Genomic DNA, 116,688 nt, shown 5'->3' with positions numbered 1-116,688 from the left:
ATTATCCAAATTAAAAACTGAGTCAAGAGAATGCCTGTGAAGAATGATAATTAAAGGGAATATACATCATTTGCTTTTGCTGTAATTTTCAGAAATGGATGGAATTTGGGGGTTGGAAATATAAAGCAAATATAGTTACACTGACTTTTTGGAGGTTTTGGGTTCGAAAATGCTATAAAAACCAAGAAAAACGATCATTTTCCTGTAGTCTGGTTCCCTGACTCCATATAAGAAGAAACAGAGCAGTTTACATACATTGGGGAATTGTAAGGTCAGGGAACCAGTCTAGCTGGCTCGTACCCGTTCATAGATTTGTAATCGATTGCAAACAAGTGCAATGGTCAATTGGGGCCAGTATTTGAAAAAAAGCCAGTTGTTTCCAACGCTGATCGGCCGATCAGCGTTGGAAATTGATACAAAAATACCACTTTTCTTGAAAATGACAGTATACCAGGTGCCATAATTTTACAGGATGCTTTAGACTGTCATTTACCAACATCCTATTAAGGTATTTCGTAAAAACTTGGTAATTTTATTTTTCGATGTTTGCAAATGTTGTATATTCCCTTTAAGTCCAAGAAGTCAACCGGAGGGGCCGGGGAAAAGCCACCTAAAGAGCCAAGTCTGACACAACAGAAATGATATAGTAGTTGCTATCTAGTGACTTAGAGTTGCCCTGGATCAACACTAACTTTAGTAAGAAACTTAGAATTTAACTAACGGTAGTAATGTTTCATGAATAGCAATTAGTTATCAACTAGGCTTATACTTATAGTAAACAACTACATGCCTTTTTAGTAACCAACTATGCTTAGTAAGGTTTCATGAATATGGCCCTATGGTTACTAAAGGCATGTGTGCACGGCCGCGGGGAAGGGTAATTTGTCTATTATGTGTGCATATGGACCTGCAGCCTCTAATAATCACACAAAGACAGAATCTAGCGTAAACATTCAAGTTCAAAGCAACTTGGCCTTTACCGTTTATTGACTTTCTTCAAAAGTTGGCTCTCTCAAAGGTTGACAACCACCACTCGGACAAGGCCAACAAAAAATCTCTGTTCTACTGCTCGCCAATTTTTTTTTTTTTTTTTTTAACATTTAACATTAATTGTAATTCACAGTTAGAACAAATTAAATCAAAATCACCCAATTAATAAATTCATCAGGATGATTAATAAGTATCATGATGAATAACGATTATGTAAATACAGGGTAGGTCTGCATGAGCCAGAAGCAAATGCGCAAGAAATTCACTAGTTTCACTAAGATACATGTGCATTACAAAATACATTTCTATACTCGAAAGAATCTGCACCACAAGTAGACACATTTGTAAAAGCAATACTTCCTTTCAAGATAATGGTCTTTCCTAGAGACATAAATCATTCGCCGACATTTGTTTTAAAATTATGACTAGGGGTCATTACTCATGAGCCGGCAGTGATGTAACTAGGATCGCATTTGCAGGGGTGTACTCGGCTTTAGGTGGGCCTCATTTTCTGGAGAGGGGTATTCAAAAGGTTTTTAGTTACGCCACTTCAGGCCAGGGCATACCCCGCACATTTCTGCACTGTACAACGATTACCGATCAAAACTTACTCCTCTCAAAATGACTGTGCAAAGAAGTCATTCCTAAAGGGGGATAAAGAGAAAAACATATTCCACTTTTACAGTAGCGTATCCAGCTTTTGATGTCGGGGGGCAACCGCAAATCCGCGCGTAGACATGTTTTTCACTCCAGACACTTTATCTTGGTACGTCTCCGTAAATCAAAAAGGGGGGGGGGGGGGGGGGGGGGGGGGGGGGGGGGGGGGGGGGGTGGGGGGGGGTGTTCTACCCATCTTCCAAATGGGGGCGCTCTTTGAAAGAAACAGAAAAAATATATATGCCGATTTTAACGGCACATTGAAATGGTTTTTGAACTTGTTTTATTTGTTTGGGTTGATGTCAGAACTCTCTAACCATTTATGGAAAACTTACTGAAAAAATATCTTTCCAAAAATCCGCCGGCGGGGGGCCAGGTGCTCCCCCCAACCCCCCACCCCCCCCCCCCACACCCCACCACCATCTGGGTACGCCACTGCACTCTTAATTTTACAAATTATTAGGAGTGCAAACTGCTGGGGGGAAAAAGCATCGATTTTATGTATAATTAGTGACAGTACCAATTTCTACCAATATCACCCCATCCGAGCTATTCTGATTTCAAAGTCCGGAAGATTTCCGGATATCTTGTTCATCATCCACTCGCGACTTTGACAAACAAAAATATATCACAACCTTGGTCTTTGCAGGACATTAAACATTGTATTATTAAAATAATAATATTAGTTTAATAAAGCCTATATTATAGGCTATATTACCGAGTAAATATTGTTCGGTTTTCATTAAATTATTAACGATCGATCCAGTAGGCTAACGACACCGCCCCCCCCCCCCCCCAGAAAGCTGCGACAAAATATAGAAAGAAACTGGAGAAATGTCGGTTCTGATTTATCTTCCATCATAAAAATAATTGTTGATACAATTTGAAACAACTTTACCCAGGCTATGCCCAACACACTTGTACAAATACAATACATTACAAATACAATAAAACACAATGAAATGAAATATAAGCACCCGGGATTACAGGGGCGGATCCAGGAATTTACGCAGGGGAGGGGGTCATCAACAAAAAATTATGAAATGTCGACAGTATTTTCCTCCTGACACTTGGCCTCCGAAAATCAATAAGGTGATGGCGGGGGGGGGGGGGGGGGGGGGGGTTCTTGTACCATTCTTTCAATGGGGGCGCTGTTCAAATCCGCTGATTATCAACACTATATTACAGATAGTGTACAAGAACCCTAACCAAGCTGGCAATGGCCTTTTTTGTGCACCGGCGGATATTATTACCAGTTCATTTTTTGGGGTGTCGGAGCGGGGGGGGGGGGGGGGTCGTATTATTTTTAAAGAATTTCTATGAAAAAAAAATGACCGAGCGAGGGGGGGGGGGTGTCCGGCGCCTGGACCACTGCATGACTACAAATGACTATACACACAAGTACAAATACAATACATTACAAAAACAATACAACACAATGAAATATTTTAAAAGCATACGGGATTGACTACAAATAACAATGCACACATGTACAAAAACAATACATAACAAATACAATACAACACAAAGAAACCAAATAAAAGCGTGCGAGATTACTGCATGATTGCAAAGCAATAAATATTATACATTACAAATAAACATATACAGTTTGAAGCGACATCGACATCGGCACAATAGCACTCGTTAAAATATAACTATAATAATTATTACCATACAATATCACGTATCAGTTTTTACATTAGCTAACAAAACCCAAAAATGGTAATACACAATTAAATTTTTATTTTAACAATTTCAATCTCCAAAGTGAATCTTATTTCTAACCCGTCGTGCAACGAAACTATATGCGAATTAAAGAGATAGGAATTAAGAACCAACAAAACAATGACTACAAATAGTTATACGGCACTGAAGTGGAACGCGTTCTGAAGTGTTCCGACTTGAGTCAAGTCTACTACTGTGCCGGTTTTCACTTCCAAGTTTTATAGTGATTCAATGAAGTTAATTTCAACGAATGTTGTTATTTTGATTTGGTTTGATTGAATGTCTCTTTCGAATACAATCCGTTGGCTGTCGGTGCCGGTGCAGCAACCCAACCTCGTGTGTCAATCGTTGTCGACACTAATCTGTAGGGATGGGTGATTAAAAACAGTTTTGTTTCACTATAAGTATGTGTGCATGGGAGGGGTGAGGGTTTATTAATGTTTTGCCTTTGTATGCATAATTATCGACCTGCAGCCTCCAAAAATTGTACACAGACATAATCTAGCGTAAGCATTCAAAGCAACTCGGCCTACCATTTATTGACTTTATTCAACAGTTTACCCTCTCGAAGGTTGACAGCTACCACGCATACTGGGCAACAAATACCGCTCCAATTTGACTGTTCGCCGATTTGTTTTACATTAGATAATTAACAGTAAAAGAATTACATCTAAATCACTCAATATCCTGATGAATAACTATTATGAGAATTCAGGGTTAGCCATGCAGTAACGTGCCGAAAATCAACTTATTTAATGTGCATTACATTCGTTATACTATTATAACACAGACTCGTTTGAAAAGATATACTGTTTAAGATATTAATGGTCTTTCAAAGAGGCTTATAAATCAATTGCTGATTGTTTATTTATTATGACACATCAGCCGCGGCAGTGATGTAAATGCATAGGGTCCAATTCTGGAGACGGGTTCTCAGTTTTTTTATTTAGTAACGCCACTGTAGGCCAGATGATACCCAGCGGCGTAACTAGTGGTAAACCTCCAGGGTTGCAGACCAGTAAATAAATTTCCATAGACCCAAATGATAAATGCCCCCACTTCAAAATTCATGAAAAATACTCACAACTCTCTGAGGTATTCAAGACGTACATCAAATTCAAGCTTATTTCATCATCTTTCATTTTCTGTTCAATTTTCTGGGGGGGGGGGTAACCAATGACTTTTGGGAGAAAATTTCATCCAAAGATGATCACCCATAGAAGCAGTCCTGAAGCCCATCGCAATTTTGAAAATGGACGCCTACGCTCCATTGCAAAATAGAGCCATTCTTGGGCCTAATCATCATCCACATTTCACAGAAATACGAGCTTGCAGTCCTCTGCACGGCTTCCACTTTTTTTTTTTTTGCAAATCATCAAGTTCACGGCCTTCAAAATGCTCTAATATTGAAGAATTTGAGGGCATGCAAATCGTGATTTGGCCGGCGTTTGCAATTTCGGACCGATTTTCTGGCCTGCACCGGGGGGGGGGGGGGCACCTGGCGTACGACACTGGGTATAACCCGCAGATTTTTGTACTTGTCCAAACAAATTACACCATTCACGACTTACGCCTACTCCTCTCTGAAAAAGACATTGCGAAGAAATCAAGGATAATAAAGAGAACAAAATCCACTCTTAATTAAAAAATTAACAAGAGTGCAAACCGCAGGGGAAGGCTTCCCCCTAGATCTTTATGTATAGTGACCGTTCAAGTTTCTATCAATATCACCCCGTCCGAGCTTTTCTGATTTCAAAGTCCGGAACATTTCAGAATATCCTTTTCATCATCCTCTGGCGGCTTTGAAAAAAAATATCACACCCCTGGTCTTTACAGAACATTATACATTGTATTATAAAACTAATATATCACCAAGTGTAGTTATTTGGTTTTATTAAATTATTAACGATCGATCCAGCAGGCTATTCGAATCCCCCCCAGAAATCTGTGGCAAAATAAAGACGGAAAATGGGGGCAATGTCGGTTCTGATCGATCTTGCATTATAAATAAAAAATTGTTGATGCAAAGACACTTCAAATTTATTACCAGTTACAATAACACGTATTTTTACATTACAAAGCACAACACAAAAATGGTGATATACAATTTTACTTTAACAGTTTTAGAGGCAATAATCTCCAAAGTGCATCTTATTTGTATCCCGTCGTGCGACAAATCTATAAGCGATTTAAAGGGTTAGGGATAAAAAATGACTAAAATTGTCCTTCACTGTTGCTGGTGGAATTGCCTAAATCTGACAAAGGACTACATCTATGCCTGACTACATCTGCTGTGCTGTTTTTCACTTCCAAGTTTAATGATGTAATGAAGTTAATGTCAACGAATGTCATTATTCTGATTAGGTTTGATTGAATGTCTCTTTCAAATACAATCCGTTGGCTGTCGGTGCAGCAACCCAGCCTCGTGTGTCAATCGTTGACACTAATCTGTAGGGATCGATGAAAAAAAATTGTTTCACTGTAATATAGAACCATGCTCGGTGGTCGAGTGAAACGACGTCTGCACTAGTAAGCAGGAGGTCGTGGGTTCGAGTCCCAACTGAGTAGTTTGTGATATATTTTCTCACAATCACTCGGGACAGAACTGAGTAGCGTCGTTAAAGGGCAAAAACTCAATATTGAATTTATATCACCCAAATCCAATCTTTTAGGATTAGGAATAGTTTGACTACTGAAGATACAAAGCAAAAAGTTCAGGTGGGTACAAATTATATTGCAATGTTTTGGGACAATGTCATCTCACTTCCAGCATAAAAAAAATCGCTTTTAAGATAAAAATTAGCGTCGAATAATGTTTTTGCAATAAATAATCAATAGAAAACTCGTTAGGCTCGGTGACGCCAATTATTTTACTACACAGCTCCTTTCTTTAAAGTAATTAAAAGTTTTGTGAAATTATGGGAATAAAAAATTACAAGTTTATTCACCTCTACATCCCAGTAATTCGAGGCGCATACAGATGTATCTTGTCCAAGTGAGGGGTTGTATTCGGATGAATTGCGTGTTGACGGCCGAGGGAAAGTAGTTCGTTATTGGGATATCGTCATCTTTGTTACCCTGAAACTATAAGAAAAAAAAGTAAGGGAAAAGAAACAACCATCAGGTTTGTTTTTATGAGGCACTATACGTAAACGTCTAAATCTGTAGCAAGTATAGCATGCAACATTAAACGATATTTTCATTTTGCCAGGGATTATTTTCTAAAAAACATCATCACATTATCGGGCCACATTATCGGGACACATTTTAATTCTGCAGCGAAGAACAGCCACCGACCATACTGCACCGTACACGGTCAGTGACGACGGAACTGTTCTCGGACTTTAGTTCCTTTTAATCCCCTTCAGAGTACTGACGTCACAATGGCGTTTCAATATCCTGAATTACCAGCCTTTACCACTACGGCGCTACAAAGTCACTCTGATCACCCCGAAATAAAAAAGTAATGCTTATTTCACATCACGTGATGTTTTTCACATGATACATCGTGCTCACGCTTACTACGTTATTTTGGTAATTGACTACATGCGGCTGCTAAAAGAGCATTAGCTATACCTGGACTGCTAATCCATCTGTACCAGTGACGTCATTCCAGTTACTGCCATCGTTCCCATACTGCACTTTGTATGACGTCACCCAGACGTCACTAGCGTGTCTTCCTTGGGTGATCAGACCAGTAACTGCAGTCGCAGCGAATAGGTCGATGCGAATCCATTGGTTCTGGTCGATACCAGTGGCACACCAAGATGCTACATGAACATTTTGAAATGGTATATTGTAAGTGGCTTGTAAGTATCACTGGTGATTTTTTTTAAGGGACAAGAGGGGGTAGATTTGATATTTTGACTAATTGAAATCATTTCTAAAACACCATCAACTTCGAGCCAGTATGTGCAGTATGTTCCAATGAAATACTATTATATGGGGACTTTCTCTGTTCCAGCAACATTTCCCGGAGAGTCTATAGTCAACTTGTTGAGGGTTTGCGACGCGTAATCAAAATATTCGAATCCAGCTGCTGACCCTTTTCTATATTCCCAGGCAAGCCACTTAACCCTACTCATTTAAAAGCATAAGAGGGCTGCTCGGGAGTAACCGTGACAGCATCTCTATTCAATGAAATGCGTAGTTTTTTAAAGCTCTTTTGGCGTATAGCGCCATTTATAACTTGGAAGAGAAAGACCAAAATAGTTTGTGAACTCATACGTTAGCATTGGCGATCGTGCGAGTTAGGATGGGAATCGACAGGTTCGTCAGAACTACAAAACTAGCTCATACTTCACCGTGTAGTCAATTGCTCAATTGAGTTTGGCCATTCCGTGTTGAGTTTAGCTGCGTTATGAATGGGTAAAAACACTTTTTTTTGTATTTTGTATTAGCGATTATGTGGCATGCGAGCAGGACAAAGCTGCCGGTAGTTATTCGAAACTATTAATGATTACCGGGTACGTTGAGGCGAGCTTCTCTGGTGTAGTAGCCAGTCGTGCTTACGGATGAGACAGATAGACTACTGTCTGGGATGAAACCACTCTCCATCCCAAGAGGTTCGTTACAAGCTAGTAACAAAAACCAAAACGTTATCTTTGAATGACATCAAATAATTATAGAGGTGGTTTTTTTGGTGCATCATCATCATGAACACTTGTTTAGGATGATGAATGTATAATACAGTCGTTGTTTCAAAATGGGATAGGACAAAATTGCGTTAATGACAAACATTATATCGTCGGTCCCTGCAAAATGTATACATTTTCAAGGGGGATTTTTTTTTTTAAATTAATATCAGAAAAACATACAGTTTTTTCATTTTGATTGAGTTCTACCTACAAACTAAGTTTATTTACCTCTGCATCCCAGCAATTCAAGGCGCATGCAGATGTGTGTTTCCCAAGCTAAAGGTTGTATCTTTATAAAGCGCGTGGTCAAAACCGCGGGAAAGTAGTTCATTATTGGGGTATCATCATCGAAGCTCCCCTGAAACTAGAAACAGTTGTTAAAAAGAAGAGCTAATTTCAGCAAGAAATTCTTAGAAAAGTTGTTGTCATTGCTCATTTTATTTTATCCAAGAGGAGCAAACTGCAGACTTTTATTTCTCAGATGTCACACTCCGTTTTGGCCTAAGGAACTTAATAGCATAAGACTTTACCTGGACTGCTACTCCATCTGTACCAGTGACGTCATTCCAGTTACTACTATCGTTCCCATACAGCACTTTGAATGACGTCACCCAGACGCTACTCTGATGTCTTCCTTGCGTTATCAGACCGGTAACCGTAGTTGGGGCTTGCAGGTCGATGCGAATCCACTGGTTCTGGTTGGAATTAGCTGCACACCAAGCAGCTACGGAAATGTAAAAGAATTATTTTAATGCGAATCTAATGGGTGGTATAAGACACAACATTCAGCTTGAACCATTCGGATGCCTGACATTAAAAAACCTACTTGATGTCATTATTCTGTACAAAATAGCACCAATTCTTTGTATTGATTAAATGAATTAAAGGAGTAAAAGAAAGCCGAATAGTAACTGTAGATCATTTGCATTAACCACGGTGTCAAACAATGAAAATATCTCGACGTCATACAAAAGATCAAAATCCGGAACTCTAAGGCCTCTGCCTTAAATTGCCTCATTGTTTTTCTCGTGAACTCGGAAACATCGTAAAACACCCTTAAAAGTGGAAGGCGGAGGAAAAAAACCCGCGTTTATTTGGACAAAAAGGTGCCTTTGCATGTATTTCATTTCAAATATATCGCATACCGCAAAGGCTTGTAGGATCATTTGCATTCACCCCAAAACTAACCAACCAAATTATTATCAAGAAAACTTACTTGGATTAAACATCGTTAGAAACCCCGTGAAATTATTCAATCTAGCTTGCTGTCATTTAGAGGTATTCAAGAAGTGGAGGTGATTTCCAAGGATCATTGCAGTCAATTAAATGATTTTTGGAAACAAGTTAAAATGAAGAAATCGTGTTACGTGATGCAAAGGTTAAGTGCATGGTTGTTTTTACTGATTTTCTCGAAGAAGTGCACGCAGTATCAAATGAGCTGAAACTTGAACCAGAACTAAGTAGATTTTGAACATTCTTTTTTGGATTTTGAATGGTGCTTTTATTGGATACAAGCAGAAATGCACGAAGAGTAAATGATTCTGCCTGCTTACCATGTACGTTGAGGCGAGCAGATAGTTTTGTGAAATCGCCAGTTTGTTCGGATGAGGCGGACAGACTACTGTCTGGAATGACACCATTCTCCATTCCAAGCGGTTCACGGCAAGCTGATAATGTCAAGAAGAAACAAGACAAGGGCAAGCCTAGTAAATTTGGTCCCGGACCGCACAAAATTATATTCATTCAATGAATATTCATGCTCAAATTGGAGCACGTCATTGGCCGATTCCGCCGCGCGTCCGGGAGTATAAATGATATACGCGCCCAGGTGACGTCATCCCGGTGAGCTGGCGTGCGGTATTTTTTTCTGGTAGCATCAAATTCCCTCTGGAACCCGCCTCGTATAGTCATGTAGGCTGTGGCATGTAATCTTTACGGAACTGGTCTGTTGTAGTAGTTCTTATAACTACTGCAGTAATGACACATTAAAGAGTGTTGGCACCAGACTATTTTGACTGACGAAGAAGTTGAATATCTTGTGCTGAATAAAGATGCAAAAACTACGAAGGTCGTTATCGACAAGGCAGTGATGCTACTAAAAAGGCAGTGAGACAACTAAATATTTATGAGGTGTAGTAACACATATACAGCACGTTTTACTTCTGGAAAATAGTTGGAATTACTGGTCCCTCAGTGTAGGTCAGCTTGACTACCTCCCTCAACTTCGCGTCGGGAGGAAGTCAAGCTGACCTACACCTTGGGGCCAGTAATTCCCACTTCCTTCCCCTCAAACCATGCTGTATTTGTATACGCCGTGGTGGTAACGCGATGGAAATGAAAAATCCACTATCGCCGTTCGCATGGCTGATGGAGACTTGACTTATTGCCTATATACACTTGTATCATAAAAGTACATGAAAGAAGCGGTGCAAGATTAAATTGCACACGTTTCGTGGATACTATAAGATAAAGATGAATGGGCAAGCTTTGTATTCTGCTTCCAGGCATATACCAGTATGTTAAGAGACTATATACTCTCCGGAAAATGTTGTTGGAATAGAGAAAGACCCCCCCCCCCATATTAGTATTTTATTGGAACAGCTACTGCACGAACTGGCTCGAAGTTGATAGTGTTTTAGACTTGATTTCAAAGTCGAAGTATAATGACAATGATTCAGTCAATGAGGTGCAACTGAGAGGACTCTAGCGCGGACTCTCTCTGGAATAGCAAAACTAGGATTTGCATACAAGCTAGGGATGTTTTAATAGAATGTCACCGCCTCATGTTAAACATCGGGATATGAATCAGTGTACTCGGCTTTGGATTCACTCGTAGGCCTACTCGTGAACTTTGAATCAGCGAGGCCCTTAAAGGTAGGGGCACAGGACACGCCCCGATTGAGGTCTGTGCCCCATCCACACCTGCCGTTGCTCCCGTTCAGAATTTGTCGACGGGGACAAAGTTCCCGATTGTCCGAAACTAAACCAAACCCATCAAGTCTCCCTAGGCTCCCGGCGCCCAGAAAATTAATGAGGCTCCCACTATTGTCCGTCTGACTATTTTTGAAATAACTACAAAACCATGCAGTCAATTTTGAAAATGTTTGATTTTCCAGATAGTCCTTATCCTGGCCTAAACCCTATGAGTTTCACTACACAATTTTCAATTGATCACAACAACTTTTTTGGACCCTGTGACCAATTTCCTTGACAAATTTCAGTGTTGTGTTGTGTAGGCTACTGCATGTGGAAACCGAACGAGCATTACCAGCACTAAACCTTCTTGACTGAAAGAACCAAAATGTTTCTACGGTTTCTCACCCAGCTGAACATTGAAGGTGCACTCCTGCGGGCCTGCATTCCCAACAGCATCGCTCGCTCGGCATGTGACCACAGTGACGTTCCCGGTAAAATTCGCCTCTGGAGGGGGACTGCATGACACCGTGAGAGGTACGCCGGTGTCGGCGTCATTAGCCGTAGGGAGTGTGTAGGTAACTGCTGGGTCGGCCAAGGTGATATCAACGGGACAGTCCAAGAAAGACGCTCTGGGAGGAGTAGTATCTGAAAGACACAAATCAATGTTGTATTCAAATATATTCTTTTCCAAGAGGGTGAACATTCCCTATTCTACAGGAACTAGTCAATCGATTCGATCCAAGTTCCAATCATAGAGCTATATTAAATTACGCTCTATGGTTCCAATCGTGAAACATCCTTTACGAATTCCTTTTGAGTCAACCATCGGAGTAATTCTTCACTTTAAAATCGCATGGGCCCAACTTCCAGTCTGGTTGATACAGTGAAATATCTCTAGTCGGTAAAAGACATTCTAAAATTTGACTTAATGAACAGATACCCCATCAGCGAAGAAAACAAACAAAAACCGGAAAAATTGGAGGACACTTGTATGCGTGCGCGTCACTGCTGCCTATAGCGCCAACCGCGCGCATGTAGAGCTATGAGTTTGTAGTAGTCTTGCGAATGGATGTGGCGTAATGAAATACCATTTTTGTTTACCTTATCTATATAATAAGTTCGTACCCTGTTGTTGCAAAACTGTCCCTGACCACGGGCCGTACCATAAGTCCGACGCCTCATAGGTCCGACGCCTCATTAGTCCGACAATGGACAAATGCTGTTTCGGACTATTATGAGGCGTCGGAGCTATGAGGCGTCGGACTTATGCGGCGTCGGACTTTTGAGCGGACCCCCTGAACACGATCGTAGACCCTTTTCATTCAGCATCAATAGTAGAGGTGTGTTTTATTTTAATTCAGTAAAAATGCATTCACGAGTGGTGTTCTCATGCGTATCCATGTGGAACAACAGCACACGTCTCAAAGATAGTTCAAATGATATAGGCCTATATGTGTGTAAGACAAGTTTATGAAGGGGGAAATCGCATGAATCTGTGGTCTTTCTATCTCACCGACAGTGACGGTTAGAGTGCAAATTTCCACGGCGACATTTCCAGCAGGATCGCGAGCTGTGCACGTGACCGTGGTGTTGCCTTCAGCAAATGCCTCTCCAGGGGCGGGGCTACATGTGACGTGCAGGGGGGAACTGTCGGGCTCAGTTGCTGTCGGCTCGACATAGTCAACCACGGCGTTGGCGGATGAGACATGAGTGTCACACCCTTGGAAAATGGCGACCGGTGTCGAAGTATCTGAGTGGGGAAAACAAAATACTACAGCACAGGAGGTCTTGGGCAATCTGAATCATACTTTTGGCAACCAGCGTGTCTTTACGAAATGGTAAATGCCAAGTAAGGCCCAACGCCCCCCCCCCCCAAAAAAAAGTCTCCGGTTTCTGGCATGCGCACGCGTCGCCGTAACCGTGCGCGTCGGCAATATTAAAACGTTTTTTTTTTCAATGTACGATGATGTCTCAAAACCGCCAAACTCACTCCCTTGATTGAAATCCTGCTGCTGCACAATTTAACGTGTTTTTATGATGGGGTTACGATCGAGTATAAGCTTTATGTGGGCTCTCTGGGCTCCCATATATTGTGACTAAATTTAGTCACAATTTGCAGGCGGTGGTGAGGGAACGATGGTCGTGCATCTGAAACCTGTAAACGCTTCTTAATTAGCATGATATGTAACTAAGGCAGGGAGCAGACTAAAGACCAGCCTGGCAGCACATACACGATGTCGATATTGCTGTATGGGCTGACGTTACTGTTTTCTCTGAAATTTTCTCTTGACTATCCACATTTCCCGAAGAATGTTCGTGTCGGTCGAGATTGTAAGTGGGTGCAGCATTCTCAAGCCATAAGGCCTTACTGAAGTCACCTCAAGCTCCACTCCGAAGGAAATTTTTGAGAGGTTTAAGGGGATCACAGCCTCATCTGCAACATCAGCCGACATTTTGAGGGAAAAAAGTAGGGGGCAAAAAACCCGCGTCGCCGCACCACTTTGGGGGAAAGCTCCATACCAGAAACTGGAGACTTTTGGGGGTTTTTTTTGGCCCAATCAGCGGCGTAGCCAGGGTTCTCATTCTAGGGGGCGCGTGGGGGGGGGGGGGGGGGCTTGAGGTTACAATGGGGCGCCCAATAATTTCATCCGTGCTGAAAGGTAGACAACGGACATCCTCTCTCCGTGAAATCAAAGACTGGGGGAGGGGGAGGACACCATCTTCTCTTGAGGCGCTGTTCAAAACGTATATCATGGCTGCATTAGACAATAACTACCGCTATTCGTTTTCCAAGGAACGTAGCAATGACTGAGCCACTCGCAAAAAAAATACATTTTTTGGTGAAAAATATGCACAAATCGCAGAAAATGGACTTTATGTTATTCCAGCTGATCATGGTAACTCATATATGGATGTGCTTTTCTCCGGATGCTAAATTTGCAGTGGGGGAGGGGCGCGACTGGGGGGGGGGGGGGGGGGTGGCGCGAACGGGCCCCCCAGGTAGCTATGCCGCTGCAAGTAACAGACAAGTCCAGGGTCTTCCCTCGCATTTGCACAGCTGTATTCAGGTCAATCTCAATAAAGTCCCAATTCAAATATCAAGTTAGGTCACCTTTATTAACAGTGGGTGGACAATGCAAAAGGAATGCCACTGACATGCACATATTATTTAAAAGTTTTGTCTCCCGTCTTGAAATTGACATGTGATTAGGCCCTACATGCTTCTCATCACATTGATTGATTAAAAGTGCACCCGGGCAGTCTTTATATTATGAAAATACCGCTGCCACCTGACATGATGATCTGTCGCCTTTAACACACAAGTTGTAATAAGTTGAGATTTAAAGATGTGTTCCCCGTTCTAAATTTTGAATTTCACTTCGAAAGTATATTTGTTGTTTTCCATCACTGCTAAAATAGCAATACAAAAAAAAATCACTTTTTAATGAAACACTGAACAAAAACAAATCTACCGACGTTTAGTTATTGAATTATTTCTTCAAAAAATTCGAATTATTGGCAGCCAGACAATAATTCGGCTCTCGATAGTCTCGAAGAGCGGGTTATCTATAAACAAAATAAAAGCCCCTTTTTCTGAGGGTTGTAGACGCCCCAGATCGGAATAAAGTAGTTTTAATCGTTGAAACAAAAATAAAAATTTAAAATTCGAGGGGAGAAAAAAATCATTTGAAGAGCATGGGGCATGCGTCTTTAATCAACCCTCTTTCGAGACTTTCCCAAAATCCAAAGACTGATTGTAAGGAATCGTTGTTTTAAGTTAAAAGGATACCCAAGATGGTGGATCGGTCGCTTCAAGGCGCATCGGACAATAGTAGGCAGTCCAGTCATAGTGATAAAATTCGATTGAGCTACTCCGGCTTAAGAGTCATTTTAGTTCATCAATGCTGGAATCAATCCGTTAACACAATCTAATATGTGGCTTCATGTTTTAACAATCTGATGTTCAATAGCAGAAAATTAAACCAATATTGAGCCCGTGCCTCTTACGTCAGGATGAGGAGATGCGAAGTCGGGGACAAAACCGAGTTTTAAAAACACTTTGTAAGTCGTAAAGTAGCTGATCCTTATTCTAAATACATGTAATATGATTTCTTTTGTGTGTAGGCCTACCTCTGATGCAGGCATCGATGTGTGGGTTCTTGAAGAAATTCTCCTCGTATGACGAACAGCCCGGTGTTTTTTCCTTGAGTAGTAATGCCAGCTGCCCACATTCACAAGACGGGTCACCAGCTTGTGGGAACCATCGCAGTTCACCGTTGTAGAGCGGATCGGGCAATTTACGGAAATTGCAGCATGTTACCGGTAAACTCGACGAGGCTCCTGTCACGTGATGAGTGAAATGCCAGTTTTACAAATTGGGTTTAAATTAAATTAACACGTTGCGCATCCCCTCGGAAGCCATTAGCTACATGTACTTTGAGTGTTTATATTGCAAGGTGGAAAGAGCGCACGATACTTTAGGTTTTCCCAGCCAATTTCCTAAAATGTTCATTCACTTCTGAAAATTGGTCATTCATTTTCGTCTGAATTTGAGAATCGCTCTGAACACGCGTTTCATTTTCGCTACCAGAGCATTCGATTCCATTTTAGTTCAATTGAGCAGCACCTTTCGTTAATGTCCATTCAGATTCGTTTACAAGACTTCTTTTTCGCTTTTAGAAGGCGATTTCAAACACTGACCATAGTATTTCACTTTTACTTTAATGCCATCGGCACCAGATACAAGTAGGGATTTCTTTTTCATTAACCGTCAATCAAATTAGCTGTACCTGAAGTCAGTTTAAAAAGGCATGCTTGCGTAAATAAATGCATTGGTAACGTGATTGGCCGTCTGTTTCTCAAAACCGAATGCACGGACAATGAAAACGCTTGAACTTTCGTTGAATTGAAATGTGAAAATGAGACGTGCATTCAAATTCAGACGGAAATGAATGACCAATTTTCAGAAGTGAATGAACATTTTAGGAAATTGGCCGGGAAAACCTATATTTACTTAATCCCCTTCTCCTTTTCGGGGAAAAAAATTAATATTCCAGCCCTCTTGGCCTTCACAAAAAAAATGAGTTCTGGAGTGTCGTCTCAGCGACGCAAAGAGTACATTTTAAGAAATATAAAACAAAGCACCAAGTTTCCTATTAATTTTTCGAAAGCTGGTAGCCAATCTCACAAAATTAGAGTAAATTTGTTATTAAGTTGTGCTTTTCGGGTGTGGCACCTTGAAAAATAGATTTTCAAATTAAATCGATTACTTTCTAGCATTACATTAGTTATGAGCTTTCAAATGAGTCATTGCACGAAAACAATCGGTCCATGACAATAATCCATTAATTAATTTCAACTTTTGAATTAAGAGCGGGACCCGCAAGTCGTTCTGAATAGTGTACGCAAATTCTGGACTGGAGCGCGTCAATTTAAAACCAAATTTTAAACTGTATATAAAGACCTGCAACAAACAAACAAGCAAATATATTTGTTACAGGACATCTTATTCCCTAAAAAGGAAGAGTTGATTACGGAGGCAATACATTTTCAGAACTTGATATAGCCAACAAAAACCGCCTGTCGTATTTTTGCGGGTTTCTGGAACGGCAACAATTGGGTACATAATTATTTACTTTAGGGGCCACTTAAAATTTTCGATTTTTAAAAATTCGAAATTTCAAACCAGTGAGTTTGGCGGTTTTGAGACATCATCTTTTATTGAAAAAAAAAACTTGTTCATTTTGCCGACGCGCATGGCTACGGCGACGCGCGCGCATACCAGAAACCGGAGACTTTTTTGGGGGCCAAATCGAGAGCCTCATAATGTCTCACATTAATTAAATTATTTCTAACGGTCCCTATTGTGTCGTTCGGGGAAAAACGCATATCTTGTCCCGCTGGTTGTTATGTCGCGATGGTTACTATAGCAATGACGAGTCGTCAATCTCTCGACTATCGATTTGGATATGGGTTGGTTAGAAAAAAAGAAATTGTGGCACTTTTGTTTGTGGAACATGAAATTCAACTCGATTGGGTACCGTACTTCGTGGTACATGCTCACATCGCATATGGGTCACTCTGTATATTTGGGGTCCATTTTTCCCCACTGTTCCTGTTACATCTGACATCTATGATTTTATAATTCCGATGCACTCCTTAATGCAGTCGTCCTCCATTGCAAGGGCGATTAGTATGAATAGCAATCTAGTACCCAACAAAAACTAAATCGCTCAAAGTCATTCTTAAATGATACTAATAAACGGCACATAAAAAAGTACCAGGGTAACAGAGACAATGTGCCCTAAATTTTATGTAGAATCACGTTGCTGCAATGGACTGCAATATTTTACAACTAAATTACGGTTTTGAACAAAATAAACGTGAAATCGGAAGCACTCGTAATTTCTCTTTTCTTCTATATGCGAGACCTCTAATTCTTTGAGTGATTAGAAATACATCTGTTTGGCAATTTGAATGAGAAAATTAGTTCTGGTTTAATCAATTAACCTAAAGGGTGACATTAACTTTGCACGTTAATTGCAAATCATCGCTAATTTAGGCCTTCTTCATGTATAGGCCCACTGTATCAAGTGGAGTACATGTACAAGGATGAAATTAAAACAAATGAAGACTAATAACAATATGACGTGAGCATGTTGGCTTGCGCTTGATTCAATTTTTTTATTTCATTACTTTCTTGGGGGTGGGATTGGGGTTATGACGTCGTTTCTATGGCGACGAGAAGCTGTCTCTTTTGTGATTGATTTTGGCACTGACCGTCAAAAAGAAATTCGTTCACTGTCAGTGGGTGGAAGACATTGGAAAGGTTTCAATTAGTGACAAGAGTAATTGATTTACGTGCAATACGCGTGAGTGAAATGAGGCAACAGGTCATAGGCGCAATGATTTACGCCTGAAAGAACAGTCGTTTTGGTTTATCTCTTTTTGATTATAACAAATAAAACGCTTTTTTTCATAGTAGACACAAGTGCAATTATGAAAACCTACAAATGGGCGTAGATGAGCCCCTTTGGTGTAGCGTAACAGGGGTCTAACTTACATGGGACAACTGGGAAGACTTTTTTTCTCATTACGAACACATATTAGTAAAAGTTGGACCGGTACTTCTGTCTTAACTTATTCTTTATGATGAGGCTTGTGGTATTTGCTGAAGTCAATTCAGCGTGATGGGCCGTCTGATAAGGTTTGTGCACAAAATCCCGGCGCTAGGGGGTTTTGTGTAGAATTATTAGGGTACCAACTTTTGCGGCAATGTGTCAGTAATGGCATAGAGCAAGGGTATTAAAATAATGGCCAAGCCTGTGTGCAGCCACATTTAATGGCATCCCTACATTTTCTCGGGCAAATAGTGACCCATTTTTCGCTCGTATTTTTATCAAGTCTGCCCTCAGATGGAAGCCCTAAAACCAGGGGGTTTATCCTCAGCTATATTTACACAATTCCACCGGTTGTTTTTTTAAACAGATTGACGGTCTCTTTTTTTCCAAAACAGTTGTGGGGGCACTTTTGATGCAAAAATGAGCTCGCTTAAAAATTCTGTGAACCCTCATCAATCGCAAATTAATTGCACCCGCTGTCTGTCTAATTGCGTCATTCGGATTTAAAATCGCCTATCAAGCCCCGCCCCTCCCCCACCACACCGAAAAAATACTAGTAATAAAATATTGTTAAGAAAAGCTGCTCGTAAACTCATGAAGTATAATATCCAAACTGATTGGATATTTCCAATGTGCCTTCCCATTTAGAAAAGTTCAATTTCAAAGCCCGCGAGCGACATGACCACCGTTCCATTACGAACGTAATAAACGTAAAAGTTGGTCCAGTTTCTTAACTTATTCTTTACAACTTAGGCTTACGGTTTTTGCCGAAGTCAATTGAGCGTGGTAGGCCGCCTGATAATGTTTGTGCACAAACCCCTGGCACTAGGGGTTATTAGGGTACCTACTTTTTACGGCAATAATGTGTTAGTGATGTTGAGGGGGTCGATCACAACGCTCACACCATATCAGAGCAAGTGCCCACACCCCCCCATACGCCACTGACTCTTTTCAGTGCCAACCATTCAGAACAAATCATAATTGCTGAACGTGCCTTGACGAAAAACTACTACATTGTATCGTGAGATAGATCTACACATTTCGTCCACTCCCGTATAGTTAGCAATGGTGGTCTATCTTGACAGAAGAGTGAAGCTGAGCAAGAGGCAAAATAACCCGATTACTTGCGGACTAGTTCCGCTAAATATGGGTTGTCCGGCCGGATACCTGAAATCCAGTTAAGCGGAAATAAATCTTGCGGCACAGAGGTTAGTTTAGGGAGAGTACAGCGTGTCTCAAAAAATGTAGCAGTCAGGAAACCTTTTTTTTTCTGAGGAAACTCAAATTTTTTTATTGTAAAAAGTTTACCATGAGTACGATACGTGTTTCTTTATCTGGTATCTAAAGGGAGGCATTCACACACCTTCTTGGTATGTGAATGCCTTTAATTAAATACCAGATAATCTTAAAAAGGGCCCAACTTGGAATTCAAGTCCTTTCACTTAATAAGCTGCATCCCTGGTCTGGGGTTTCCGAATGAGATGGGTTAAAGGCCATTGTGCAGAGTACTAACTATATACTTTCAGACTCTGTAGATACGTTTTGCAAAAAGAGAGTATTAGGCCAAAAAAAATAGTCGGTCTCTGGTCAGACCGAAGTTCCGGAATTGATGTGGCGACGCGGGTTTTTTTTTTTTTGGTGGCTTTTTTTTTTTCAAGCTTGAATTGTACAGACAAGGTGGGTACAATTTTGCTTTTTTGTGTCCTCATTATACATTGGTGTCCTCCATAATTTGCCTTGGTGCCCCTTATCATTTGCCTTGGTGCAATTTCCCCATTCCTTGGTGCTCCTTCGTACAAAAAATTGAGGAGGTGCGGCAAAAGAGGGCGCTGTTGTAGCTTCCGTGTTAATTTGAAGAAAAGAAAAAAGGTTGACGCGCATGATTAAAATCGACGCGCGCGCTGACCTGAGACCGAGTTTTTTTGGGGGGGGGGGCCTTATATACATATTTACTATTTATGGATTGACTGCTACATTGTTATTGACACACGTTGTAGTATCGGCCAAAATGCTTTAATTGAATAAAACAAGGTAATGAAAGCTTGACTGAGTTTGTACAGGGTGAGTCAGAATGATCTGGACCCAAATGCAACATTTGTTTTGTGGCAAATAGAGTGTATTAAGAAAAACACATGAGTGTTGCATACGAAAGGTATGAAAGGTATTACCTTGTCTTCCACAGGAATTTTGTATTTTTCAAATTGGTGGCTGTGGTGAGGAGTTATGTCATTCTTATTGGCTCACTGGTTTAGCCTTTTTTAAATTTGTGTCAATAACTGCAAGTGAGTCAGTCCCCACGATTAGGTTATTATTTGTTATTACAACTGCTTCACATCAGTACGCGATTTCAATAAATTGGTTAAAACATGGAACCGTGGTCGAAAGGGTTTTTTAGCGTGTGTTCTTTGCCATCATTTTTTTCTTCAAAATGTCACAATGGATATCCAAGAAACTTTCACCAAATATTTCTAAAATAAAAGCCTATAACACAATCTCTTTTGCACTTGTTTTGACAATTGCTACATATTTATAATATTTTCTGTAATTTGGGTCCCGGTCATTCAGACTCACCCTGTATATGCGGTTGTTGGATTACAATATGGACCTTATTCACGAGTCAGCCATATTGGATTGAGAGTGAGGTAAAATCTTCATTTTTGGAACTTGTGTAGAGAAACGAAAGCTATTTAGGCCCTAATTACTAATTAATTCCTGCCTACTTGCATGAATAATTTCAAATTTGTAATTAAACGTTCCCTAATGTTTAAAGCCAGATTTAAACCAAAAAAGGCTGAATATGCCTGCATAAATAGTCAGGCGCCATCCCATTCAACAGTTAACAATTAATGAAATACATTCAGGGAACCTGACAAAATTGGCCAACTCGTGAATAAGGCCCATACTGAAGTGCTTTCGTTTGAAACTAAGTTGATCTTTTATAATTTACTAGCAAGGAGAAATACATAAAATATACCTTTCATTAGACCATAGCTTACATATTGTTTAGTAGGTTTTAGTAGCTAGCCTACGTAATCTTTTATCACTTCTTTTTCTGTGTGTGCAACTGTTAGTATAGTTGTTAAAAAAAGGTCAGCACTGCAGCATACAACAATATATGCAAGGAGAATAAAGTTTCACAATCATTTCAACCAGTATTATCAGTGCGATTTCGTGCATACGATCGTATAGGGGGCCCCTACTTAATCATTAACAAAACTAGGTATCAATAGGGTGGATTACCTTTGGTCGCTACGGCCATCGTCAAGACTACGAGCAACAGCTTGGAGGTATCAACAGGAATCATTCCCTGACAGATTCCGGTCGGAGATTGACGACGACGCAAATTTACTCCGATAGTATTTATTGGTGATTTCATGTTCCTTCCAGAATGAGCGCAAACGACGGACCAGCTAACTAGAAAACATTCACCACTTCAAGACTGTTTACAGTTCTGAACTGCTCCTCGAAATAACAATTTCGGTCTGATATTAAATGTTTCAGCTAGTATTCACATTATTGTTGTCGTCATAGTGACGAAGAGACGTCAGAGACGTCACGTCACTAATCAGAATGTTTATAAGGGCTTTTAAGAAAACTCGGCCTCGTCTCCAAGTTGGTTTTTAGCAGATGTGTGGTCCTTGACTTGGGGGACTCCGGCAAAAATTTTGATCCGTCTCCTGCTTTCAGGGATATCAATTCTTTAATCTAATTCCACAGTTAGAACATATTCTCTCTGTTTGGACATAAAAGGACCGAACATAATTTTCAAACCGGAGCTGGAAGCCGAGGTGGAAGCCGATGTCGAAGCCGACGTTTCGAAAACCTCTCAGAGTTGAGAGGAAGTCACTCGTTCTCCAGCCTCACTCCGCTCTTCGTCATGCATTATCAAAGAATACGAAATTAATTTTACTCGTCAATACTTGTGCGAACGCGTATACGAACAGGGAGCACAGAACAAAAAAAGGTATCTGAAGAGACAAAAATGGATCACGCCGCGTGGCTGTTCCATGGCGCCACATTAGACGCACGATTGGTCATATTGGCCACTGAAATGTTTAAACATGACAATAATTCTAGTGAAGTGCCATTATATTCCACACACACAAATTAATGATTGCAGTCCCGAAATTATCAACCTGCTGTTGTATAAAGGCGTCAATTTAGCTTGAATGTTGAAGGGAAACTGAATACCGCGAAACCAGAAAGTCGTTACCCAAATTGAGCGAAAGGGGAAAACAAATCTCCGGCCATGGAGCTAGGCTACGTCGTTCGATATGGGTTCATGAATTGATTGAACTGATACGTACATTTTGAAGAGTGGCGCATGTACCAGTAGAATTGATCAGAAGCAGGAGTAATGAAAAACATCCCAAAATTGAATTTATTGATTTAAATACTCTAGTTTAACCGTCCAACCAATAAAACAGTGCTGGCATCGGATTTCGTATAGGAGTCAAAATTTCATGTGACACTGGAAAAGTCTTGAAGACCTGCTGCCAACTTTGAGTAAGAGTTGGAGAGTGAGAATTTGCGGATGGAGCTTGATCAGAAGTAATCATGCATGCTAATACTAACGCAAAGTAAGTGCCCTATCGGCCTGGGTTCGGGGCCCGCTTAAGGGCCCCGAAAAAATGTTGGATTCTAGACGCTCTGTGGTGCGATCTGAGGCAATTTCTGACCACTTTAACCAATTTTTTTATGCCAAACATCTTCCTTGAAACATCATTTTCGAATTGTATATGTTTAATTTCTTTTAGCGTGAGAAAAATTCCGTGTGCGCGAGCGTGAGAGCGTGAACAACATGATGAAATGCGTGAGTCTCACGCTCAATGCGTGTGAGTTCGGTAACCCTGAGACCGGCCAGCACTGTGTTTGTCAACTGTTTAAAACCGGCCATGTGACGGGTTCTCGACCAATAGGAATGGATAAACTGTTTTATAGGTATTTATAAATATAAAATATTTAGATCTGCCAGATAATTATTAAAGGGAATATACAACATTTGCAAACATCGAAAAATAAAACTACCAAGTTTTTGCGAAATATCTTAATAGGATGTTGGTAAATGACAGTCTAAAGCATCCTGTAAAATTATGGCACCTGGTATACTGTCATTTTCAAGAAAAGTGGTATTTTTGTATCAATTTCCAACGCTGATCGGCCGATCAGCGTTGGAAACAACTGGCTTTTTTTCAAATACTGGCCCCAATTGACCATCGCACTTGTTTGCAATCGATTACAAACCTATGAACGGGTACGAGCCAGCTAGACTGGTTCCCTGACCTTACAATTCCCCAATGTATGTAAACTGCTCTGTTTCTTCTTATATGGAGTCAGGGAACCAGACTACAGGAAAATGATCGTTTTTCTTGGTTTTTATAGCATTTTCGAACCCAAAACCTCCAAAAAGTCAGTGTAACTATATTTGCTTTATATTTCCAACCCCCCAATCCCATCCATTTCTGAAAATTACAGCAAAAGCAAATGATGTATATTCCCTTTAATATGACAACTTATGAAACGAAATAAGTCCAATGAGAGAGATACGTTAATTGAACTGGTATCTCAGTAAGTAGCATCTAAATAAGAAAGTGACCTCTGTCACAAACATAGGTCATAATAAAGTATTCAGGGAAATTGGAATACTCTTGACCCTCAACAATAGCCAGGATAATCACAATTCAGAAATTAAACACGCAAATTCATTCTGCGAAAACTTGATAATTGCACGAATTCATGTTGACATAGCCCCGTTTATCAAAACGAAGCAATAATTGTGGTAATAGTATTTGCAGAAGTATTAACACGAAGTGCTTGCAACAATTCGACGCCAGGATACCAAAAGATTGTCAATAATCCAAGGATTCTTGACCATCTACGTCCACGGATGTCATAGGCTTTCAAGTGCTTTCTTTGGTCCAACTGGATATTGGGATTATTTCTCCTGGTATTTTAACTTGGTATGGTGTAGATTGGGCAAAAAGTGCTTATAAGGGACACATTTTGCTCAGTTTTGGCGCATCTGTGGCTTGGCTACTGTCCCCGTTAGAACCCCAGTCGTTGCTGTGCCGTTGCTATACACGTCCAGTTCTTACCAGTTTTCGAACAGATTCCATCTCTCCTCCACCAATCTGCTATGATTCGGTTCACCGTTCTGCTGCTGTTCTGCGCTTGCGCAGTTGCCATTCAAGGTAAGTTGATCATTATTGGGGCCTTGTATTATATATAGATTTTGATGTAGTAAAGTGCCAGGTTTTTGCTCCTTCACGAAACAGGCCGCACACATCGCCAAAACAACAAGCAAGACATGGACATTACCACACGAAAATGTGAGATCTTTTAGGATGCAAAACCCCATAAATCCCCCAAGAAGGCATTTGAACGAAATTTGAAAGGTGTGTTCTGAAATGAATTCCACTTATATGATGATTATGGTTAAGTTTAAAGCATTTTGTATAGTAATGGCTCTCATTTCAAGTACAGGGTGAGTGAAAAAAAACGAAACCCAAATGTTGGGACCATTGTTTGAGAGAAGTTCTGCTTGTAGCATTTTCAAATGCTAGGATACAAAGGCCCAATTCATAAGCTTTCTTTTAGTACAAGAATCATTCAAATTGCTCATGCAATTTTCAAGTTACGGAATTTTAATACACAACCACCATTTTAAGGTTCTGTCCATGGATGACAAAAAGTTCAGTCTTCTTTCAGCAAAACGAAAAGAATAGGGATGTGTGTGAATTGTTTTCGTTTTGCTGAAAGAACGCTCACCTTTTTGTGATCCGTGGACAGAACCTTAAAAAGGTGGTTGTGTTTCAAATTCCGTAACTTAAAAAGCACGTAAGTGATTTGAATGATTCTTGTACTGAAAGAAAGCTTATGAATTGGGCTTTTATATCCTAGATTTTGAAATTGCTATATGCAGAACTTTAATAAAACAATAGTCCCGACATTTGGGTTTCGGGTTTTTTTCTTACTCACTCTGTATAGTAATGACTTTCATTAAAAATGTAAAAACTTCAAGTTAAAATCGACCTTTTTCAGTATTAGGCCAAAAAGAAAAAGTCTCCGGTTTCTGGTATGGAGCTTGCCCAAAAATTGATGCGGCGACGCGGCTTTCCCCCCCCCCCCTGACTTTTTTGCTTCAAATGTGTGCTGATGACTGCAAATGGTGTCCGACTAAACTTAGTGCAAATATATGGGAGTCCAGAGAGGCCACATAAGGCTTATTCTCGACCATTACCCAATCTAAAAACACGTTAAAATTGTGCAGCAGCAGTATTCCAGTCAAACCAGCGAGTTTGGCGGTTTTGGGACATCATCTTTCATTAAAAAAATTTTTTTTCATTTTGCCGACGCGCATGGCTACGGCGACGCGCGCGCATACCAGAAACCGGAGACTTTTTTTTGGCCTTACTTACTTCTTTAGTTTTTGAAGAGTCGGTGGAAAAACACTTTTATCGATAAAATGAGTTGACGGATTAGTTTTATTGAACAAACTGTAAGATGATGTGAGCATTATGTCCGACACGTTGGACACGTCAGAACTTTAAATAAACCCCGCAAATAAACTGGCAAAATTTGGAAATACCAAACTAACAGTTAACTTTTAGCTTTTTTTCCTCTTAAGTTGGACCTGTAATGAACAGCTAGGCCTTAATCTTGGTTTTATGTTTTGTTTTTGTGTTCATTTTAGAGTATGACAACTCGAGAGAGATACTGGCCGCTGAGGTCAAAACAGGAGTGTAGGTACCTTTTCGTTTCTGCCAGGGGCAAAGGAGGGACACAGTTTGTCATATCTACCTATAGTTTTTATATTACTGGGACAGCAGTTCATTTTTTAAACAAGTGATTGGGTCTTCAACAAAACCAAACCACAATGAGTTATTCTGATTGAGTTTACTTGCGGTATTCGCTGCTACATGAACATCAGATTCGAACCAGCCAACAGATCCCGCAAACTCGGTGGTCGAGTGATAACGTTTGCAGTAGAAAGCAGGAGGTCGTGGGTTCGAGTCCCGCTTGAGTGAATATTTTCCAACCAAGTTCCATCGGGAGGCATGGGCGGCGCAACGCTTTTTCAAATTTTTTTTTATCGCGAAAGGGGCACTTTTGCTGTTGATGGCCAGTTCATTGACAAGTTCATTCGCGTGAAGAGCAATGTTGTTTTTAAGGGGCCAATTCTCATCTCGAGAGGGAAACAATTTTATTATTGCGAGAGGGGTGCTTGTGCTTTCGAGAGGTAGTTTTCCATCTCGAGAAGGTGCACAATCTTGTTAATGCGAGAGGGGTACTTGAGTTTTTGAGGGGCAGTTTTGCATTATTAAAGAGAGGAGACAGTTTTATTTGTAGCGCGATATATGCTTTCACACGTGTGCGTTGGAGAGGCAGTTTTGTTTTCATTCTTATCCGCGAGAGGGGCACTTTGTTGGCCTGAGAAAATCTGGGGGCAAGTGCCCCCTCGGTTCTGTCGCCGCTGTCGGGAGGTAACACTGTGACACTGAGTATACAGTGTTCATACGTCGGTGAAGGGCAAAAAACCTTTTATTTATTTGTTCTCATTTGTTTCAATTCAGATTTGTTAGTTCGTTTTTTTCTCTTCAGGCAGAAGAGAGGAAGTGGGCCCAGAATGATGATGTGCTCAGAGTTAATTATCGAGCGGAAGCGTTACGTCTGTTATCCCTCGCTGTTTGTGGAAGGTATTAACAATTTACGCATGCACTGAACATGTTCACATCAAACAAAAAAAATTGGCCTTGCATTTCGGATCTTGGCAGGACCTTTTTCAAGGTCTCACTTCCAGGATCCGAAACGTTAGGCCCTCAATATCTTTGATTCATTTCAGGTCAATCTAGTCATTCAGCAGTTTGCAGTATTCATTCACTCTTATAGCCTGGGCCCGATTTTATAGAGGTACTTAAGCACAATATTTGCTCCAGCACAAAAAAGTTTGCTGAATATAATCAGGTTGCCCACCGAAAGTCCATGCAATTGTTATGCTAAGTAAACAACAGCTAAATACCAGTCACAAGCAATGTACATCACATGGAGTTTTGGCCGATAACGTGATTATATTAAGCAAGTTTTTTTTGTGCTTAAGCAATTTTATTCTTAAGCAGCTGTATAAAATTGGGCCCTGTTTTATAGTGTTAAAACAGTAGAGTTCAACGTTCGGCATTGACAGAATCAGCTAGAAGCACCATCAACACGGTTTTTACCAATTAACTGATCCAGATTAGGCAAGGCCCGTACGCTGGACGGAGGGGGAGGGGGTGTTCGGGTGCCGGTGGTTCAACCACCCCCACCCCTAACTGTACGTCGCTGATTGGAGACTACCGTCGTAGTCTATTAATTTGTACCTATCCCCACTTACTATTAAACTGACATGACTTTAACAGTTTAACTGATCTTTGTGCGCTTTGGGAGCCGGTTTTAGGCTTGCTTTAATTGTCTTGTTTAAGTTGCGGATTGGTTGACTCATATTATGTACAAACTGTATTAGTTCGACGCTTTTGTGAAATATTCAGTATCTGGAAATTCACATCCCCTTTTTGAGTTCATCACTTGTTTTTCTCACACCAGATTCCAATGGCTTCTTGGATCAAGGAGAGGCCAACTCTTTCTTGGCTTCTGGTGACATTGACAAGCGGGGTCTTACTGAGGAATGTTGCCATGAGGGGTGCAAGTGGGAGGAGGTACTGGAGCATTGTTAGACCGTCTGAGGGTCGCACAGTTGCAATTACACGATCGGTCAACGTTTTCCCAGTTTCGAATTTGATTTAGTAACATTTGAGGTGATGGTTCTGTAAAAATTTAATTTCAACATCGCAGTCATACGCAACACTAAGACAATTCGGAAGGACGCAAAATTTAGTCACTGTGTACCTATAGACTCAAACTCATGAAATAAAGATGTCGAATCTGTTAGCTTTCCAGTGGTGAACTTTTTTTTAATGTTCTGTAGCTTTTTCTTTAAGCGTCACAGGTCTTATTCTTGATCGAATGGTGACGCTGTAAACGCGACCACAATATCGGGAAGAAACAGACATGAACCGGGGATTATTCACTTTTTGACGCGTTGCTATACGGCTCAAGTATTATTATTTTTTACAAATCTTTTATTGGAGATTTCAATGAATTTTCTAAACTGGTTCGGAAACGGGATTTTTCTAGTTGATGGTTGCGAGAAATTGAGCAGCGCCTCCATTCGCAAAAAAAAAAAATATGGGTGTATTGACGAATGTATTAACAGGGCAGAAAATTATCATATTGGGCAGATCATAAAAGGCATCCCAAGAGTAGTATTGATTATCCACCGTTACACCAGTGAATTGCCAATATAGGCATGTGATTATGGGTAATCGATTTCGGTAATCAAAATTATTAAAATGTTTCGATCGAACATGACTTAAAAGGTACACATTGAAGAAATTAATAGGGGTTGTTTTCAAAGACCCAATTTGAGGGTTAATTTTGTTCTTGGTTTTTCGTGATCTTCTTTTCTTTAAGTAACTCAGACATGAGATTTGAAGGTTTGCATGGTGGAAAGACTAAGACAAGATGAGTTTGCGGTAGCACCATGTGAATAAATCTCTTCAGAACCACACATACTCACAAAAGAAATTCATTAACATGGTGCTACCGCACACTCATCTTGTCTTTAACTCAGGAATAATGCAATGTTATCATTATGTACCGTTATCTTCATGACGGCTGCAGTGAGAGATTACATTCAACTTAACTTCCAAATCAGTGTGTGAAAATGGAGTGATGAATTCAAACGCGTCTTGAAATCAGTTCCAGTGTAAAACAACAAATATACCTTTCATGACTTGTGTCAAACACTCAAAGCAGATCAAGGCGTGGCCAGCGGGGCGGAGGGGTGGGGGAGGGGGTGAGGGGTAAGGGGTACCTCCAATATTTTGTAAAGACTGCCCTTTTCCATCCAAGTGCCCTTTTTTCACCAGCCTGCACTAACCCCCAACCCCCCCCCCCCAATTATTTGTAAAGAATGCCTTTTTTGTTGTTAAAACAAATACCGTTTCTTTGTACAAACAAGTGCCTTTTTTTACCAGCGGCCTTTTAAGAGTGCCCTTTTTTTTTGGAATTTCGCGCGACGGTCGGCAATCGTGCCGCACTGAATAGCGCTATATGTTGTCCGGTAGTAGTGTGCGTGATCGTCCACAGAGTCGTATGGGTGCAACAGTGCAATAAATTAAATTCCCATGGAAACTAGTGCTAAATGCCCCTACTTCAGAATTCTTTTAAAAATACTCCAAACTCTCACTGGTATTTTAGCTGCAAACGGTAAAAATGATGATCAACATGTCATCTTTCATTTTCTTTTCATTTTTTGGTGGGATGACAATTGACTTTTCGAGGAATTCTCACTCAAAGAAGATGACCCCTATTTTTCCCAAAGCGAAAAAGAAGCCATCTCGAAAAAGGATCCCTCCACGACATGGCAAAATAGTGCCACTTTTGAGCCCAATAGCATCCAAAACGCTCAGAATTGGATGCCCCAAATCCGGGCCAGAGGTTCATTGCCATATCTCTTCAATTACCCAATGCTATGGCTCTCAGAACTCTCTAATAGAGAATTACTTTTATTCATGAGCTCGGCGGATGGGTTTAGGCCTATTTACAGGTGTGCAACCGTATATTTTTTAACCCCACGCGCGTGCCCCGGCTGCGAATTATTTTCCTCTAAACATCATCATAAGGATGGTTGTTGAGCGCCTGCTACGAAAGTTTATTATACGTACGCGCGCTGGTATAATGCCATGAATACTGGACTATGTGTATCGACATATGCATGATTGTATCATTGAGCAACTTTCCAACTTTTATAAAGGCTTGAATTACAAAGTAAAGTTTTCGATGCACTAATCATATTCCATGCACTACTAATCATATTAGTTTTTTGCGAACAAAATTGTGTACACAAGTATGCGCGCGTGGATGAGAAAATACTTACTTAATTATGAAGTCATCGTTATTCCCCCCCCCCCCCCCCCAACAAAAAAAGCCGACATAAAAAAAACACAGCTTGACCGCTCCATTTTTGGATGGGTTTATCGCGATGACTCATTTTGATCAATTGTTACAATCTATGACCTTATTTATTTACCCACAGAACAGATACCATATAAGGCATTGGCGAGGACGCTATATTGTGTTATCAATGCATATTATACCGTACGCGAAGTGCGATACGCTATTTTCTAGTTTGTACTGACCGTGTATGCAAGCGTAGCATCCAGTCTTGCTACTGTACATGTACATGCATGTACATGTACATAACCGTTCGTGCACCGTACCCACAACCACCGAGAACTGTACAACTCTACAATAAACATGGACGCAACAGACTCTGCTGCACCTGCCGCCGTGGAAGGCTGGCAACCACCACTATTTAGCACGTCAACATGGCTTCTGATCATCACAGCCTGTGTTCTCCTATTTGTGTAGGTTGAGTATTTTGATATACGGCAATAAGATTGTTCCAGTGTTGAGCGTGCGATCGAAGTGGGCCCGTGCTTGTACTTGTAGCTGGCATTTGAAGGCCTGCATGTACATGTACATGTATATGGTTGGATAGGCCTAAATAAATGTATACACATTGTACTAGCCATAATGATGGTAGACTAGGGTGACCGTAAGGTCATTGCAAAATTCTGCTAGATGCGCTTCAAAAATATGCTAAATCACATATTATTACTGGAAATACATTATAAAGACTTATGCTTAAGATGTTATAGAATTTTCTAAACAAAACAAAAATCATAAAATTTACTTTAAAAAAATTGTGATTATTATTGTTTTTTAATTTGCACGACGTGTTAGCCAGGCTTGCAATGGTCTAAAAGTACTTTATTGTGTACATAATTACTAATGCAAGTCAGGGAACCGCAAGTGTGTTTTTCCAAGACAAAGTCTTTCAAATCTGCCATATTTTTTTGTCAAATCACCAATTTTACAAAATTCTTCAAACAATCTGCCATATTAAATCATTTTGCTAAATTTTCTGTTCAACTTAATTTTTTGGAAAATTGTGTCAAATTTAGCCGAAATTCGGCTAAAACGGTCATCCTGTGGTAAACTACACTGCAGGCCTAGACGTACTATACTGCATAGTAAAAACCTTACGCAGCACTTGTACATAATTTATAATACAATTCATTTGCATACAGATCCGCTGGCGCACCCACGGGGGTGGGGGCATTTGGGGGCTTGAGCCATCGCATCACAAAGGCCATCACAATACAACCTTAATTGGCTGGCCTTGGGAATGAGGGTGTCTGTTAATTTTGGTCGATGGCGTTGGGGTTGTTTTTTTTGCAACCACAGTCATTCACGCTGAACCACGTATATACGCTGCGCGTTGCGCAGCGCTATATTTGGGTGCGTTCGACGGTAGCTCACCCCTGCTTCTTTGACAGCATCCCGGTGTGGGCGGTAATTCTGTCCCTCGTTAAAAGTGTCCGGGGGGGACAGAATTACCTAGGTAAAAGTGTCCTCCCCGACCCGTTAATTCTGTCCCCCTTCAGGTAATTCTGTCCCCTCCAGGTTTTTTTGTCCCCCTAGTTTTGCAACGCAGAAGGCCAGTTCTCTTTATTGTTTTGATGAATTCACTCTACAAGTTATACATTTTTTACTTTTTAGTCTGCCCTTCATGAAGGTGAAAACATTTGACTTTTAGGTCTCTTTCTTAGATGTGAAATGTTTCGATCGATTCGGAGTACGGCAAAAATACAGCAAGGTCATGCACCACAGTAGCTCTATTCTATACGATGGACGCCTCATTGATATAACGCCTACTTGGATTGGTGTGCGTTCCCATCGTAGCGCGTAACGAAATTTCCTATTGGATGAATTTCCTTTGTGTAGCGGGATACACATCATGTACACACGCGATAAACGCTGCCACAAATCTTGCAGCATGTATTGGCGGCGATGCGCGCTCACGAGCACGACTTGTATCATCGCATGGGTGATACTTGCACGGGGACACATTTACCAGGAGAGGGGGGGGGGACGCTTTCAACGTTGGGCAGGGGGACATATTTACCAGGGAGGGGACAGATCTACCTAGGTAAATGTGTCCCCCGGACAGATTTACCGGGTCACGAGCCGGTAAATTTGTCCGGGGGACACATTTACCAGCGTGGACAGAATTACCTGCCACACCGGCCCACACTACACTGATTACTTAGTGATTTTCTTAGAGCATCCCGGGCGGGTCTCTTACAACATTCCATGTTCACACTGCACTGGTAGCATATAGGGTTGCTCTGAGGGAACCTCTATTGATCCAATTACAATCGTGAGTCGAGGGCCGGTTCTGAGTCCGGAGGACCATTTTCACTTGAAATGTTTCGATTCCTCAACATTTTCGCTTCCGATACGAGCTATCCCTGTACATGTGGAAAAAGCCCTCTAAAACGTAACACCGATTTAAAAAAAAAAAATTCAACATGTCCTTTATTACAGCTACGATTACTGGAGCCATCATTATCTGGCAAGATTGGGTATTCCCGGAGGAAACGCAAAGCCGTTTATCGGTAACACCCTTGACTTCATTGGCGACAAAAATGTAAGTAAAGGGACGTGTTGTATGATTCAGTTTGAGTATACACACTTCAAGGTCAAAGCATGGAGAGATATTATAAAACTGGTTTGCATTTTACAAAGCTATGTGACGGAGACGAATTGTGTGGGAAACGGTGAAGCTGTGCGTTCTTGGCCGAACGAGGTTGTTCACGCCCACTATTTTGCAGATTCCTAAAATATGAAATATGACGACGACCACTTACCATATTTAATCCTAAATTCTAAGTTACATTGCAATATGAATGTTGGAAATATGATAATAACGTTCTCTGCTTCAGAAGGTTTTTTTTTTATCTCATGACAACTACAGTTGTTATTAAGTGTTTGACATGTCCTGTTGTAAAGTTTCCCGAGAAAAGATTACATATTGCGTGTTATCAGTTTTTAGAGTTCAAACTAATCACATGATTCTAGCCACTTTACTCACATTTCAAAAATCTGCGTCTAATTGTTGATGGTTGTGATATGTGTAGGCTTAGGCTACTGTACGAAAGCTGGTTAGGAAGAATAAAACGGAAATTATTGGAAGTTTTGCTGTAACAGTTTGAAGTTAAACATTCTGACCATTGCAGGGAATACAAGGATACCACGAGAAGGCATTTGCTCGCTACGGAAAAATATTTGGGTAGGTAGTATGCATGGTTTGTAGTTGATAATACAGTATATTCATTCTTGCTTTTCCTCTTTAATATCGCGATTTGAAGGTAATTTATAAAGACACAAGAAGAGCTTAAGCAGGCGCGGTTCTACGGGGGGGGGGGGGGGGCTAGGGGGCTTTAGCCCCCCAACATTTTTTCTAGCCCCCCAAAATAAATTCCGTAAAAAGAATTTGCATTAGCAAAAAGAGGGATTGTGATGTACATGCGAACGGTCTCCCCCTAAAGAAATAGTTGTGACAAGGGTGCATTTGTAGTTAATATAGTGTGAATGATTTTAGGATTTTATTGGCGCTCCCCATTGAAAATATGGCATAAGCCCCCCCCCCCCTCCCCCACCCACCTATTGATTTTTGGAGGCCTAAGTGTCTGGAGAAAATAACCGGTCTACATTTCAGCACGCCTCCCTGAAAAAAAAATTTGGATCCACCCTGCTAGCCCCCCCCCCTCCCCCCCAAAAAAATATCGGTTCTAGAACCGCGCCTGAGTTTAAGTATGTAGTTGATTAACCCTACCCCCCCCCCCCCCCCCCTCTTTGGGGATACGTCAAGTACCAAATACCACAGAATACCACATTTGTTGTGCACACTTGTATGGAAAGAAATGCATACTACAGGTTACTACTCAGTAGTATTATGTAGCTTTAGGTGAGGTTAGGAATAAGTCACTCTATTTTTTTAAGCTGGTGTATGTTCTTTGGTATGGGACATGACAATTGTTGGTAGCGTGGCTATGCAAGAGCCTTTCAAAACGCCGTTCTAACCTCCCCATTTTTTCAAAAAAGCTTTTTTTTCAAACATTTTCCTTAACCTCTCGAAGTATTATGAACTAAAGTCGAATGATGGAACAAACGTATATCAGAAATCTGTCTTTGAAAAACAATATGACAACGATAACTTAGGCAAACACTCGGAAGTTAATCATATGAAATTTTCAAACCCAAACAGTCTTAAATAAAAAGGAAGCCTCTCTACCTTCGGACATATCCGATAATTCAATAAACATTATTCATCTGCCAGTACATACAACTTGTGCTTATTACTTTTGTTGAGGTCTTTATTTCTTCGATTTTATCGCTTGTTGGCATTGGTTCTTGTAGTTTTTATGTCGGCTGGCGCCCCGTACTACTGACTGCAGATGTCGATTTCCTCCGGATGTTGTGCATCAAAGATTTCTCTAATTTCACCAATCGGAGAGTAAGTATACACGCTGAAACACAACTTCACCAATATTGATAAGAAATTTACTGTTGACTTTTTGAGACATGATAAAATCGGAGGGCACTGGGTTTGGCTCAATTTTGCAAACTACACAAAACCACACTAAGAAACACACATACGTACAGTATGTCCACCATTTCCCCAAAAGCTACTTTCCCTCAAAGTCAGATGTTTGTAAATCACAAACATCGGTACAAAAAAGTTTTCAAAGACAAATTGCATTGTTATAATTTTTATCGTGTCTTAGATACTGTAATTTCATTGGTCAGGAACGGCCGCGCATCTAGTCCATACAATAACCGTTTACTAATATAATATACATGTACTGTGTTGAATATTCATAATTATGCACTGCGTTGCATTTAAATTACCTCTGCGTTGCACCTCAAGACTGAAACCACGGTCATATGTCTGGTAGGGAAGCTCGCAGGTACCAAGTTAAGATTCAATTAACTATCTCTTTTGACTCATTAGCATGATACACTAAACAGTTGTTGACTGCTGAATGTGATGTTGCATATGGCTCTTTTAACTCCCTCTTAGCCCCCCGGGTGTTAAAACGCCATATCCAACATCACAGCTGTCTACAGTAATTGTTGGTTGGACATGAAGGACTGTTTTTTAACCAGGCTGAATTCAAATTCGTCCGTAGGCCCTTCATTCGCAATGTGAAGCACTGAAATGACTGTTGTCATCATAATTGATGTGTTTTCTTAATATTTTGGAACATCAGAAGCAGGTGATTGACAACAAGCCATTTGACAAGGCCTTGACTGTCCTGAGAGATGACCATTGGAAGGACGTGCGTGGAATCCTTAGTCCAACTTTCAGCGGTTCCAAGATGAAGCTGGTAAGTTGTAAAAACTGCAGGATTTCTGAGGCTTTACACACCTTTCTTTTACCAGAGAGGGCCAGACTGATGTCCTCTTCTCTTCGACTTATAATGATACCAGTACTTGTTTATAGACCCCTCAATTTAATAAGTTAATATTTCTGACATTATCGGACGTTCTTTGAACATCTAGATCGTGTTTTCCCCCTAACAGAACAAACATACAACCAAAGCGTTCGTGCTTCTCTAATTATTTGAAATTACCAAACCCATTTTTGATGTCTTCTGTTCAGATGGCGCCACTCATCAACGGTTGCCTCGATCCTATGATCAGGAAAGTTGCTAAACACCATGAAGAAGGCAAGAGCTTACAGATGAAAGAGTAAGTCTACTGTTTCAGAATGACAATATGAATATATGTATTTATTTATACATGAATACAACTATTTCTGGTTACCTGTTGCAAAAACAATATGAACAATCAATACCTGTTGCAAAAACAAATTAAAAAATCATCTTTTTCGTAAGTGAAGCTGGGCCAGAGTACTCCCTTCCTGACCTTATACTCCAATTTGGTTTTTCGTCTGTATCTTTCAAACATTTTGGATCAATTCTTGTCTCTTTAACTCAACTCTTGACATTAAAAGTCAAGCGAGTTTGAGAGAGGTTGAGTTTAATTTGGGAATCTTCGAGACCATTTTTTTCTTAATTTATCAAATAACCCAACGCTTCGAATAGTGGCAATGAAACTAGCCAGGTCAATAATTGACCCCGTGCGCAGCGCACCATAAAGGAGGACAAGTTTTTTTGAATAAAATGCATTGACAACGAAAGTAACAATTCAGTGTCTATTTTTGCATGCATATCACAGAGGAACAAACAACTATCCTCACAGAGGGCGCTGTATACATGTGGTCTTTTTAAAATTAAGCCGCTGACTTTCTGTGTGGGTTTATCGGGCCTTTCTTTGTTCTCAGTATCTACGGTGGATATCTGATTGATGCTATCGGCAACTGCGCTTTCGGGCTGACCCTCAACTCGCAGGAAACTGAAAACGACCCCTTCCTCTTCCATGCCAAAGACATTTTTACTCCGACATTGAACTTGGCAACCTTCGTTATGCGTAAGTATACACTCTACGCCATGGGAGAATACAATGCCAGATATAGGCCTATATGTATGAATTCGGATGTATTATGCTTTCGATTGTTTCAACTAAATTGTGATTGGTATACATACATTTCTGACGGTGCGTTATTATTTCTCTCTGCATACTGAGAAGCTCCACTAAACGGGTGTCCCGATTTCTGAGTAGGTTCACAAAAGCTGGCAAAGGGATATTTTTTTAGTTGTCACGTTACACTGTAAAAAAAAAGTTTGGCAAAATGGGTTGATAATTCGACCAAATGCTGGTCGAACTATCAACTGCCTACACTCTTGGGCAAATTCTTACCAATAGTTTGAGACAGGTTTTACCCAATTCAACCCAATATGAGGTAATTTCATACCAATGCTGGGTAAATGACATTGCCCAACAGTGTTTTATCCAACCTTTTTTTTACAGTGTATGTGCGTGTTATGATAGACCAAAAGACAATCGCAACATGTTGTCAACTCAATTTGCACAGATTGTTTCCCGGATACCGCCATCTGAATGATCACGTGGTAATCTCTGGGGACATTTCGTGCAAAATAAGTCCCATCATGCCGTTGTATCCTGATCATGATGGGACGTATTTTGAATGCCCAAAAATGTGAAATGATCACTAATATGGTCGCGTTCCCGTGAAACGGTCTATGGGGAATGATTTAAGCCACAAGACCGGTTCATACTTTCACATGAATGTGAATGCGAATGGGAAGAGAAAATGACACCAAGAAGCATTCACTGTGAAATTCACCGGAGTTGGAATGTGTTCAACTTTTGCGAACTCCAAGGCGAATGCTTGCCGTGACTTTTCGCGTTTGCGTTTGCTGCGTGGAGTATGCATAACCGGTCAAAACACTGAGCAGTATGATTACATTACCTGGATACTGTTTTGTTTTCGTGTAGTGTTCGCACCATTCCTGGGTCCTGTGCTGAACTATTTCAACGTCCGTTCCTTCAAGCGGTCAACTATGGATTTCTTTGAGAACATCATGGACCAGGCAGTGGAACTCCGGAGGAGTGGAGCAGAGCGGGTACAATGTCCTTCAAGTCTATCAAAAAAAATTCTCTGTCAATCTCATTGGACATATATGTCCATAAGTAGAACGTTTTTATGGAGATCGTTGTATATGCATCGTTGACTTCTTTATTTATATGCAGTACATTAAAGTTTACCCCATTTTACCAAATTGGGGGTGCCTGGGCATGCAGCGCAAAATATTTGAAGCTTACTGACTGTCGATATGCTGCTCTGTACGAATAGGTATATACAATTTCTCTCGATATCAGCGGTGCTATTACCAAAGAAAGCACGTAAGCCCTGAATTGAATTGGCTGCTATATATGAAATATAAAAGCTGATCCTCAAAATCGAAATTACCTTATATCAATATGCTGATTTGTGTGGATTCACCTATTCAGGATGATATGCCAATTACGGCTTTGTAAAAGAGATTTCTCAGATTTCAACATGCTCAGTCAACCATGAATGTAAGGACATGGTCAGGGTGTCATTTTAAAGAGGAGATTCAACCCTAACAGAGGATATCTCCCTTTGATTCACATGTGCCCTACTTCTGTTCCAATTAGCAATAATATTTCGGTTTCGGTTTTTTTAATCCACCCTGTATAACGTAAAAGGGTGTCACCAATAAGGTAAAGGAGTCCAGATTGAGACCCATTGAGACCCATTTCCATATGGCACGTTACAGAATATAATAATAGAGTATCCTTCGGCGAGAAACTGCAGACATCTTTTCGTCGGAATTCAATCACTAGTCCTCCAATCACAAGTCAAGTCACAATATTCAAATGAACTGTGACAAAAAGGCAGCCCTTTTGATGTCGTTCATTTCCTGTACCCGTGAGACTGGACTTGTGAACCTGCTGACGACATTTATTGCTCCTTGTTACAGAGAATAGATTTCCTGCAGCTCATGTTAGACGCACACAAGAAATCTGACTTGACGGCTGAAGACAAGGCACAGGCGACCGAGGAAGAGAAGTTGGAAGAGGAACACCGCAAGCGCATGAACGAGAAATCCCTGACTATGGATGAACTCAAATCACAGGTGTGTGGTGCTCAGTATGTAAGCAAGTGGTGGAGAACCTTATTATTAACATGTTGAATTTCGATTATTACATTTAAACTTCGTGTTCCCGAAAGTTAATCAAGGAAAGGCCTACTCCTATTTGCAACAGTGAATGTTCTCTTTGTTGGCTGACAATGGGGTTTAGATATTGAGGAATAGAGTGTCCGCTTCAGCAAAGTCTTTTTAAACTCTGTCAATTTGATAGAGTAAAGTTCCACTCTAAAACGTCTGGTTCATATAGTTTCAAGTGAATGAGTGTAATTTCACTCGTTTGAGTTGAGATATTAATGATTTGTTTATCTGTTACTTTTTTGTCATTGAACGGAATGCTTAATAATCAGTTTCCTTGTTTTGTGGTCTTGGACAGGGATTGACCTTCTTTCTCGCCGGCTATGAGACCTCCAGCACGACGTTGGGCTTCGCCTCCTATCTCCTGGCAACCAACCCGGAAGTTCAGGACAAGTTGGTGAACGAGATTGACACCCTGGCCCCAGGACGCGATGACCTCACCTATGAGAATATCACCAAGATGACCTATCTGGACCAGGTCATATGTGAGACGCTGCGAATGTATCCTCCCGCTATCATGTGCGTATTGCTGCAAAATCGTTTGTTTGTTTGTTTGTTTTGCACTAATGTAATCAACGTGTTTGGCTATTATTATGCAATTCGTGTGTGACTTCTTTCGCATGTTGTGCCCAACCCTACATTGTTTTCGTCTATCCATGTCCCGGTGCGCTATCCTGTAGCTGTCAAGCCTTAATTCCTGCAGTTGATTTCTGTTTTAATACCCTCCTATTTAGCCCTACTACAAATTAGGGTTGTACAGCATCTTCGCTTAGTTTTCGGTGGAGTGTTTATTATACTCTTTGTTTTAGTAGTCGCATCGTAATTTCAAACGTGGATTATACTTTGTTTTTTTCCTCACTGGCTTTCAATCACTCTGTGCCAACGTCTACTGTGGCTAATTATAGAACAAAAGTAGACGACATTAATGTTTTGATGGATAATCAACAGCTCTGCTCGTGAGACAAATCGGGACTATCAGTATCAAGGATACACCATTCCCGAAGGCATAGAGATCTTCTTCTCAATCTGGCAGATCCATCATGATCCAGAGCTGTGGGAGAACCCGGACAAGTTCGACCCCGACAGGTATGTGCATCCGATCTTTCTGTCCCTGTCATTATGCCTTAGATAAAAGAGAGATCCTTCATGGTCCAAGTCAATCACAAGTCAATCACAAGTCAAGCACAAGTCAGTCACAAGTCATTCACAAGTCATCACAAGTCAATCACAAGTCAATCACAAGTCAATCACAAGCCATCCACGAGACAAGCACAAGTCAATCTCAAGTCATCCACGAGTCCATCATAAGTCATCTACAACTACAAGTCAATTACTAGTCAATCACAAGTCATCCACAAGTCATCCACAAGTCATCCACGAGTCAATCACAAGTCAGTCACAAGTCAATCACAAGTCATCCACAAGTCATCCACGAGTCAATCACAAGTCAGTCACAAGTCCATCACAAGTCAATCACATGTCAATCACGAGTCAATCACAAACCCACCACAAGTCAGTCTCAACAAGTCCATCACAAGTCAATCACATGTCATCCACAGGTCAATCACAAGTCCACCACAAGTCAGTCACATGTCCATCACAAGTCCCCGGCCAAAATATTGGTCAGAGGAGGTTTGCCTGATTTCTATTATTATTTCAAGGCCAAACAAAAAAAATATTCGGTCTCTGGTCAGACCAAAGTTCCGGAATTGACGCGGCCACGCGGCTTTTTTTTTTTTTTTTTTTTTTTCTTTTCTTTAAGCTTGGATTGTACAGACAAGGTGGGGTACTATTTTGCTTTTTTGGTGTTCTCATGTACATTGGTGTCCTCCATAATTTGCCTTGGTGCTTTCGATCATTTGCCTTGGTGCAATTTCCCATTCCTTGGTGCTCTTTGGTAAAAACAAATTTAAGGAGGTGCGGAAATAGAGGGCGCTGTTGGAGCTACCGCGGAACATTTTGGAGAAAAAAAGATCGACGCGCATGATTAAAATCGACGCGTGCGTTGACCAGAGACCGACTTATTTCTCTTTTTGGCCTAAAGATAACAAATGCCTTTTGTATTTACAGGTTCACACCAGAGCAACGTGAGAAGCGCCATCCATGTGCTTGGATTCCATTTGGTGCCGGCCCTCGCAACTGTGTTGGAATGCGCTTCGCACTGCTGCAGGTTAGTTGTTACAATGATTAGCAATAACAGCTATTCATCTAACGTCAACCAAGATTTTGCCAAGATTTTAAGGCCACTTAAAGCTACAGTCCATCATTTGCAGCTATCCGAAAAGTAACTGGCGTAATTATTGTTGAACAACATACTTGGTTGAAAGATAGTATGGGACAAAACTCCCTGTGAAATTATTCTTTCTGGCAAGCTGTCATTTTGAAGTGATCAACGAAAGAAGGCCTTTCCAACGGTGCTTCTTAGACGCACCGTAGGAAATTTAAATTAGTAGTTCGTTTTGTTATTCGGCGAAGCGCGCGCAAGCATTGGCACGACGCACCCGCACGAGCGGTTGCTATAATTCGTCGGATCAGTGCCCGACATCGCGTAGCTGCAATCGGCTCAGTGATAACGCGTCTCGGACGCTGAATTCAGGCCCAATTCAAAACACGATTCAGCTACTTTTGATTTAAAATTGAGATCCTAATATGCTGTTTTGTTTGGAATATACAGCTGAAGCTGAGCTGAAACTTCATCAGTTTAGTTGTTCAGCACCTTCTTTTTTTTGAGATTTTGAGCACTTTTGTTGCTTCAAACGAACAAAATGCACAAATTACAAATGATGGACTATATCTTTAAATTGGTCTCTTGGCATTATTTCTTCTTCCTATAAGTCATTGTCTTCATTGTCTTACGATCTCACATAACTATGCATGTGAAAGACTCATTCAAACACATTGCTGATTCACCATGAGTCCTTGTAGTTTGATGCAGAAAGACTGATACGCACAGTGTTGACCTTTGCTATAATGCGCTACTGGACAAAAATGGCCTTTCCTTACCTTTTTTTGGATGGCCCATAGTAGTAAAATTTATAATGCTGGGGTGCGAACGAATACTTTGTGAATAGAGCAACACCAAATCACTCCATTTCAACAACTTTTTCGGTTTTAGGCCTATATTTTGTTTTCCAGTTTTGGTGGCCCTTATGGTTTTAAGAGTGGACCCGCTTTCACAAATAATGTCATTGTCTGTTAAAACCGTCACAATTGCGGTGTACACCAGTGCATAATTCGTATTTTGATTGCTCTCTTTGAACAGACTAAAATGGGATTGGTTCGGATGCTGCAGAACTTCCGTCTGGAGACTTGTGCAGAGACTGAGGTATATTGAAGAAGGCTTGGAACCAGACTGATCACTATAAGTGTTAAGGAGCACATTGTCAAGAAAGGCTCGAACAGTGGGAGCAAGTTATATTTGTTGCCTAACGTACAAGCGTTGCAACCTTTGATTTATTTGTTGCGTGCTGATCAGGAAGGCACACATGCGTCAGTGTGATTGAACGCTATTGGAGTTTCTCAGCTACGGTGCAGCATAAGAATACGGCCAGCTTCTTGCTTTGAATTGTTATGCACATGTACACAGACGAACATGCGTGTGCATAACCTTTAAGGCGCATAGCCAGCTTCTCAGTAACTTTTAAAAAGTGTCCTGCCCTCTTTTGTTTTGTCAGGTCATCTGTCTGTAGTTTTACATCGCCAAAGCAAAGAGTTGCACTGATGCACATTTCAATGGGTGTGATTGTAGTGCAAGTCCAATACTTTGAGCATGAGTTATTAGAATTTCCCTTGGTTTGGTAACTTAAACTGTGTTATCATTATCATTGGTAAAATATTGCGCGGTTAAGGTTATACGGGGGCATATATGCTCGTTGCTCTCAACTACTCTCTGCTGAACGTACACGAAAACGTCATATTTCATATGGTTTGAATCATATACTGTATGTTTGTGTGGTGGTGTACATCCGGGCAACTGCACATTACATTGTACTTTCAATCTTTTTGATTAGATTCCACCAGTCCTGGGCACGCTTGGATTCCTGACTCCACCCAATGGTATCAAACTGTCGGCTGTTCCTCGATCCTAAGGACCTGACCAAGAAGGCTGGACGCACAGCGTTGGAAGATTGTAACCTGATATGATGATATTTCCCACGGAATTCCCAAGTTAGGTGTTATTTGCTCACTAAACATTTAGACATTTTCGTAAGTATCATGGCTGTAACCAAAGTGAGCATCGATAGCTTTTGATTCCATGTCATTTAGACATGTTGCTAAGTATCATAACTGTAACCTCATCAGTGAGCATCGATAGCTTTGGACTGCATGTCAGTTAGACATGTTCCTAAGTATCATAACTGTAACCTCATTAGTGAGCATCGATAGCTTTTGATTCCATGTCATTTAGACATTTTCGTAAGTATAACTGTAACCTCATCAGTGAGCATCGATAGCTTTTGATTCCATGTCATTTAGACATGTTCCTATAAAGTATCATAACTGTAACCTCATTAGTGAGCATCGATAGCTTTGGACTCCATGTCATTTAGACATTTTCGTAAGTATAACTGTAACCTCATCAGTGAGCATCGATAGCTTTTGATTCCATGTCATTTAGACATGTTCCTAAGTATCATAACTGTAACCTCATCAGTGAGCATCGATAGCTTTGGACTGCATGTCATTTAGACATGTTCCTAGGTATCATAACTGTAACCTCATCAGTGAGCATCGATAGCTTTGGACTGCATGTCATTTAGACATGTTCCTAAGTATCATAACTGTAACCTCATCAGTGAGCATCGATAGCTTTGGACTGCATGTCATTAAGACATGTTCCTAGGTATCATAACTGTAACCTCATCAGTGAGCATCGATAGCTTTTGATTCCATGTCATTTAGACATGTTCCTAAGTATCATAACTGTAACCTCATCAGTGAGCATCGATAGCTTTGGACTGCATGTCATTTAGACATGTTCCTAAGTATCATAACTGTAACCTCATCAGTGAGCATCGATAGCTTTGGACTGCATGTCATTTAGACATGTTCCTAAGTATCATAACTGTAACCTCATCAGTGAGCATCGATAGCTTTGGACTCCATGTCATTTAGACATGTTCCTAAGTATCATAACTGTAACCTCATCAGTGAGCATCGATAGCTTTGGACTGCATGTCATTTAGACATGTTCCTAAGTATCATAACTGTAACCTCATTAGTGAGCATCGATAGCTTTGGACTCCATGTCATTTAGACATTTTCGTAAGTATAACTGTAACCTCATCAGTGAGCATCGATAGCTTTGGACTGCATGTCATTTAGACATGTTCCTAAGTATCATAACTGTAACCTCATCAGTGAGCATCGATAGCTTTGGACTGCATGTCATTTAGACATGTTCCTAAGTATCATAACTGTAACCTCATCAGTGAGCATCGATAGCTTTGGACTCCGTGTCATTTAGACATGTTCCTAAGTATCATAACTGTAACCTCATCAGTGAGCATCGATAGCTTTGGACTCCATGTCATTTAGACATTTTCGTAAGTATCATGGCTGTATAAACCGCATAAGTGAGCAACGATAGCTTTTGATTCCATTGAATTTAGACATTTTTCCTAAGTATCATAACTGTAACCTCATAAGTGATCATCGATAGCTCTGGATTTCATGTCATTTAAGGGAATGATTTGTTTTTAATCTTTGGGGTTTGTAGTTTTGTTTCCTGTTGGAATTTTATCCTGACCTGTTTTTCGAGTTGCCCTGCACACATTTATACGTGTTGGGGTCACAGAAGAAATGTTATTTACAAATGGAGCACTCTTTTCTTGCGTCATTATTTATGACTGAATTTCTTTCACTTAAAATTACATGTTGTGTCATGTTAATTGTAAACGAACGGAAGCTTAATTGGCATAGAGTTATTGAAATATACTTGTAATAACTGTGTTGAACCACCATTTTAACTGAAATAATTTGTGTCCCTTTTTTTCATAAATGGTAGATATGGAATACTGTTTATAGAATTTAAATTGAATATTGAATATTGTTGTTTTCGCTTTAGGTACATTAAAGGCTTTACAGTTATCATAATCTATTTTAGGATCCCCGTGGGGGGAAAATTGAGATTCTTCTTTGAAATTCATGATCAAGCCTGCTATGAGGAAAACCAACCCAATCATGGGCGAATGGAACTTAGAATGAATACTAACAAGCACTGTACTCCTCTTTGGTCTAAAGCCTTGGATAACTTCGAAGATTTAAGTTCCACTTTCTTATAACCCCAGCAAAGCAGCTTGCAATTGCAGATTTTTTAGATTTAAGTAGTGCTTAGGTTTTAGATTTGAAGTTTCAATAAGCAACACAAAGTTTGGAAAAGAAAAACGTCCAAGCACGTATTAAAATCAAATAACAGCGACTTCTTTTATCAAATCGTTTTTGTTGAGAAGAAGTCTTTGCTGCCCAAAATGAGTTTCAACATGGATGTAGGAATACCTCCATGGTTATACAATAGTTGTAAGCTACTAAAGTTGTAAAACAAATCTATAGTGATATTTTTAAAGGCATTTTGAAGTACACGTATTTTAATTGGCTAATAAACTCGAATAATAAAAGGCAAAGATAAAACAAAAAAATTGTACTGGTATTACATTTTGCACTTGTTGAGTAATAATTTGTGCATGCAAATATAAAAAAAAAAATCACTAGAGATTTGCGTTTGTTGAGTGACAAACAAAAAAAGCAGAGTTATCGGGTAGACAACTATTTCATTAAACACGTACTGCCCATCAGTTTAATTGTTGTTTCAGAACAGGAAGAACAAAAAAGAATTAAGAAATTCAGCCTTTTCATGTGGAACGATTTTGTTTTAAGTAAAAAAAAAAGAGCGTCCTTCTGGGTTGGATACATTTTAGTACACTATGCATTAATATTTACACGTACTTGGGGATGGCGTCATCGGTTAATAATGTGCAAACATCGTCATGCAAACAAGAACGTCTGAAAATATAAAATCTACAATGAATGTACAAGTGTGTGTACTTCTGTGATAACACCTAATTTCCGGTTGGATGACGTCACAGCAATACAATCGCAAGGTCAACATTGTACCTGATATTATTTGTGCCACGAACATCGCCACGGTTTCAAATGATGAATTGGATTAAAAATAGGTAAGATTGGATTAAGAATAGATCAGTTTCAAATTTTCCCTTTTATAACGTCCAGTTCGATGACGTCACGAACCTGATACCTCGCAAAGTCGTTTGCGGTTGTTAAAAACATATCTATGGGAAATTTTTTTCGTTAAATTTTGGCAAATCGTTTGGATAAAAATCCAAAATAAACTGAAACGTCCGAAACAGAATGGAAATTCACATGGAGTGCGGTGCGCGTATGCGGCGACTGTTAAAGAAACTCTTAGCTGATTCATTTTTGCTTGCACTTGGAAATAATTGTAAGAAGAGAATAATGTAAATGTTATTGTTTGAACGGAAAAGGGAATATTAAGCAAATTATGCAGGCGCAGTGGCTGCATTTGTAGAAGATCAAAAACATTGTTAACTTGATTCATCATATAATTATACGTGCATTGTATCATTGAGCAACATTCCCGCCCTTACGAGTTTTATCGGCGTGAACTTACAGATTAAAAGTAAAGTTTTGATGCTCTAATTGCAATTATTAGTTTTATTTTGCGAACAAATTATGTAGACAAGACTAGTAAGTGGTAACGCGCATGGATGATGAGTGATGTCATCTTTATTATCCCCAACACATTTTTACAAAATAGCCGACATGAAAACAAACAGCTAGCTTGGCAGCTCCATTTTTGGATGGGTTTATCGGGATGACTCAGTTTGATCCATTATTACAATCTATGACCATTAATTACCTATACAAAAGATGACGATTTACCTATACGCGATGACCTATAGAGCAATTTCATCGCCCTATTTCTTATGGTGGCCCTGGAGGGACATCACACATCGCACATATCATTGCAAATAATTTGCGAAAATATTTGCGATGTCGCAAACTAGTATTATCGTAAATATCTTTGCAAAACAATTACGATGTCGCAAATCTTAGCGCAAATATCTTTGCAAACATCTTGGCAGGTATTTGCGATCTCTCATTATTAGCTCACCACACTTTTGCCACGCAAATGGCTTCGATAGTCGCCCGGTCAAAACGCATAGGATCGGGTAGGCCCTACTCTCAACAGGGTGCATACCTATGTTCCCCGATATGCCTATATGTTCCCCAACCCTATAACCCTTACCCCAAGGATTTGGGGGAACATATATGTATTAGGGAACATATAGCATTGGTGAACATCGGGTATAGACCCTGGCACCCACTGCAGTCCTGTCATCATGTTAACGAAATGAATGCTGGAACTAAAACACCTTTTACACCCTTTGGTTTCTTGACAACTCCAGCCCGGTACAACTATCCATAATATGCAAAAAAGTATGCGACGAAGTATGTGACAGAGTTTGCGACATCGAAAATCGAGACAAACATTTTGCAAATACTGGTAATATATTTGCGATGTGTGATGTCCGTTCAGGGCCACCAAAATTTCTTGTCTGCACTGGCACATGATATTAGGAAAAACAATTGTTTTTGGAAGTTTAAATGTTACCGTCTAGCCCGCCAATATGCAGTATCACATTTCATATTAATATGAGCAAACTGGAAAGGAAAGGTGTATTTTTTAGAACTGTGCGTGAACATTAACATAACAATTAATAATAATAATACAAATTATTTATATAGCGCTTTACAAAGAACAAAGCGCTTAACACTCATCCACAACAAAAAATAACAGGAAAGAAAACAGACACAATACGATTACGAATGGACTTGGAACAGATGTGTCTTCAGGAGACGTTTGAATACAGGCAGCGAGACCCCCTCTCTCAGACAAGAAGGAAGCTCATTCCACACGCGAGGGGCGGCCACAACGAAAGAGCTATCTCCGGCCTTCTTCCTACTTCTAGGGACAGAAACACTGATCTCTATATAAAGACTGGATAGCTAATAAAGAGCCGCACAATGTACGAATTTGACGCCATATTGGTGAGACCGGCTGGTGATCTACAAAGGACAAGTTATCGTTTTTATAGACAGCATGATTTCTTTTGTAAACGTCGCGGTTCACTTGACTTATATTTTGACCACCATCACTGACCAAGGTTCACTACAATTTTTCTAACGTCGTGGTTACTAAAATGCCGCAAATATAACTTTTTCGGCGTTTTGAAATAATAATCACTACGGAAATGTGTCCCTTTTAGAACATCATAATATGTGTACGTGACCAAAATGCGCGTCAACTGTTGATACAACGCGCGCGTATTTACGCGTAGAACGTTCGTATAATACGCGGCCATCTTCGTGAGACCGGGGGCGAATTGGTCAATATGCAAAGTCTACTGTGTGAATGTTGTATGCATATCCGCTATCCAGTCTTTATATAGAGATCAGTGGACAGAAAGCCGGGTCTGATCGGATGATGAGCGGAGTCGCTGTCTGTAAGAGTCAGGAATATTTGAGTGATGTGAATGTAATAGGTCAACCAGATATGATGGAGCTTTTGTGTGGAGAATTTTGTATACAAGGGTGCAGATTTTGAAGGTTATCCTCTGTTTAACAGGTAGCCAATGTAGCTCTGCCAGCAGGCCCTCAGATGGCTGGTCCCGGCCGCATGCGAAGACCAGCCGAGCAGCCTTGTTTTGTAGGCGCTGTAACCGTTTAAGATCTTTCTCACGAGCACCTAGCAAAAGAGAGTTCGCATAATCAAGACGGGACAGGACCAGACTTCTGACGCCGTGATGGCAGGCATCCTGTGTAATAAACCGGCGAATACGCCACAGGTTGCGGATGTGGAAATTAACAGTTTTACACAGAGAGCCAACGTGATGAGACATTGTCAAAGAAGAATCTAGTGTGACTCCTAAATCCTTAATGGATGTGGAAGCTGGAATGGATAAGTCTCCCAATTCTAATTGGAGATCAGGGACACTAGCAACCACATGATTACTGGCGAAAACAATGAACTCAGTCTTGTCTTGGTTAAGCTTCAGCATGTTTTGAGACATCCATTCATTGATCATGAAAACGCAAGATGATAAATTGCCAAGTACCTGATGACAGTCGCCTTTAGATTTAGGTTCAAACTCAGCATAAAGCATCATCTGCATATTCATGAAATGAAATGCCATGCCTACGGATGATCTCACCGATGGGATTGGTGTACATAATGAACCCCAACGGACCTACTACGGATCCCTGGGGTATGGAATAGGTGAAAATGTGCTCTTCAGACAAATCTCCTTTGATGGAAACCTTAGCTGTGCGGTCTTTTAGGTATGTGTTGAACCAAGACTCAACAGTTCCTTTTATTCCAAATTGGCTCTGGAGTCTCTGTAGAAGGATGCCGTGATCGACCGTGTCGAAAGCGGCCTACATGTCAAGCAAGACCATAAAAACAGCTTTGTTTTTAATCAGGGAACAAAGAATATCATTTTTGACCCTAAGAAGGGCAGTCTCGGTACTGTGATGATGCGTGTACGCGGACTGGAACTGTTCACCTAGTTTGTAGCTTTCCATGTGGTCAATAACTTGACGTGTCACGGCCTTCTCTATAACCTTGGACAGAAGAGGTATGTTGGAAACAGGTCGATAACTCTTAAACTGATTTCGGTCAAGTGAACTCTTCTTAATTACAGGAGTTATGATGGAGTGTTTAAGATTTGATGGAATTCACGTGAATTTATGCACGTCGGAAATAACACCAACTTCACGATATAAATCCATCAGGAAGAAACGTTCCTATCTATTAGGCAATCAACTATATGGTTGCGAAGGGCGATTTCTAAAGGTTACGTAACAATTTATTTTGAATGAAACTACATGTGCACAGACATGTTCACGTTGGCGGGTGAAATCTTCGAAAATTTATTTCTCCCATTTGGAAGACCGTATCTTCATGCAACTTTCAGGATTTATTATCCCTATAATGATCCAAGTATGTGCTAAAAGTCGCTGTGATATGTTCATTACTTTCCGTTGAAATTGGAAAAATAGGCCTCGCTACGTGCAATTTTGAAAATTATAACACTGGCATGCGCAATATCTATCAATCTTTTCAAGCCTCACGAATACGAAAGAGGTTCCTATCCATTACGGTGTGCAGTAAACAATGTGATAAAAGCCTCCTTCACGAGTTGTTAATTAACAAATATCACCCTTTTTGCCGGCTTCCATTAGTCGATACCGAGACCCACGCCATGTCAGGCCGAGTGACGCTATAATGAATATGCTAATCTGCATTGACGGTAACCAGTATTGACGATTCGGCATCGATGACGGCGATTTTTTCACTGACATGAAGTTTTGAATTTCTTCTTCAATTAGAATGTACATTTCAATCATACCGAGCATATTTTCTGAGAAACACAACGTTCAAAAGGCCATGTTTTGGGGGGCTCACGAATTTCAATGTTCTGTTACAGCGTCTTAGTACGTAATCGGATTAGCTTTCCCCGACAACGACTGACGCTTTGCCTTCGCAACCATATGGCTGCTAAAGCCCGGTTCTTATACTCGGCGAGAAAGCGAACGCGAATTTGTGACGTCGTGGCAAGTATTCGCGCTGCGAATTCGTAAAAGTTAAACATATTTCAACTAGGACGAATTTCGCAGCGAACGTTTCACGACGTCAAATTCGCTTCGCATTCGCATGAAGTATGAAGCACTGTTAAAGATACCCGTAAATTTACGGACTCCGTAAAGTGCAATATTCAGTATTTTCGGCGTAATTATACGGATCTTTCCGTAAATGCAAACATTAATTATGCTAATTAGCGTGATTACAATCAACCACATCGGCCCAAACATCTACACATAATATAGTACATCTAAGTTCACATTGTAATTTCACCCACAACCGTGTACTCATGTCCAAACTCATGTTAAGGGTTATTTTACGGAATGGAAAAACTTTTCCGGAAATTTTGCTGAGGAAAACGGAGCGCTATAAGTTTATTTACTGGTCTGCAACCTTTAATTTCAAAATGGCGCCTTCCATCGTTTGTTGTCAAATGTGTGCGCCTGCGCTTTACATTCCACGACAGTGGTTTTTTTCAGGGGGGGGGGGGACGGGACCTGGGGGGGCAGCGTTTCAAAAGGGGTCACCAATGGCGGTTCCGCAACAAATGCGCCCAAAATCTGAATGGGACCGATGGACCGTCGTCCGATCACAGCAATTTCGAGCGAACAAGGGGGGGGGGGGGGTAATTTGGGGTTGGAAGGAGCAAAACCTCAATTAACTCCCGTTGGGGGCGCCCTACAGCAAGGCAGCCGCAAACAGAGGGCTTGTTTTCAGGCCAGAAATCGCAGTCAGAGATTTTTTTTCTTGCAATTTTTTGATGAAATATGAGTCATCCATCCTTCCTCGTGCCGAACAAGTGGTTTTGGGGAATTTTTCAAAACCTCGCTTCTTTATAGGTTGCAGACCAGTAAATCGGTCCGAAATTGCCTACGCCGGCCAAATCACGATTTGCATGCCCTCAAAATCTTCAGTATTTGAGCATGCTGTGGGCCATGAACTTGAGGGTTTGTAAAAAATATGGGTGGAAGCCGTGCACAAGACTGTGAGCTTGAAGTTCCGTTCAAACAGGATGAAATTGGGGCCCTTAAAGCGCTCTATTTTGCAATGGAGTGTAGGCATCGTTTTTCAAAATGTCGATGGGCTTCAGGACTATTTTCAGGGGTGATCATCTTCGGATGGAAATTTCTCCTAAAAGTCATCAGTTGACCCCCAAAAATTGAACAGAAAATGAAAGATGATGAAATAAGCTTTAATTTGATGTGTGTCTCGACTCGACACCTTGGAGAGTTGTGAGTATTTTTCCCGAATTTCTGAAGCGGGAGCATTTACCATTGGGGTCTATGGAAGTTTATTTACTGGTCTGCAACCTATAATTTCAAAATGGCGCCTTCCATCGTTTGTTGTCAAATGTGTGCGCCTGCGCTTTACATATTCCACGACAGTGTTTTTTTTTTAAACATGACGACATTGATGGCCCTTTTTCAAAGCTCGGCTTCGTTTCCGATTTCGCTTTATCACTTTTAGCTTTTAATAATGTTTTGATCAAATTTGTAAATAAATCACTTGCTTCCTAACATCATACAGTTATAATAATACAGTTTGATGTTTCTGTGAGATAACATTGACTAATGTTGATAATCTTCAAATTTAGGCACCCAAATAGCACTGTTAGCAGGCGGAGCCGAATGGAGACCGAGTTTTGGAAAATCTCGGTAACAGTCGTCAAATTCAAAATTGTACATGACGCAGCAAAAAGTTCGCCCATACGATCCGAATATATTTGATGCACAAAATCGTCGCTGAATTTCAAGTTTTCTAAATGAAAGCAATGAATATTAATTGTCAACTCACATAAACAAATTTTAATAAAGCAATTAGCGGTTAATTAAACCTATATTAGGCCTATACTCGGAAATACTCGGGCACTATCCGATTGTCGACGAAACGAATTCGGCAAACTTCGGAAAATTTTCGGAAAAAAGGTGGAATTCCTCCCGTTTTAGTCACGTGACGTAAATTGTAATACAATGTATTACCGGAGGCCACCGGACCTAAGATTCATCAGGAATAGTCAGAATCGTTTGGTCTGGGAACCAGACTATATAAAATCGTAAGGATGGTTATTGAGTGCCCTCTACGATACTTTTGTTATATACGTACGCGCGCTGGTATATTGCCATGAATAGTAGACTATTGAGCAACTTTCCAACTTTTGTATAGGCTTGAATTACAAATCAAAGTATACTTTTCGATGCACTAATCATATATTCCATGCACTAATCGTATTAGTTTTGCGAACAAAATTGTGTACACAAGTATGCGCGCGTGGATGAGTATATACTCAATAATGATGTCATCGTTATCCCCCCCCAAAAAAAAAGCCGATATAAAAACAAACATTATAAACAGCTTGGCCGCTCCATTTTTGGATGGGTTTATCGCGATGACTCATTTTGATCCATTATTACAATCTATGATTATATTTATTTACCCACAAAACAGATGCATATAAGGCATTGACGACGACGCTATTGACACTGTACTGCATATTGTACCCGTACCGTAGTGCGATTATACGCTATATTATTATAGCTCCATGTCTGTACTGACCGTGTTTACAAGCGTAGCATCCAGCCCTGCTACCGTACATGCATGTACATGTACATGTACATGTACATAACCGTTTGTGCACATAAAACCAACGGGAACTGGCAACTCAACAAAGTACAATAAACATGGACACGGCAGACTCTGCAACACCTGCTGCTGTGGAGGGCTGGCAACCACCACTATTTAGCACGTCAACATGGTTTCTGATCATCACAGCCTGTGTTCTCCTATTTGTGTAGGTTGAGTATTTTGATATACGGCAATAAGATTGTTCCAGTGTTGAGCGTGCGATCGAAGTGGGCCCTAGCTTGTACTTGTGGCTGTTATTTGAAGGCCTGCACAGTGCATATATATGGTTGGATTAGGTCTAAATAAATGTATACACATTGTAGCCATAATGATGGCAGACTAGGGTGACCGTATGGTAATGGCAAAATTCTGCTAGATGCGCTTCAGAAATCTGCTAGATTTAACACAAATCTGCTAAATCACATATTATTACATGAAATATACATTATAAACACTTATACTCCACATGCAGATGTTATAAAATTTCCTTAAACAAAACAAAAATCAACTGTTAAAAAAACTGTTATTTTTTTTATTTGCACGTGTCTAGCCAGGCTTGCAATGGCCTAAAGTACTTCACTGTGCACATAACTAATACAAGTCAGGGAACCTCAAATTTTTTTTTCAAAACTAATCAGTTAGTCTTTCAAATCCGCCATATTTTTCCGTCAAATCACCAATTTTACGAAATTCTTCAAACAATCTGCTAAAATAAATCATTCTGCTAAATTTTCTGTCCAATTTTTTTGTGTGGAAAAATTGTGTCAAATTTAGCCGAAATTCGGCTAAAACGGTCAGCACTTGTACATAAATATTATAATACATGTACAATACATTTGCATACAGATCCGCTGGCGCACCCAAGGGGAGGGGGCCTTAGGGGGCTTGATCGAGCCATCACATCAAAGGCCATCACAATATAACCTTAATTGGCTGGCCTTGGGGATGAGGGTGTCTGTTAATTTTGGTCGATGGCGTTGGTTTTTTTTTTTTTTTGCGACCACTGCCATATTCACGCTGAACCACGTATACGCTGCGCGTTGCGCAGCGCTATATTTGGGTGCGTTCGACGGTAGCTCACCCCTGCTTCTTTGACAGCATCCCGGCCCACACTACACTGATTGCACAGGGATTTTCTTAGAGCAACCCGGGCGGGTCTCTTACAACATTCCATGTCCACACTGCACTGGTAGCATATAGGGTTGCTCTGAGGGAACCTCTATTGATCCAATTACAATCGTGAGTCGAGGGCCAGTTCTGAGTCCGGAGAACCAATTTCGCTGGAAATGTTTCGTTTCGTTAACATTTTCGCTTCCAGTACGAACTAGCCTGTACATGTGGAAAAAGCCCTCTTAACATGCTAAAACGTATTTAAAACCGATTTAAAAAAAATCAACATGTCCTTTATTACAGCTACGATTACTGGAGCCATCATTATCTGGCCAGATTGGGTATTCCCGGAGGAAACGCAAAGCCGTTTATCGGTAACACCCTTGACTTCATGGGCGACAAAAATGTAAGTAAAGGGACGTGTTGTACGATTCAGTTTGAGTTTACACACTTCAAGGTCAAAGCATGGAGAGATATTATAAAACTGGTTTGCATTTTACAAAGGTATGTGAGGGAGACGAGTTGTAAGGGGAATCGGTCAAGCAGTGTGTTCTTGGCTGAACGAGGATGTTCACGCCCACTATTTGCAGATTCCTAAAATATGAAATATGACGACGACCACTTACCATATTTAATTCTAAATTCTAAGTTACATCGCAATACAGTCGAGTCTCGTTATAACAAACTCGTTCAGACCTAGCCAAATTGTTTGTTGTATCAGAATTGTGTATTAAGAGGAACATCAGTCCCATTCATTGTGCATTTTAATGCACAGTCGGGACCAAGGCCTTATATTTGTTATAACTAGAATTTTGTATTAACAGAGTTTGTACTAACAAGAGTCGACTGTTGTTGGAAATATAGTAATAACGTTCTTTGCTTAAGAAGGTTTTTTTTTATTTCATGACAACTATTTCTCTATAAAGTTGTTATTAAGTGTTTGACATGTAAAGAGAGTTTCCCGAGAAAAGATTACATATTGCGTGTAATCAGTTTTTAGAGTTCAAACTAATCACATGATTCTAGCCACTTTACTCACATTTCAAAAATCTGCGTCTAATTGTTGATGGTTGTGATGTGTGAAGGCTTAGGCCTACTCTACGAAAGCTGGTTAGGAAGAATAAAATAAAAATAATGGAAGTTTTGCTGTAACAGTTTGAAGGTAAAATGTCTGACCATTGCAGGGAATACAAGGATACCACGAGAAGGCATTTGCTCGCTACGGGAAAATATTTGGGTAGGTAGTATGCATGGTTTGTAGTTGATAATACAGTATATTCATTCTTGCTTTTCCTCTTTAATATCGCGATTTGAGGGGAATTTATGAAGACACAAGAAGAGTTTAAGTATGTAGTTGATTAACCCAACCCCCTAAGGGCTCTTTGGGGGTACGTCAAGTACCAAATACCACAGAATACCACATTTGTTGTGCACACTTGTATGGAAAGAAATGCATACTACAGGTTACTACTCAAATTAAAGGTTTTGCCCTTCACCGACGTTTAAACACTGTATACTCAGTGTGTTACCTCCCGAGTGAAAGTTGGAAAAAATCACTCGAACCCACGACCTCCTGCTTTCTAGTGCAGATGTCTTACCACTCGACCACCGAGCCAACGGGATCGGTTGGCTGGATCGAATCTGATGTACATAGCAGCGGGTACCGCATAAACTATTATAAGATGGAATTTTGCGTCGGGGTGATTAAATCAAATTATAGGTTTTGAAATACAATATGACAACGATAACTAAGGCAAACACTCGGAAGTTGATCATATGAAATTCGCAAACCCAAACAGTCTTAAATAGAAAGGGAAGCCTCTCTACCTTAGGAAATATCCGATTATTCAGTAAACATTATTCTCTCTGCCAATATATACAACTTGTGCTTATTACTTTTGTTGAGGTCTTTATTTCTTCGATTTTATCGCTTGTTGGCATTGGTTCTTGTAGTTTTTATGTCGGCTGGCGCCCCGTACTACTGACTGCAGATGTCGATTTCGTCCGGATGTTGTGCATCAAAGATTTCTCTAATTTCAACAATCGGAGAGTAAGTATACACGCTGAAACACAACTTCACCAATATTGATGAGAAATTTACTGTTGACTTTTTGAGACATGATAAAATCGGAGGGCACTGGGTTTGGCTAAATTTTGCAAACTACACAAAACCACACTAAGAAACACACATACGTACAGTATGTCCACCATTTCCCAAAAAGACCACTTGACCTAATGCCCATACACCTGTGCATCAATTAAGGCAGTAGTGGGTGATCCGTTTCAAAGTCAGATGTTTGTAAATCACAAACATCGGTACAACAAAGTTTTCAAAGACAAATTGCATTGTTATAATTTTTTATCGTGTCTTGGATACTGTAATTTCATTGGTCAGGAACGGCCGCGCATCTAGTCCATAAAAAACCCGTTTACTACATAATATACTGTGTTGAATATTCATAATTATGCACTGCGTTGCATTTAAATTACCTCTGCGTTGCACCTCGAGACTGAAAACCACGGTCTTATGTCTGGCAGGAAAGCTCGCAGGTACCAAGTTAATATTTAATTTATTTCACAGTAAGTTACGAGCAACTATCTCTTTTGACTCATTAGCATGATATACTAAACAGTTGTTGACTGCTGAGTGTGATGTTGCATATGGCTCTTTTAACTCCCTCTTACCCCCCCCCCCCCCCCCCGGGTGTTAAAACGCCATATCCAACATCACAGCAGTCTACAGTAATTGTTGGTTCGACATGAAGGACTGTTTTTTAACCAGGCTGAATTCAAATTCGTCCGTAGGCCCTTCATTCGCAATGTGAAGCACTGAAATGACTGTTGTCATCATAATTGATGTGTTTTTTAAAAATATTTTGGAACATCAGAAGCAGGTGATTGACAACAAGCCATTTGACAAGGCATTGAGTGTCCTGAGAGATGACCATTGGAAGGACGTGCGTGTAATCCTTAGTCCAACTTTCAGCGGTTCCAAGATGAAGCTGGTAAGTTGTAGCGTCCAAAAACTGCAGGATTTCTGAAGCTGTACACACCTTTCTTTCTTTTACCAGAGAGGGCCAGACTGATGTCCTCTTCTCTTCGACTAATAATGATACCAGTACCTTTTTATAGACCCCTCAATTTAATAAGTTAATATTTCTGACATTACCGGACGTTCTTTGAACATCTAGATCGTTTTCCGAACAAACATACAACAGAACAAACATACAACCAAAGCGTTCGTGTTTCTCTAATGATTTGAAATTACCAAACACATTTTTGATGTCTTCTGTTCAGATGGCGCCACTCATCAACGGTTGCCTCGATCCTATGATCAGGAAAGTTGCTAAACACCATGAAGAAGGCAAGAGCTTACAGATGAAAGAGTACGTCTACTGTTTTAGAATGACAATATGAATATATGTATTTATTTATAAACGGTCCAGGTCAATAGTTGACCCCGTGCGCAGCGCACCATAAAGGAGGGCAAGTTTTTTTTTTTGAATAAAATGCATTGACAACGAAAGTAACAATTCGGTGTCTATTCGTGCATGCATATCACAGAGGTACAAACAACTATCCTCAAAGATAGACGCTGTATGCATGTGGTCTTTTTTAAAATTAAGCCGCTGACTTTCTGTGTGGGTTTATCGGGCACTTCTTTGTTCTCAGTATCTACGGTGGATATCTGATTGATGCTATCGGCAACTGCGCTTTCGGGCTGACCCTCAACTCGCAGGAAACTGAAAACGACCCCTTTCTCTTCCATGCCAAAGACATTTTTACTCAGAGATTGAACTTGGCAACCTTCGTTATGCGTAAGTATACACTCTACGCCATGGAAGAATACAATGCCAGATATAAGCCTATAATCATGTATGGATTCGGATGAATTATGCTTTGGATTGTTTCAACTGAATTGTGATCGGTGTGCATTACATTTCTGACGGTGCGTTATTATTTCTCTCGGCATACTGAGAAGCTGCACGAAACGGGTGCTCCGATTTCTGAGCAGGTTAACAAAAGCTGGCAAAGGGATAATTTTAGTTGTCACTTTATGTGCGTGTTGTGATAGACCAAAGACAATCGCAACATGTTGTCAACTCAATTTGCACAGATTGTTTCACGGATACCGCCATCTGAATGATCACATGGTAATCTCTGGGGACATTTCACGCAAAATAAGTCCCATCATGCCATTGTATCCTGATCATGATGGGACGTATTTTGAATGCCCAAAAATGTGAAATGATCACAAATATGGCCGCGATTCCGTGAAACGGTCTATGGGGAATGATTTAAGCCAAAAGACCGGTTCATACTTTCACACGAATGTGAATGCGAAGAGAAAATGATACCAGGAAGCCTTCGCTGCGAAATTCAGCGGAGTTGGAATGTGTTCAACTTTTGCGAACTCGCACGGCGAATGCTTGCCGTGACTTTTCGCGTTTGCGTTTGCTGCGTGCAGTATGCATATTAACCGGTCAAAACACTGAGCAGTATAATTACATTACCTGGATACTGTTTTGTTTCGTGTAGTGTTCGCACCATTCCTGGGTCCTGTGCTGAACTATTTCAACGTCAGTACCTTCAAGCGGTCAACTATGGATTTCTTTGAGAACATCATGGACCAGGCAGTGGAACTCCGGAGGAGTGGAGCAGAGCGGGTACAATGTCCTTCAAGTCTATCAAAAAAATCTCTGTCAATCTCATTGGACATATATGTCCATAAGTAGAACGTTTTCCATGAAGATCGTAGTATATGCATCGTCGACTTCTTTATTTATATGCAGTACATTAATGTTTACCCCATTTTTACCAAATTGGGGGTGCCTGGGCATGCAGCGCAAAATATTTGAAGCTTACTGACTGTCGATATGCTGCTCTGTACGAATAGGTAAATACAATTTCTCTCGATATCGGCGGTGCTATTACCAAAGATAGCACGTAAGCCCCGAGTTGAATTGGCTGCTATATATGAAATATAAAAGCTGATCCTCAAAATCAAAATTACCTTATATCAAAATGTTGATTTGTGTGGATTCACCTATCCAGGATATGCCATTTACGGCTTTGTATTTGATGAATACTCATAATTACAGTGAGCCTCAAAGGTATATAGAAAAAGTTACCTACATGCTAGCTGTCCAGACAGCAGTCGAGCATTCGTTCGAAAAAAAACCCCAAATAATGCCGGTGTAGCGTGAATTTAGAACTCTATGAAATACGGACTCGTTTGTATTACATGTATTGCGCATGCCTAAATGAACAATAAGGAGAGTGACTGGTAATACAGGGTGGATAAAAAAACGAAACCGAGATATTATTGCTAATTGGAACAGAAGTGGGGCACATGTGAATCAAAGGGAGATATCCTCTGTTAGGATTGAATCTCCTCTTTAAAATGACACCCTGATCATGTCATTACATTCACGGTTGACTGAGCAGTGACCAATTTTATGAAAGAGTCTATTTATAGAATTGCGCCACTTTTCAATTGTAGTTTTTGTGGTGTCATTTGTCACAGAGTGAAATGCTATGGTTGCCAATCAAGGCAGGTGGTAGACTTGGCCAAGTTTGGGTTGCGCTCGGTCTGTGCCTATAGTAAATCCACGCACAGCGCATACAGTACATAACGCGCGCCCTCATGCGTCGAATCCGGACCATCATGTTAAAAACGTACATGTACATGTATATGTTATTTGATGCAGCAACCCATGTAAGGACATGATCAGGGTGTCATTTTAAAGAGGAGATTCAACCCTGACAGAGGATATTTCCCTTTGATTTACATGTGCCCCACTTCTGTTCCAATTAGCAATAATATCTCGGTTTCGGGGTTTTTTTATCCACCCTGTTTAACGTAAAAGGGTGTCACCAATAGGGTAAAGGAGTCCAGATTTCATATGAGACCCATTTCCATATGGCACCGTTACAGAATATAATAATAGAGTATCCTCCGGCGAGAAACTGCAGACGTCTTTTCGTCGGAATTCAATCACTAGGCCTCCAATCACAAGTCAAGTCACAATATTCAAATGAACTGTGACAAAGGCAGCCCTTTTGATGTCGTTCATTTCCTGTACCCGTGAGACTGGACTTGTGAACCTGCTGACGACAGTTATTGCTCCTTGTTACAGAGAATAGATTTCCTGCAGCTCATGTTAGACGCACACAAGAAATCTGACTTGACGGCTGAAGACAAGGCACAGGCGACCGAGGAAGAGAAGTTGGAAGAGGAACACCGCAAGCGCATGAACAATAAATCCCTGACTATGGATGAACTCAAATCACAGGTGTGTGGTGCTCAGTATGTAAGCAAGTGATGGAGAACCTTATTATTAACATGTTGAATTTCGATTATTACATTTAAACTTCGTGTTCCCGAAAGTTAATCAAGGAAAGGCCTACTCCTATTTGCAACAGTGAATGTTCTCTTTGTTGGCTGACAATGGGGGTTAGATGTTGAGGAATAGAGTGTCCGCTTCAGCAAAGTCTTTTTAAACTCTGTCAATTTGATAGAGTAAAGTTCCACTCTAAAACGTCTGGTTCATATAGTTTCAAGTGAATGAGTGTAATTTCACTCGTTTGAGTTGAGAGATTAATGATTTGTTTATCTGTTACTTTTTTGTCATTGAACAGAATGCTTAATAATCAGTTTCCTTGTTTTGTGGTCTTGGATAGGGATTGACCTTCTTTCTCGGCGGCTATGAGACCTCCAGCACAACGCTGGGCTTCGCCTCCTACCTCCTGGCAACCAACCCGGAAGTTCAGGACAAGTTGGTGAACGAGATTGACACCCTGGCCCCCGGACGCGATGACCTCACCTATGAGAATATCACCAAGATGACCTATCTGGACCAGGTCATATGCGAGACGCTGCGAGTGTATCCTCCCGGCGTCATGTGCGTATTACTGTAAATTCGTTTGTTTGTTTTGTACTAATGTAATCAACGTGTTTTGGCTATTATTATGCAGTTCATGTGTGACTTCTTTCGCAAGTTATACCAAACCTTTCACTGTTTTCGTCTACACCCACTTCCCAGTGCGCTATATCCTGTAGCTGTCAAGCCTTAATTCCTGCAGTTGATCTCTGTTTTAATACCCTCCTATTTGGGCCTACTACAAATTAGCGTTGTACAGCAAATTCGCTTAGTTTTCGGTGGAGTGTTTATTATACTCTTTGTTTTAATAGTCGCCTCGTAATTTCAAACGTGGATTGTACTTTATTTTTTCCTCACTGGCTTTCAATCACTCTGTGCCAACTTCTACTGTGGCTAAATATAGAAAAAAAAGCAGACGACATTAATGTTTTGATGGATAATCAACAGCACTTCTCGTGAGACAAATCGGGACTATCAGTATCAAGGGTACACCATTCCCGAAGGCATAGAGATCTTCTTCTCAATCTGGCAGATCCATCATGATCCAGAGCTGTGGGAGAACCCGGACAAGTTCGACCCCGACAGGTATGTGCATCCAATCTTTCTGTCCCTGTCATTATGCCTGTGATAAAAAAAAAACAGATCCTTTATGGTCCAAGTCAATCACAAGTCAAGCACAAGTCAGTCACAAGTCATTCACAAGTCATTCACAAGTCATCACAAGTCAATCACAAGTCAATCACAAGTCAATCACAAGCCATCCACGAGACAAGCACAAGTCAATCACAAGTCATCAACGAGTCCATCATAAGTCATCTACAACTACAAGTCAATCACAAGTCAATCACAAGTCATCCACAAGTCATCCACAAGTCATCTACGAGTCAATCACAAGTCAGTCACAAGTCAATCACAAGTCATCCACAAGTCATCCACGAGTCAATCACAAGTCAGTCACAAGTCCATCACAAGTCAATCACATGTCAATCACAAGTCAATCACAAACCCACCACAAGTCAGTCACAACAAGTCCATCACAAGTCAATCACAAGTCATCCACAAGTCATCCACAAGTCATCCACAAGTCATCCACGAGTCAATCACAAGTCAGTCACAAGTCCATCACAAGTCAATCACATGTCAATCACAAGTCAATCACAAGTCTGCCACAAGTCAGTCACAAGTCCATCACAAGTCCCCGGCCAAAATATTGGTCAGAGTTTTTGAATTGCCCTCAAGAATCACATTCGTGTAAAATGTCAAAGGAGGTTTTCCTGATTTCTGTTATTAAAGGTAACAAATGCCTTTTTATTTACAGGTTCACACCAGAGCAACGTGAGAAGCGCCATCCATGCGCTTGGATTCCATTTGGTGCCGGCCCTCGCAACTGTGTTGGAATGCGCTTCGCACTGCTGCAGGTTAGTTGTTACAATGATTAGCAATAACAGCTATTCATCTAACGTCAACCAAGATTTTGCCAGGAAAAGGCCACTTAAAGCTACAGTCCATCATTTGCAGCTATCCGAAAAGTAACTGGCGTAATTATTGTTGAACAACATACTTGGTTGAAAGATAGTAAGGGACAAAACTCCCTGTGAAATTAATCTTTCTGGCAAGCTGTAATTTTGAAGTAATTAACGAAAGAAGGCCTTTCCAACGGTACTTCTTAGACGCACCGTAGGAAATTTAAATTAGTAGTTCGTTTTGTTATTCGGCGAAGCGCGCGCAAGCATTGGCACGACGCAAACGCACGCGCGGTTTGCTATAATTCGTCGGATCAGTGTGCGACATCGCGTAGCTGCAATCGGCTCAGTGAGAACGTGTCCCGGACGCTGAATTTAGGCCCAATTCTAAAACACGATTCAGCAACTTTTGATTTAAAATTGAGATCCTAATATACTATTTTTCTTGGAATATACAGCTGAAGCTGAGCTGAAACTTCATCAGGTTAGTTGTTCAGCAGTCAGCACCCTTTTTTTAGATTTTGAGCACTTTTGTTGCTTCAAACGAACAAAATGCACAAATTACAAATGATGGACTATATCTTTAAATTGGTCTCTTGGCTTTTTTTCTTTTTCCTATAAGTCATTGTCTTCATTGTCTAAGTGCGATCTCCCATAACTATGCATGTGGAAGACTCGTTCAAACACATTGCTGACTCACCATGAGTCCTTGTAGTTTGATGCAGAAAGACTGATACGCACAGTGTTGACCTTTGCTATAATGCGCTACTGGACAAAAATGGCCTTTCCTTACCTTTTTTTTTGGATGGCCCATAGTAATAACATTTATAATGCTGGGGTGCGAACGAATACTTTGTGAATAGAGCGACACCAAATCACTCCATTTCAACGACTTTTTCGGTTTTAGGCCTATATTTTGTTTTCCAGTTTTGATGGCCCTTATGGTTTGAAGAGTGGACCCGCTTCAACAAATAATCTCGTTGTCTATTAAAACCGTCACAATTGCGGTGTACACCAGTGCATAATTCGTATTTTGATTGCTCTCTTTGAACAGACCAAAATGGGATTGGTTCGGATGCTGCAGAACTTCCGTCTGGAGACTTGTGCAGAAACTGAGGTATGTTGAAGAAGGCTTGGAACCAGACTGATCACTATAAGTGTTAAGGAGCACATTGTCAAGAAAGGCTCGAACAGTGGGAACAAGTTATATTTGTTGCCTAATGTACAAGCGTTGCAACCTTTGATGTATTTGTTGCGTGCTGATCAGGAAGGCACACATGCGTCAGTGTGGTTGAACGCTATTGCAGTTTCGCAGGTGCAGCATAAAGCCCGGTTCATACTACTCGCGAAAGCATGTGCGAAGCGAAATTCATGTCGTCAACAATGGTGGACGCGCTTCGAATGTATTGTTGACGTCACGAATTTCGCTTTGCTTTCGCTTTCGCGTGAAGTATGAACCGGGCTTAAGAATACGGCCATGCAGCTTCTTGCATTGAACTGTTATGCACATGTTCATAGACGAACATGCGTGTGCAGAACCTTTAAGGCGCATAGCCAGCTTCTCAGTAACTTTTAAAAAGTGTCCTGCCCTCTATTGTTTGGTCAGGTCATCAGTCTGTAGTTTTATATCGCCAAAGCAAAGAGTTGCACTGATGCACATTTCAATGGGTGTGATGCTAGTGCCAGTCCAATACTTTGAGCATGAGTTATTAGAATTTCCCTTGGTTTGGTATTTTAAACTGTGTTATCATTATCATTAGGGAGGTTTCGCAAGCGAACGGATACGCTTACACTTACGCTTAGCTATCCGTATCCGTTTTTTACTTACGTGTAGCGAGCGAGATATGCGTGTCGTCTGCACGTTTAGCGGATAGTGAGTGGCGTATGACGTCATACGTGCAGACGACACGCATATCTCGCTCGCTACACGTAAGTAAAAAACGGATACGGATAGCTAAACGTAAGTGTAAGCGTATCCGTTCGCTTGCGAAACCTCTTTATTGGTAAAATATTGCGCGGTTTAGGTTATACGGGGGCATGCGCGTTGCTGTCGACTATACCCTCTGCTGAACTTACACGAAAACGTCATATTTCGTTAAGTTTGAATCATATATTGTATGTTTGTGTGGTGGTGTACACAACTGCACATTACATTGTACTTTCAATCTTTTTAATTAGATTCCACCAGTCCTGGGCACGCTTGGACTCCTGACTCCACCCAACGGTATCAAACTGTCGGCTGTTCCTCGATCCTAAGGACCTGACTAAGAAGGCTGGACGCACAGCGTTGGAAGATTGTAACCTGATATGATGATATTTCCCACGGAATTCCCAAGTTAGGTGCCATTTGCTCACTAAACATTTAGACATTTTCGTAAGTATCATGGCTGTAACCAAAGTGAGCATCGATAGCTTTTGATTCCATGTCATTTAGACATGTTCCTAGGTATCATAACTGTAACCTCATCAGTGAGCATCGATAGCTTTGGACTCCATGTCATTTAGACATGTTCCTAAGTATCATAACTGTAACCTCATCAGTGAGCATCGATAGCTTTGGACTCCATGTCATTTAGACATGTTCCTAAGTATCATAACTGTAACCTCATCAGTGAGCATCGATAGCTTTTGATTCCATGTCATTTAGACATGTTCCTAAGTATCATAACTGTAACCTCATCAGTGAGCATCGATAGCTTTGGACTGCATATCATTTAGACATTTTCGTAAGTATCATAACTGTAACCTCATCAGTGAGCATCGATAGCTTTGGACTCCATGTCATTTAGACATGTTCCTAAGTATCATAGCTGTAACCTCATCAGTGAGCATCGATAGCTTTGGACTGCATGTCATTTAGACATGTTCCTAAGTATCATAGCTGTAACCTCATCAGTGAGCATCGATAGCTTTGGACTGCATGTCATTTAGACATGTTCCTAAGTATCATAACTGTAACCTCATCAGTGAGCATCGATAGCTTTTGATTCCATGTCATTTAGACATGTTCCTAAGTATCATAACTGTAACCTCATCAGTGAGCATCGATAGCTTTGGACTGCATATCATTTAGACATTTTCGTAAGTATCATAACTGTAACCTCATCAGTGAGCATCGATAGCTTTGGACTCTATGTCATTTAGACATGTTCCTAAGTATCATAGCTGTAACCTCATCAGTGAGCATCGATAGCTTTGGACTGCATGTCATTTAGACATGTTCTAAGTATCATAACTGTAACCTCATCAGTGAGCATCGATAGCTTTGGACTCCATGTCATTTAGACATGTTCCTAAGTATCATAACTGTAACCTCATCAGTGAGCATCGATAGCTTTGGACTCCATGTCATTTAGACATTTTCGTAAGTATCATGGCTGTATAAACCGCATAAGTGAGCAACGATAGCTTTTGATTCCATTTAATTTAGACATTTGTCCTAAGTTTCATAACTGTAACCTAATAGGTGAGCATCGATAGCTCTGGATTTCGTGTCATTTAAGGGAATGATTTGTTTTTAATCTTTGGGGTTTGTAGTTTTGTTTCCTGTTGGAATTTTATCCTGACCTGTTTTTCGAGTTGCCCTGCACACATTTATACGTGTTGGGGTCACAGAAGAAATTTTATTTACAAATGGAGCACTTTATTCTTGCGTCATTATTTATGACTGAATTTCTTTCACTTAAAATTACATGTTGTGTCATGTTAATTGTAAACGAACGGAAGCTTAATTGGCATAGAGTTATTGAAATATACTTGTAATAACTGTGTTGAACCACCATTTTAACTGAAATAGTTTGTGTCACTTTTTTTTTTATAAATGGTAGATATGGAATACTGTTTATAGAATTTAAATTGAATATTGTTGTTTTCGCTTTAGGTACATTAAAGGCTTTACAGTTATCATAATCTATTTTAGGATCCCCGTGGGGGGAAAATTGAGATTCTTCTTTGAAATTCGTGATCAAGCCTGCTATGAGGAAAACCAACCCAATCATGGGCGAATGGAACTTAGAATGAATACTAACAAGCACTGTATTCCTCTTTGGTCTAAAGGCTTGGATAACTTCGAAGATTTAAGTTCTACTTTCTTATAACCCCAGCAAAGCAGCTTGCAATTGCAGATTTTGTAGATTTAAGTAGTGCTTAATTTTTAAATTTGAATTTTCAATAAGCAACACAAAGTTTGAAAAAGAAAAACGTCCAAGCACGTATTAAAATCAAATAACAGCGACTTCTTTTATCAAATCGTTTTTGTTGAGAAGAAGTCTTTGCTGCCCAAAATGAGTTTCAACATGGATGTAGGAATACCTTCATGGTTATACAATAGTTGTAAGCTACTAATGTTGTAAAACAAATCTATAGTGATATTTTTAAAGGTATTTTGAAGTACACGTATTTTAATTGGCTAATTAAGGTAAAAATACTCTTAATATTAAAAGGCAAAGATAAAAAAAAATTGTACTGGTTTTACATTTTGCACTAGTTGAGTAATAATTTGTGCATGCAAATATAAAAAAAAAAATCACTAGAGATTCGCGTTTGTTGAGTGAAAAACAAAAAACGCTGGGTTATCGGGAAGACAACTATTTCATTAAACACGTACTGCCTATCAGTTGAATTGTTGAGGAAAACGGAGCGCTATTTGTTTTCCGGCAGCAAAATTTCCGGAAAGTTTTTCATTCCGTAAAATAAACAGACTCTTAACACGAGTTTGGACATGTGTACACGGTTGTGGGTGAAATTACAATATGTACTTAGATGTACTATATTACGTGTAGGTGTTTGGGCCGATGTGGTTGATTGTAATCACGCTAATTAGCATAATTAATATTTGCATTTACGGAAATATCCGTATAATTACGCCGAAAATACGGAATATTTCACTTTACGGAGTCCGTAAATTTACGGGCATTTTTAACAGTGAGCCCGGTTCATACTCCACGCGAATGCGAATGCGAAGCAAATTCGACGTCATGAAACATTCGCTGCGAAATTCGCCCGAGTTGAAATAATTATGTTCAACTTTTACGAATTCGCAGCGCGAATACTTGCCCTGACGTCACATAATTATTCGCTTTCGCTTTCGCCTTTGCGCCGAGTATGAACCGGGCTTTACGCTGTATCTAAATTAAGGCCGGTTCTTACCAGGCGCAAAACAAACTCGAATTTGTGAGATCAGAGGGCGATAAATTTGCCTCATCACGACCTTGCGGAACAGAAAACCCTGCAACAATTTACCGTACACGTTGAACAACGTGCTGAGGGAAACGGCCTTGAGACTTTGATGTTCAGCTCGTATAGCTCTCCTATGCGGGGCAGGATTAAACGCTCGAGTTGGTTCGAGTCGAGTTGGCTAACGATCGACTTGACCTGATACCAAACATGGATTCCAAGCAGAATTCGGTACTATCTCTTTTCATCGCTGTTGAGCATTCACTAGCCCACTATTGCCCGGCTCTCGATTATGTTGCGTCTTTGGTCGGGAACGCCCTCGTCCCTAGCTGCGGTTTCACGAAAGCTGTCCCAGAAGTTGACATCTTCCCGAGCGGCATCGGTGTCCTAGCCAAGGGTCACCAATTCTCCATCTTCAAGAAATCGCACGCCGATGAGGCAGCCAAGGTGGTTAACTACCTGGTCTCCTGCGACAGCTTCAAGAAATTCCAGGAGGATGCCGCTCGTCTCCGGGAAATTCTGAACGAGGGCATCTATCTGTACGCCATATCCACGGCCGTACTGCACCGTACTGACACCGGCGGTGCCCTGTTGCCTCCGCTATGGCAGGTCAACCCTCGGAGTTATTTTCCTGGGCCGGTCATCAAGCGTGCTTTCGACCAGGTACGCCGCGGTAAAAGTGACGCTTCTGACGGCTCGACTCCTCCCGCCTTTACCACCGGTTCCAACCGGGACCCGGAGTTCAAGCTTGCCTGGTGGAGAGAAGATTGTGGCTTCAACGCTCACCACTATCACTGGCATCAGGTACAAATCGTACTTTTCATATTGGTTTTTTTTTTGCATATGGTGTTCGTTTGTTCCACGGGATCGAAAAGATGCATATCCGTAAATAGTCCATTCGGTTCACGACACTAATTTTACACAAGTTTCCCCTTTCCCCCAAAGAAAACAATCGCATAAAACTACATAAATAACCATCCCATGTAAATTTGTTCTTATAGGAAGTGGCTATCATTACGGCGGCTGTAACGCGATTTTCAAGTTATTAAACGGATTGCAAAATCACCATTGCGAATCTATATCTACCCATCCAACCAGAACGCTTCGGTAGCTCAATTGGTTCACATAGATTTGGCCCGGCGTCCTTGTTCCATTACTCTGCGCGCTTGGGGGCCGGGGCACTCAGTGCCTCCTTTGCAGCGGTTTATTTTGACAGTGTGATGTTCTCTGAGACTCAGTCTGGAGAACCCTGGTCTCAACTCCTTGAAATCCGCTATTGTGATGGCATCATTGTTATGTTAATTAAGGCTGCATGTCCACCAGCCTGTCACTGGGCCCGCCCGGGATTTTTCCCCAAAACGACATAACTGATGGGGTGTAGGCCTATGAGGTTATGGACTTCACTTTACTTACCTAAAAACATGAGAGAAAAAATTGATTGATATATATAAAAAAAAAAAAAAATAACCCCGATGAAATTCAGACTTTCAATCCTTTTTTTTTTTAAACAAATCCTCCAAAGCCACAAATTCGAAAAACAATCAAAAACTGGATAAATGTTTCTTGACATGAGCAGAAACATAATACCGTACTTAAGGCATGCTGTTGTTTTGTGGTGCACGTTTTGCCGAAATCTCGAGGAAATAGGAGCTACTGCCTTAGCATCACTAAATATGAGATTCGTTTTATACCAAATATAACCCAAAATACCAATGCCTCGAGTATCCTGGCCGCTTACCTTCTGAAATTGAGACCAGAGCTTCAACTTTTATCAACTAAGACGTACATTGTGATCATGTGATGTGAATTTATATTTTCTAAAAGAAGAAGGAGTCTTCGCAAAGCATCGGACACCGTTCTGAGAATTCTGTCACACTGGAAACTGTATAACTTAAAAAAGTAACTTGACTTAGCAGCTTTGCGCATTGCGGTCGTGCCATGGGACTCTTTTTTGTCTGGTAGTTAGCACTGTTAATTAAAGTGCGATTGTCGATCTTCCCCGAAATTCCGTTTTAACAGCCAAAGATTTGAAAGCAGCGTGTATACTGTAGGGGAGACCGGGGATGAACGTTACAAAATTTACATTTTGCGCCAAATAATTGTAATGAAAGAACTCTAACACTCCATCTTGGGTATGTGGGTAGCCCATTATGTTTACTATAACCTGAAGTATACAAAACATGAAAACATCAAACAACTAATTAACTACTAATTAATTAATGAAGGTAAATTCTTGTAACAACCCACCCCGCATACCGGGTAAGTTGTTACACCATACGGGGTAAGTTGTTACACAGTTGTTACACCATAGGGGTAAGTTGTTACAATATGTAAACAACTTATATCCCTCATTGTGTCGTACAATAGTAAATACCATCTCATTCTACTATCAAGAAAGCAACTGCTTTGTCACTTAAGGTGTATAATTAAGTAACTACTTGTTCATTCCAGCAATAAACTGAACATTTGTTTTAATTTGAAACACCTGAAATATAGCTAAAATGCCTCTTTGTGATCGATAAGGATCACTTTCAACAAGTTAGTCACTGTCTGTGTCCATCATTTCGCAATCATCACACAGGTAGCTTTTCCTTCCATTTGTACAGTATGGGACCATCCTGAGCAGTCCATGCACTGGACCCATTGCTCTCCAGATGCAGAGTTGGAAAATAAGTCATCACATACCAGACACCTGTCTTCCTTTTGTAGGTTCTTGGCATCATTAATACAGTAGCTCAATCTGTAGGTAAAGCAAAACAGACAAATGAAATATTTACAGCTGAAAATATACACAAAATATAGTTCAACATACGTAAAATGTAATTGGGGTAAGTTGTTACATTGACACGGGGTAGGTTGTTACAGTGTAACAACCTACCCCAAAGGGTATTTTACACATAAAATGTACTGTAACTCAACCTTCAGGCAGAATTACAGGTCATGACCTGGGGATATATTAGTGACCTAAATTTACTATATTTACAATATCAAGTTAGCGTTATGCACCTCCAGTTGTTAGAGCTATTACGAAATTCAAGTTTTGTCAGAAAGTTACTAGGAAAGGACAAAAAAGGTTTTTTTTACTTACTTTTTGAGTAGGAGATTGGAGAAAGCTCACGATCAGCAGTATACCCTAGCTACCTGTAGGCAACATATGGATGGTAGTTAGCCCGCCCTCTCTTGTTCCTGCTTTGCAGACTGAGAACTGTAACAACTTACCCGTGTAACTTCCATCCCCGGTCTCCCCTACGTGCAAGTGAACAGGGCATGTTTAATAATTCAATAGCCGTCCTATAGTAGATCATATAGAATTTCATAGACGGACCTTACCTGTTGTACTGAACAATCGTTTTGTGCGTTGATTGTGCTGGATCCGGGGTATGCAATAAAGGTGTTTGCTTGTGGGAAGAACCTTGGATCGTTCTGTATCTAATCGGTATTTCCTTGAACCATTCACCTGGATTTTTTTCCCGGGATATTTTTCAGTATAAGGCTACTATAATTTCAAGGCTGGCTGTTTGCTCGATATAATTTTCTGTTTCCTTTATTGTTGTTACTGGTGGGAAAAGCAACGAAAGCAAACTCGCATGTATTCACTCAATCTGGTACATAGAATTGTGTTTCAGAATTATTCAGAAACCCCCATGTCAGTTCAAGTTGCGTGAACCTTACACTATTATAGCACTGAATAGCTCGGTAAATGTTCCACCTGTTTTCTTTCACCAACTATCGCCCCACTTTTCGTTTTCCCATTTTTTTTTCTGAGCAGGTCAATACGATCAGATAACTCAGCTAAGCTTGACTCAGCTCACCTCAGGTTAGACCATATCGGCCGAGGCTTGCAGCCAAGCTCAGCTATACAGCTCAGCTTAAATTAGCTCAGCTCATTACAGCTCACCAATGCTGCCACTCAACGCTTGTGTTACCCTTTTTGTGTTGTCCAGTCCTATCCATGGCGTGGTGTCAACGGAGTAACCAAGGACCGTCAGGGGGAGCTGTTCTACTACATGCATCAGCAGATGTTGGCCCGTTACGATGCTGAGAGGCTGGCCGTAGGCCTTATGAGGGTGGATCCCTACTCCAACTGGCACCTTCCCATCCCGGTAAATTAAAAGTTTTAAAAGGACATTGGTATCGATCGCGTATATTCATGCATAAATCAAATGTGTCTTCTCCCCTACTTTCACAACTGGTGCTTTGAACCTGACATTGTGGTAAAGGAGCCTGAAGATCTGGTTGGCTGAAGTATGACTGAAATTTGGGTTTGCGGTAACATCGTGTATTTAGGTATCTTTTATGAGTTTGTTTGGTTCTGAAAAGAATCGTTTGACATGTTGTTCTGCAGGAAGGGTATAACCCACAGCTGACCGACTACTACGGGGCCTACCAGTTCGCTGCGCGGCCCGCAGGGATGATCCTAGCCGACAATTGGCGCGATCCCTCGGATCCTACGCTGATCATCCAACAGGAGTACCATCGCAACCGACTACTGGATGCCATCAACACTGGCAAGTTTGAAAAGGTTGGTGAGAAATGCAGAGAACTAGTAAAGTTGGTGTATACGTGATTTTTTTCGGTGTTGCACCTTGAAAAATAGATTTTCAAATTGGATTGATAATTTTATGAATTACATTAATCAAGAGCTTTCCAATGAGACATCGCACGAAAAAAGCGGCCCACGACAATTAAGTAATCAATTTATTAATTTCAAGCTTTGAGCGGGACGCTTCTAATTCGTTCAGAATATTGTGCGCTATTTCTGAACTGGAGCGCGCCTTTAAAATGACCTATTTTTAAACTGTATACAGGCCTGCAAAAATATCCAAGCACATTTATTGTTACATGACATTATACTCCTTTAAATTTCGTTCGCAAAAGAATATCGAAATTTTGAAGGAAAAACATCTTTAGTAAACAGAATACAGAAACTGTTTTCGGATTTGTTTTGGAGGAAATCATTTTATTCTTATAATTGTGTGGGTTTTTTTAGCGTGTGGCTTTTTGGATTAATACAACCGTTAAAATCGAACCCATGCCCCTTTAAAAAAAACAAGTGATTTTCAAACTCAGTAAGCAGGCGCTAAGATAATGCGGTAAACGCGAGAAGTAAATGTTGATTAGTTATGCAATTACAGTTTATACATAAAGTTTCACTATACCTACTAAAACGCGTGTTTTTTTTTTTTGATGCTGTGCACAGAACGATGGCACCAAAGTGGACGTCGACATCAATGGTCTGGGCGCGGCCATAGAGGCTAATGCCAGCACACCCAATAAAGACCTGTACGGCTCTGTGGGGATCCACAACCGCGGTCACGATATCCTGGCTGGAATCACGGATCCAGACTACCGCTACAATCAGGTGCGTCAGAAGGAACATCTTGGCGTATGTCTTGGCCCAAATGCACTTTAGGGGAAGAGAAAGGCATACGATAGCTTGCCTGCAACCTCAGTGTGCCTCACTCCAGCTCCCCGATAATTGTGTGTACGAAATAGTTGAGCCCATCGCAAGTCATCAGAAGTCCTCCATGCACAAATCTATCACTTGTCCTCCAGTCTCAAGTCACACACACCAACTGTTACAAAAGGAGTCTTTGTAATGTTCATCCTTTTTTTTAAACTTTCATTTCTTTCTGGTAATGAAACCAAGGATTCGTCAAAAGTGCCCAAGGCACTGTAGCTCGAAAGCCTGAAGAAAGCTGTACGGAATGAGAAGAAATTACAGTTTTAGAGGTGGGAGGAAAAGCCCAGAGGAATATTCTGAGGAAAACCCACGGAATCAGGTAGGGACTGAATATCAATTCCACATATTGGCCCAGGGCGGGATTCGAACCCAGGTCACAGCAGTGGAAGGCGAGGAAAGAACCGCTACGCCAATCAGACTCCCCGACTGGTGTTCGCAATACATGTAGCACTTTTGAAATTACTTGTGCTTTACGTGCGACCAGACTTGTGATAGACTTGTGATGGACTCATCAGAGAGATTGAAAGGAGGACACTCCGTAGGCCGCAATCCTAACATGTTATATAAGATGATGGTGTGGTGTTTTGATAATTTGGTTGTGGCCTAGAACTTTAACCCACGTGTGTCATAAAGTACCAAATGCTCTTAACTTTCCATGAGCCATAGGCAAGCGGGAAACAACATCAAGACTTCCTGTTTCATAATATTAACCGTTTCTGACGGCATGTTGTGTTTTCCACAAGGCTGGGGGAGTTATGGGCGACATCTCAGCTGCCATCCGGGACCCGATCTTCTTTCGCTGGCACAAATTCGTCGATGATCTGTTCTTCCTGCATAAGATCAAGTTGGCGCCATACACCCAGACTGATCTGGAATTCCAGAATGTTCAAGTGGACTCTGTGCAGGTGCAGGTAGGTCAAACTTTAAGCCTGATATTATTTGGGTAATCTGTGGCAGTGTTGTAGTCAAGGCTACCAGAAGTACATCACAACAAGGGCGGATCCAGGGCGGGCCCCCCCCAAAAAAAAAAAAAAAAAAAAACGAAACCAATTTTTTTTTTATGTGACATCGCAATAAAGGCAGGCAATGAGTACACCACCATCTTTTCCTTAAAAAAACATTGGTTAAAGTGGTCAGAAATTGCCTCAGATCGCACCACAGAGCATCTAGAATCCAAAAAAATTTAGGGGCCCTTAAGCGGGCCCCGAACCCCACGCTGTAATTTTTTTTACCCACTTTTTGGGGGGACCAACAATTTTTTTGGCCCCCAAAAATTGTGTTCTGGATCCGCCCTTGCATCACAAGCCCTGTCACAAGTCCTATCATGGGTCTGGTCAAAATAACAAAGTGAACAAAAATAAAAGAGATCTTATTTTGTTTGTTCATTTGCTTAGCATGCAGCTGGACTAAAGGACAGGCGGACTTGTGATGATGTTCTTGTTTTGAATTGTGGTGGACTATAATAGTCCAATACAGCGTTAGCTCTGTCCCTACTTCAATTAATGGGCGATCCGTGTTCAGTGTATAAATATATCCCACCATCACTCAATTTGTTTGCTTATTTGGCGTTATTGTTGAACTGACAGGTGATCAATCCAGCTCGGCCTGCCAACACTCTGATCACTCGCATGGAGGACGTTGTGGTGGACATCGCCAATGACATGTTCCTGGACCCAAATGACAAGCCTAATACTGAAGTCAAAGTGAGTGTTAATGCTCATTGTAAGTACAGTGCACAGGCAACCACCCGACGCTCTTTCAAACAAAATAAAACAAAACAAAAACAATCGCTATCCTTTTAGGACGTAATATATCATGCGACCAAAGGTCAACACCCTTAGAATCCACTAGATATACTTGACTTACTTGACTTAAATGCTCAGTCCCATTGGAACCCTTGCGCTCCCCTGGCGTAGACAACCTCGAATGCTCTCACGGTCTGATGCTCGTCGTTCGGCTGTTGCTATTGGTAGGCCAGTTTTTTTAGGTCTGCCACGAGGTCTTGGGTTCGTGAAATCCTGCCAGTATGCTCTAGCTACATAGCTGTCCGGTGGCCTTCTTGCTACATGGCCAATCGCCTGATGACTTCTGTGATCGCGAGTTGCACTTTCAGCTGTTCCCGCACTGTGATGTTGGTGAGTCGGTCTCGGAGAGTCACTCCGAGGATGGCTCTAAGACAGCGCACATTTCGAAGGACTCTAGCTTACGATGGTCTTCTGCTTTGAGGGTCCATGTTTCTGCAGCGTATGTCGCGATAGGAAAGATGAGTGCTTGGAATACATACATGCTTATATAACGTAGTATTAACACAGTTTGCATAAACATTGCATGCAAAAGATCAATTTGGTTTGAATACAAATTTGAATCCCACATTCATCGTTCCAACTTACCTATAGATGACTGAAATCCTAGGCCCATCCTAGTATTATCCGTGATGCGAAGGATAACGACAAATGACGGGAATAAGTGCCAAAGGGCTTCTGTTATTGTCAAAGCCAAATATTCTTGTTCAACAGGTAACCGTGAAACAGGTGAACCACGATAAATTTAGTTACGAAGTGGGAGTTACCAACAGCAGCGGGGCACCATTGAAGGCAGCCTTCCGCATCTTCATTGCGCCCTCTCTCGACGAGTATGGGACTCAATATCAGTTGGACTCTCAGCGCCGCCTTTTTATCGAGATGGACAAGTTCGTGACAACACGTGAGTAAAATGGTTTGTCTGGACGTTTTGCAGATTTCTAATGAAATAAGAAGAGTAAAGGCGAAGCATCTTGAAGTCAAATATCAAAACAATAATGACAACTCCTAAAATGCCCAATGTCGGTCAGGGACAAACATTTTAGTTATGTCACACTTATCAATGTCCACGAGGTCTTTTTCAGCTATAGGGGATCGTTGACCATGATGTTACTAGGTGACAACATCCTAAAAACAGGGGCTGGAGTTTTAATTGGTCTCTCGCATCTGATCAGGGAGTTCGTAGGTCACTATATACGATCCTCTGATGGTCTCAAGCAACTAGCAGTGTAATTACCAATGTCAGCTTCCTTTATTCACAGTGAAAACTGGTAGCAGTGCCATCACACGCAGCTCAACCCGCTCCTCCATTATCAAACCACGAGAGCTTACCATTGCAGAGCTGAAGAAGAGAGGCACCACAACGAAGAAGGGAGCAGACGACGGCTCCACATGCCGAGCAGACCGCTACTGCGAGTGCGGCTGGCCCGAGCACATGCTGGTACCCAGGGGCACAGCGGCAGGCATGCCCTTTGACCTCTTCGTCATGGTTACCAACTGGGCCAACGACAGCAGCACGGACGACCTGGATCGGGGTACCAGTTACTGCGGCGTGAAGGACAAGACCTACCCGGACAAGCGCCCCATGGGATTCCCCTTCGACCGCAAGATAGACAGCGCCCTCTACAAGCATGTGGCCGACTTCGCAAATGGCTTCTCTAACATGATGACGCTCCCGATTAAAATCACATGCGTGTGAGGTGGGTCCTGAAACGCGCGTTTGATCTGTTAAGTCTCTGGCGGAATTTGTAATCACGAAACCGGGATTTAGACAATTGTAGGAGTTTGTCAGTTATTGGAAATAAATCATTTTGAAATATTAAGCTAAATAGTAAACTAGTTTTTTGGCGCAATTTGAGGTCGTAAATAGTTATCAGTGAAACAGTAAAAAACGTTAATTATTATCATACACGAATCCAAGTAAATGATGCACATCGGTTCACACCTTTTAACATTTTGAAAATTGTTTCTGCTAAGAACGGCAAATAGTTTCGGCTATTTTACTTTTATGTGTACTTTGAAAATTGTGTAAAGGAATTTTGTCATTAGTGAGGCAACCAAATGCAGCTTACTAATTGTAATGCTTTGTTTTATACCTGCTTAAATTACGAACAAAATCTCGCAAACATGCAACAACAAATTCACACTCCCTCTTAGGTAAATGTTTGCAATACTCAGACAAAATATATATTTATTATATCATTTTATTTTCATACACATGTATTTTCAATTTAGAGGCAAATGCTAAATGCCAACAATGATCGTAAACATGGGCGTCGCGAGGGGGGGGGGGCAAGGGGGCGCTTGCCCCCTCCCCTCGAAAGCACACCCAAAAAAAAATGGAAGAAAAAAAACGAGAAAAAAGAAGAAGAAAAAGAGGTGCGAAGTCATATTGGTGTAAACTTAATGGGTTTGGGAGAGGGGGCAAAATGTCCCTGCCCCCTCTTAAACTGATAAATCGACAATATAATGAGAAATACAGGAATTTTTGGGGAAAACATGTTTTGCCCCCTCTAGAAAAAAATCCTGGCGTTTTTAAAAGAAAAAACAGCGTTTTTAATTGTTTGTGTGTGTATTTTTGAATTAGCTATAATTGTACGGTTTAGGAAGAAAGCAGTGAAAAGCCAAATGTCTAATTCACAAGGAATCACAGAATAAGTTCTTATTAGAATTCACCGTTTAAGTCGAGTACAAACGTGATGACGAGTCTGATATAGTTTCTGAAACCAAAAACTATTTGTATGAAACGTGTATGTATAGCTGCCAGGGTCATTTATCGTATTATCTAAAAAAAAAAGTATAATCTTTGCCTATACTTACAAAAGGAACTAAACAACGTATTTACAAAAGCCAAAACAGGATTACATTGCTTTTTATACAACACCTGAATAAATCCCCGTCATTTGATTGGTGGATCGTTGATCCCATGTCATTGAATTATTCGTACTAACGCACGGTGTGCGCGTGGCGCGCAGCGCACAGAGCAATGGAAGTTCTATTGCACGGTGAATAGAACTTCCATTGCACGGTGTCACTGCTGCTGGTGGTGGCGCCGTTTTAAATCGAGATAAATTGAACATGATTGTTCTCAACCTGTTGAACAGTTTGCATTAATATAAATACGATGAACTTGTTGAACTTTTAAACAGTTTTTAACCTGAATAAATTGGCTATTGAAAGTCAATCAATCAGATGACAAGGATTTATTCAGGTGTTATATTATACAAATAATGAATGTTTGTGAGTGCAATGGTAAGAATAATTTCATGAGGTGACAGATGAAGTGTTCCATTCCACGAGGCGAAGCCGAGTGAAATGGAACATTTCATCTGTCATCACCGAATGAAATTATTCTTTTTATTGCACGAACGTGAAACATTCATTGTTTGTTTTATATAACAACTGAATGAATCCTCGTCATCTGATTTGATGACTTTAAATAGCCAATTTTATTCAAGTTAAAAATTGTTTACAAGTTTGACATGTTCAGAGTTATCATATTTAATTTATGCAAACTGTTCAAAAGGTTGAGAACTATCATATTTAATTTATCTCAATTTAAAACTTTTCCATAAGTTTAGAACTTAAACAGTTCAATAAGTTCAGAACTTTTATTGCCAATTTAAACACCACAGCGCCACCTTGCCAACAAGTGCAGTGACAGTGCAATGGTACTTCTAATCACAGAGCAATAGAACTTCTATTGCACTGTGCGCTGCGCGCCACGCGCGCGCCGTGCGTTGGTACGAATATTTCAATGACATGTGATCAACGATCCACCAATCAGATGACGGGGATTTATTCAGGCGTTGTATAAAAAAACAAATAATGAATGTTTCACGTTCGTGCAATGGCAAGAATAATTTCATTCGGTGACAGACGAAATGTCCCATTCCACTCGGCTTCGCCCCGTGGAATGGAACATTTCATCTGTCACCTCAAGAAATTATTCTTACCATTGCACTCACAAACATTCATTATTTGTATACTAACGGTAGCTGACCTATACGTACCAGACTTCAAGTTCGTGCTTGTGAACACGGACAGTATACATGTATTATGTTAGTCTTGGCCAAAGACGTCAGTGATCAAAAGCGCGTATAGTTGCAATGTTGTGTAGCGCCCTTGCATAATTGGGTGTTTTTTTTTACCTGCTCGCACTTATGTCTTGGTCATTTCGTAGTAATGGGAGCGTGGCCATTGATGTAAATAGGACCGTCTGTATAGATTCGAACCAAACAGCAGTTCCTATATATTTGACGCAGTGGTCGCGCCCTCGCGCGGGGGTATCTTTGCGTTGCGCGATGTTGCTTGATCACCTAACGTATAGCGAGAATGTTTACAACCGTCGGGCGAGCCATTGAACCTTTTCTTGATCGCTAATTTGTTCCCTAGGAAAGCCTAGGGAGAAAACACAGAAAAAGTTAAACCGCTGATACGAAATGGGCAAGACATTATATAATAGTGCGAGTAGGCGCGCTGGTCGCGTAATTTTTATTCCTAGGAGGGTTAGGGGCAATGTCATGAATAATTCATGTTTATCCATGAGAACGGACAATGACATCAACAGCATTGTTGTTAGTTACTCAACTAGTTACAATACATTAAAGCATTTTAAAGAACGGTTGTCGTCGAGCTACCACACAGTAGCCTAGTGGATAGCGAGATGAGCTATGGATACAAAGATCCCTGGTTCCGAATCCACGTCGTCGCTGCTCATTTTCATCAGCTATTTTTCTTCTCCAAATTTATCACTGAGATAATTTTAAATTAAGGGGAAAATAGAACAAGAACCTAAGTCTTGCAATGATTCAAAGGAAAAACTGAATTATTCATGACATTGCCCCTAACTCTCCTAGGAAAAAACTTACGCGCGCTTGTCTAATTGTTGTGCCATTAGAGGGCGCACTATGCACAATCCACTATCAATCACTAGCGTCTTGGGCCAAGACTAGTATTATGTCTGCGACTAGAACCGTGACACATAACGGTACATGTTTTGACAAATTGCGTTGTCTCAGATGCCCTCAAGTGGGTAAATGATGATTGTAACAGTGGATCGAAATGACTCATCGCGATAAAAAATATCAAAAATATGGAGCGACCAGACTCTTTGTTTTTTTATGTTTTCACGAGCCCAATTTTTTTTTTTCAGTGACGTCGCAAAAAAGGCAGCCACTGCATGCGTACACCCAAAGGCGAATCCAGGAATTTTCGGAGGGGGGGGGGTTTCATCGGTAAAAACTTAAACCCGACACTTGGCCTCCGTAAAATCAAAGGGGGGTGGGGGGGGGGGTGGGGGGGCTTGTACCATATTTTCAATGGGGGCGCTGTTCAAATCTGACGATTATTAACACTATATCACATAACAATGTACATGTACCCCCTAACCATGCCCTTACCAAGCATTTTGGGCAAGCTGGACATAAATACTAGCCAAAAATATTTGGTGTCGGAGCGGGGCATTCGCTTTTTTTTCATGAATTTCTATGTGAAAAAATATTGACAGAGCTGGGGGGGGGGGTCCCCCCCCCACCTTACCACCGCCTGACACCACCATATTTTGCTCGAAAAAAATTGGTTAAAGTGGGAAGTACTAGGTATTCCCTCAAATTGCAGCACCGCAGAGCATGCAACTAATATCCAAATAAACCGTGCCCTTAAGCGGTCCCCGAACCCCACGCCGTAATTTTTTGGCCGCCCCCTTTTTTTGGGGGGGGGGATATTTGTTTGGGCCCCCCCCCCCCAAAAAAAATGTGTTCTGGATCCGCCCTTGTGACTTATGGCGATGCTCAGCAGAGCGGACAATAACTATCAAAAAATTGGTTAAAAGCTGGCAGGGTAATACTGATGGTCGCAGTTGTGAGTTGCTGATTATACTAAACTTTACATTTATTATTTATTCGCCCCTCTTCTCTTCTTCCCCCCCCCCCCCCACTTTTTCGTCTTTAATTCTTTTTTGTTAGTTTTTGTTATGCTTTTCTGAGGGAGGGGGCAAGTAATCCCCTTGCCCCTCCCCCACGCCCATATGCAGTGTCACTTTTCGAAAAGTAAAATGTTCCTGTGCGCGTTCCTTTGGCTTATGGTTTCTTTTAAATTCGAAACTAAATAAAACAATGCTGGTGTCGAGAAACTGGACAGAAGTTGGGAGTATGGTTTCTTTGTCGGCCGCCGGCCTTTTTTTTGCATATCACTAAATTTAATCAGGGACAGTTTCTTCGAAATCGACGTTAATATGCATTATCCTCATTTTACATTTTTATCAAAACTTGGAGTTATTTCTTGTCATATCTTAAATACTTTCAGAGGGTCCTGGCACAAGTCAGAATAAAATCGTGAAACATGCATGGGCCAATTTCATGGAGCTGCTTAGCACACAAATTTGCTTAGCATGAAAAGTCTTCCATGGCAAAAACAGGATTACCAAGCAAATTTCCATGTGATGTATAATTATTATTGCCTGTGTTTGGTATTCATTCAGCTATTGTTTGTAAAGCATAAAAATCACATGGAGTTTTGACTGGTAACCTGCTTTTACTAAGCCAGGGAATTTGTTTGTGCTAAGCACATTTTTGTGCTTAGCAGCTTCATGGAATTGGCCCCTGGTCAAATTTACCATACATCGACTCAACAAGTTCTACATCGCAAGATATTGGAGAAGAATCAATCGAACTCAGCTTTAATACGCTCTCGGATCATTATAAAGACTTCAATGTAGCTTCTTGGTTAGTATATCACAACAAATCAATATAAATCAATCAATCCATCTTCTAAATATCACAACAAAGTTTCAAGCTCGTTAACAAGAAATGTAAAAAGCCATTTTAATAAAGGTTCACAGCAACACCGATATAAATTTAAAGGAAGAACAAAAACCTTTTTCCATTCTAATGTTAATTTTTTTCATACCTCAGGAAATACTCATTCAAACAGCTGAACAAAGTCTTATAGTTCGCTCCGATTTATTTGGCCAAGTTAAACTGGCAGTAACTCGCGATTCTATGGGACTTGCATGGATTGCCGGTGTCATAATTATGAAAATCCAACTCGTATGAAAATCAGACTCGTATTCCCTGTTTATTGGTTAAGCCCTCGCACGTGACCAGTCACTTTCTTAATTATCATACTTACGCATGCGCAATACTACCAAAGAGCCCATATTTCATGGAGTCGGATATTCACGCTACACCTGTCGTGTCACGCGCGTCTATGAAAGTGCATGGAATCAGCCACCTCCATAGGCCCACGTGTAAATGCTGACCGTAGCCAAATTGTTCGGACTCCGCCTTTCTAGCTATATGGTTCTCATAACACTTCAGACATTAATTTACATAATTGTTCTTGTTCACCTCCACCAGTTTTACTATACAAAATTTGCGTACCATAAGCAAGTGAGAAATCGGCTTCACTTTTTATTTCTGACTCCAACTTGCTTTGTAAAAAGAAAATTCTCGAAACTAACCATAAACTTGTTACCTTCAAGAGAACTTATTCTGTGATGCCTTACGATTTTTTTATTTTGGTTTTCAATATTTTTATTCTAAATCTTACAACAGCCAATTAAAAAACACACCAAAAAAAGCTGTTTTACAGACACTATTGATATTTAGTCTAGACGTTGCCTCTAATTTGAAAATACATGTGCATAAAAATAAAGACTATAATAAACCTATTTTGTCTAAGTATTGCAAATATTAAGCTAATAGGAAGCGTGAATTATTTGCTTTCATATCTTTGCGAGATTTTGTTAGTAATTTCAGCAGGTATAACACAAAGTATGGAATTATATTTAACTAATGACACAATTCAGACCATTAAAATCATTTTCCAGTGCACATAAAAGTAAATGGGCCCAAAACTTTTGCCGGTCTTACCAGAAAGAAATTCCAAAATGTGATAAAAAGATGTTAACCGATATGCATTATTTGCTTGGATTTCGTGTATAACAACAACAGTAAATTGTTTCACTGATAACTATTTAACTAAAAGGCTACATAAACAACCTCAAATTGCGCCAAAAACTAGTTTACTATTTAGCTTAATAATTCAAAATGATATATTTCCAATAACTGACAAACTCGTACAATTGTCTAAATCCCAGATTCGTGTTTACATATTCCGCCAGAGACTAAACAGATCAAACGCGCGTTTCAGGACCCACCTCACACGCATGTGATTTTAATCGGGAGCGTCTTCATGTTAGAGAAGCCCTTGGAGAAGTCGGCCACATGCTTATAGAGGGCGCTGTCTATCTTGCGGTCGAAGGGGAATCCCATGGGGCGCTTGTCCGGGTAGGTCTTGTCCTTCACGCCGCAGTAACTGGTACCCCGATCCAGGTCATCCGTGCTGCTGTCGTTGGCCCAGTTGGTAACCATGACGAAGAGGTCAAAGGGCATGCCTGCCGCTGTGCCCCTGGGTACCAGCATGTGCTCGGGCCAGCCGCACTCGCAGTAGCGGTCTGGTCGGCATGCGCAGCCGTCGTCTGCTTCCTTCGCTGCGGTGCCTCTCTTCTTCAGCTCTGCAATGGTCAGCTCTCGTGGTTTGATGACGGAGGAGCGGGTTGACCTGCGAGTGATGGCATTGCTTCCAGTTTTCACTGTGAATAAAGGAAGCGGACATTGGTAACTATTCTATTAGTTGAACGAGACCAGAGGATCGTATTTAGTGCCTCATACCTCGCCGATCAGATGTGAGAGACCAATTAAAACTCCAGCCCCTGTCAGATTGGTTTTGGGTGTTTCATCATAGATCAACGACCCGCAAGCTGATTGTGGACATTGGTAAGTGTGACATAACTAAAAGGTTTTGCTGACCGACATTCCTTTCAGTGCATTTGGGAGTTGTCATGATTGTTTTGAAACTTCATTTGCAATCTGAAAACGTCGAGATGAACGATTTTACTCACGAGTTGTCACAAACTTGTCCATCTCGATAAAAAGGCGGCGCTGGGAGTCCAACTGATATTGGGTCCCATGCTCGTCGAGAGAGGGCGCAATGAAGATGCGGATGGCTGCCTTCAATGGTGTCCTGCTGTTGCTGGTAACCCCCAGTTTGTAATTAAATCTACCGTGGTTCACCTGTTTCACGGTTACCTGTTGAACAAGAATATGCGGCTTTGACATTAACAGAAGCCCTTTGACACTTATTCATGCCTTTGTCATTATCCTTCACAAAATGTATCACGGATAATAGGATGGGCCTAAGATTTCAGTCCTCTATGTTAAATTGGAACGATGAATGTGGGATTCAAATTCGTATGTAAACCAAGTTGATCTTTGGCATAGCATGTTTGTGCAAACTGTTTTAATACTAACTTACAGAAACATGTACATTTTGTTGTATACATCACCTCCGTTTGAAGTGGATTATAGGGGTGTTTGCCATTGGGACAGATTTCAGCCAAACTCTGGGTCGTGCCGTTAGTATGGATAACTAGAATATACACCCATATCTGGCAGGAATGCCTTCGCAAAAGGAACTTGATTACCTCTCAAAAAATCCTCCGGAGCCACGAATTAGAAAAAGAAAAACATTTCAATACTATTTTTTCCGAACTGCATGCGTCTACATTTTTAATGCAAAGTCGGGTAGACGAATGCAGCTCGCAAAAACGTCAACCAATACATCCCTAATTGTGTGTGACTAGTTATATTAATGCAATATCTGCATATCTTCTTTTGGACTTCGGGGACTTAAAAAATAAAAAAGAGCCTCGGTGGTTGTCTGTGTACTGTACTTAAATGAGCAGTAACACTTACGTTGACTTCAGTATTAGGCTTGTCATTTGGGTTCAGGAACATGTCATTGGCGATGTCCACCACAACGTCCTCCATGCGAGTGATCAGAGTGTTGGCAGGCCGAGCTGGATCGTTCACCTGTCAATTGAGCATTAATGAAAAACAGATAACGCCAATTCAGAAAACCAATTGAGCGAGTGGTAGGATGTACAGGGTAGTCCACAAAAACGGAACCTGAGACTCAAACCACATGTACCAATGCATGGAGAATCTTTTTAGAAGAAAAATGAAACCAAGATCGCCTGATTCGGTCCAGTAGTTTTTGTTCTGGAGCCTATTTTGTGAAGCAAGGTGGGGTCATTTTTGTCCTGATGAATTACTAAACCGCTGCCAGGAATTTGACTAACATTGTAATTGATAGAGGGACATTGTTATCTAATAATACCAGCATGAAAGACGTATCATTCACAAAATAGGCTCTGCAGCAAAATCTACTGGTGCAGTACCGAATCGGGATATTTTGGTATCATAATTCTTCTAAAAAGATTCTCCATCAATTGGTACAGGTGGTTTAAGTCTCAGAGTAGTGGAAGTTTGAAGTTTTTTTGGGACCACCCTGTAGACCCAGCTGACAATAGATGTTATAGACTATTAGTGTATCACAATTTCTAACAAGAGCACCATTACAAGTCCTCCTGTCCTATGTCCAGCCATACGCTAATCAAATTTACAGACAAATGATTTATTTTATTGTTGTTCATCCCCGTTACTTTGACCAGATCCATGACAGGACCTGTGACAGGGCTTGTGATGTACTTCTGGTAGACTGGACTACAGCACGGCCACAGATTACCCAAATAAAATCAGGCTTAAAGTTTGACCTACCTGCACCTGCACAGAGTCCACTTGAACATTCTGGAATTCCAAATCAGTCTGGTTGTATGGCGTCAACTTGATCTTATGCAGGAAGAACAGATCATCGACGAATTTGTGCCAGCGGAAGAAGATCGGGTCCCGGATGGCAGCGGAGGTGTCGCCCATAACTCCCCCGGCCTTGTGGAAAACATAACATGCAGTCAGAAACAGTTAAAGGGAATGTAATGTATCATTGGCTTTTGCAGTAATTGTAAGAAATAAACTATTTGAGGGGTTAGTATAATGATCAAATTTTGTTACACTGACATGTTCGAAGTTTTTTGTTCGACAATGCTTGAAAAACCAAGAAAAACAAAAATGTTCAAGTAGTCTGGTTCCCTGACTCCACTAAAGATAAAATGGATCAGTTTCCAGATGCCGGAAAATTGTAAGGTAAGGGAACAAGTCTAGCTGGCCTACACCCGTTCATGAACATGTAACCAATACCAAACAAAATTTGAATTGGATAAAAAATGATAAATTTGGAGCAGTAGTTGCAAAATAGTTAGGTTTTTCCAACGGTGGTCGGCCGGTATTTCGTAAAAACTTGGTAGTTTTATTTTTCGATGTTTGCAAATGTTGTATATTCCCTTTAATATCAGAAAACAGGAAGTCGTGATGTTGATTCCCGGTAGCCTAGATCTTGCTCTTTGAAAGTTAAGAGCTTGTGGTGCTTTATGACACACCGTTTCTAGGCCACTAATTATTAAACACCACACCATCATCTTAGATAACATTTTAGGACTGTAGCCTTACGAAGTGTCCTCCTTCAATCTCTTTCAATCTCCTACCTCTCAGTGTTGTAGATGAGTCCATCACAAGTCTATCACAGGTCTGTCACACGTAAAGCACAAGTGATTTCAAAAGTCCTATTGCAAGCATCGGTGGATGAACATTATACGAAGACTTCTTTTGTAACAGTAAATGTGTGGGACTTGAGACTGGGGGACATGTGATGGACTTGTGCATGGACGTATGAGGACTCCTGGTGACTTGCGATGGGCTCAACTAAAATATTGTTCGTACACACAATTGAGGAGTGGAACACACTGACGCTGCAAGATAAGCTAAGCCCAAGCTATTACAAGCCTTTCTCTTCCCCTAAAGTGCATTTAGGCCAAAACATACTCCAAGGTGAATTCTGACGCACCTGATTGTAGCGGTAGTCTGGATCCGTGATTCCGGCCAGGATGTCGTGACCGCGGTTGTGGATCCCCACAGAACCGTACAGGTCTGGGTTGGGTGTGCTGGCATTAGCCTCTATGGCCGCGCCCAGACCATTGATGTCGACGTCCACTTTGTGGCCATCGGTCTGTGCACAATAATAATGCCACAATAAACAGTGCTTTTGAGGGAGCCGAATTTTAGTAGGTCTACTGAAACATGTTTTGAAAATGTAATTGCAAAACTCATGAACTCGATCTCAAGCTAGAGATTGCATTTATACCTAAAGTTGTAATTCACTTCTCGTGTATCTATACTACAAAAAAAATCAAGAAAAACCTGAACTCTGCCGAAGAGGTGTCTGTTTAATAATCCAGATTTTGACACCAGGGACAATACTCCTCCTTTGATAGTTTTTTTTCTCACCTTTTCAAACTTGCCAGTGTTGATGGCATCCAGAAGTCGGTCGCGATGGTACCCCTGTTGGATGATCAGCGTAGGATCCGAGGGATCGCGCCAATTGTCGGCTAGGATCATCCCTGCGGGCCGCGCAGCGAACTGGTAGGCCCCGTAGTAGTCCGTCAGCTGTGGGTTATACCCTTCCTGCAGAACAACATGTCAAACGATTCTTTTCAGAACCAAACAAACTCATAAAAGATACCTGAATACACGATGTTACCGCAAACCAAATTTCAATCATACTTCAACCAACAAGATCTTCTGGCTCTTTCACAATAGGGTCAATACCACAATTCCAGGTTCAACGCACCGATTGCGAAAGTAGAGAAGCGAAAAAAAAATTGAATTGGCACATATACCGGTAGTGAAAAAAAACCAATTAATATACGCGATCCATGCCAATGCATTTTTAAACTTTTAATTTACCGGGATGGGAAGGTGCCAGTTGGAGTAGGAATCCACCCTCATAAGGCCTACAGCCAGCCTCTCAGCATCGTAACGGGCCAACATCTGCTGATGCATGTAGTAGAACAGCTCCCCCTGACGGTCCTTGGTTACTCCGTTGACACCGCGCCATGGATAGGACTGGACAACACAAAAAGGGTAAAACAAGCGTTGAGTTGCAGCATTGGTGAGCTGTAATGAGCTGAGCTAATTTAAGCCGATATGGTCTTATCTGAGGTGAGCTGAGTCAAACTGAGCTGAGTTGATCTGACCTTATCTTAAACTGAGCTGACGTCGGATCGGTTGACCCTAGCTGAACTGCAGGTGGAATGCAGCGCCAAGCTGACCTGTTATAATCCGATCTGATCTGATTTGATCTTATCTGAGATGTGCTGAAATACAGCTGAGCTGCTGCTGAGCGAAGCTGAGCTTACTTGATGTGCTCTTATCTCCTCTGATCTCAGCGTCGTGTCGTGTGCTCAGCTCAGCTGCAGACACGCTGAGTTGTGCCCGGGGGGATCTGCAGCTATATAGCTGTATTTAGCTGACATATAGACACATTAACTGATGAGCTGGTCTGAGCTAACGTGAGCTGATCCGGACTGATGTGAGAACTAAACTGACTTGATCTCAGCTAATCTGCGCCAAGCCCAGATGAGCTTTTAGCTGGGGTGGAAGACGAGCTGAAGTAAGCTGCAGATCAGGTGAGGCAAGTGGGCTGAGCTATACACGGGATGGGCTTATATTATCTAAGCAGACCCGAGGTGACCTGAGCTGATCGACTTGACCTGAAATTTAGCTGAGCTGAGCTGAGCTGAGATTTGCTGTCAGTCAGCTGAGCTGGTAGCTGAGTTTTATTGGAATTATACCTACAGCTTAGTTGAACACAGTGGCAGCTTATATTATAGATGGAGCTCAGCCCATACTGCCTATATCTGCGCGTGCGCAGCAGACAGCGTTTGATCACAAAGGCTATACATGAAAAAAAGATTGACCTTAGTATACTTCGGATTTATTGTATTGATAGCACAGAAGGATACCGTACAACTGTCTACTCAGATTATTCCGTTAAGCACGGTTCGGTAATCTTTGATTGTTGTGGACATCATTACCTTAACGTGAAGCCCTGTATGGTTCAGAAAAAAATGGAAAACAAAAAGTGAGGAGGAACTTGGTGAATGAAAACCAGGTGGAACATTTATCGAGTTATTCACTGCTATAATGTGAGGTTCATTGAACTTTTCGAATAATTCTGATACACAGTTTAAATGTACTGTATAGACTGATTAAATGCATGTGAGTTTGATTTAGGTGGTCTTCCCACCAGCAAAACAACCACGGAACCAGGAAATCATCGCAAGGAAACAGCCAGCTTTCAATTGATAGGGACTTATATTGCAAAATACCCCTGGAAAAAAAACAGGTGAATGTTCGAGGAAACCGATTAGATATAGAACGATCCAGGGTTTCTTCCCACAAGACCATTTCATTGAATAACCCGGATCTAGCACGATCAATGTACAAAACGATTGTTCAGCACAACCACCACCCCCCCCCCCAAAAAAAAACTTATAATAATAAACAAACAAATTCCCATAGCTTCGTCTATGAAATTCCATATCAGTATTGACTCATAATACCTAACTAACCCTGATCTACTAGGACGGCTATTGAACTTACATGCTCTTGTTCACATGCACATTGCACGCTTATTTTGCTCTTTACATTATTACTTACAACCTAATTTCCGGGAAGATCAACAATCGCACTTTAACAGCGCTGGCTACCAGACATGCATGGCACGACCGCAATGCATAAAGCTGCTTATTTCAACCCGAGCAAAACTATACGCTCATTTGTATGATTATAGTTTCGTAAGTCAAGTTACTTTTTTAAGATGTACAGTTTTCAGTGTGACAGAATTCTCAGAACGGTCTCCGAAGCTTTGCGAAGACTCTATAGTCTTTTAGAAAATGTAAATTCTCATTAAATGTTGTCACAATGAACGTCTGATTTGATTAAAATACAGTTAAATCGCGACAAGTCAAACTCTGATAAATCAAAACAACTGTTAAGTCAAACAAAGAATCCATTCCCTCAGTAATATTACAATGATATACAACCCTGCTTCACTCAAAACTCTGCTAAGTCAAATTTTGAACGTGTTCCCTTGAGGTTTGACTTATCGAGATTTCACTGTAGTTGAAGCTCAAAACAAACTTGGTGGGCGGTTCATGCTTTAATGCGGAAGTCAAATGCAAGTAAATTAGGGCCCGTGCATTGTTTCTTTTTTTTTTTACAATCCTTAAAAATGCACCTTAGTGTCCCATTTAACTATATTTTTAATTTTCTTTTTGCCATTTTCAAGGGTATTTTGGTGCCGTTTTTGTTTTTATGCTTATTCAAATGTCCATATTTCTGAGCAAATCTGTGATACGTCACTATCCGGGCAGAAACCTGAATGTTTACAGCTATTGCAGCCAAAAAGGTTGCCAGAGTTTGGAACATTTTCCTGATTCGTTGTTGTGTCAGTACATGGCAGTAAGCCAATGAGCAAACCAATCTCACAAATGTCTTCAATGAACAAATTTGGGTTTTACAATTTGAACAAAAAAAACCCTAAACTGATAATATCTTCCTGAAATGACATCAGAGCAACAACGCCCTCAGTTGTCCGGAAAAGTATGGACAATTTTGAAGGTTTAAAGAAGTGCACTTTTTGAATAAACGTAACCAAAAAGGGATGTTTAATAGTTTTCATACATTCAAAAATTGAATAAAATGTGCTCCTCAGAAAAATGCATGCATAAACTAAAACCATGTTGAGGAAATCTACATTCTTGCAGTATGTTTCATGGTTTTGCTTGGATGGGCGTCATTCTTTTCCCTTAGAATTATTTTCAGCAAAACATCCGACCAACCCTCAGTTTCATTGGCTAAACAGCTTACAGTGTAAACAGGAGCTAACGTCAGCTGATTCGGGCTGATGTGTGCTGCGGCAGAACTGAATTGACTTGATCTAAGCTAATCTGCGTTAAGCCCAGATGAGCTTTTAGCTTGGGTGGAAGACGAGCTAAAGTAAGCTGCAGATCAGGTGAGGCAAGTGGGCTGAGCTATACACGGGATGGGCTTATAGCTAAGCAGACCCGAGGTGACCTGAGCTGACTTGACCTGAAATTTAGCTGAGCTGAGCTGAGCTGAGATTTGCTGTCAGTCAGCTGAGCTGGTAGCTGAGCTTTATTGTGTTATACCTATACAGCTTTAAGCTGAACACAGCGGCAGCTTATAGATAGAGCTCAGCCCACACTGCCTATGTCTGCGCGTGCGCAGCAGACAGCGCTTGATCACATTTTTGCTTTACATGAAAAAAAAAAGATTGACCTTTACTTCGGTTGTATTGTATTGATTATGGTGGCTTTAAAGGGACATCACACATATATATTGACGCCAATATTGACGCCAATATTCACGACATGGCCCCCATGTCGCAAATATTGACGCCAATATTCACGACATGGACCCAAGTCGCAAATATTGACGCCAATATTCACGACATGGACCCAAGTCGCAAATATTGACGCCAATATTCACGCCAATATTCACGACATGGACCCAAGTCGCAAATATTGACGCCAATATTGACGCCAATATTCACGACATGGTCTCCAAGTCGCAAATATTGACGCCAATATTGACGCCAATATTCACGACATGAACCCCAGTCGCAAATATTGACGCCAATATTGACGCCAATATTCACGACATGGTCTCCCAGTCGCAAATATTGACGCCAATATTCACGACATGGTCTCCAAGTCGCAAATATTGACGCCAATATTCACGCCAATATTCACGACATGGCCCAAGTCGCAAACCCACTCAGGCGTGAATTTTTTTCACAGCAACTTGGGGTGTCCGTTACCCACACAGTCTGGCACTCAGACACACCTATCTCTGGCTGAACGTTCGTCGTGAGGCGCAGAGCGAGCCATGGATGTACATGTACATTGGACGCAAGGTGACCGTTTTAGCCGATTTTCGGCTAACTTTGACAGAATTTTTGTAAAAAACGAGAGTTTGATAGAAAAATTTGACAGAATGGATTTTTGGGGGGCAGATTTCTGGCACAATTCTGCAAAAATGGTTGTCAAGTTGATTTGATGAGAACAGCAAATTTGAACAAAAAATTAACAGCAAATTTGAACAAAAAATGGTACATATGTTTAAAAAAGCTTCAATCCTTTCAAACAAACCCTGGCATAATGGGACAGGTTGGCTGGTCTAGGCAAATACGTTTTGCAAAGTTGCGCTTTTTATTTTTGGGACTCGATCGAGTCGATTCGAGTCTTATTAGCCTTCGCTCGAGTCGAGTCGAGTCTTCTGATGAGGGACTCGAGTCGAGTCGAGTCATTTGCTCGCAGTGACTCGAGTCGAGTCGAGTCATTTGCTTGCAGTGACTCGAGTCAAGTCGAGTCATTTACCTTTAGGGACTTTTTGGGCGATTTCTTATAAAGCTTTTGGATTTGAACACTCGCTAAAGTTATGGCCTCCTTTTATAAATTTTGGTATACATAAGCCGTGTCCGCACTGGACTTTTTTTTTGAAGGTTTTACCGAGACGACGGTAAAATGAAAAATGGTCAAATGTGACCACTGTCCGCACTTGGACTTTCGACACGGGAAATTTTACCCCGACCGCGTGGGAGAAGTAACCGAGCTGTCACAGTGTCAGTATAATGACTCACCGTACGCAGAAAACAAATTGCCGATCACATTTTCAGCCACCGATACGCTCAGTAATATTACACACGCCATTTGCATGCATAACATAATCGTTTACACGATATTATTTCATCTTGACACGCTAAATCTTGACGAAAGGGCCTATAATTCTGACGCATTTGTGATGCACGTCGTCGAAGCCATGCCGCTGTACGATGTTCCGTGCGGCAGCAGTGCCATCAGTATTCGCTGGTTCCCATCGCATGCTTACAGAATCGAAGCTATGATGTGGGCCAGGAACCAGTGACTACGGCCTACGTACGGTACCGGACCATGATGTTCCGTGCATGACTACAGTAGCGTATCAGGACGAATTTGGATCGTAGAAAATAACAATACATCGGTGGAGAAAGAGAATTTCCGCAAATTAATTCTCAGAATGTGATCTCTCTTCTCTGTGTATGTATTTGTCCGTTGAAATATATATTTTAACGAGATTTTACCGCTCGGACTTGATAATACACCGCAGCGTGTTTCTACAAAATGTTCGGCCACTGCACGTGCAGGTTCGTGCGGTCTCTGTATGCATAACAGGGCGCTTGGGCCGGATGTACGCTTTCCTGAGCCGCTTTTACCGACTCGCACTGTCCGCACTGGACTAATCGTCTCGGGAAAAGCGACTCGGTCAGTTTTCCTGGGCGCGTGGGAAGTTTTCCTGGGCAGCAGTTGGCCAGTAAAAGTAACCGCTGGACTCAGGAAAAGTAACTGAGAGGAAAACGTCCTAGGCTGTCCGCACTGGACTTAAAATGGGAAAAGTACCCATAGTCTCGGTTAGTTTGACCAAAAAAAGTCCAGTGCGGACAGGGCTATAGTGTTCAAATAATCGTGACTCGGACTGACTCGAGCTAAATATTTGACTCGATTCGACTCGACTCGACCTTTTGACCTAATGACTCGACTCGATTCGAGTCACTTCTTTAAAATGACTCGACTCGACTCGAGTCACTTCTTTAAAATGACTCGACTCGACTCGAGTCACAAAAATCAGTGACTCGTTACAACTCTGAGTCTAGGTGCTGAAGTTCACTGGAAACGTCGTCGTGGCCGGATCCACGTTTTGCCCGAAACTTACGGGATAATTTCATAACATCTTTATGTGACTATATATTGTTTATAATGTGAGTTGAACCTTAATTAAGGTAATACTACCAATCTACGTGTGATTTTAAGTGTTTATAGTGTATTTCGAGTAATTCTGTGGAATTTGGCAGATTTTTGATAAATCTGACAGATTTTTTATGTGCATTTAGCACAATTTGGCTCTGACCTTACGGTCACACTGATTGGACGTCCGTGTCCTTGCAGCGAAGGAAGTTCGCGCTAACACAAACACAATATTAAAACGTGTTTGCGGTAGAGTAGGGTGCGCCAGACAAGTTGCTTGAATCGCTACCTAGGTTGCTAAAAAAAAAAAAAGAGAATATTCACGCCTGAGTGGGTTTGCGACTTAGGCCATGTCGTGAATATTGGCGTCAATATTGGCGTCAATATTTGAAGGAAATTGGAGTCCAGCGCGGCTCTTCGATAGCCAATATTCTCAAATTCTGTCGTGAGAACTAGAACGACATAAATGTAAGGAGGGCAATTTCACAGGCAGTCACCGTCCCAAGGACACATTAACATTCCAAGGTGCATTGCTATAATTGCCAACTTAAACCTGAATAAAAAAATAAATGGCCGACAAGACTATATTGACCGTTAATTTTCACATTGTCATGTTTTTGTAAAACAACACTCTAAAAATAAAGCAACTAACCGTTAATCGCTTTTTACAATTTACAAAAATTAACAATAAAAAGGTAATTGCTTTTTGTAACTTAATACCGTTTGACCGTTTTACAAAACTGTAAAACGACAAAACGGTCAATGGCTCGTTTACTGTTTTTGTTTTTGAGGAAATCCAAAACGGTAAAACGAAATAACGGTGTGTCCCGGGATTCAAAGTTAAGCGAAGAGTCAAATATCTATCCCTGTGTTTTAGTTTGTCGAGTTGAAACTCGAAGGTCATTTTCTGGTCTCTATTTTCCGAAGGCAAGTGGCGAGTAGGCATTGGAATGAATCTCATTTAGTGATGCTACGGCAGTATAGTCCTAACTTTATCGAGATTTAGGCAAACCTGTACCGTAAAACACCAGCATGCCCCCAAGTATACGGTATTCTTTTTCTGCTCATAACATGACACAACTAGGCCTATACCTGTCTCATAATTGTGAATATCATTCATTACTTTATTATGACTGCTTGTGTTATTATCAGCTCTTACAGCGATACGATAATGTTGCCCCATGGTCGCGGAAGTATTATTGGTTGAACGTCTTTCAGCTGGGTGGTGTGATAAAGCCCTTTCCAATGGGTTTTAGATAATAACAAATCAGAGAGCATGGGGTGGTTATTTTTGTAGGTTTTTTTTATTGTTCTCTTTTTTGGGGGGAGGGGGTGCCTTTGTTTTAAATGTCCTATACCGAAAATCACAAATTATTTACTGATACGCATCCGTTCGATCCCGTGGAACAAACGAACACCATGCTGCCACGCAAATATAAGGATCTACTCAATTAAACTATAAAAAGTACGATTTGTACCTGATGCCAGTGATAGTGGTGAGAGTTGAAGCCACAATCTTCTCTCCACCAGGCAAGCTTGAACTCCGGGTCCCGGTTGGAACCGGTGGTAAAGGCGGGAGGAATCGAGCCGTCAGAGGCGTCACTTTTACCGAGGCGAGCCTGATCGAAAGCACGCTTGATGATCGGCCCCGGAAAATAATTTCGAGGGTTGACCTGCCATAGCGGAGGCAACAGGGTACTGCCGGTGTCCTTACGGTGCAGCATTGCCGTGGAGATGGCGTACAGGTAGCTGCATGCCCTCGTTCAGAATTTCCCGGAGACGAGTGGCATCCTCTTGGAATTTCTTGAAGCTGTCGCAGGAGACCAGGTAGTTGACCACCGTGGCTGCCTCATCAGCGTGCGATTTCTTGAAGATGGAGAATTGGTGACCCTTGGCTAGGACACCGATGCCGCTCGGGAAGATGTCAACTTCTGGGACGGCTGTCTTAAAACTGGAAGGGACGAAGGCGTACCCGACCAAGGACGCAACAGAATCAGGAGCAGGGGAAAAGTGGCTGGTGAATGATCAACAGCACTGAAAAGAGACAGTACCGAGTTCTGCTTGGAATCCATAATTACGGCTGCGATTTGACGCGGGCACGAGCGCAGACAGGCCGGGAGCGTCCTTTTATACCGAAACGTTCGCTTTCGGACACACCTCACAAACAAAACTACGTCCCTGGCCCTGTGCGTGGTTTCTGTTTGGTATCATTTCCGTGCTAAAGGAAGTGCAGTTGTAGCATGAATTTAGGTTTTATGAAATACGGACTCATTGGTGGTATTGCGCATGCTCATGCATAGATAAGTAGAGGGACCGGTCACGTGAGAGGGTTGAACCAATAAAAGGAAAAAAGTCCGATTTGCATACGAGTCCGATTTTCATATGATACAGGATCTAGGACTAGGGAACAAATGAGCTAGTTTCTCGCTAAAGGGTCAAGAGGTTGCCTTTTCTTTGCTGAATATGCATGATTCCGGGGGCCAGTTGGTGCTGATTGGTGCTGCCTGAAGTGGCATGAGCCAGTGAGTACTGATTGCCCATGGTGGTTAGATCCACGTACCACGTTACATCAGGGGGTGTACCACTGCACTCTGTGATTTGTCACGCTAGCCACGTGATTATGAATTATTATTCCTTCCTCGGTTTTGAATGACGTACTGAAAAAAAGGCCAGGCCCCTGGTAGATCGGACTCGGCGTTCGCTCCACTGAAGTCCACGATGCATGGCTGGAGATGTTCAGCTATTAAAGTACGGTATGCTGGGAGCGATTCCTTTTTTGGTTCGTTGGCGGGTGAAGCAATTAAATAATTCAGTAGTTTCGAAGGAAAATTTATATTTATTCATTAAAGAACAATATGATGTGAGCACAAAAATGTTACAGTATTTAGGCATATATATTCCAGCATTTTAATCCGCCACAGTAGTCCAGTGGACAGTGAGATGAACTATGGATCAACAGATCCATAGTTTCAAAATAGGTGCCACGCAGGCACTTTCTCACGCACATATTAAGGCCTCATTAACAACGGAATTTAATTTCGAGACCCCCAACATTGAGCGCGTATAAACTTTTCTGTGTTTTCCCAATGCGTAAAGTAATCACTTTACTAGACGTACCACAGGTTAGTTGTTTATACACCCTTCTTAATATTTTGAGCGCTTTAATATGTTTCTTAAAAGTAACGGAAAAACGCGAAAAAACAACCGATGCTTTAAAGGGCCCATGAAAATGTAATTTTTGTTAATGCTATCCTTGAAAATGCCACTTTGTGTCCCATTAAACCTTTTTTTCAATTTTCGTCATTTTCAAGGGTATTTAGGTGCTTTCAGGTTTTTATGCTAATGCAACTTTCCATATTCATGAACAAAAGTGTGATGTCATTTCAGGTAGAAATCTCACAGTTATTTCAGCACCCTGGCACAAGTTGCCAGAATTCAGGATATTTTGCTGTTCTATAGCTTTTCTTTGCTTTGGTGATTTGTTGTTGTGTCGGTACATGCCATAAAGTCAATTATGAGCCAAATTTTCTCACAAAATGAAGGAATGTTCGGGTTCACAATTTAAACAAAACCTCTTAACTGATGACATCACAGCAGCAGCGCTCTCAATTGTCCGGAAATGCATGGAGACTGTTGCATGTTTAAAGAAGTGCACATAAAAAAAGGTAAATACGAAGGGATGTCAAATAGTTTTCATACATTTAAGAAGAGGAGAAAGTTGAACAGAGTATGTTCTTAGAAAAATTCATTGCATGAACTGTTTATATGAACCCGTGCGTCATTTCCTCTGAGTGTTTCGTGGCCATATCACTTTGAACGTCGTAATCATTCTCATTATCTGCACGAGCTGGAACTCAAATTCCTAAATATAATGGGAATTTTACAGATTGTCGGATTGAGCAGCAACTTATGTTCAAAGTAAGAGCAGATATACTATACAACATGGTTTGTGGGAATATCCACATTATGGACTGGCAATGAAGTCACTGGTGCACGTCTAAGCGCCCCGAGGGATCTGTGAGTGACAAGAAGGGGGTCCTGTGAAAAAAGGGACTTTCTATTCTATTCTGTTTGTCTCCTTATTAATGTTTCAGTTTATCCAAATACTTCACGATCACAAACATGGAGGAATCATGAATAATGAAATACCGCAGCTGTCTGATGAATATTTTTATGAGGTATAGCAAAACAAATACAACATGTTTTTGTGGGGAAATAATGAAAACAAATGATCCCTCGGTGTTGGATGATTGGGAATATCTCGCCTCGGGAGACCCAAACATCCAACACCTCCGGGTCATTAGTTTTCACTATTTCCCAGCAAACCATGTTGTATTTTGCATACTAATATTCCAACCGTAAAAGTATGCACAATATGCACCAGGGTATATAATGAGCTTCATGCATGAATTCAATAACATATTTAATTATTTTTCTTCAGTTTGATGATTTCATTTTGTTTTTGTTTCCTTGTCAAAATTAGCTTATCTCCAGAAATCAGGTCGACCCAAAATCGATCCGACGTTTTGTTGAAATGCAAGACAATTATAAATCTAGGCAGGTTCCAAACGGTGAAAACAACTACAACCAAGTGAATTATGGACAGGGACTATGTCTTTTCTCACACTCTCTCACTCATAATTCATTTGTATGGCCCGAATCTACCTATTATAGTATCGAATGACGCAATACCCTAACTTAATTGGCATGTTCAGGGTGTGTGAAACGATACACACAAAAATTATAAGTACGTTACAAGTATAATGACATTTTGAATTGGCAAATGTCAATGTGGTTATCTGAAGGATGGCTCATTTGCCAACTTTTCACTGATACCTTATCAACCCTGCATTCATGGGTTTGCACAGCAACTGGTTAAAAAAAATGTTTACAAAAAAAATCACTTTTCTACACTTTTAGTTTGGCTTATTTCTTGTAATTGCATGAACTAACAAAACAACATCCCTGTTGACTGTGTGGGCCTCCCGTTTCAATACCAAGTCGACTCCACAGTGACGGTGCGACTAAATGCGTTGAAGCACTATCTGAAACTGAGTTTGGTTTATAAGAAAATAATTATAATCTACATGTAAACTGCAAATCATCAAAATGAAAGAACATAAATAGTAGTCAGGTTACTTGCTCTACGATTATACTGTAAAGGGGGATGGGTCATACCTGGTGCCAGTGATAGTGGTGAGCGTTGAAGCCACAATCTTCCCTCCACCAGGCAAGCTTGAACTCCGGGTCCCGGTTGGAACCGGTGGTAAAGGCGGGAGGAGTCGAGCCGTCAGAAGCGTCACTTTTACCGCGGCGAGCCTGATCGAAAGCACGCTTGATGATCGGCCCCGGAAAATAATTCCGAGGGTTGACCTGCCATAGCGGAGGCAACAGGGTACTGCTGGTGTCCTTACGGTGCAGCACGGCCGTGGAGATGGCGTACAGATAGATGCCCTCGTTCAGAATTTCCCGGAGACGAGTGGCATCCTCCTGGAACTTCTCGAAGCAGTCGCAAGAGACCAGGTAGTTGACCACCGTGGCTGCCTCATCGGCGTGCGATTTCTTAAAGATGGAGAATTGGTGACCCTTGGCTAGGATACCGATGCCGCTCGGGAAGATGTCAGCTTCTGGGACGGCTGTCTTGAAACTGGAAGGGACGAAGGCGTACCCGACCAAGGGTGCACTAATTTCCTCAAGGGCCGATGAAAGGGCTGAGGCTGGTGGCCTTGCTTTAGCTTTGCGGCTGACCGGCTGCAATAAGGCTGGTGATGAATGCTCAACAGCGCTGAAAAGAGACAGTACTGAGTTCTGCTTGAAATCCATGATGGTGGCTGTCATTTAATGCGGGCATGAGTCAAGAGTCCAGAAGTCGCATTGGCCTTTACCTACTCCGGCCTCATACCGAAACCAGGACAGCCAGACACTCCTAAAAGAATTGAAAAACAGTCCCTGCAGGATGTGTTTCCGCTCCAAAAATGGTTCTGGCGCAATTGTTGGTGACCCCTGAAGTGTGGTATAAGTATAGAGCCACGTTCAATAATAGTATTTCGGGTGTTGATGCACTATGACTTTTGTCACGAGCATCGCGTGATCAGCCGAACAATTCTACTATTCTACTATTCATATTACTGGTCTCCCCAACCCCATTGAATAATATTATGAAGGAAGTTCAAGCGTACCTTTACAAGATTTTTGTTCAGCCGGTGATGGTTCAGCTTCAACTTTTTTGTTAGCTTTCGTTCGACAAATCCTGTTTACCGGCTGGCCCGTTCTTTGCACTTATGCCCATCGTATATAGCGATGTTTTTTTTTTTTTTTACACAACAGTCATGGGTATTCCATGTTGGGCGCCTTGAATAAAGGCTAGAGGACAAAACAGGTTATATAATTGGGAAATAAATTTATTTGTTTCTTTCTGATTCATGGTTCTGGAATCTTGATGATTTTTTATTAAAGAGAATGAAAGTCGACCACGGTGTGATTACCTCAATGTGCGCGAGATGAATTCTCCACTCAAGAACGCGATAAACCATGATCCCATATTAGTACGGCAGGAGAAATGGGAGAAATGGGTTCCCATGCACCCCCCCCCCTCACCCCCAAATAAAATTCCAATATAATTTTTAGAATTCCTAGGACATCTGATTAAAGAATTTTGATGTTGCCAGCGAAAAAGATGTCCCATGATGCCCTAATTTGCATATTTCCAAGATGGCTGCCGTGCGAATAATTAAAAACGCTAAGTGTCATTGTCAGTAACTGATGAGCCGATTTTGATAATTTTGGTGTCAAAATTATACATTTCTGAGTTGCTAAATCGATTTCGAGGTTTTTAATATAGTTGGAGGTCAAGGTCACGCAATTCAGGCGAAAGTCAAGGTCATTTTGGTAAAAAATGTGTCATTTTTATTTGCCCATGATCGGCATTATTTTTTACCTAGCTCCCATAGATATGGTGATAGAGGCCTACTTATTGCTTTACAATTTTTCCAAAATATCCCAACTACCAAATCCATTTAATAAAAAAAGGATGTGGCATTTTATATTGGAGTTGTGGCTAAATATTTGACCCCACCCCCAAGTTTTGGAAATTAACCCAATATTATGGAAATCGCGGCCAGTGGATAAAAAAGCTTACCGTTATATTTATTTTTTAGGGTCACGGAATCGATTGATGGTGGTTTAGAAGTAATCAGAGGTCATTTTCTTGCTCCAAGGACAAGGGTCAAGGGCATTTTATTAAAAAAATACTTCTGTTGTTTTGACTTTCCGACATACATTATGTTTGTCCAACTCCCATTGATATGGTAATAAAAGCTTTTTGGTCAGATTTCTTTTTTTATTAACCCAAAGACAATTTTATGTCAACATGATGGTTTGTCATCATCTTCGAAGTCAGAGGACGTGTCAATTTGAGGTTTTCGTCATTGTGTTAAGGTCATCGTCTAGGTCATAGGACGGGAGAAATAACTACAGCTTAGCGCATAGACATTGTTGCAAGTGATGAACATTATTACTTAGTAACTCCTGAACCGGTCATTACAGAAAGACTACTGAGCTATTTATAACAAGTGAAGTTGTGGCGAAGTCTAAGGGACATCCTCGTCATCTATGAAACACTATTAACGTCTTGGAAATCCTCTTTCTTTTCTTGGAAAGTTTATCTTCTCGCGATGGTTGTTAACTATACACGCGCTACGTGCGGTGATCAAGCATTATAATTAGATATGCGCAACTACCGGGTTCAAAATAATGGATGCTGCTCTTTTGTTCGAAGAAGTTTATTGAAAGTGTCTCATCATCAGTGAACAATCAATTAAGTGGACTTAAGAGATGCAGGGGCGGATCCAGCAATGTTTGCGGGGGGGGGGTGGCGGCGGATGGTCGGGGCCGTCGGATTTATTAAGTCCGATTGTTGCGAACAGGCGGATAGCCTTGTTCATATATATTAAGCATCAGAGCAGGGGGTTTAACCCCCCCCCCCCCAATCCGCCCCTGAGCTATGACTATGAGAAGGGCACTACTTTGCAGTATATAAAAACCTATGCAGTTGAAATCCGTGAAAGTTGCCTTCTTGGAGCTGGCGAGTTTGCAAACTGGATGGTAATGGTACGGTTGATGGTAAAAGGTTTTTAAATTTGTGTTCAACCATGGAGGAATTAAATCACATTGTAATTCATGCCATTAAGCTGTCAACATCGTTTTCAAAATTAAAAATATATATATCATGCTGCGCACACACAGCTACAGAGGTGATCTAATCAATGTCTTCAAAATGAGAACTAGCTACCGCTATAGGCGGCGCGTGGCAACAGCGTGCTTACTTTATTTCCAACCTCGTGAGAGAGTGGTGGGCGCATACTGCTCGACACCCTGATGACAAGGCTGGGCGCGGGGACTCGGCAGTCATTGGGTGCGTTCGTTTAGCTTAATCGGGTCGACACGGGTCAGCCCCGTGCCGTTCGATTAGCGCTGACGTCACGGTCATTCTCGGGGGTCACTGGTCAGCCTTGGTTAGGCGTTCGTCATTATCCGTCCTGAACGGTATGCGGCGGCATATCCTCGCATATGCAGTGCTTGTAAAAATACAGCGCGAACAGCGACCTCATGCGACCAATATACAAAATCATTTGGAATCGATCGAACGCCTAGGTCCAATCGTCGACGAAAGCTTATGTTTTTCTTTATTTTGCCCTAGATTTGTAGCGCACGACCCCATTATGCAAATACAGATAATTAAGTAGCTATCAGCAGTCAGTGCGTGGCGAAGATATGCTGCGGAATACCATACGGAAGGTTAACGACGAACGCCCTGACCATAAAAGGCTAGGTCAGCCACCACAGACCTAACCTCGTCCCCAGTGCTTACTTTATTTCCAACGTCGTTTCCAATAGTAAGCCCTGGATAGAAAATTTTCTTCCCGATTCGATACTGCAATTGGCTAGAAATTGATATATGTCGTGTACTTGGTGTTGTTATTCACAACGTGCAGTACGTGTTTTCGCGACCATTCGTCCACGCCTTCTCAAAAACATCCATTTCCTTTCCATTTTGTTAATATTAAAATGAAATGTGAAACTGCATGTTTTCTCGTAAAGATCGTAACAGTTTAATTAAAATAAAATTTGTCTTTTCGTTACTCACGCCATACTCGGTTTTACCCCAGACACCGCATAGAAAAACAAACGCAAATGTAACGCATAGGCAGGCACCAGACTATTCCTCATTTGCATACGTGTTCAAAAATCTTGCACATGCAAATGATCCAATACCAGGATGAGAGAGCACGTGGCCTCCCCCCCCCCCCCCCCCCAGGTTGTCAATTTTGTTGGGTTTTTATGATGGTATTTTTTTTAGTCCCACGATTTTACCTTCAGTTGGTGATATGTAGGATATGGGTTGCCATTTTATCGCGATACTTGTCACGTTTCTCGTTCGGAATACAGATTGCCCACTAACCTTCCCGAATTGTCCTGTCTTTTGTGTAGTATAACTCTTCCTTTTCAAATTGATATAAAAAAAAAACCGACGGTGGTGTGGTTTATGCCGTGTATACGATGCCTGTGAAAACAGGAAGTGGTTTTTATAATGGTCTCAACTATTTAATTCATAGTTAATGTTTGACAAAAACGTCCCCTGAATAAAGTCTGATATTTTCCCTGTAACGTTTAAGTTGATTAAAGACTATATTTCTGCAGGATGATTTCTTTAGACCCTGCCGTTCCCCCAAAAGGAGAACACAAATCACTGAGGCAAGTCTACTGATTGACGATTGGGGGCGCCATTCACTTTACACGGTGTGCCGTTTTATTTTGTTCCCGTACATTTTTTTACGATTTCGCGGTGCAAATATCGTCGTTCGACTTCATTTTACATTTGCAGCTGAAGAATGGGAACCAGATAATGGAACTTTCTTGGACAGAGCACAATTAAAGATTAATGTTAAAATATAAACAGTACCTTTTAGCACTGAGACACGGTGAGGGAATATTTGCAAGTTTTGGAAAACGTTAATATTTATTAAAAATCGTTAAAAGTCCCGAAAGACACAACATTTTTCTAATCGTCTTTTTTTATACAACTCGGCAAAACGTCCTTAAAGCTTAATGACTGGTGAACTGGATAAAAATCGCCACTTGAAGGTGTTTTGGCAACGCAAAAAGAGAAATTTCTCATGCCGCGATAATAGGCTTGCCGCGATAATAAGGAGTCCGTCATTATGTGACCCTTGCTCGTACCCCCCGCCCTGCAAACAGGACGCGTAATTTTTATTCCTAGGAGGGTTAGGGGCAATGTCATGAATAATTCATGTTTATCCATGAAACGGACAATGACATCAACAGCATTGTTGTTAGTTACTCAACTAGTTACAATACATTAAAGCATTTTAAAGAACGGTTGTCGTCGAGCTACCACACAGTAGCCTAGTGGATAGGGAGATGAGCTATGGATACAAAGATCCCTGGTTCGAATCCACGTCGTCGCTGCTGATTTTCATCAGCTATTTTTCTTCTCCAAATTTATCACTGAGATAATATCAAATTAAGGGGAAAATAGAACGAGAACCTAAGTCTTGCAATGATTCAAAGGAAAAACTGAATTATTCATGACATTGCCCCTAACCCTCCTAGGAAAAAAATTACGCAAACAGGACGCTGGTCAGGGCTGACGTCATTTGAGCTCTCATTGGATAGATTTACGCGACCTGTGACAGGGCGGGGGGCGGGGGTACGAGCGAATAATTATGTGACCCATATATATAGGGGTGTAAGTGGCGCCACCAACGTCAAATTAGTCCGCCCCCCCCCCCCCCCAAAAAAACTCAAGTTTTTTCTGCGGCCAAAAATTTTCGGCAACAATTTTGAAACAAAATTTTAGCCCCCCCCCCCCCATTCCCGCGCCCCCCCCCCCCCCCCTCAAAAAAAAACCCAAATCCTGGGTGCGCAACTGCTAGAAACGGACAAATATGGCTGCCACCGAGGACAGCGGAAATGTCAAGTAGTGAACTTAAAAGGGCACAATTGCAGAATACCCCGCCACTCGATCCTTAAAAGTTGACTTTATTTGAAGTCTAAAGGTAATCAAAGAGTTTTGGAATTGACTAAAAGCAGTAAATCTCACGAACCAACCCCAGGCAAATCAAAGGGCGTCACATGAGGATCGTGATGGCCCGCGGTTGAGCGTTCGATTAGCCGCTGGCCATTGGCTGACCCTCGGGGTGAGCCCCGAGAATGACGTCAGAGCTAATCGAACGGCACGGGGCTGACCCGTGTTGACCCGGGTGAGCTAAACGAACGCACCCTAAACAGGGCCGGATACCAGTCTAATAAGGTAATATCAAAAAGCAACATGGCGTCCGCGGATGAGAATGAAACGCTGGAAACGTTGCTCAGTAAGTGCTCTGTTTTACCTATTCACATTATTGCTGCTTATATTTGCAGGAAAAGTAAACATTTGAAAGAATGAATGGCTGACCTGTCGTCTTCCTTTTTTTTTTGCTAAGACCAACAATGACTTTGAGGTACCTATTTTTGCAAGTTATTTTATTCGGGGCATGATCAGATGATGATGATGAATATGCGGGGTGGGCGTGCTGAAATCGCTGCTGAGTGTGACGCGTGACGTGTACTTCTGCATGTTCTGTACTTAACCAGTTATGCTATGAGTTACGTCTGTATGGTGATTTTTGATTATTATTGACTGTTTGAACTCTTTGTAATTGTGTAATTTAGGACACCTCAATTGTTAACAATTGATATAAGCCAGTAACTAGTAGTAACAGAGATAGTCCAACAAGAATGACTTGATTTAAAACGTGAACGTAAAGATAACTTACCCCCCCCCCACCAAAAAAAAAAATTGCAGAGCAGCAGCGGATTTAAACCCTGCTTCCTGGCACAGTAGTCGAACGTGTAACCGACGAGCTACTGAAGCATTCTGGTTGGATGGGTTGCTATAAGTGTCATGTAGATTTGCAATGGTGATTTTGCAATAGGCCTACCGTAACAATAGCAGAACTTTGTAAATGAAAATTTAATGGTTTTCTTATACTCCTACTAGTTTCGGTAATCCTTACTTTTAGGACACCTCTATTTTTTACGAGTTCTGTTCAAAACTGACTTTTGCAGATGACTGTCCAGTACCAAAGTGACTTTTGCAGGCTAAAGCAAGCTTTTTTCTTCATATAAACTCATGTTAGTTGTAATTTTGATAGCACTTTCAAAGAAAATGTGACTTTCCTACCTGTTTTCGCAGTCAGACGTGCATGTTGTAGTTCTCACACGCGTGAAAGCCCTACCTAATGAAAGCCCGATGCTGATTGGCTGCTAAAAAAAATAAATAAGATGTTCATTTTTTATCAGCCAATCAGCATTGAGCTTTCATCGCATCGAGCTTTCACGTTTGCCATCTTGGTTTTTGAGTCTGTTTTCTGGTTGTCATCGTCGTCTTTTACCCCTGAATTTCCCTCATAAATCAAAGCCCTGCCCTCTTTCCACAAAATTAAATCTGCTGATATTTAATTTTAAGAAGGTGTCATTGCCAATTGTTCAGATGTGCCAAGAAATATCATAATGTCAATTTTGAGTGTCAGTTTGTCAACTGTTTTGGTGAGTCTTTCCCTTCTGTATAGGAACGGGGTCCTAAAAGTAAGGATTACCCTAGTTTCACTTTCCCATTGTATGTCTGTGTGGAATAAGCCAGTTCACCATTCCAGTTGCACATATGTGCGAGATCTGATTACCGACAATTTTCGAGAGATAAACAAAGGAGACGAACGCACACAAGTCTATGGGGGATGTGGTAACCAAAAAAATAAACCTTATCAAAGAATTTGAAGAAGTATGCCACCGACTGATAATGATATATTTTATAGAAAAAATATCACAAATTAAGATTTCCAGAAAAAAAAATCCATTGGACAATTTTTTTTTCAGACAAGGCAACCAGTCCTATGAACAGAGATGAGGATTGGGAGTACATCATGAACTTCTGCGACAGAGTCAACATAGAACTTGAAGGGTGAGTAGAACAAGAGGCACGATAGAAAGTAGCACTGATCAGATTTGTCCCAAAAAAGTTGAATGAAGACAAAGTTAAAAAAAATCATAGTTGATCGTCCGGGTTTTTTTTTTTTCAAAAAAAGGAGGATGAGGGCCCTTTTTAATTTTGTTTTTTTTTTATATTTTTTCCAAGATGGCCGCTAAGTATTTAAATTCAAAATGGCCACCAGGTTCGGTTCAAAATGACTGCCAGGTAGAGTATAAATATTCATGTTAAACATGTTCTACGGATTTTATTAAAGCGAAATACAAGAGAAAGCTTTCTGAGGTGAGAACAAAAATAAAAAAAATTAAAAAAAAAAAGAAGTGAACTGTCGCTAGGGAATAAAGATGCAGATTTCTTAAGGTGTTTCATAAGTTGGTCTGTCCGTGCATAAACTAGCATAATTGTAACTACAAAATGTCTCATACGTGACCGATCAAAATGTCACACACTATTGTATTTTGACACAGTTTGTGTAAATAGAAACTATACTTTGAGGTAGGGATTAAAAAGTACTAAACTGAATCAGTGAAAGTAATATGTCAGATGTAGTTAACAAGGGTAAAGCTTCAAAAATCAGACAAGCCCAATTTGATGTCACACAGTGACCAAAGAATGGCCCTACATTGCAAGTTGTTGTTCACTCAACTCCAACATTGTTTACTTAAACTTTGCTTTTGCCATAACTTCAGAGACACAGCTTTTCAGGCAAACAGAAATTGGCGTCTGTATCACTTTGATGCAGGTGTACTATAAATCACTGCTCCAAACTGAGCCAGCTTGGAATTTGTATGCATCAGTTCGTTGCCCACGATTTACCTAATTCTTTTGAATGAATTTTTAAGACTAATACCGTGCAGGGATTTCCACATCCCACACATACATGTACGTACTGCTAAAGCTAACAATTTCATTAATTATCAGGGCCCCAAATTCTGGAACTCATTAACCCTGCTATGCCCAGTGCAGTTGGCAGAGAATTATCAGACCTTTCAAAACATTTTTAATTTGCCTGACTAAAATGGGTTTTGAAAGGTGAAATAGTGCTGGAACTTTGAAACTTTTCGAAAGGTTTTGGAAGGTGAAGCAACTCTGTGGGCAAATTCAGTAAGTTGCCTTTCAATACCTTTTGAAAGGAATTGAAAGGTGTGGTAGTGCAGTAACAATAAATTCTGGAGGATTTTTAAAGGTCCTGCATTTTTTGTCCTCAAATTTGCCAGAACCCAGATTTTGAGGTGTTTTGAATGGTCAAACCACAGGAGAGTTAAATCATACTGCTAGAATTGTCAATTTGTCAGTAGTGGGCCCTTATTCAAGAGAAAGCTAAAGTCTCTGCTTATGGAATGTCACAACAATGCTTCATTTTAGTTTTACTCATTATTTGCTGTGAACATATTCTTCTAAGGATATCCCATGTAGGTTCTGATTCTACTTGATTTGTTTTTGTCTTGTCCTGTTTCTGTTGGTCCCTTGTCTCTGTATGTGCAACTTAAAGTGTACTTCGTTGTGAAGTTAAGTTAAAGGAACAAATGTAATTAGTATTTATCTTAATAGATATTTTCTTCTACACATAATGGGCTTCTCCACTTGACAAGCTTGCTTTTTGGAGAAGCCCACCACTTAATCTTATCCATGTATCTAAACTGTTGTCCAAAGCTTTTCCCTTCAAAAGTGGAAATAAATACGAATGAATGAATGAATGAAACTCGTGCCTTTCTGTGTGCATTAACTTCACCAGACCGGAGATATCGTGTCGACTTCTTGGTCACAAGATGCAGTCACCTCAAGAGAGGGAAGCTCTACAGGTAAGAATCTGAGGCAGCATTTTGAGTCTTAACGCTAAACCTTCAGGGTATCTTGTCTGGAAGGAAGCTCAGCTGAAAGAAACAATACGGGATACTTCTCTAAGTGAGAAGCCTGCCAAGTGTATAACATGATCCAACAGGTCAAAGATGACCACCAAAAACCCTAGCTGTCGGGATTAAAGAACTCGATACATGCGGGCTTTCGAGTGTTCCCACTTTTTCCTATTTTCTATACCTTACTCCTACTTTTCTTGAAATTCCTACTTGTTCCTACGTCTTTCGGTCCTACAACTCCGAAATGTGAAATCTCATTGAATATTTCTATGTCATGTACATGTACATTGTAAATCACACACTGAAGGGCTTGGGCGCAGGAGTACTGCAACTGTACTTCCAAGAGCTTAGTTGAGGATGGAGCACAAGTGTTGTGAGTACAGAACATGCCAATTGAATTGAAATGAATGCCTTGTTTTGTCCTCCAAAGTCCTACTTTTGTCCTGTTTTTGTTTTTGTTTTTTGCTCTTTTTTTTAAATTTTGATCCCACTGTTCGACTACTTCTCTTTGGTTTGCTTGAAAGCCTGTTTGTGTCAAAGATAGCTAATGTACATACATTGATTGGTGGTTATTGTTCTAGTTCTATTTGTTGTTTTTTGGCATCTAGGCGTTGACTGTTGTGGAAGCGTGTGTGAAAAACTGTGGAGAGTCCTTCCATCGGCAAGTGGGGAAATTCCGCTTCCTGAATGAGATGATCAAATTAATATCGCCAAAGGTGAGTACTAAGCAGAGAAACTGCATAAATCTTGCAGCAGTTATGGGAGAATATGAAATTAAACAGGCAGTAAAATTGGGGTTTACCCTTAAGGATTCGCAAGGTTTTACTTCGAAATTTTCTTCGAAATTTCCATTGGTTGTTCGTTTTTTAATTTCGGCAAAGTGCGCACAAGCATTGACACGATGCATGCGCGCTGGGTTGCTATAATTCGTCGGTAAAGTGCACAACATCACTTAGCGGCAATCGGCTGAAAGAGAACGTGTCCTAGAATATTGTTTTGCTCGGAATATACAGCATTTACTGAGCTAAAACTTCATCAGGTTAGTTGTTAAGCACCCTTCTTTAGATTATGAGCACTTTTGTTGCTTCAAATGAACATAATGCACAATGATGTACTCTACCTTTAAAGCAGATAATTAACCAAAGTGCTAATTCAGGCGATTCACAATGCAGTGCGCCACCAACAGTTTGCCACGGAGAGTTCATTTTTCCCAGTGCATTGTGGGAGATGGTCGACAAATTCGCAGCGCGGGACATTTGAAATTGTTAGTTTTTCCGGCCAGAAAGTTTGTAAGCATATGACTCGAGTATCTGTTTGCCCTTTTCTTTTCGTTTTATCAATGTGGAGTTTTTTGTAAGGCGGCAGAACGCTTTGCCCCAGTCTATAACAAATTAGCTCAAGTTTTCTACTGACACTCGTTCAAATGGGCCATGTTTTGTCGACCGTAAACTTGAAAAACGAACTCTCCCTGGCAAACTCTTGGTGGCGCACTGCATTGTGAATCGCCCGAATTGCAGCAATTTCATTTCACTTCATTTAAGATTAAGATGAGGGTCTATAAGTACGCCTGTAATCTCTGCCCTGAAAACTGGCTCCGTTTTTATTTTCTCCTTTGCCTTTCTTTCCCTGCAGTATCTTGGCACAAAGTCACCTGAGTCTGTCAAGAAAAAGGTGATCGAGATGCTGTATAGCTGGCAGGCCGGCTTACCCCAGGAACCCAAGATCATTGAGGCTTACCAGATGTTGAAAAAACAAGGTCAGCAAACATTGTAATCAGTCTTCGATTGGTTTTGTTGAGTGCATCCACCACATGTTTCAGCTTTTAAGACAATACCTCTACATGTGTTATAATGTTTGACTTGCTGTATGAACTGATATTGTGTGGAAAGAAATGTTTTGAATTTAAGAGGTTGATTTTTAAATATTGATTTCAATTTCAAATAATTCAGCTGTTTGATTTTCAAACTGAAAGGTTTGCTCATTTAAACAGTGATTAATTTCACTCCATCTCAGGCCTTGTCAAGGAGGACCCGGTGTACATGGATAAGGCATACTTCCCGTCTCCAGCCCCAAGACCCAAGAATGCCGCATTTGAGGATGAAGAAAAGTCCAAGGTGTGAAGCATTTTGTAGTATCTCTGTATGTTAAAGTTAAGGTTAAGCTTTTGAAAAAAACATGTAGAACTTCTACATGCTTTCATGGATTTTGACGAAACTTGGATGCATTGACCCTTGGGTGGGAAGACACAGTTTTTCATTGGATTACTGAGGTCAAAGGTCATGTCGAGATCGTTACAGGTGATTGTTCAAATATGCTTCAAATGTTTCTTTGCCTACAGAATTTGATTTTAATGTAACTTGAATGGAGTGGTTCTTGGGTGTTGGTTCATGACAACTCGACCTCAAATTGGAGGTCAAAGGTCTTCTAGGGGTCAGTTGAGGTCGTTGTTTAAAAATGCACAACATTTGACTTTTTTAAAGAACACAAAACTTATAAGGATCGACCGCGAAAAAAGGCAACACTTGCAATCTGCGGATCATTTGTTCTTGTTCAGTGTCTCAATCAAATGAATATTATATATTGCTAGAAAAATAGCAATTGGAAAAAAGGGGGAGTGGGATGAACTCGAAAACATAACTGACAGTACATTTGAACACTTGACCTCTCAACTTTAACTGCTCAGCTTCTCGCAAGACTGCTCAAGAGCAAGCACCCGGAGGACCTGCAGGCAGCCAACCGCCTCATCAAGAACATGGTCAAGGAGGACGAGAAGAAGACGGAGAAAGTCTCGCGCCGGATGAACGAGCTTGAGAGTTGCAATAACAATGTCAAGCTGCTGACGGAGATGATGGAACACTTCCAGCCAGGGGTGACCAGTGAACAGGAGATGGAACTCATGAAGGTGGGAACCAGTTAACCACTTCACGCCGTAGGCCATGTATACATGCTAATGATGTGCAAACCTGACCCGAAACCGAAACCAACCCGACCCGAAACCGACTTCGGGTCGGGTCGGTTTGTTCATGTTTTCAGTCAGGTCAGGTCGGTTTCAGTTTTGCATTTACATTTTCAGGTCGGGTCAGGTCGGTTTAGCCATCTTTTGAAAAAAACGAAATAAACCAAAACAGTTGAGAAATTCAGGTGATGCAATATTATTGACAGTCACTGTGACCGCAGCCCATTGTGTGGTGTGGCCACAGAGTGCACAATTAAGTTCCCACGGTATTAATTTCTCCAGTCGGATCAGAACAGAAATAGATAGATACCGCTTGGTGACCATGCGTTTGTTCAGTAAGCGGACTTACTCTCGATCAGCCCACTGAGTACGACAGAGAGAGAGAGACGATGGTTTTGCAAAAGAATTCATGTCACGTGGGTAAGGGCAGGCTCGAAAAAGTCATCACTTTGTCCAAGCCAGGTATTCGGTTATTTTCGGGGGGGGGGGGGGGTTTCAGGTCGGTTCGGGACTGTTTTACCTCATTTTTTGTCGGGTCGGGTCGGGTCGGTTTGAGGGAGTTAAGATCAGTTTCGGGTCGGATTCAGTTTATATCTCTAATGTTTAAGGTCGGTTTGGCCTGGTCGACCCGACCCGAAGCACATCATTAATACATGCAAAAGTTTTGTGGTTTTCGGAACGGATGACAGATTTGGGGGAGGGGATAATATAAGAAAATGACCTCACTTTTTTGTCAACAATTTATACCATAAAACTGATGTGTTATGTTTATTTCAGGAGCTTTACATTGCCTGTGAGAAGATGCGACCTAACCTGTTTCGGTTAGCCAGTGACTCTGAGGAAAAGGATGATGGAATAGGTAGGGGTAACACTGTTAATCCGTACTTTACTTTAACCCTAACTCCCTAGCATGATTTACTAAGAACCATACCCATCCTGGCAAATTCCAACACCATATGGGAAACTGCAAACACATATTGCTGACTTTGTTTCTGGCGGTGTGCCCAACCCAATGTGAAAGACTGTCAGTTTAGGGGTACTGTACCCATCCTGACAGATTCCAACAAAACATGCCGTTGGGGATTGATGGGTTGAGTTCTGTAAGGGTTGATTAAATTCAGTGTTGTGCAAAACATATTTCACCGCAAGCCAGAAATAAACATGGATGGAAAGACAGCCAAGTGCATAAAGGAGGCATCATAGGGAATGTCATTTAGTAACATGACAATGACCATACAAGGAGGGGGCGGGGTATTCATTGCCAAACAAAAGTGAATAGACCCAAAAGCTAGAAGCATGAATGTACTAAGAAGTTGAATACAATTTCATGTTTGCTGAGTCGTGTGGAGTCAACAAAAACAACAAGAATAGGCTCGCAAATGTACCTGGACAAGCTGGACCTGAAAATCTCAGTGTAGGACATTATAATCGGTGACACAGTCTGGCAGTCAGTGATCAGTGACTCTTTCAGTCAATGACTCAGTAAGTCAGAGGACACTAGGCCAGCCTTTGGGTCCAGCAAACCTAGCAAGAATTAAGAGATTTTCTTTTCCTTGCTCCAAGCAGCTGATGTATTACAGACCAACGATGCGGTTGTCAAGGTGATGGAGACGTACAAGGACAAGATCGGCTTGGCCAGTCTAGAGCAGCCATCCTCCCCTGGACTCCTGAACAACGCTCCCTTGGCGCCTCCCGCCCAGACGCAGCAAGAAGGTACTTGTAGGGCCCACCATGTGACACGTGCTCCTCTTGCAGGAGACTTGATCCTCTCAGATCCTTCAAAGTCCCCATGGAAACTATTACCTGGTTTAGATCTCTCTCATAGGACGCCATCATTGTAGGAAAATTACAACTGCGTGTTGAACGCCAACAGGTGCGTGTGCGCGTAGTGTGCAAAATGTTCTTAACACGTATGCGTGTTGCTCAAAATTTCTTCGAAATATGGCACAGCCGATGCGCGTCACGGAAATTTGATGCCCAAAATGCCGGTGGACGTGACAATCTGTAGGAGGTGATGTCATTTGAGAGAGACCTGTTTGTGAGGCATTCTGGCAAAATCAGACAGAACAGGGGTCAAAGCAGGGGTCAGGAAAGAGAATAAAAATGCTCCTTACAATATTATGTGTTGCACTTCAATGGAACGTTCTGTTGACAAGTTATGGCTGTTTAAAGTTCGCATTTATTGACATAAATCAACCAAAGTAACATACTGAGAAAGGGCCTTTAAAGTTTCGAGATTTGTAGACCCCAAAATGGCAGATGCCAATTGTTTTTCCCTAAAAACACTCTTATTCCTTGAATTTAATACTATTACCTTAAAATATCTGTAGTAGACCTATCGAAGTTTACAAATATTTAAGGGAATATACATCATTTGCTTTTGCTGTAATTTTCAGAAATGGATGGAATTGGGGGGTTGGAAATATATAGCAAATATAGTTACACTGACTTTTTTGAGGTTTTGGGTTCGAAAATGCTATAAAAACCAAGAAAAACGATAGTTTTCCTGTAGTCTGGCTCCCTGACTCCATATAAGAAGAAACAGAGCAGTTTACATACATTGGGGAATTGTAAGGTCAGGGAACCAGTCTAGCTGGCTCGTACCTGTTCATAGGTTTGTAATCGATTGCAAACAAGTGCGATGGTCAATTGGGGCCAGTATTTGAAAAAAAAAGCCAGTTTTTTTCCAACGCTGATCGGCCGATCAGCGTTGGAAATTGATACAAAAATACCACTTTTCTTGAAAATGACAGTATACCAGGTGCCATGATTTTACAGGATGCTTTACACTGTCATTCACTAACAGTCCAGCAAGTTATTTCAAAATGATTTGGTAGTTTTATTTTTTGATGTTTGCAAATGTTGTATTTTCCCTTTAATCAATCAGAAAATCCAACAGAAATCACCCCCATTTGTGTTTTGTTTTTAATGTTTCTCCTCTAGGGCTTGTGCCCAGTTCCGTCTCATTTTGCCAGAACACCTCACATATTATATACAATCAGTAGCCGGTCCAGGTGCTTGTATTTCCCTGGCAACAGCAGCAAAATGCCACATGACCACAACATGCAACCAAATGTCACTTGCTGCTTCAGTGAGATGCTATTAAAGCCAAAAATACTGTGCGGCCAAGGATCATGGTCTCAAATCACATTGCCATGGTGGGTGGTTTAAAAGCTGATATCAAACAACTGAAGGTATGACATTAGTTTGAGCATCTCTCAGCCGGGAGGGGGGGGGGGGGATTTCGGCCCCCCCATAAGATCTCGGCCGTTGAGTGACGAAAAATTGTGAAACTCGGTACATGCTTAGAGCAACTCATCATGAACATACCCAACAGGCGTGCAACTTTTCCTCGGATCCGCTGATTTCCTTGTTTTTTATTCCTCAGGAATGCCAGTACAAATTGAAAAATACTGTACAAAATCTTGTGTGGTTTGGAATTTCCTCGTTTTTTCTAAATTCCCAGTTGCATGCTTGACCCAAGAACTTTCATGACTATAGTCAAAGGGTTTTGGAATTATGGCTAATTAATTAATCATATGTACGAATGGTAATTCTGATCTGTGTACACGACGTATATGGGAAAATTCAGTTGTTCTTTTGGTGTCAAAAGATGCGCAAGGCTCGAGGCCAAAAATTCATAACAGGTCTGGTCGCGAAAAAAGTTGGGGGGGGGGCGGATTCCGCCCCGCCCCCGGCCCTTTTAGGGTTAAGGGCCTCTTATATAAAACATAATATTCAGAGTCACTCACCCCTGTTCAGTGCAGCAATTAATTGATCTAACTCCCAGACATAAGGAAAACTTGGGGAAGGAAAAGACATTTTTAGACTTCAGGTTACCCCAAGTTTACAATTTATATTGTCAAACTCAAATCTGCCATGTCATCCCGTTTTTTTCCCCTCACACTCCCAACTTGTTCCCCATCACAGACTCATTGCTTGACCTGAGCGGGCTGGACCCAGCACCCGCGGCCGTCAATAACCCCAGCGATGGGCTGCCATCGTTCCCCCCATACACCCCACCGTCGTCCCCACTAGGGGCCCCAGGCGTCACCTCAACAACTCAGCCATCCAGCACGCAGCTTCTTCATGATCAACTCTCATCACTTGGTAAGAAAAAGGCCACGGTCGAAAAACAGATGTGTTCCTTGGGCAGTTCAACCCCAACTGGTCCTTGACTTTGTTTAGTGTCTTGTTGTTGAGGTCTAGCGTTAGCACTTAGCAGTGTTTCCCCTGCCCATTCAAACGTGAGGCGGCCCACCTCGCTACTTTCAGTGACCACCTCGCTCAATTTTTGCCAATATCACCACCTCGCTGTGAAGATTTACAATAAAGGAAATATCAATTGAAAAATGTTCAGTTTGTGTAATACATGTATGTATGAGCGTTTTCCTTTACCTCCATGTATCAAGAACTCACAATTTCGATGTGTTTTTGGAATCATCGCTCATTTTTGTGAGTGCTGCATTCTTTTCAGTTTGCAGACTGCATAAATTTCGTTTCAGTCATCAACTTGAATTGTTACCACCTCGCTCAGTTCATTAGCCAGGGTAAACACTGGTACTTAGCTATCACTCATGCGTTCCAAATTGCTTGCTCAACTCATTTTCACTCCCCCACCCCCGACCCAAACCTCCATGCTGCTTTTCTATGAAACGGACCATATTTGACGCTAGGGCCCTCTTTTTCCCCTTTTCCTTATTTTTTTTTTTAATTTGTATTCACTAAACCTTTGGAAACGGGATGAGTAACATCGGTTGAAACAAGCCATCTACAATGAAAGCAGATATGAATGTGGGTTGTCATATAAGCCAGTTCTGTATTGCAACTGCGCATGTGCACAATGATATGGGTCACGGGGTCATTCTGGATAATCGAATATTTCGAAGGTGCACGAACGCTTGCATGTAAAATTACCAGTAGAATGGGCGTGCGTAACATCGCGTAACATCACGTCAGCGATGTCATTGAAATACCGAACTGGCTTATCGAGGCAAAATATTAGCGCTGCTTAATCACACAAGCTGAACACGTATGTCAACCCTGGTGAATTTTGTTGCAAATGTTTCTTGAGGCAAACCTCACCTTGCATTCATGCTGGCGTTGATAAAACAGATCAGCCGTTGCCGAATTTCTGTATTCCTGCTTGCAAATTCAGGTATTGCTAACAGCACCGCAGCTCAGCAGATTCCTCCGGCTACCCAAGGCTTCACGAGGACCTCGGTGACCCAGAAGACGAGCCCCACTGTGCTGGAGAGCATGATGGGCCCAATCCCATCCTCAAACTTGCCCAACTACAGCATCCCACAACAGCAAGCAGTAAGTACCTAAAAGTGTCGGCTTCTTTTCTT

At 41.1% G+C, this 116,688-nt stretch overlaps 5 protein-coding genes across 8 annotated transcripts in view; 4 read left to right on the top strand and 1 right to left on the bottom strand.

Annotated features, from left to right (window-relative positions):
* The first annotated feature begins 30,257 nt into the window (after nucleotides 1-30,257).
* On the top strand, nucleotides 30,258-45,049 carry LOC119737449 (cytochrome P450 3A29-like). The gene is made up of 14 exons (XM_038211812.1): nucleotides 30,258-30,510; nucleotides 32,537-32,639; nucleotides 33,229-33,281; nucleotides 34,412-34,508; nucleotides 35,266-35,382; nucleotides 35,658-35,746; nucleotides 36,342-36,487; nucleotides 37,418-37,545; nucleotides 38,428-38,583; nucleotides 38,972-39,192; nucleotides 39,622-39,759; nucleotides 40,744-40,843; nucleotides 41,936-41,998; nucleotides 42,684-45,049. Exons 1-14 carry the CDS (start codon nucleotides 30,401-30,403, stop codon nucleotides 42,759-42,761), a joined length of 1,599 nt encoding a protein of 532 aa, XP_038067740.1. The 5' UTR covers nucleotides 30,258-30,400; the 3' UTR covers nucleotides 42,762-45,049.
* Nucleotides 45,050-49,014: 3,965 nt separating this feature from the next.
* LOC119737450 (cytochrome P450 3A29-like) lies at nucleotides 49,015-66,908 on the top strand. 2 transcript variants are annotated; one of them, XM_038211814.1, is made up of 14 exons: nucleotides 49,015-49,349; nucleotides 54,392-54,494; nucleotides 55,273-55,325; nucleotides 56,042-56,138; nucleotides 56,977-57,093; nucleotides 57,386-57,474; nucleotides 57,761-57,906; nucleotides 58,628-58,755; nucleotides 60,229-60,384; nucleotides 60,773-60,993; nucleotides 61,420-61,557; nucleotides 62,291-62,390; nucleotides 63,490-63,552; nucleotides 64,614-66,908. In XM_038211814.1, the coding sequence occupies exons 2-14, from the start codon at nucleotides 54,480-54,482 to the stop codon at nucleotides 64,689-64,691; spliced, it is 1,401 nt and encodes a 466-aa protein (XP_038067742.1). In that variant the 5' UTR covers nucleotides 49,015-49,349; nucleotides 54,392-54,479; the 3' UTR covers nucleotides 64,692-66,908. The 2 variants fall into 2 exon arrangements, with proteins under 2 accessions (XP_038067742.1, XP_038067741.1); XM_038211813.1 differs by lacking the exon at nucleotides 49,015-49,349 and adding an exon at nucleotides 52,891-53,144.
* Nucleotides 66,909-67,667: 759 nt separating this feature from the next.
* On the top strand, nucleotides 67,668-77,369 carry LOC119738457 (hemocyanin AA6 chain-like). The gene is made up of 8 exons (XM_038213356.1): nucleotides 67,668-68,414; nucleotides 71,555-71,713; nucleotides 71,956-72,132; nucleotides 72,811-72,972; nucleotides 73,818-73,985; nucleotides 74,661-74,777; nucleotides 75,591-75,777; nucleotides 76,136-77,369. The coding sequence occupies exons 1-8, from the start codon at nucleotides 67,821-67,823 to the stop codon at nucleotides 76,570-76,572; spliced, it is 2,001 nt and encodes a 666-aa protein (XP_038069284.1). The 5' UTR covers nucleotides 67,668-67,820; the 3' UTR covers nucleotides 76,573-77,369.
* A 4,154-nt stretch (nucleotides 77,370-81,523) lies between these two features.
* On the bottom strand, nucleotides 81,524-99,495 carry LOC119738004 (hemocyanin AA6 chain-like). 3 transcript variants are annotated; one of them, XM_038212707.1, is made up of 8 exons: nucleotides 98,656-99,493; nucleotides 87,575-87,733; nucleotides 87,116-87,292; nucleotides 86,676-86,837; nucleotides 85,496-85,663; nucleotides 84,632-84,748; nucleotides 83,779-83,965; nucleotides 81,524-83,469 (listed from the first exon to the last, which is right to left on the bottom strand). In XM_038212707.1, the coding sequence occupies exons 1-8, from the start codon at nucleotides 99,313-99,315 to the stop codon at nucleotides 83,036-83,038; spliced, it is 2,064 nt and encodes a 687-aa protein (XP_038068635.1). In that variant the 5' UTR covers nucleotides 99,316-99,493; the 3' UTR covers nucleotides 81,524-83,035. The 3 variants fall into 3 exon arrangements, with proteins under 3 accessions (XP_038068635.1, XP_038068637.1, XP_038068636.1); XM_038212709.1 differs by lacking the exon at nucleotides 98,656-99,493 and adding an exon at nucleotides 94,956-95,641; XM_038212708.1 differs by lacking the exon at nucleotides 86,676-86,837 and having other exon boundaries at nucleotides 98,656-99,495.
* Nucleotides 99,496-104,782: 5,287 nt separating this feature from the next.
* LOC119737663 (ADP-ribosylation factor-binding protein GGA1-like) overlaps nucleotides 104,783-116,688 on the top strand; it is a 19,967-nt gene continuing 8,061 nt past the window's right edge. Inside the window, exons 1-11 of the mRNA XM_038212153.1 lie at nucleotides 104,783-104,870; nucleotides 106,414-106,498; nucleotides 108,261-108,327; nucleotides 108,990-109,097; nucleotides 110,014-110,137; nucleotides 110,395-110,495; nucleotides 111,065-111,283; nucleotides 112,115-112,196; nucleotides 112,904-113,050; nucleotides 115,268-115,447; nucleotides 116,496-116,656. Coding sequence (XP_038068081.1) covers nucleotides 104,828-104,870; nucleotides 106,414-106,498; nucleotides 108,261-108,327; nucleotides 108,990-109,097; nucleotides 110,014-110,137; nucleotides 110,395-110,495; nucleotides 111,065-111,283; nucleotides 112,115-112,196; nucleotides 112,904-113,050; nucleotides 115,268-115,447; nucleotides 116,496-116,656 — 1,317 coding nt within the window. The 5' untranslated portion in view covers nucleotides 104,783-104,827. The remainder of the gene's footprint in view (nucleotides 104,871-106,413; nucleotides 106,499-108,260; nucleotides 108,328-108,989; nucleotides 109,098-110,013; nucleotides 110,138-110,394; nucleotides 110,496-111,064; nucleotides 111,284-112,114; nucleotides 112,197-112,903; nucleotides 113,051-115,267; nucleotides 115,448-116,495; nucleotides 116,657-116,688) is intronic.

This window comes from Patiria miniata, unplaced genomic scaffold, assembly GCF_015706575.1.
Source record: "Patiria miniata isolate m_02_andy unplaced genomic scaffold, ASM1570657v1 HiC_scaffold_3, whole genome shotgun sequence".
Lineage (NCBI taxonomy): Eukaryota > Metazoa > Echinodermata > Asteroidea > Valvatida > Asterinidae > Patiria > Patiria miniata.
The sequence above is the reverse complement of the archived record's forward strand: the minus strand, read 5'-3'. Positions and strand labels throughout refer to the sequence as shown.

Excerpts from the sequence above, each read along its gene's own strand:
- LOC119737449 (XM_038211812.1), top strand. The coding sequence starts at position 30,401 with ATGGACGCAACAGACTCTGCTGCACCTGCCGCCGTGGAAGGCTGGCAA. Across the intron at positions 39,760-40,743 it reads GACAAGTTCGACCCCGACAG|GTTCACACCAGAGCAACGTG; the intron begins GTATGTGCATCC and ends TTGTATTTACAG. Across the intron at positions 40,844-41,935 it reads TGCGCTTCGCACTGCTGCAG|ACTAAAATGGGATTGGTTCG; the intron begins GTTAGTTGTTAC and ends CTCTTTGAACAG.
- LOC119737450 (XM_038211813.1), top strand. The coding sequence starts at position 53,035 with ATGGACACGGCAGACTCTGCAACACCTGCTGCTGTGGAGGGCTGGCAA. Across the intron at positions 56,139-56,976 it reads CTAATTTCAACAATCGGAGA|AAGCAGGTGATTGACAACAA; the intron begins GTAAGTATACAC and ends TTGGAACATCAG. Across the intron at positions 58,756-60,228 it reads GGAGGAGTGGAGCAGAGCGG|AGAATAGATTTCCTGCAGCT; the intron begins GTACAATGTCCT and ends TCCTTGTTACAG.
- LOC119738457 (XM_038213356.1), top strand. The coding sequence starts at position 67,821 with ATGGATTCCAAGCAGAATTCGGTACTATCTCTTTTCATCGCTGTTGAG. Across the intron at positions 72,133-72,810 it reads ACACTGGCAAGTTTGAAAAG|AACGATGGCACCAAAGTGGA; the intron begins GTTGGTGAGAAA and ends TGCTGTGCACAG. Across the intron at positions 74,778-75,590 it reads AGCCTAATACTGAAGTCAAA|GTAACCGTGAAACAGGTGAA; the intron begins GTGAGTGTTAAT and ends CTTGTTCAACAG.
- LOC119738004 (XM_038212707.1), bottom strand. The coding sequence starts at position 99,315 with ATGACAGCCACCATCATGGATTTCAAGCAGAACTCAGTACTGTCTCTT. Across the intron at positions 85,664-86,675 it reads CAGACTACCGCTACAATCAG|GCCGGGGGAGTTATGGGCGA; the intron begins GTGCGTCAGAAT and ends GTTTTCCACAAG. Across the intron at positions 83,470-83,778 it reads GGACAAGTTTGTGACAACTC|TGAAAACTGGAAGCAATGCC; the intron begins GTGAGTAAAATC and ends CTTTATTCACAG.